The sequence below is a fragment of the Triturus cristatus genome, chromosome 2_1, assembly GCF_964204655.1.
Source record: "Triturus cristatus chromosome 2_1, aTriCri1.1, whole genome shotgun sequence".
NCBI lineage: Eukaryota > Metazoa > Chordata > Amphibia > Caudata > Salamandridae > Triturus > Triturus cristatus.
The window spans coordinates 734,207,378-734,351,556 of record NC_140581.1 but is presented as its reverse complement, the minus strand read 5'-3'; the positions used below and the strand labels follow the sequence as shown (position 1 = coordinate 734,351,556).

The window sequence follows — 144,179 nt, the reverse complement described above, 5'->3', positions numbered from 1 at the left end:
GTAAAAACCATAGGTTTCAGGCACGTTACAGTTAGAAATTACATTTAAAAAACCTTAGAAATTCACTGAAAAAACCATAGGTTTCAGGGGCGTATTAGTTAGTTGGACATTTCACTCGTACAAAACCAGAGAAATTCCCCCGTTATAGTTAGTTCAGCTAACTATAACTCGCGCCCCCGCAATGCACTGCTGATGACGTCACATATTACATCACTCATGACATGGTCAGTGACATCACTGATGACATCACTGATGACATCTCAGAAAATTTAAAATTAGTCTTAACTGTGAAAACTGTACTTAATTCATTTGCAGTATATTTAGATTCCTTAAACAAATAAAAAGGTTATATCAATGATTAACACAGCATTTCCTACTTCTTTCGGAACTGGTAACAAAAATGTCAATGACAGTGCTGCTCAGAGAGCATTAATCAGCACACCTGACAAGCTCACCCCTTCAGGCCCATCCATGATGCAGACTTCTTTTCTACTAATGAGTCCTCCTCAGTACGAGAAAATAAAATTGTAAATACAGACCTCTGTCAGCAAAAATGTACACTGTCCAAAATTGTACTTTCTTTTCTTACTTTATATATGTATTATTAAAACTACTATGTAGAATCAAAGGACCACAAAAGAAAAGCACATTTTATAATGCATGTTCCTAATTTCCTTACAATACGCTTTGAATTTAAAAATGTTACTTACGATAATGCACATTGTTGTATAAAACACATTTTAAATATCAGTACACTATCCTCACCATACAAAATTGATGAACCTCAAACAATTTAAATCTTTCTAAAGATATAAATCTGAAGATGTAATAGAAACTATATAATTAACCAAAAATAGAAACAAGCATTGGCATAGCCAATAGGTCTCGCCTTTGGGACCTTATAAGTTTTGAGTTATGCAGCACAATATCCTTGGTGCAACAACATCAAGTGTTGCATGGCTAAACACTTATACGGTCCCAAAGGCGAAACCTATTGGCTATGCCAATGCTTGTTATATCTGGTAAAGGGTGTCACTGGGCTGTACATAAGGCAACAGAATTCAGAGATGCAGAAATGGATGGTTCACATGGGGCTGTAACATACACAAGATGGGGGTTACCATATAGTTTTAAATACTCAAAACGGGAGAGGACATAGAGCAGGTTGCAAATTAGGCCGGATATGTGTCATTCATTAGAAATGTGATACTACTATATCACTGAACAGGTCAAAACATGCTGACATGGGTTCCAGTCCCTCACTCTATGAGAAGCGGATTCATTCCCCTCAGTTTTATGTATGAACTGTGCAGACACAGCTATGAAGCAGGTTCCTAACCTGACAGTTGTTTGGCGACACAAATGGCAAGCTTCTGGATCGTACAGTAGGACAGAGGTAGTACTGATCTAAAGAACACAGAAGACACTTCGCACTGCCTGGAAGGTAAAGGAAGTGAGTTAAAAAGATCAGTAAACTATATGGAGCGTAAGGGAGTAAGATTGTATAGGAGAAGGGAGTGTAGGCGCTTACAATACAAAAGGAGCAGGCGGGTATCGATCAAATAGTACAGGAGCAGGGGTTGGGTAGGAATTTCAAAGACAGCAGGATTGTAGCAGCAGTAAAGTTCGGTGGAACCTTACTTATGATGCTTTCAAACACAAAAGAAGAGGGGTTATGTACAGGACTGTAAAGAAAGAAGAGAGGGTTTATAAATTAAAAATAGAATGGTGTTGACTAGTAAATATAGGTAATGGGGTTGGCAAAATGGTTTTCAGACATTCTTGTGGAAATCACAAAGAAATTCACAATCTGGGAGCAATAAAAGTGGAATTAGGTGGCACGCACACAGGCACAACTGCTAAGCACGCAGCTCAATGTTTTATGAGAACAACGAAAAAAGTACACCACAAAGCCAGTAAGTGACACAATTAAAAAGCAGTATTTAAGTTTGGGAGGAGAAACTGATCCACAACCCACTGGTCAAAAAAGAGCTGTCCTGCCACAGCCATGCATGAAAGCTCATCCATTGACACACCGGCGCATTTCACTTGCAGTGCACCAGAAATGCATCAAGTGGCTGCAGAGGAACAAAGAATAAATAAATGGGTTCATCAGCAAGAGTTGAAGGTATAGCCATAGTATTGGTGAGAGCTAGTATACAACAGAGCTCGCCTTCTGTTTGGAGATTGTCCGCACGGCAGGGACTGACAAATGAAGGTCATTCATGACAGCAAAAAGTGGGAAGCTAGTGAGCTTAAAGTGTAGCCTCTGGAATTATGCAACAATGGAGGAACAATTTTCAGGCACAGCTGACTATATTATGCGGCAAGAAGAAACAGCCAATTACGTGGCTTAATGTGGCAGATTAGATGGCAGTATTACTTCGTTATTTTGTTATTCAAAAACATATACTGTCAAGACAAAAGCTTCACCCCAGTACCAGGAGTTTAACATCTGTATACAGCATTCAGCAACTCAAAGGGGACCAGTTAAATGCATTGTTCCTTTTTAGAAACTTTTCATCTGCTTAAGGTGGCAACACATTTTTTTAATGAAATCTACAAATTACGTGGCAGATGGATTGTGTGCCAAGTCCTGTAAATCCACAATGAGATGGAAAATGCAGCAGCCGTAGGATTCTATAGTTAAAGCTTTTCCACATGTGCAATTTTGGGTGACAAATAATTGTGTGATTGCAATAATGGTTAGCCTGCATATAGTAATAACCGATAAACTCATGATGTTGCACTTAAAACGATAAAAAATTACGGTTCAGAAGAGAGCTCAAAGAGTAATATAATTATGTCACATGTTCAAGTGAGACACCATTTTATTAAAATGGATGCGTTTTTTGGTGTTTTGTTTATCTTGCTCCTGCTTGGTCCCTCTCCCGATCAGTGACCCGCTGCAAGTCTTCTGTTCTCACAGTTTCTGCGGTCTTCAGGATGTGGTGTCAATGACAAACATTGTAAGAAAGCTTGTGTTGTGAATGAAGCTTCTACCATGTTCCTAATGTATCATTTTGAATGACGTCTGCTGGAAGTTCTGATGTAGGCTTGCAGGAGAACATTTTCTAATGGGCTTTGTTTAGAATGTTTCATACTGTATTCTGCATCTCCGAACTCTAGTTGTTGCAGAAGCCAATAGATGATTTCCTTACCTTAAGAAATGGGATAATATTAAGTATTTTAAAACCAATGACGATATTTCTTTTGAATTGTCCAGAATGAACTAACCATGATTATACAATGATGAGTTTGCAGTTTAGTTAATTGATCTGCATGAATTATGTATAAAATCTACTGTTTGTTGGGGGGGGGAAATCAGGGACAACTCCATTTACTTCCAGAGGCTATGCCGGATATGATTGAGACTTGTTTCCTTACTTTAAAATGCTTGTAGGACTCTATAAGCATCAAATATTTAATTTCTAAATGCCTAAATAGGTACAGAATGCAGAAATCTAAATCAGAATAGCAAAAAACCCAGAGTCTTCATGACATTTAACGCATTCTTCTGCAATTACTTTATTGCGATTACCTCAAATAAATTGTTAAACTTATTCTCCTGATCTAAGACTCAGTTATCGAGTGGTCCCAGTTATTAATTGACTATGATGATTAATACTTTGCTAATTTGCTGAACTTGAGGAAATATGGTGGTGTTTCCAGCTGCTAGATCAATGGAACAGTGGAGCGGAACCACTGACCTATAATATAAGGTGATTTAAAAATATTGGCGATCATATGATTATTGGGGATCGGCGCCCACGGTATCTAGCGACCCGGCCTCAAAGTCACACTTTTCAAGGAAATACCAACATCTTGTGCAGAACCATAAAACCCTGTAACAAGTGGCTGTAAAAGAAGGTGGCTGCAAGACCTGTTCTCCCACCTTGCATGATCAACATCTCGACTCCCTGTGCATCTCTGCTTCATGTATAAAGTAAAATCATCAGGGAGCAACCACGGCCCTGGAACACTGACCCTCTTGCACATGTGATTATGTCTTGTTACTGTTCTAAACAATCCCATAAATATCTTCCGTGTGTTCTGCACACTGCCTTGTTAGGTTACTTTCACCATACACTGGATGCTATGCGCATGAGCATTAAGGAACATTGGTTAAGACAAGTCCAGGGGGAAGCAAGTCAAGAGTCATTGGGAGGGAAGTACTAATTCTAGGGTGCTTCTCCACGAAGCTGGGCACTGGCATCTCGGAGTCAAGTTCCCATGCAATCTGCTGTGCATAGATGTATATTTAGGAGCTTTGTAAAGCGCCGGTCACTGGGTGACGTCACAGAGCACAGAAAGGTGACGGGTGCAGCAGCAGCACACGTTGAGTCTTGCCCTGATCCTCCCAGCCAGGGCACAAAGTAACTATGTGGTGTCCTAGCACAGAACACCTGTTGATGCTTTGTGAGGGGGTAACAGAAAAAGAGGTCTCTTTTAATAGCATAGAAGAAAGTGAAGTCAAATGGAAAAATCCGAAGGCAGAGAAAGAGAATGAAAAACAAGGAGATAAATTAATAATTTAAGAAAAGAGCGGCTGAGGCTAGTAAGGCGTTAGCTGTGAATAGAGAAAAACGAGATAAAGGGGATCAGGTAGGAGAGGAGAAAATGACAGGAGAAAAAGCAGAAGTCAGCAGGAAAGAGAAAAGTATCTAGCGAGCGAAAAGTTAAAGAAAGGAACAGAGGGAGAGAATCAGTTGAGTGAGAGGAAGTGGTGGATTAGAGAACTGTATGTATGAGTGAGGGCTTTGGAACAGATGGAGAGAACAGAGTGGGTGATAAAGAAAGCAAGTGTAGGATGTCATAACAATTAAAGGGCGCATGCATAGACAGGCCGGTAGGAAAAACAAGGAGCTGTTTGTTTTGACACACCACGTTAAATGATTTGTGATGTTTACCCAGAGGTCGAAGTGCAGTAAAAACAAGAAGGGCTGGGCGAGAAGGGGGGGGGGGGGGATGCGAGGAGCCTGAATACAAGTGACGAAAAAAGAGGAGGAGAAGGAAGGAGGGAGATGCGAGCAGAGCATCAAAGGGCTGAGTGAGAAGGGAGGTGGGAATGCAAGGAGCAGGTGTGCACGTGCCCACCATCGTGCATGCAAGCTCTAGGCCAGCAAAACCATGTGGGTAGCACTTTTGAAAACCCACTTACAAAATGTCTCAAAGAGACAGCTTGCGCTGTCTCAGCGAGACCTAAAAAGGAGGTTTGGGAGGCTTACCAACCCATAAAAAGGGGGGGGGGGGGGACCCCATTGAAAAGATTTTCTATGTATTTTGTTTAATGATATTGTTATATCTTAGCCTCTCATATTTATTCACTGAAAAAAACAAAGGTTAAAGTAACATTATACTTAGGTGAAAATTTCACCAAACTCATGCCCCCACCATGCACTGTATTGTCACCAATTATGTCATTTCAGATGTTGCAGTGATTTTATCAATGATGTCATAGAAAATGTCATGAGTGAAGAAATATATGAGGTCATGAGCAGTGCAAGGCGAGGGCACAAGTTATAGTTACTTTGGGACACAGTTATGGTTACTTGAGATAATTATAATTGGTGAATTTTGGTGTTTTTTTGTTTAACATGTGACGTTGTTACTGAAATTTTCACCTAACTATACCGTTACTTTAACCTTTATATTTTCCGTGAATTTTCTAGGGTTTATTTTAAAGTAAAGTAAGATATAATTACAATTCCTAACTATAACATCACGTTACCTTTGTTTTTTTCAGTGAATATCTAGTTTTGTTTTTAAGTAAAGTAATATTTTATTATCATACGTAACGGAAACCACATGTTGAGCATGGCATTCGGCTGTGCATACCATGAGGTTGGCTGCAGGGCCTGGTCTGCGGCCAGGCCCTGTGTTCAACTCTGCGCAGGCTGCCAACCCCTCGCCGCACATGGCCTTTGCCCTGGTCTGGGGACACTGGTGTTCCCTGCCTGGAAGAGTGCAGGCAGGGAACATAAACTCTCCTGGGCAGGGAACACAACTATGCTCCTGCCTGGGTGGGAGCAGAGAAAATCTCTGCTCCCGTCTGGGAAGGAGTGAAATAAATGAGTCGGCTCCCACCAGCACCACAGTGGGTGATGGCTGGGGAGCCAGCTGGTTCCACGGGGGCATTGGGACCCTAAGGATTTTGGCAGTCGTAGGTGTCTCTAGCAGGCACCGGAGTACCCACTTTAAAAAAAATGCTGACTCCTTCTGGCACCTGGAATGGGTGCTGGCTGGGAAGCTGGCAGGGCACACGAGGGCCCTGGGACTCCTCTGGCTTCCAATGATTCCTATGTTGTGGATGCCCCAGGTGTTTAAAAATTTGTGTTCATTTGAAAAACGATTTTGTCCAAAAATATGTATGTATATGTAGCGGAGTGGACCGACGGAACCGGGGATAGCGGACTGGTGGTCCCACGTGCCATTCTCACCCCCTCTTGTTCCCTTACCGCAGGACGAGTGGGCGACAGCCTCGGATGCATCTGTCACGGATCACGGTGACGTCCCCTTTAACTGGGCCGAGATCCCCGGAGGTGACACGCCCCTCTCTGACGTCCGATGGGAAGATCCGTCAAATACCATCGAGACGGGACGAGCGACGGACGGCGATCCCTGGAGGTATCGAGGAGGCGATCGGAGCGGAGCGAAGGAGGAGACCGGAGAGAGCGAAGGAAGAGGGACGAGAGCGGACACCGAGGAGCGGCGAGAGCCCAGCGGACAGCAGAACCGAGGGCCAGGAGGCCAGGAGCACCGCAAAGCGCCCAGCCACGTTCCCAGGGGAGGAGCGTGGCTCGGACAGGAACGCAACCGTGTAGCGGGTTGGGTAGGAAGGAGGGAGCCTGTACCTCCGTAACCAGAATAACCTCCTAGGGAGTGGGGGTGAGCTCTTAGCAGCGAGGGCATACTTCTTCCCTCCTTGTTTCCCCAACCGTTCCCTCACTGAGTATCGTCACTGCACCAAGTACACGTCCGGGGAAGAGAAAGGGGAGGGTGGGTCACAGTTGCACATTGGGTTTCCCTCACTCCCGGTCCTGGGTTCAATTGAAGATTGTCGAAGGCCATAACCCTGACAGTGCCTTGTCCTTACTTTCTTTTGGGGCCCCCACGCACCTGGTGACTCCGAGGAACCTGACAGCGGGGACGTCGGAAAGGAAGCGCGGGAGCAGAGATCCAGGCCAGCGCAGACCTTCGTGCATCACGACGGACAACGTCACCTTTGCCAAAGAACGGATCACTAGTAGACTGAAAAGACGCTGTTATAAAATAAAACCACAGTTACCTCGAACACTGTCTCCGTCTGTCCCTGAACCCCCGTTACAACTGGTGTCAGAAGTGGGATATCCAGCATACTCCACCTGTATCGAGATGGAGGCCCTCATTCAGCATCGGGTTCAGGGACAGGAGAAGTTAGGCTGGGCCATCGAACAGCAACTGACCTCTGCGCAAGCCGATCGGGAGCAGTTTCAGAAATCGCTAAATGCACACCTCGGGGCCCTGCAAAGCAACCCGACGCTACCAACGGCCCACACAGCCGCAGAAAGAAGAGCTCCGGTTCCTCAACCCACGGGGGTGGCCCTGCAAAAGTACGTAGCTGGAGACGATCCCGATGGCTTTCTCACCAACTTCGAGAGGGCGGCCCGGGCATGTGGTTGGCCCGAAGAGAAATGGCCCTTCTTCCTGGCTCCCTTGCTGACAGGACAAGCCCAGGCGGCCTACCAAGTCGCCAATCCCGAGGGAATGACCCCATACCCCCGCATAAAGGAGATCATCCTTGAATATCTAGGACTAGACGCGGAGGCCTACAGAGTTAGGTTCCGAAAGGAGCGGGGCATTCCAGGAGAAAACCCGAAAGCCCTCTACTTCCGCCTAAAAACGGCGGCCGATAAATGGCTGAAACCGGACAGCAGCACTAAAGAGGATATCATGTCCAGAATTTATTTAGAACAATTTATGGAGGCTTTACCGTACGGCTCGCAGCGATGGCTAAGACAGCACTCGAACCTATCAGTGGCTCAGACGCTAGAGATGGCCGCGAACTTTGCGAGAGCCCAACCGCGTCACTGCCCCAGGGAACAGGAAAGACCTCCCTCCAAAGGACCCCCCCCCCCCCGGGGTACGACCGGAGAAAAAAGGGAGGGCGACAGCAGAGATGATACGGGCCAAACCAGGACGAGCGGACTGGCCCTCGATGAGAGGTCCCCAATGTTATGACTGCGGTGAATGGGGGCACATCGCCAGGCTGTGCCCCAGGAAACGATCTGAGGAGCCCATGGATGTCGGGTATATCCCATCGGCGGTCCTCTATTCAGCTGAACTAGGCTCCTCATATTATGTACGTATACAGATGAACGGACATGTAGTAAAGGCCCTGTTAGATTCAGGTTGCAGACAATCCGTGGTGGGGAAATCAATAGTCACACCCCAGCAGTATCTTCCCGGTCAGATAGTCCACATACGATGCATACACGGGGACGTGAAACCGTACCCCCTGGCCCAAGCTCAGATAACCAGTCCCACCCAGGAGACCCATACAGTACGAGTGGGAGTGGTAGATTCCCTTCCAGAGGACGTGATTCTAGGTGTTGACAACCCTGACTTTTTGTCCCTCTTTAAAACAGAGTTGAGGAGGGGAGGGGTTCCCCATGCTCCCCAGCCACCCCCGGCCTTAGCGAGTCCCGAGCCCTGGATCACGGATCGTAGTTTCAAGTTCGCCCAGGCCAATGACCGGTCTTTATTTAATGCATGGGAAGACGCACACCAAAACACCACGCCCCTAGGCAACCGATACCCCAGGTTCACGATCACTAACGGACTCCTATACCGAGAGGGCAAAGAAGGAATGACCCCTCAACTTGTGGTACCCCAGCCCTTCAGGGAGCAGGTGATGTTTTTTGCCCACTCCCACCTGACAGCGGGACATACGGGCAAAGAGAAGACAGGGGAGGGTATTCTGCGCTGTTTTTTTTGGCCGGGTATTTATAAAGACATTGAAAGATATTGTCAATCTTGTGAAGTGTGCCAAAGGAAGAGCGCCTATAAACCCCCGGCGGCACCCCTCCGACCGATGCCCATCATAGGGGTCCCATTCGAAAGGATAGGAATGGATCTGATGGGCCCTTTACCTCGAACTCAGAAGGGGAACGTACATGCCTTAGTGGTGGTGGACTATGCCACCCGATTTGTGGAAGCCTTTCCCCTTAAAACCCCCACCACAAAGAATCTGGCTGATAAACTGATAGAACTGTTTTCGAGGGTAGGGTTCCCCAAAGAAGTGGTTACCGATCAGGGAACCCCCTTCATGTCCCGTATGATGAGGGAAGTGTGTGGCATCCTGGATGTAAGCCAGATCCGGACGTCCGTCTACCATCCCCAGACGGACGGGCTCGTGGAGCGCTATAACCGCACTCTGAAAACGACCCTAAAGAAAATGCTTACAGTCGAGGGACGCGAGTGGGACCAGCTGCTTCCCCTGGCGTTATACGTTATACAGTCCCAGGTGCAGAGCAGTCTCGGATACTCATCATTCGAACTATTGTACGGGAGACAACCGCATTCCCTGATGGAGATGACCAAAGATGCTTGGGAGACGGAAGATCGACGGGACCACTGTTCCCTGTTGGAGTACACCCAGAGGCTAAAAATGAAGCTGGGCAAGCTACGTCTGTTGTCCCTCAGTAACCTGGAAAGAAGCCAGGAAAAACAGAAGAAACAATATGACAAAGGAAAGAAACTCAGGAAATTACTGGTCGGTGACTGGGCCCTGGTCCTGCTTCCGTCGTCCACCAGTAAGTTTAAAAGCGAGTGGCAAGGACCCTATCAGGTGAAGGAGACCATAGGTGATACGACCTATAAGATCCAGATGTCCCCCTCCAAACAACAGAGCTATCATATCAATCTGCTCAAGAAATGGTTTGGCCCATCACCTAAAGAAATTCGTTTGGTGGTTCCCACCGGCAGCCTGCACGGATCCACGATCGGGGAATTATGCGTCAACCCCGAGCTGCCGGAGATCCAGAAAGCCGAACTGAATGACACCCTGAAACCCTTTGCTGAGTTGTTTTCGGATGTGCCCGGACGCACCCATCTCATAGAACACCACATCGAGACCCAGCCCAGCCAACTGGTCCGACAAAGAGCCTATCGAGTACCCGCTGCAAGAAGAGAGGCTATCCAACGAGAGGTGAAGGAAATGATAACATTTGGGGTAATAAGACCCTCCAAAAGTGAATGGAGATCCCCTATTGTCATGATCCCCAAGCCTGACGGCTCGACCCGGTTTTGTATGGATTTTAGAGCCCTGAACGACATCTCGACATTTGACGCCTACCCCATCCCGAGAGTCGATGAGCTGATCGAGAAAATAGGAGATGCAGCCTACATCACCACGTTTGACTTGACCAAAGGCTACTGGCAGGTGCCTTTGAGGGAAAAGGACCGCAAAAAGACCGCGTTCGCCACAGAGCAGGGCTTATTTGAGTTTACGGTACTCCCGTTTGGGCTACACGGGGCACCAGCCACCTTTCAACGGCTGATGAACACCATCCTACGCCCCTTCCATGACTTTAGTTCCGCATATTTAGACGACATTGTGGTCTATAGTCGCTCGTGGGAGGAACATCTCCGCCATTTAACTATAATTTTGACAGCTCTACGCCAGGCCGGTCTGCATATAAACGCGAAGAAATCCAAAGCAGCATGTCAACGGGTGAAATACCTCGGGTATGTCCTAGGGGACGGGGTTATCGCTCCACAGACGGAGAAAATCAGGGCCATAGTCTCCACGCCTTTTCCCACCACCAAGAAAGAGCTACGGGGGTTCCTGGGGTTGATAGGGTACTACAGACGGTTTCTTCCCAACTTCGCAGACACTGCCGCCCCCCTAACGGACCTATTGAAACTGGACAGTTCCCCGCGATCTTTGAAGAACCCTTCCCCGGAGGCTCTACGAGGCTTTCAACAACTGAAGACCACGATCACGACTCACCCCATACTCATTTCCCCCGACTTCGACAAAACCTTTATAGTGGCCACTGACGCCTCCGACACGGGGGTGGGGGCTGTCCTATCCCAAATAGGGGCTGATGGGCTGGAACACCCCGTTCTCTACGTCAGCCGCAAGTTGTTTCCCCGAGAGATCAAGTATCCGACCATAGAGAGGGAATGCCTGGCCGTGAAATGGGCCATTGAGAAGTTGCGCTATTACCTAGAGGGCAAACATTTCATTCTGTATACGGACCACGCACCCCTACAGTGGATGTACAGACAGAAAAGCCAGAACCCCAGGGTGTTGCGGTGGTTCTTATCCCTACAACCCTTCTCGTTTGAAGTCAAGCACCGTAAAGGGAAGGAGAACGGTAATGCGGACTTCCTCTCCCGGTCCGCTCATCTCCCCGAACGGGAGAAGCCAGGGGGGGGAGGTGTGTAGCGGAGTTGGACCGACGGAACCGGGGATAGCGGACTGGTGGTCCCACGTGCCATTCTCACCCCCTCTTGTTCCCTTACCACAGGACGAGTGGGCGACAGCCTCGGATGCATCTGTCACGGATCACGGTGACGTCCCCTTTAACTAGGCCGAGATCCCCTGAGGTGACACGCCCCTCTCTGACGTCCGGAGGGAAGATCCGTCAAATACCATCGAGACGGGACGAGCGACGGACGGCGATCCCTGGAGGTATCGAGGAGGCGATCGGAGCGAGGCGAAGGAGGAGACCGGAGAGAGCGAAGGAAGAGGGATGAGAGCGGACACCGAGGAGCGGCGAGAGCCCAGCGGACAGCAGAACCGACGGCCAGGAGGCCAGGAGCACCGCGAAGCGCCCAGCCACGTTCCCAGGGGAGGAGCGTGGCTCGGACAGGTACGCAACCGTGTAGCGGGTTGGGTAGGAAGGAGGGAGCCTGTACCTCCGTAACCAGAATAACCTCCTAGGGAGTGGGGGTGAGCTCTTAGCAGCGAGGGCATACTTCTTCCCTCCTTGTTTCCCCAACCGTTCCCTCACTGAGTATCGTCACTGCACCAAGTACACGTCCGGGGAAGAGAAAGGGGAGGGTGGGTCACAGTTGCACATTGGGTTTCCCTCACTCCCGGTCCTGGGTTCAATTGAAGATTGTCGAAGGCCATAACCCTGACAGTGCCTTGTCCTTACTTTCTTTTGGGGCCCCCACGCACCTGGTGACTCCGAGGAACCTGACAGCGGGGACGTCGGAAAGGAAGCGCGGGAGCAGAGATCCAGGCCAGCGCAGACCTTCGTGCATCACGACGGACAACGTCACCTTTGCCAAAGAACGGATCACTAGTAGACTGAAAAGACGCTGTTATAAAATAAAACCACAGTTACCTCGAACACTGTCTCCGTCTGTCCCTGAACCCCCGTTACAGTATAAAAATTATTTCATATTAATAATGAACTATAAAAGAGTCAGAACACTATACACCTTTTTTATTTAGTTGCAACATTTTAAGTGTTTCTTATTTCTGAGAAGGGAGTTTTTAAAAGAGTGGTTTCGACAGATGTAGTTAAATAAGTGTTGTCCAATAGGAATTTGTTAACCTATTGGTAGGTTTATGGAAAGTATATATGTAGATTTGTTCCCATGTTTAGGCCATTTTTTTATTTTTAGAAACGATAGGGTTTGTTGTTTTAATAGTGGTGTGACTTAATGGAGGTTTCTTAAAGTGAAAGACCGCTTTTTCGATTTTTGATGTTACTATTAATCAAAGGTGCAAAAATAGTGAGATGGATTGCTTGTAAGTGAAACCTTGGCATTAGGTCTGTAGCCTTGATTCTACCAAAGTGTATGATGCAATGTGAATTATTAGGACCCGAGTAGTCAATATTGTTGGGATGCAGCTGATATGTTCCAACCTTGTCCCAGTGTCTGACACTTCAGATCTATGTGTCAGTCTCCTACACTGTGCAAGTGCCTCCTTGTCCCGATGTACACATTTCCAAGTCTTGCTTGTTCCTACTTCTCATTACTGTATTGGTATCTGTCTGTGTCTATGCCCATGTCTCTGTGTCATCATTTTAGTGTCTCCCATGTCTTAGTGTTTCTCAGCTCGCTGACACTCAGTTGGTGCTGGGGAAATTCACCCAGGGCCATCCTCACATACATATACCACCTCCCAAAAGAGCCTGTTGTAGGGATGCAATGATTACTTGTCAAAGGTTCCTCCCTGAAACTGAGGGAGTTGGCTAGGTGCTACCAGTGTTGTCAGGCTAGAGTCCCTGCATTGTCTCAGCAGTTAAAGGAAACTTCTCAGAAAGGCCGAATGGGTAGCAGTTGATTTCTACTGCATCCCCAGGATTCTCTTCAGGCGCTTTCTTTTAGTTGTAGGTATCAGAGAAAGATAGTGGGCCCTGACCTTTCCCTTGGCTTCTACTTCCTCTACTTCATCTCTGGGCTTCACATCACCAGCTTTCTTCTTCTTGTAGGTAGAAGGAGATAGTGGAAGTTGGTCTACCCCCTCACTCCTATGTTTTGTCAGTCTATCCAGGCGTCGGTGATGCTCTGCCTTATTCTGCAACGGCTTGCTACTCTGTTGTTCAGTCAGGAAAGAGCAGATGTGATTCTCTTGAATCTAGTTGAATGGCTACACTTATTCACTTATTAGCTAATACAAAAGAGAAATGTGTCAACAGGCAATCCTACTCTCCTTTGCTGTGAAGGCCTCTGTACAGGGTTAAAAATATTGCTTAGGCACGTGCATTACCTTATTAGGAAGGTGAAAATTTTGTTTTTGCCTAGACTCTACTACTTATAAAACCATCTGGTTTCTGACATGAATATGGTGTCTAATGCAGTGGAAGCCGCTTCAGGAGATTGTCACCTACAAAACGCTGCACATTTTCTCGATGACCCTTCTTTCTGCAATTCTTCAAATATTTTACATGTGCTCAATGACCATTGGGTAATCATAAATGCCCCTTCCCTGTTCACTGTGTCCCACTTCAGGGTATTATGAATTCCTGATTGTGGCTCTGTTATGTCTTAAGTTAGTATGGTGGGCAAGAGAGGAGGTGCTGCATGTGTAGGGGTTGCCAGTGTTGTTGGTTGTCGTTGACTCGTGGGAACGTGACGTTTCAAAAGATGCATGTAGAGCGTCTGAGGTAGACGGAATGCATTGGGAGGATGGAGTAGGGCAGAGGCCGATCTGGGCTAATCTGAAAGGCGAGTCTAAAACAATAAACGCGATTACTGAAATCGAGGGACTCCATGTGGGTTGTAGGTTTACAGACCCTGGTACTTCTGCAGAGGATCCATCATTATGAGTTTTCCTTCGATTGATATGCAGCACAGAGGTGATTCAACTCTTTCTGTTGATACCAAGTGTGTGTTCCCAAGGCACAATTGTGTTGCCCTGTGCCTGTCTCTCCTAGGCCCTTGCTCTCTTGTGCCCCTGGCATCTTACCCATGTCACCAGCTGTTCATGTACCTCCCTTGCCCTTTGCATGTGTCCTCCCAGTCGTGTGCCTTTATTCCCCTAACGTATGCCTCTAAGCCTTTACCCCAACCGGCACAACAATGCATGCAACTTCCCAGCTCCATGTCCCTCTAGTCCTTTCTCTGTTTCTCCTCAGTTCTGGGTTGACTCAAACACGTCTCCTATGCCTCCTAGGCAAGCGGTCGGAGTGCAATAAAAAAAGTATAGGAACTGATAGAGCACCATGTTATTCTGAAATTGTAGGGGTGCATCATAATCACCGGTAGTCCGCACCCATATAATTAGAGGGCAAAACATTAACGTGTGGGTTTAGGAATGTAGTACTAAAATAGCATATAATAGTGCGAATAGAATTGTAATCATGTCATTTATGAAGCTCAATGTAGTGTTTAGTCGAGAATGTGTGTTAGATAATGCATAATGAATTAGTTCAAGTATAATGTGATGCATTAGGTTTAAACGTGCAACATATTAAAGTCTGCACGTGTAGTTTTGCTTATTCATGTATGAAGTGTAATTAAATCAATGCTTATAATGTGGTTTATGAAATGTGTGCTTAAATGTGAAAAGGTCTGATCGCATATACGTTTAAGAGAAAGGCCTATTCGTTTATTATGTTAGCTGAATATTGTAGGCTGAAATTGTTTCCCTTGGAAAGGCTCTGGGTTTCAGAAAATTCAGCAAATCTCAGAGAGTGGAAAGTTTCTCGTTCCCATGTTTCTGTTGCAGGTGCAAGGACACCTAGCTCGTTAGAAAGACTAACCCTTTGTTTTAGGAGTTAGGATGGTAGGAGAAGCCAACATGGGAGGATACTGGAATGCAGATATGATACTTTCAGCAGAGAAGGTGCCTGGGACCCAAGGTCAATCCCAACCGCCTTTGGATGAAGTAAAGGTTTCGATGGAAAAGTACAGGAGGAAGACCTGACTGAAGAGGTGTGATGAGGGTATGTTCTATGATTTTGTGATTTTGAATTAGGGACAGTGCCCTGGGGGTTGAGCAGTTGAGGATTAGAGGGGAGGCTAGAAGGAGCATCTCAGAACGAGCTCTATAGATTTGGCTATTGACTTAAGCAAAGTGAGTGTACTTCTAAGGAAGTCTTCACTACTGACACCTTTATTCTCTTGCCTGGGAAAATGCTAAGTAGGGATGCCACTCTTAGAAACAGTGTAGGGACAGATTAATTGTTTTTTCCTTTTAGGTTAATGACTTCTAACATAGAGAGTGGAGCAGTTATTGGTTACCTAATGCTTCTGGGGCTAACTATTCTTCTAATTCTGAGTCGGATGAGACTCCTGCGTAGGATATGTTTTGTATTAGTGCCCATTTATTTTCTTATCCTCATGATGAGGTGCTTGTATGTGCAATTATTTTTGGCTTTGTAACAAACCCCTACATTTTGAATTTCGGAGTCAGGGGTCCTTTCAGATTCCTAGATGAGGGTCATTTGATTAATTTGAATACATTGAATTTTCTCCCCTTCACACTATTCAGCAGGTAAAAACATCCAGTCGGCTTGAGGATTCTTGGTGATGGTAAGATAAGATAAGAATCCAGTTTTATCAGTTGGTAGCAGAGTAAGATGGTTATCTCTAATAGTAAGGGGAGATCTAGATCAAGATAAGAAATTACCGAGTTCCATAGAGTTCGAGCAATGGTGATCCATTGGATTGTAAGCGGAGGATGACGGCGGTTGATGGAAACCGACGGAGAGTAGCGGCGCAGCGGAAGTAGCAGTTCGTGGTAGCGTGAGTATGAACAGGGTGATGTTTCTTAGATTGCGGTGTTGATTTGAATGAGAGCCGTGTGATTGAGGTTGGGACCATGAGCGCGCGTGCGGGAAAAGAGATTTGGTTTTGATATCCCGGGATAAGAGATCGTGGTGTAGAAGACACCCAGAGTTGAGATTGTTGACCAGAGATTGTGGAAGTTATGAGACGTCCTTGACAACCCACGGATGATAGGGAGCGTATGCATGAGTGTGTGAGTAACCAACGCTGGTCGTAGATTGCTGTAATGTGGAACATGAGTGTTTGAATCTCATCGATTGATTTAGAGGCGATTGTCCGGTCGTTTCGCAGACAGACGGTTGCGAGATTTGAGGTCAACAGTTTCGAGAGACTGTCCGATCGTTTCGTGGACAGACAGTCAGAGAAGTGATTGTCCGGTCATTTCGTGGACAGACAATTACTTCAGAGTGTGAATGAGACGCAAGCAAGAGTGAGAAGCGAAGTGTAAAGGAGGGGAACTGCTGCGAGCGGAGAAAGAGTGACGTCAGTCGGTGCCACACTGCGATAGGTCGGTTGGTGTGAGTCGCGCTGGTATTTGTGGATTGACATCAGGAAGTAAACGAAAATATTGTGCGCAAACGAAAATCAGTTCAGCATGAAATGTTTTAAAGTTTTACGAGAACTTTGTAGAGGAGACAGACATTTGGTTACTCTGGAGGAGAGGAAGCCCCTCCCGAGGATACTCCAGCACATTACATGGCAAAGAATGTGGGGTTGCATACTATAATTTGGCTTGAGAATTGGCATAAAATGACTCAAGGAGAGGAGGGCTGATTTTCCCACGATATGGTACCTTTAGGTTAGATGTGTTGTACCAGTTGAAGTCTGTGATGTCTTCCTTGCGACCTCTGCCTATACCGACACAATTCGAGGCGCTACACGCATCGATAAGAGCAGCGCACGACAGGAAAAGAGATAGGAGTCAGGAAAGGGTGAAAAAGTTGATCAGGGCATTCCAAGATGCGAGATGCGATGCATTGGAGAAAAGATGGAGAGTGGAAATTATTGAGGGGGATAGATTATACCTGCTACTAAAAAGAATGGAAGGTGCGCAGGCAAAGAGCGTAGAGGAGGATGATAGTGATACAGATGACAGCTTAGTAGAGAGATTGTTGTCAGAAAGACCAGCTCCATTTAATCCAGAGTCTTATGAAAGTCGACTCCAGTAGAAGGGACTATTGTATCACAGACCCAGTCAAATGTGAGAGTAGTAGGGAAAATCTCGACAGGAACAGGGGACATGAAAATACAGTCTCCAGTAGGTACAGAAGCAGCGGGGGTTGTGAGGTTACAGGATGCTTTAACAGTACCGGTTACCATTGGACCCATAGTATCGGTCTATGACCCAGACCAAGCGAAAATTGGCAGTCTAGCACAGTTAACTGCGGGAGAGAGAATCACTACCGAAGGGAACGGCACAGTGAGTGAAATAGCACAGGCTCCGAGACCTATAAAATGGAGTATGCCATTGCCAGCCACCGCAGACTTCTCTAGAGGACAGGTGGATGTGAGACCGGTGAGACCAAGGTCTTTGGCCATGTCGAGATCAGATCTGAGAATGTGGGTACGACCTGCGAGGAATCAAAATGGTAGGACGACAGGGAATAGTGAGCAAGATGAGCTAGGAAACAGACCAGTCGCCAGGAACATGGCAGAAGAGAGTAGGTCTCGAGATCAGAGCTGCAAGTATGATGAACGGAATGGTGCAGCTTGTTGAGAAACTTTGAGAGGTGCCATGAGGGCAAGGATGTTGGATGTAGTGAGGTTGAAAGGAGAAGTAGATAAAATAATTAATGGAAATCTGCCTCTGGACAGGATAGAAATTTATGAACAAGATGAACTGCTTTTTGTAGCACAAGATGTGACTCGTAAAGCGAGGACGGCGCATGAGAAACTGACAGATTTGGCAAAAAGATACGAGGTGGATTTATCCAAAACAAAGGCGCTGCAGGGGAGCCATAGGTTGCAGTATAGTGATCAAGAACTGGAAGGAAAGAGTGTCATAGGTTTGAGGACACACATCAGAGATTTGATTTTAGGGATGCGTGCATGGATCATGCTTGATAAATGGGAGGTAAGGTGGTCTAAGAAGAAGAGCTCCAAAAAGATTATAGGAGAGACGCCACCTCCGGGTGGAGGGATGTTAGGGGTGGAGAATTACCCTTTACGAGTGGTACAGAATGGAGGATACATGCATGTGCCTTGGAGTAGGGGTGATTTGGCTGCGTTTACGAACGACTTTCCTCGGCTAAGGGAAAAGCCTGTAGAATGGTACAAACAGATTGATCGCTTTGTCAAAATCTCAAAAGTATTGTGGATTGATTTGAACACATTGTTTGACATCGTAGTACCAGGTGATTTGTGGTCCGCATGTAAAGTTGCGGTTGAATGGCCGACTTCTGAGCCAGAAAGGGATTCTGTCACAAATGGTCTGTCACCTATAGTTATGAAAAAGTTCGAACAAGTGATTACATGGTTGAAGTTGAAGATTTCACCTCAGGATATTGATTGGGTTAAGATAGACCAAACTGTTCAGGAACCAAAAGAGACGGTGCATGAGTATTACAAACGACTTTTGCAAGCCTTCAAACAGTACAGTGGGTTAGACACCTTAGACCCCAAGGATATGGGACAGTTTGTTTCAAAGTTTGTCTTGGGATTGAGGCCAGAGGTTAGTCTCATGATATAGCAACATTTGATTTGTTGGCAGAACAAGCTGGTGGATGAAATTTTGCGTTATGCAAGGTACTGTAGTGACGAGGTGGACTCAAAGCACCGGAAGCTGAAAGACAAACTGATTCTTGTCCAGATGCAAATGGCTCAGGTCCAACCTAGTGGAGGACACTGGGAAGAAGACAGGGAAATAATCAAGGGAATCAGAATGTACAAGGACAGGGAAAAGGAAAACCTGTAGACCCTAAGACGGGAATAGATGTGGCGACATTGAAGAAGACCACTGAGTGTCATCTTTGTCCCCAGATCGGGCATTGGAAATGCGAGTGTCCCTTGAACCCAGCAAACCAGGTGCAGCAGGAGGTAGAGGTGGCTCAGGTGTCTGCATCCAAAATGGTCAGTACAGTGACACGGCCAAGATTGATGAAAGTGGGGACATTCAGTCCGCAGGTACAAGTTCCCCAGCCACCGAGGGTCCCACAGGGAACTGGGACCTATCAGCAGATACCCATTTTTGAAGGGTATGATGAGTAAAGCCCAGACCCGTTGGCATGAGGGTGCCTGAGGGGGGAGGAGGACTGCACACTTGGAGCAGTCTTGGAGGTAGACCAGAGGGGATCATTTGTGGAAGCAGATGTTGATGGTCACCCTACCACCTTCCTGGTTGACACTGGTGCTACCTGATCTACTGTAAGGTCAGCAGTAGTTCCTAACCTACTCCTCTCTGGACAATCGATCCAAGTTGTTGAAGTAGCGAACATGAAAATGACTAACCCATTGACAGAGCCGATCCCTGTGAAAATAGGAACTTTCCGAGACCGACACCAGTTTGTGGTGTGCGACTCAAGTCCAGTCTGCCTGTTGGGAAGAGATCTACTGTGCAAGTTAAATTGTACCATCTATTGCACACCTAAGGGGGTTGAAGTACAGACGAAAGACGACGATGCCACCTTTAAGTTTGCCAATCAGCATTTGTGTATAGAAATGTGCCCAGCGCTGACAGTGGAAGAGCTTCCACTTGATCTGAGAGATTCTGTGTCACACGAAGTGTGGGACTTCACCGGAGAAGATATTGGCTTGATCAAAGGGGTAGAACCAGTGAAGATTCAGGTTAAACCGAATGCAGAGTTTCCTAGGACACCTCAGTACAACTTGTCACCTGAAACTGTTGCAGGGATTAAACCTGTGACCGAGTCTATGATCAAGCAGGGGATTCTGAAGGAGATAATGGGTAGCCCATGTAATTCACCTATCATGGGACTACAGAAACCGAGCGGGAAATTCAGGATCGTGCAAGACCTGCGAAAGGTAAACACGATAGTTGTTCCATGTTGCCCAGTGGTACCGAATCCATCAGTGATATTGTTTCAGATCCCATGTGAAGCCAAGTGGTTTACAGTGATTGACCGATGCCAAGCATTCTTCTTGATACCACTACATGAGGAAAGCCAATTTCTTTTTGCTTTCCGGCTGTAAAATCGTGTGTTAACGTGGTGCCATATCCCTCAAGGGTATACAGAGAGTCCATTGATCTTTAATCAGATCTTGAAAAAGAATCTTGAGAGTCTCGTGTTGCCGCAGAACTCAGTTCTCGTGCAATATATCGATGACTTGCTCATTGCCTCAGAAACAGAAGACGCTTTCAGGATTGATACTATTGCCCTACTGAATCATTTGGCAGAGAATGGACACAAAGTGCCTCCGAACAAATTGCAGTACTGCTTGAGCGAAGTGAAGTACTTAGGTCACAGAATTGAAAAAGGCAAGAGAAAGGTGTCACCAGATCGAATTGAGGCAATCATGAATATGCCTGTGCCTACCACTCAGCGGGAGGTCTAAATGTTCTTGGGGATGGTTGGCTACTGTCGTCAATGAATTCCCAACTTCTCTTTTGAGGCGAAGCCCATACAGAGGCTGACGCCTAAGGATGTGAGTGATCCGGTACCATGGGACAATGGCTGTTTGATGTCATTCTTAAGGCTGAGGGGGGCCATGTGTTGTGCCCCGGCTTTGGGAATGCCTGATTGCTACAAGGCTTTCTCGTTGTTCTATTGTGAGAGGGAAGGTAGCGCATTGTCAGTCCTGACTCAGAGTAATGGAGGTGTCCGTAGACCAGTTGCCTACTTCTCAGCTACTTTAGATCCAGAAGCTTCTGCATTGCCCGGATGTCTCAAATCCGTTGCTGCCACAGGTGTCAGCATTGAAAGATGTGAGAGCATTGTAATGGGGCATCCCTTGACTGTGTATGTACCACATTCTGTTGAATTGTTAATGATGAGGACCAAGACTCAACACCTAACGAATAACAGATTAACACGTTACGAGTAAGTCATACTTGCCGCAGAGAATGTGACTTTGAAAAGGTGTTCTGTTTTTAATCCTGCTACATTGATGCCTATCCCACATACAGATGATGAAGATTCTGAGGATCATGATTGTATCGATGTGACTGAACTATGCACCAAGCCGAGACCTGACATTGTCAATGAACCACTTTCTGACCCTGATGACATTTTCTTTGTAGATGGTTCATGCCTAAGAGACAATGTTGGTCGGTTGAGAGCAGCATTTGCTGTATGTTCCATCACAGGAGTTGTTGAAGCTGCTTGTCTAGAAGGAGTATACTCCACACAGGTAGCTGAAATCATTGCCTTGACTTGTGCCTGTTTGTCTGCTGATCAAATCCGAATCACGATCTACACTGATAGCCAGTATGGGTTCGGTGCGGTTCATGACTTCGGACAGTTATGGTCACAGAGGGAATTCATGACATCGTCTGGTTCACTCATTAGGAATGGGGAGTATGTGAGACAGCTATTAGATGCATTGCAATGTCCCAGGGAAATTGCTGTGGTAAAATGTGCGGCTCATGGAAAGGGAACTGATTTTGTCTCTTTGGGCAATAATTATGTGGACGAAGTTGCCCGCTTCTCTGCAGAACAAGGATGTATATTTACAGAAGATTACACAGGAGAGAGCCAAGAAAGAACCGAGCTCAGCATGATGTTAACCATGGCAGACACTTGGGAGGAACTAAAAAGACTGCAGGATGAGGTTACCGAACCAGAACGTGATGGATGGATCAGATCAGGATGTGAGAAAGGAGATGTTGACGTTTGGGTTTCACGTGATGGTCGAGCAGTGTTACCAGAAAACTTGTTGAGCCCAATGGCAAGGCTCATACATGGTGCAGTACATCTTGGCAGAGATGCAATGGCGCAATTGTTTAGACAGACATGGTACAACCCGAAATTTTGTACGGTTGGTGAAGCAGTGTGTCAGAGGTGTGTTACTTGCCAGCAAATGAATGCTGGAAAGAAGACTGTGGTTACTTTGAGTCACATTGGGAGGTCGGGAGGACCTTTCAATAGGATGCAGTTGGATTTCATTGTGATGCCGAAGTGTAATGGGTTGAGGTATATTCTGGTTGTGGTGTGTGTTTTCTCACCATGGGTGGAGGCTTACCCAACACGTAGGTGTGACACTCTCACTGTAGCTAAGCTGTTCTTGAGGGAGCTTATCCAGAGGTTCGGTTTCGCGACCTCTTTGGAATCAGATAGGGTGACACACTTCCACAGCGAAATCATGAAGTTGCTTTGTGCCGCACTGAATGTGGACCAGAGGTTACAATGCAGTTATCGGCCAGAGGCTTCTAGGATTGTGGAGCAGGTTCATGGGACTTTGAAAGTGTGCACATCGACGTCTCTGAAGTGGCCTGATGCATTGCCACTTGTGCTCATGAGTATCCGCAGTGTTCCAGACAGGAGAACTGGGTTGTCCCCGCATGAGATACTGATGGGGAGCGCGATGCAATTGCCAGCAGTACCAGCTACCGCTTTAATTAACATCACTGATGACTTGATTTGCGATTACTGCAAAGGACTGGCTGATGTGGTCTATTCTGTGTCTCAGCAGGCGCAAGCAGCAACTGTTCCAGCCTCGAGTGACCTGTGCCACGACCTGTGTACAGGGGACTGGGTGCTTGTTCGTAAGCTCGTGAGGAAGAGTTGCCTGGATGTTCGGTGGTGAGGCCCTTACCAGGTTATACTGGTAACGAACACAGCAGTGAAGTGCGGAGGATTGCCAAACTGGGTGCATGCCTCCCATACCCGCAGAGTTCCAGCACCCTTGGAAGAAACAGCCACTCTCTTGAATGAAAATCCAACTTATGTGGCAGGGCCACATGAGAGGGCAAGTCAAGCTGTGAGGGTCGCTGACAGAGCTGGTTGTGCACCGGAACAAGCTGAAGGGGGTTGCATCAATCAGAACCACGATTTCAACTCAGATGAAGAAGGTGTTGTTGTGGGTGGAGTAGAGTCAAATTCAGCAGAAGAAAGAAGTGGTGCACAGGGTATCCAGAGAGAGAGCAAAAGTGGGACCAGAACAGAAGAGGTTTGGCCCGCAAGTCAGAAGCGACTGAATCTGAGGTTGGCACCTGAAAGAGACCTTGCTCCGGTTCCCGAAACGTCTGAATCGTAACCAAGCGACGGGGAACAGGCTCAAGGAGGTCCGAGAAGGTCTAGGAGAACAAGAGTGCCGTGTCAGAGATGTGCCACACCGGAGTGGACGTACGTTGTGACTGATGCCAGGAGTGGTGAGATCGGGGAGGTTGAGGTCCGTGACTGTGGTCAGCAAGATTCCTAACGTGAAAATCGACGTGGCATTGGTGGTTCCAGGACTTGAAATCGAAGGAGTGCTGACTCTAACGGTTCCGAATCCCACACTTCTGAGTAAAGTTTGTGAACTGATATTGCACAGATTGACCTTTCCAACATTTGGTTTTGAGCCACCGACTCATGAATCGATAATTCTTCGTCTTCAACTTTTGCAGCATGTTTTAGAGATTCTTGGAGCTGATCTTATTTTGGACTGAAAGTGAACTTTGTTGTAAATAAAAGTCTATAAAGAAGATAACCTAGGCCAGAGTGGAAGAAGAAAAAACTTAGGGACTTTACGCAAAAAAGACGAAAGAGGGCTAGGGAAGTCTTTTTGTGGACTGTGTAAATAAGGAATTGAAATTGCAAAAGGGAATTTTCAGCTTCTCGGAGTGTTGTTCGAACTGGTTAGCAAGCGACACGTGGAAGAGAAAAGAGACTCTTGAGTGGTTGCTGCTGAAACCAAGAACTTTGAGTACTTTTCCAGAATCATGGATGCTGGAGATACCCATCGTAGATCCAAATTAGTAGTAGGTACACTTGTAGGTGGAGTGATAGTTTCTATAATCATAGTAGTTGTGGTTTCGTATATAGTCCCACATGAGCAGGCAGTGGAGGTGCAAGGGACCCCTACAACCACCACTCCTAGCCAAAGGAGGTCACCATAGCAGCTGAAAGAGCTTTACTAATCGAAGAGAGTCGTAGATTTCACATAGATTTGTCTAGAGGTGATTTCAAGCTTAATGCGTACCCCAGGCTGCTGTATGAGTTTGTTGACGCAATGGATGCGAAAGACTGCTATGTTTGTATGCAGTTACCAGCTTTAGTGGAAAAGGGTATTGGGTATCACCACCTTCCACTGACGTATGGGATTTCATATAGTCTGTTGTTTAGTATATTTTATGAAAGAGGTCAGTTTGAGTATTTCTTTTCCAATTACGATGCAGTGCTTCCTGAGGTTCCAGCTTACAAGCATTTGAACAAGTACGATTACTATAAACAAGCAGATAGGCCTAGGAAGTATTTCATACCGTCTTTGGAACTAGATACAGCATATGCTCATAGACACAATCTAACCTGCTCATTGTCAGATGTAGAGAAAATATTTGTGGATCAAGTAGAAGATAGATATAGAAAACTAACACAGACACAAGATACAGGAGACAGTCCAGTAGATTGGACCGAAGAGGAAAGTTCTCACAGAGCTAAAGGGAGTTATGGTCCTATAGCATTGGACAAGGAGCAGAGGGGAAAGTTGGGTGTGAGACGGTATCAGACCTATTATGAAAAGGTCCAAGTGGGACAAAGTGCGTGTGATCACGTTTTCACTATGGAAAATTCTGCTAAGAACTTTCTGCAAGGTTCTGTGCAAGTGATACCAACTGTTTGTTGTGTGTAGGAAGAATGCTTATGTTAGGTTGCCTGCAAATTGGTATGGTACGTGTTATCTGGGTATTATTTTCCCAAAGATCTACCATGCGGAGGATCTGGAGCTTTTAGAAGGTGGACAGCATTCGAGAGTGAAAATAGCTGAGAGTGCAGGAGCGGTGATTGGAGATGTTTTTGGAGCAATAATACCAAGTTTGGGAGTAATTCTGAATGATGTGAAAATCAGACGATTGGCGACTGTGGTTGACGAGTTATCGATTAATACAGCAAAGTCATTGTTACTTGTGGATGGAGAGATGTTGTCGATAAGGACTATGGTTTTGCAGAACCGCCTTGCTTTAGATGTTTTATTGGCAAAAGAGTGCAGTACTTATATTCCAGCGTTACAACAAACAAATGATGGACGGAATGCTGACAATGCAGACATTCTCCCCCAGTCAAGAGATCTGGGTTAAATCCATCGTTCTTTTGCCCACTACGCCACCCCAGTTCAGACATGGCCATATGCAAATCAGTCTTGACCCTGTGCCTCATGGGAACAGTCCAGCCCGAACTGCCAAGCCATGTCTTCCCTGGACCGGAATCAAGCATCCTAGGACCGGTTTCTGGCTATCAGCCGTCATCAGCCAGGATAGCTTGACTCCAGTGGCGTAGTGAGCACGGGACCCACGTCTGGGCATACCCATCCCACTTAGGGCGAAAAGCGTTACAACAAACAAATGATGGACGGAATGCTGACAATGCAGACATTCTCCCCCAGTCAAGAGATCTGGGTTAAATCCATCGTTCTTTTGCCCACTACGCCACCCCAGTTCAGACATGGCCATATGCAAATCAGTCTTGACCCTGTGCCTCATGGGAACAGTCCAGCCCGAACTGCCAAGCCATGTCTTCCCTGGACCGGAATCAAGCATCCTAGGACCGGTTTCTGGCTATCAGCCGTCATCAGCCAGGATAGCTTGACTCCAGTGGCGTAGTGAGCACGGGACCCACGTCTGGGCATACCCATCCCACTTAGGGCGAAAAGCGTTACAACAAACAAATGATGGACGGAATGCTGACAATGCAGACATTCTCCCCCAGTCAAGAGATCTGGGTTAAATCCATTGTTCTTTTGCCCACTACGCCACCCCAGTTCAGACATGGCCATATGCAAATCAGTCTTGACCCTGTGCCTCATGGGAACAGTCCAGCCCGAACTGCCAAGCCATGTCTTCCCTGGACCGGAATCAAGCATCCTAGGACCGGTTTCTGGCTATCAGCCGTCATCAGCCAGGATAGCTTGACTCCAGTGGCGTAGTGAGCACGGGACCCACGTCTGGGCATACCCATCCCACTTAGGGCGAAAAGCGTTACAACAAACAAATGGTGGACGGAATGCTGACAATGCAGACATTCTCCCCCAGTCAAGAGATCGGGGTTAAATCCATCGTTCTTTTGCCCACTACGCCACCCCAGTTCAGACATGGCCATATGCAAATCAGTCTTGACCCTGTGCCTCATGGGAACAGTCCAGCCCGAACTGCCAAGCCATGTCTTCCCTGGACCGGAATCAAGCATCCTAGGACCGGTTTCTGGCTATCAGCCGTCATCAGCCAGGATAGCTTGACTCCAGTGGCGTAGTGAGCACGGGACCCACGTCTGGGCATACCCATCCCACTTAGGGCGAAAAGCGTTACAACAAACAAATGATGGACGGAATGCTGACAATGCAGACATTCTCACCCAGTCAAGAGATCTGGGTTAAATCCATCGTTCTTTTGCCCACTACGCCACCCCAGTTCAGACATGGCCATATGCAAATCAGTCTTGACCCTGTGCCTCATGGGAACAGTCCAGCCCGAACTGCCAAGCCATGTCTTCCCTGGACCGGAATCAAGCATCCTAGGACCGGTTTCTGGCTATCAGCCGTCATCAGCCAGGATAGCTTGACTCCAGTGGCGTAGTGAGCACGGGACCCACGTCTGGGCATACCCATCCCACTTAGGGCGAAAAGCGTTACAACAAACAAATGATGGACGGAATGCTGACAATGCAGACATTCTCCCCCAGTCAAGAGATCTGGGTTAAATCCATCGTTCTTTTGCCCACTACGCCACCCCAGTTCAGACATGGCCATATGCAAATCAGTCTTGACCCTGTGCCTCATGGGAACAGTCCAGCCCGAACTGCCAAGCCATGTCGTCCCTGGACCGGAATCAAGCATCCTAGGACCGGTTTCAGGCTATCAGCCGTCATCAGCCAGGATAGCTTGACTCCAGTGGCGTAGTGAGCACGGGACCCACGTCTGGGCATACCCATCCCACTTAGGGCGAAAAGCGTTACAACAAACAAATGATGGACGGAATGCTGACAATGCAGACATTCTCCCCCAGTCAAGAGATCTGGGTTAAATCCATCGTTCTTTTGCCCACTACGCCACCCCACTTCAGACATGGCCATATGCAAATCAGTCTTGACCCTGTGCCTCATGGGAACAGTCCAGCCCGAACTGCCAAGCCATGTCTTCCCTGGACCGGAATCAAGCATCCTAGGACCGGTTTCTGGCTATCAGCCGTCATCAGCCAGGATAGCTTGACTCCAGTGGCGTAGTGAGCACGGGACCCATGTCTGGGCATACCCATCCCACTTAGGGCGAAAAGCATTACAACAAACAAATGATGGACGGAATGCTGACAATGCAGACATTCTCCCCCAGTCAAGAGATCTGGGTGATAGCCAGAAACCGGTCCTAGGAGGCTTGATTCCGGTCCAGGGAAGACATGGCTTGGCAGTTCGGGCTGGACTGTTCCCATGAGGCACAGGGTCAAGACTGATTTGCATATGGCCATGTCTGAACTGGGGTGGTGTAGTGGGCAAAAGAACGATGGATTTAACCCAGATCTCTTGACTGGGGGAGAATGTCTGCATTGTCAGCATTCCGTCCATCATTTGTTTGTTGTAACGCTTTTCGCCCTAAGTGGGATGGGTATTCCCAGACGTGGGACCCGTGCTCACTACGCCACTGGAGTCAAGCTATCCTGGCTGATGACGGCTGATAGCCAGAAACCGGTCCTAGGATGCTTGATTCCGGTCCAGGGAATACATGGCTTGGCAGTTCGGGCTGGACTGTTCCCATGAGGCACAGGGTCAAGACTGATTTGCATATGGCCATGTCTGAACTGGGGTGGTGTAGTGGGCAAAAGAACGATGGATTTAACCCAGATCTCTTGACTGGGGGAGAATGTCTGCATTGTCAGCATTCCGTCCATCATTTGTTTGTTGTAGTACTTATATTCCAGACAACAGAAAGGATCTGGAGAAATATATAAGTAACATCACTACAATCCATCATGAGATAGAGGATTTGACTGAAGAGGGTGTTTGGGAAAAGGTTAGTAAAGGATTTAGTCAGGTGGGAAGTTGGTTTGCAAATCAAGGGAGAGGTTTCCTTGGCTATGTATTAAGACCTCTAATCATCGTTGTGGTTTGTGTGGTTTGCTTGTGGGGATTTGTCAGAGCCTATAAGTGGTATAAAGGAAACAGAGTTGAGAGAGCCCTTAGGGAGAATGATACGAGAATGGCCAGACTGCAGTACAGTCACTATCAGAATCTTAAGAATATGGAGAGACTTTGACGGGGAAGAATGGCAACGAGTTCTGTTTAGGTCGGTTCTTTCTCCAAGGAAGTTGTGTAATGGTGTGATGACACTAGTCATCAAAGAGGGGAACTGATAGAGCGCCATGTTATTCTGAAATTGTAGGGGTGAATCATAATCACCGGTATTCCGCACCCATATATTTAGAGGGCAAAACATTAACGTGTGGATTTAGGAATGTAGTACTAAAATAGCAGATAATAGTGTGAATAGAATTGTAATCATGTCATTTATGAAGCTCAATGTAGTGTTTAGTCGAGAATGTATGTTAGATTATGCATAATGAATTAGTTCACGTATAATGTGATGCATTAGGTTTACACGTGCACCATATTAAAGTCTGCACGTGTAGTTTTGCTTATTCATGTATGAAGTGTAATGAAATCAATGCTTATAATGTGGTTTATGAAATGTGTGCTTAAATGTGAAAAGGTCTGATCGCATATACGTTTAAGAGAAAGGCCTATTCGTTTATTATGTTAGCTGAATATTGTAGGCTGAAATTGTTTCCCTTGGAAAGGCTCTGGGTTTCAGAAAAGTCAGCAAATCTCAGAGAGTGGAAAGTTTCTCGTTCCCATGTTTCTGTTGCAGGTGCAAGGACACCTAGCTCGTTAGAAAGACTAACCCTTTGTTTTAGGAGTTAGGATGGTAGGAAAAGCCAACATGGGAGTATACTGGAATGCAGATATGATACTTTCAGCGGAGAAGGTGCCTGGGACCGAAGGTCAATCCCAACCGCCTTTGAATGAAGTAAAGGTTTCGATGGAAAAGTACAGAAGGAAGACCTGGCTGAAGAGGTGTGACAAGGGCGTGTTCTATGATTTTGTGCTTTTGAATTAGGGACAGTGCCCTGGGGGTTGAGCAGTTGAGGATTAGAGGGGAGGCTAGAAGGAGCATCTCAGAACGAGCTCTATAGCTTTGGCAATTGACTTAAGCAAAGTGAGTGTACTTCTAAGGAAGTCTTCACTACTGACACCTTTATTCTCTTGCCTGGGAAAATGCTAAGTAGGGATGCCACTCTTAGAAACAGTGTAGGGACCCTTTTAGGTTAATGACTTCTAACATAGAGATTGGAGCAGTTATTGGTTGCCTAATGCTTCTGGAGCTAACTATTCTTCTAATTCTGAGTTTCATGAGACTCCTGCGTAGGATATGTTTTGTATTAGTGCCCATTTATTTTCTTAACCTCGTGATGAGGTGCTTGTATGTGCAATTATTTTTGGCTTTGTAATAAACCCCTAAATTTTGAATTTCAGAGTCAGTGGTCCTTTCAGATTCATAGATGAGGGTCATTTGATTAATTTGAATAAATTGAATTGTCTCCCCTTCACACTATTCAGCAGGTAAAAACATCCAGTCTGCCTGAGGATTATTGGTGATGGTAAGATAAGATAAGAATCCAGTTTTATCAGTTGGTAGCAGAGTAAGATGGTTATCTCTGATAGTAAGGGGATATCTAGATCAAGATAAGAAATTACCGAATCCCATAGAGTTCGAGCGATGGTGATCCATTGGATTGTAAGCGGAGGCTGAAGGCGGTTGATGGAAACCGACAGAGAGTAGCAGCGCAGCGGAAGTAGCAGTTCGTGGTAGTGTGAGTATGAACAGGCTAGAAGGGGCATATCAGAACGAGCTCTATAGCTTTGGCTATTGACTTAAGCAAAGTGAGTGTACTTCTAAGGAAGTCTTCACTACTGACACCTTTATTCTCTTGCCTGGGAAAATGCTAAGTAGGGATGCCACTCTTAGAAACAGTGTAGGGACAGATTAATTGTTTTTTCCTTTTAGGTTAATGACTTCTAACATAGAGAGTGGAGCAGTTATTGGTTGCCTAATGCTTCTGGAGCTAACTATTCTTCTAATTCTGAGTCGATGAGACTCCTGCGTAGGATATGTTTTGTATTAGTGCCCATTTATTTTCTTAACCTCGTGATGAGGTGCTTGTATGTGCAATTATTTTTGGCTTTGTAATAAACCCCTAAATTTTGAATTTCAGAGTCAGTGGTCCTTTCAGATTCCTAGATGAGGGTCATTTGATTAATTTGAATAAATTGAATTTTCTCCCCTTCATACTATTCAGCAGGTAAAAACATCCAGTCGGCCTGAGGATTCTTAGTGATGGTAAGATAAGATAAGAATCCAGTTTTATCAGAACTCTGATGCTGAGTGCAATGGGGGTGGGGTAAGTGAGAGTGGGGTCAAGTGTGGCTTAAAAAACTAAATATTCTGCAACATTTTTCAGGCTTTCGCCTTCAGATAACTATGTATAAAATAAACCACAGCTTCAATGAAAAATAATTGCAAGTTAAGCTACTCAGTGGGAAATGCACCATTGTACATTATGAAAACTCTATTAGTTAATGCACTGCAGACTTCTGTGTGTGTAACCAATGAACAACAACATTGAAACCTGGTTGATGCAGTAGAGTATAGTGACTTGTGTAGGTTTAGTGCTACGAGGTCAGTCTGTTACAGAAAGCACTGCGAATATGTAGGCCATTATTTTAAACTTTCACACATTATAAGATAGGCTGCTACAAAATGCGCAAAAAGGTTTAAGATAAAGGGCTTCCAAACTATGAAATTTAGCAAAAACTAGACTCTATGTAGTGCATATTGTAACTGTCTTTTAAAAGCACACACTTCACGGCTCAGATGCTAACTCCCGTGCAATACCACTCAAAAAGGATAATTCTGTGTCATCAGCAAGCTTCAAGTGATTCTGCTAATTAAAGCCCATATCACCTTCTATGCACCCTTTACATTTGCAGCCAGTACCTCCCTGAACCTGTTTCTGGGCTCTGCCTCCCCAGTCTGAGCGCCATCTCTCACCGGCCTCTTGTTCCTATCTCCATGGCCCTGCACCCATGCTTGTCTAGCTCTTTATAGAGCATTAGCATTTTAATAGCTTGTACATTGCAACGATGCTTGTCTTGAATGCAAATTGGTATATTTGTTGAAGTTCCAAGGACAATATTCTGGTCGAAATGCTCTTTGGTCCAAGATGTTCTATAGCTAAATACGGGCCCTCTGCCCACACTGCCCTGGCTCCCCGACACCGACGGGTCTCAGCCTAGCAATAGGCAAGGAGCCCTCTCATTTCCTGGCCAACTGATATGATGAAAAAGGGAATCCGTTTTTATTGAGGCTCAGTGGAGAGCCCTACAGCTGCTCACTTTGGGGACTGGATTGAGCTTGCTCTCAATGCGTCCGCGATACTTTGCTTTTTGGCGCGGTTTTGATGAACGTCGCAGAAGGCATTTTGTTTCTCAGATCCATAATTTCGTTTCGCTTCCTCCCTTCCCTCTGATGATGGAACGCAGCGCTCTCGCTGCATACTTTGGCTCTGTCCTCCGGCTGCAATGGCCCGGCGAGTCCGCATCCTAGGAAAGTTCCTTTGTGTCCGCCCCAGATGGATGGTATGTGTTCCTTCTCGCTGGAAACCTACGTGTGTTTTTCTAAGGGGGGTGGGGACATGTGTGGAAGATGCCGGGCTGCACGTTTCCAAAAGCATTACGTGAACGAAGAGCGATTAGGGCGCCTTCCAGGGAGCTTTGTAGAACTCGCCAAAAGTGCCAGGATCCTTAAAACCCTCCCCGCCTCCTCCTCTCCCTCCAGACACAAGTCAGCAGCGGAAGATGAGAGGCTGCCTGCGCGCAGCTGCCCTTCCCAGCCCTCACTTCTGTGCTCGCTTCAGGAGGACAAAGCCACACGCTGTTTTTGTTTAAATATACCTGTTTTCGTGCTAGCCGTCTAGCCCTTTTACTTGAGATTTATCTGTGGGGCTGCAGCTGCTCTTGTAGGATTTTATTTGTTTAGACAATTGAAGATGGGGTTTGCCTTGCGTGGTCTTCTGCTGGCACATCTGCAAGTGTACCTCTACTTGACTTGTATCTCTCACGTGGACTGCCAGCACCAGCACAACCCTCCTCCCCCAGTGGCGTGGAGGCAAAGGGTTCAGTGGGAGAACAATGGGCGAGTTTTCAGCTTGCTCAGCCTGGGCTCACAGTACAAGCCTCCCAGGAGGAGAGAGCAGGGCCCCGCTGATCCTCAACACCCCATCGTCCTGATCAGCAACAACAGAAGCGCTTCAAGCTTAGCCGGCTCCGGTACCCCAGAGAGACCTGGGCCACCCAGAGCAGAGGTCCCTTCCTCAGGCAACCAGACTCACAACTCAACCGATGCATCTCAGCCTGGCGCAAGAAGATCGCAACAGGCAGGGTACTGGTTCCAAGCTGGCCATCACCAAGGAAGCAGCCGGCGAGCCTCCTCGACAGCGGGCCAAGGGAGGCAGCCAGACCCTTCCTCCGCAAGCCATAGAGGTTTGGGGACATCACAGCCTTCAAAACCAGAAACTGCAGCTGCCTCTCTGGGAGGAAATGGAACCAGCGAGGGCAGCCTTCCCCTGGGCAACCTGAGGCCAAGAGAAGATGTGATGGTGGGAGATGACCCCTACAACCCGTACAAGTACTCCGAAGACAACCCCTACTACAACCACTACGACACCTACGAGAGACCAAGGGAGAGGGAGAGGCCTGGCTATGGCACCCGCTACTTTCAATACGGTAAGAAACTGTCTCGTTGGAGTAACTGCATGGTGGGGCCATAGAGTCTAGGGTGCCTTTGTCACTTGGGACATCATATCACCTCTCGTAGACTTTCATTTTTTTCCCAAACACAAACCACTGTACTACTGGGTTTATTCAATTAAACCAAAACGACTCCACTCATAAAGTATTGAATTAAGAAAAACGAAAACATGGTGTTCCAGGTGCTATTTATTCACCTAGTGACCATATTGCCTTACATACACTCTCTTAGTAGGTATGAGTGAGTCAAAAGTCTCATAACAAGAAGGAAATGAAGTGTCAAACTCATAGAAAGGAAAGCTTAATTTCTGTCAAGCTTAGACCGATGGATGAGGTGAAACGTGCATCCAATTAAATTAACAGTCAATGCAATGTGCACATAACTAATGTAATAGAACCGCATATGGTCAGTTATCTCACAGCTGAGTGGGATCTGAGTTCCCCTAACACAGATGATGCAGCTGAAATTATAGTTTTATTCTTTTCAATTTGAACAGTACATATTTCAAGGGGTGTTTTTCTCCTGATGTACAGGACTGCCTGACTTGGTCCCAGACCCGTATTACATCCAGTCTTCCATATACGTGCAGAGGGCCGCCATGTACAACCTTAGATGCGCTGCGGAGGAGAACTGCTTGGCAAGGTAGGTCTCGACTCTTCTCTGGTATGCGCAGCCACGTCCCACAGTGTGCTCTTAGAGAGCCCTGCCTCGTCGGCTCCCATCCAGCATACATGCAGCACACACAGCCTGGGTGCACACAGCCTGGGGGCCCACTGCCGCCTCAAGGTCTCACAATGATTATGGTTAGATCTTGGAAAGCCCAGCACAATCTTTCTACACTGCACATGTAGAATGTACATTTTCACACATCACTCAGTGAATGATGGTGTTTGGCCTGTTAGCACACATCCACACTTTGGCATATTCGGAAATTCAGCAGATAAACAGATTTTTCCAGGATCACACAATACTGTAAAGGGGTGAAGTCGAGAATCAACATCCGACCTTTCAGTAGCCCTCTGCTTACATCTCTGCGCTTCTTGTGTTCCAGACAAATGTATGTCTATGTAGATTAACATCACCCCGTGATTGCTGTCTCTTATTTCCGTTTGTGTTTGATCTGTAACAGTGTTATCATTTTGGGGTTTTCCTTTCCTTTTTAATATATTTTTTCTGTTCCTACTATTCCAGTTGTCCCTCCGTTTTCAATACCTTACTTTAAAAGTATTACCCGCCCCACCGAACCCCTACTTTCAATGCTCCTCCCGCACAGTTTTGTGTCTTAGTCGGGGTAGTAGTTTATTTATTTTTTTAATTCAGCGTTGCTCTACTTGTTAAAACATCTACAAATTATGTTTTTTTTTCTTTTACATTACAGAGAAAACTTTAAACTCTCGTTTCACATGTAAAGATTGTCATTATCTATTTTCGAAGTCAGATCTATAGCTAAAAGAGAGTTAGTAGAAAGGACTAATGCATGTAAGCCCATATTCGAGGCTAGTGAACTGAGATGGGCGCTTAAAACTTTGAAGAAACTTATGAGTTCAAACAGCTTTTTCACTAACTGTTCGATAGAGGGAGTGAGAACCACACATCTGGGCACACTAGAAGAAGGCAAGAGGAAATTCAAGATTACCTTATTGTGCTGTAATAATTGGCAACATTACCCAAATACATTAGACCAGGTTACGAATGGAATGCTTCTGCAGGAATGTGGTTAGGGTGGCTTGACGAAACCTGTAGACTGTATATTTTACCACTGATTTCAAAAGGTGGAGAGTAAAACACCGGGGCTGGATCAGGGAACATTTCTCACATTGTTAAGAAATCATAGGGAAGGGGCAGGAAGGAGCCGTACTTAACAATATACGGCACATTCCTGCCCTTTCCCGCCGCTGGCGCACAATGTGCTGCCTAGCGCCAATGCTGTGTTGTAAGAAGGATTGTTTTTGTGAAGGAAAGGACACCTTCCTGCACAAAAAAATTCTGTGAGGCGTTTTCATCTATTTTTGTGTGCTGCACAAAGCAGCACACACAGAAAGAGGAAGTAACAAGAAGCAATGCTAATATTTCTCCTTGTTACGCCTCAGCTGGCGTAGCCTTTTAACTCATTAACAGGTTTGGCAGTGTTGGTAAATCTGGGAATGCACCAAAATCCATGGGTAGTTGGATGGGAACACCCACGTGCCACCCATGGAATGCTTCGCTGGTGCGATCTATCATACGTTGCGTTACTCTGGATTTATCAAGCCACTCAGGGTGGCCTTGGGTGGCTTCATAACTCGCACTTAGTAATTGCGTAATGCAAGCACCCCTTTGCGGGGTGCAGGTGCCACACCACTACATGACAAAGATGGCCCTGAGGGTGCAATCTTCATCCCCTCCATAAGAGAATCCTATACTTCCACCCATAGGTAAATGGCACATTCATCTCTCACAACAGCCATTCCATGCACAAGAGGCTGCAGGGGAATAGCACTTTCATTGCACTGGTGATACAACGTTCAACCTCTGCACAAGAGATCAACTACTGCCATCCGAAGGTGAACACAACATTCATCACCTTGGTGGCACAAATCCGAATGTGAATGGAACATTTACCACACTGGTGGCACAAGTTTCATTCTCTGCACAAGAGATCACTCACTCACTCACATCCAAATGTGAATGGAACATTTCCCACACTGGTGGCACAAGCTGCATTCTCTGCACAAGAGATCACTCACTCACTCACTCACTCACTCACTCACTCACTCACTCACTCACTCACTCACATCCAAATGTGAATGGAACATTTACCACACTGGTGGCACAAGCTGCATTCTCTGCACAAGAGATCACTCACTCACTCACTCACTCACTCACTCACTCGCTCACTCGCTCACTCACAAACAAATGTGAATGGAACATTTACCAAACTGGTGGCACAAGCTTCATTTTCTGCACAAAAGATCACTCACTCACATCCAAATGTGAATGGAACATTTACCACACTGGTGGAACAAGCTGCATTCTCTGCACAAGAGATCACTCACTCACAAACAAATGTGAATGGAACATTTACCACACTTGTGGCATAAGCTTCATTTCATTTTCTGCACAAGAGATCACTCACATCTAAATATGAATGGAACATTCACCACACTGGTGGCACAAACTTCATTCCCTACACAAGAGACCATGTATTGCCTTCATGCAGTGACCAAAACATTCCGCGCACTGGTGGCTCAACCCTCCTCCCTGGCACACAAGATCGTGTAGGTATTCAACCAGAATATTATGTTTTACATGTCCCCCCATTTGGGACATTCAATCAAGTGTGAACATCCATCTTCAGGTAGATGGAACATTGATCACACCAGTGGTACAGGCTTCATCTTCTGCCCTGAGATCATGCTCTGGCATCAGTAGTTCCCCTCTGACGTGGGGGGTGTTTGATTGAGGGATTCTGTAACCGAAAAAAACGCAGTAGTCAACTATTCATGGATCTAGCCCAGAGAGGTGAACCCCTGCCACTGACCAATGCTGTGAAAAAAGGCTGCAAGTGCAAACCCCACCAAGGTATCCTTCCATGGTTGGTGAACAGAGTGCCATAAATTGAATATTGGTAACAAATCTTATTTACAGAGCCTGGAAAACACAGTATAAAGTGATTTATGAAACCAAGTTATTGTGTTCTTCCGAATGGGAGGATGACTCTTTGCCTACAAGCTGCTTCCCCCTGGAACTCACTGTCAAAAAAATCCGCAGCACTGGAAACCACCCTTTATTCTGAAAAAGACTTATGGTAAAAATGTCCAGTAGTGGAGTAATCCAAATATTTGATCCCATTACAAATATTTCAGCAAATTATTGTGAAACATAGGGGTAAACCTGCTCACCTCCAAGTAATGCTCGTAAAAGCTTTGGAATCAATGTACTCCTGTGGTGACAGGCGGTAACAAAGTCACCACCAATTTTAACCCGGTGTTAAACTGCTTCTAAATACAGCGGAAGTGGTTGTTAGTAATGGTAAAACTGCTATTTCCATTCCCGTCATATTTTACCAACAATAGACCATCATACTTGTGGTCTTAATCATTTAGGTATTCACCAACCAACTTCGCTTCTCATCTTCGGACCCTCTTCTGCACTGCCTGAGAAAAGAGGAGGATATGTTCCTTTTGCAAATTTCAAAATTCAGCATAAATTGTTCAGCATTAATCGGTATACAATTTATTACTCAATTTTTAACTTCTTTTGTCCTATGGATAAAATCATGTGCAAAATAGTGTTTGGACCAAGTTTTGCTGGTCTGCTACATCGTGGCTAGGATCATGAATTTAAAATGCAATCCTACGGTGCCCGTGTGGCTCTCATTGCAGACGGTCGTCAGATTTCATTACAGCAGTTATATGCAAAAAGTGCCATTGTGCATGAATCCTTGACTACACTACTATAATCATGGACAAGGAGCAGATATAAACTAGATGTTACAAGACCTCAGATTCCTGTGCGATATCATGTGCATTATGAGTTTTAAAACAAATTAATTTCAAGAAGTTCACAGTCATCTATTTACTATTTGAAAATCATGTGCAAATAACTAGTATGTGTTTGATTTAGATAATAGTAAGCTAACTTTCTGCAAAAATGTGGCTGCCCTGCATGAGGTCTGAAGTGAATGGCAATTCAGTAGTTGCAAATGGCCGGTCAACATGATCTAACTTGGAAAGCGCAGAGTGCATGAAATATATATTGCCGTCTCAGCTTATTCACAGCTGAGCAAATGCACACTAGGTGGATGAGGGACTCTTCAGCTTGGCCACAAAGTCTGCAAAGCATGGTTGGCCATGATTGTTTCCATTTTGGAACCTGGTCTTTTGTGGTGAAAGCTCCCAACCGGATCAAAAGTAGCTGATGCTGGATCGATGGAGTGATGTGCTGGACGAGGTATGGTTGGGGCAAGCGAATCTCATATGAAGATAAGACCATCCAGATGTATTTTTTCTTCGATAGGGCAGCTCTATCCATTATCCAGGCTTTTTGCTTTGCTGCATTGTTGGCTAATTTTTTGAATGCATTAAAACTATAGTCAGTGTCCCAAGCATCATGCATATCAAGCGTTGTCAATGCTTGTTCAAGTACGGTTTGCCAAGCTTTTCTTCCTTTGGGTTGGTTCTTTATTTCCGTCTAGCAGTACTCCAACAACGAGTCCTCGAGTGCTGCTTTTAATTTCCAGCACATCTTTATTATTGCCGCTTGTCTGATCGGATGTTGGTTTAATAACCCGAATTCCAAGCTTACTTGGGTTTGAGATGAATAGCTGCGGAATCCGGAAGACTTGTTTAAATAGGCCTGATTGCAATAGATTCAAGAAGTTGGCATCATGTCTTTTGAATAGTTTGGAGCCGCATGTGAGAGTTGGGAGGAACTTGGCAGCAATAACTTTTAATAGATGAGCGTTAGATGGACACTTTAATTTCAGTCTTAACATGTTTGGTGCAAATCGTAGTATATTTGCTTGAGCTTTTGTGGTGTTTAAGTGGTCTTTGCGTGTGAACCGTGTGTCGAGCAATACTCCCAGGTATTTATAGGAGACACTCTGCTCTATTCTGTTTCCTGCTGCATACAACTGGTGCTTTCCCCTATTAGGCACTGTGTTTGCTGAGAAACACATAACCTTAGCTTTGTTGTAGTTGAAAGACAACCCGAGCTCCAAAGTGTATTCCGCCAACTTAGTAATCAAACACTGGAGTCCCACTAGCGTCCGACTGCACAGGGCGATATCGTCTGCATACTGCAAACTTCTTATTTTGCGGTTTGCGATCTTCAGGGGGTCACTTTGCACCTCTGATAGCCACTTATCTAAGCCTGCGGTAAAGATGTTAAAGAGACTGGGTGCCAGCACGCATCCCTGCTTTAGGCCGATGCGCGTAGGAATCCTTGCTGTAGTACTTTCTCCGTTGCCCAGTTTTATCTGGACCCAAGTGGATGTATACAGATTATCGATGGCCCGTAGTAGTAATGAAGGAACACCCCATTTTGCCATTTTTTTGCCACAGAAGTTCTCTGGGTACCATGTCAAACGCTGCTTTTCGATCGACGAAGCAGGTGTACAATTTGGTAGATTTTCGTTTGACATTTTCTACGAGGAGATTCAAAGCCAAAAGATTGGACAATGTATTTGTACCTGGTCTAAAGCCTGTCTGTGTGATGGGGATGATCGTGCTGAAGACCCATTCTTCCAGTGCTATCAAGAGATTTGACGCATATATTTGTGCTTCTACGTCGATTAAGGCAATTAGCCTAAAGTTCGCAGGATCAGACCTGGCGCCCGCTTTGAATATCAGATGCAGGACGCTACCTCTCCAGGACGCTGGTATAATATTTGTTTGAAAAGCATGATTGAATAGTGGAGTGAAAAATTCTACACTGCCCTTCAATTCCATAGGGAGCGGCAGTTCACCTCTCAGTGGGATTGTCAATGCTCATAATCAGAATCACACTTCTGAGAATTATGTCACCTCTATGGAGGGAATCCGAGTCTGAATCTGCAGCTCACCACCCAGAAAATCCAGGGACTGATGCAATTTGGAAGGACTATAGAGCTAGCTAATGTTGTGTAGAGATCTTCCTCCATGTTTAGGGTCTCTCCAACACATGATGTTCTTCCTTACAAAATTGTATTGTCTTCTATTGTACCATTAATAGAATACTGATGGCTTCATGATGTTGAAGGGGACATAGGGCGTAGGCATCAAAAAGAAAACTAAACACAAAACATAATTGGTGGTTAAAAAGAGGACTTTTTTTGTATCTCGTTCAAGTGTTGAGATGTGATGGATCAGGCTTCAGAAGGTATGAGGCCTTCAGCATCAGGGAGAACACAAGAAGGTGCCACATCTCTTCCACTGTCTATATCACGAAGAGAAGACCAACAGAGGGTAAAAGGTAGATCTCAGGAACCAAGGGAGTAGCCAGAAAATTAAGATACCCCGCTTAAAACTAAATCTGTAATGACACAGAGTGAAAAATCCACCCTTCCTTCATGCATTCTTTCACCTTTACATTCTTCCATCATTTTACACTTTCTTCCATCCCTTCACCATTCTCTAAATCAGTTGACACATTTATTCATCCTTTTGTGCATCCATCCACCATTCTATCCGATGCCCTTCCATTCATCAGTCCATCTTTCGTTCTATCCATCCTTGCCTCCTTTCTTCCTTTGTTCATTTTACCCTTCCTTCCGTCTCTCCTTTCACTTATCTTTCTTTCCGATGTTGTTAACATACTTTAAAATTTTCGTCCTTTCACCCTTTCTTTTCGCTTTTTCCACTGTATCCTTTCCCCTTTCTGCCTCCAGTCTCTTTTTATTTTCTCATCTTATTTTCCCCTCTTACCTTTATCTCCCTTTTTGTTCAGTTTGCTGCCCCCCCCTATTTTCGATGTTTTCATCATTTCTTTCTCTGTGTCTTTAAATGTCTTTAAATAAACTTGTCTCACTTAGCAGCCCTTGACCCCCATCTCAGTCTAGACCTAGAATTTATTTAATGCGCTTTTATGAGCTTTTGTCTGCAGAATCCAAAATGAAAGGACCAAACCATTTAGTTGGCCATTTTACCAGGACATCGTGTCCAGTGGCATCCCCTCACATGAGCTGCTATGGCAGGGGGGTTCATGACGCCACAGTCAGGGACTATGCAGCCACATTGTCAGTTTTTTCTGTTAAAAGAAGAACTGCGCCTCATCTGCCTGACACTTTATTTTATTTTCTAAATGTATTTTTTCCCCCCAGAAATTAAGAGCATACAATCATATTTCATATAAATAACATATAAACACAATAAATAAAGTAAATTAATTCCAATTTGTATACAAAAAGGGCAATGAACTACCAATTCCATATATGTTTCCCTGATACAACAAGTATGGGCATAGCCAACAGGTCTCACTTTTGGGCCCTTATAAGTATTTAGTTATGCAGCACAATATCCTTGGTGCAACAACATCAACTGCAGATAACTTCAGATAACTGTGGTTCAGACTTTTGGACAAACAAAAGTCTGGTGAGCCAGCTAATGCTGTCTCAAAGGTCAGAGCTAAAAATAATTTCACCAAGAAGTAAATCTTATGTGAAAAATGTGTTATTTTACCATCTAGGACTGGATGGAGCCCTCCTCGTAAAAGCAAAGCATCTGTAAGACCATGGAAGCTCATTTGCTTTGTTATAAATACATTTTTTCAACTGCACTCTTTAAAAAAGGGGGATTTCTTTTATTGTCATAGCATCGTGAAAAATTAGCGGTAGGGGCAGCATATAACTCATGTGTGGGTTATGCAAACGTCCTGTATGCAGGAACTCCAAACACACTGTAACGGAGTCAACAGGAAGTTCAAATGCAACAGTTAGAATGATAGGCTTTTGAAAAGAGGATCATCGGTCTGTGGTTAGTATACCCCTACAAGGGCTTCCCGAAAAGAAATGGTTCCCTTTAAAATAACATGCCTAACTTAAAATGCCTTGTGTAAGAAAGGTACAGCTAAAACTAACATATTTTGATTAATAAGCAGGGATGAAAAGAAAGCAAAAAATAACCCTTTCTTTAGGATGCAAAAGAGAATATTCAGACGTAGAAGTAGTAAGGATATACAGGAATTGTAGTTTTTTTTCCTGTGCTTTGTAATATTTTTGTAAATTCGATGTCTGTGCTGTATATGATTGAGCAGTACTTTATGATGAGATTACACTCTATAAAAGAACATACATGTTTCTGTTAATAGAGCAGTATTCCAAGTCAAAGCCGCAGGATCTAAAAGTGCTGCTGGCTAAAGCGGCAGGGACGGCTGAGAGTGATAAACATGACACGGGGCCACTTGCCAGCACTGTGGTGCTTGAGCAAAGGAGGATGAGGTCACTGAGACTCCACAAGTAAACACTGAGGGCGATTATCACTGAGAGGCGACGGCCTGAGCGATGAGCGAGAAGCTACATTTATTTGGTATACTTTGTACTCTAGAAGCCTCCGAAGTGCTGAGACCAAACCTCAGCCTATTTATAGTTGTTCCAAGGACACGGCTACGGGACGTAACAGTACATACAGCAGCACCGACCCGCTAACCCTTGCCCTTGGCACTGAGGAGTCACCAAAGCGAGGCGACCAGCTGAGCCGGCAGCTGTTCCCAGCAGAGCAGTCTTTCTACTCTGCACATATTTGCATTCGCTGACATTCTCGCTCTTGGGTGCGAGCAGGAAATCTCACATTGTACCATGAAAGCGAATGATGAAAGAATGAAGGAAAGGCGACCCCGCAGTAAATGCGTCCTACGAGTTCAAACAATGAGGTGTAAGAGGCTGCAGGGCATGCCATTATTCAATATACAAAAAAAAGCGTGGCTCGAAGAAGGGGTGTACAAGAATAGGGGGGCTCTTGCCAAAGACAGAAGTGGGGAAGCCGATTAGAGAATGGAATGGTGGGTGGTCAAGAGGCATGCAAAGGGAAGGAGTGTGAGAAGAGATAAAAGGTCAGAGAGAAAGACTGAAGTCTGGAAACAAGAAGCGCGAGCAAGACAGAGACGAAGCAAGGCGTGCGCGCTTGGGAGAGCAGTCTGCTCTTTTTCGAAGCACACACTCGTACTTGTGGTGCGCCCCTGCGTGCTCCCGCAAGGTGTATGCTGCCACAAGCATGAGTATTTGCTTCGAAAAAGAGCAGAACAACGGCTAAAGGTCCTCCTATGCAGAGCGTGCATGCTGCGTAGGCGAGACCTAAAAAGGGATAATAAGAACAGCATAAATATGTATAATATCCCATATTCCTTATATAATACCATAACCACAAGGAATATGATAGCAAAAAGGGCAGAGCTCCTAACTTGGTTAAGCTCATGCCTTCAGAAGATAGGGATTTATATAAATAAATAGTGTGCCAGTCTCTATAGCCGAGATCACCAGTCAGACATTTAGACATGGGGGACCAGATCTTTCGTTCCCACTTCTTAGCCCGCCTACCCATACAGTATTATAAAGCTCTTTCTTGATTATTCATGCCCAATAATCGCCCCAGCCATGCCTGAAACGTGGGGGGCTGCGGGTCTTTCCATTAGTTGTGATTAACAACATAGCAACTTCGATGGAGATGAAAATAAAGTTTATCTGAGTCAACTCTGATCTACTGTTATTGTCATACCCAAGTAACATCATAAGTGGGCTGGCACAAATCTTTCTCCCAAACAATTTACCCCAAAATGTCTCCTTACTATTCTTCTGGGGCTGCAGCTTATTGTAGCAATAGAACATATGGACCAACTCAGCGAGACCTTCCCAGCACCCAGGGCACTTATCATCTCCCCTTTCACCACATCCAAATAGTTTCGCCAGTTTAAAATGCAAATTGAGAATTGTCTTATAATGTTGGGCCTTCAAGTTAGATGAGAGGAAGATCTGCCTGCCACTTTAAAATGGAGCGCAACATGTCCTGGAGCCAGGCTGGATCATTGAGAATCTATCAGAAGTAACCTAGTGGCGCATTCCAAATGATCTGAAGATATTTGAAAATACCCAGCGAAAGGAAATTGCCAAAGTTAAGCATGAAGCTGGTTAATACAGGACTCCAGGTCTGTGACAAGATGTTTTGAGACCTTTTAGTATCCTTGTGATAACTTTTTCAGGAGGCCAACAGCAGTGAAGGGTTACTGGGCTAACAACGAGAGCTTCTTAACATTTATGTTTTTGGGCTGTCCTTTCTACTGAGGCCAAACCAAAACAGAGCACCACGCACATCCCTTTAGCACTTGGCCCTCGGGGTAACGAAGTTGAGCAGTTCAGGGTGTACTCGGTCGGGGGGAAGGTTAGAGTAGAAACTCAGTAAAACCTCTATTAGGAATCATAAAATCATCGTCCAGCTAGTGATTTGTCTTAAATGAAAAAGTACTTGTAGGATTTGGAAACTCTCATCTTACGAAAATTTTACTTATGACCTAAGGCATAAAGAAAAGCACTTCGAAAGGAGATGTAGCTCAAACAAAACAGTAATAGTGCACCCCCTGTGAGACTAAGAATGCTACAACAGTTTGAACTCTAACCTCTCAAAATAAAAGAGATGAGTCAACTTTAAAAGGATCTCCTCCATATAAGAAAGTAGTTGGACAGTAAACACAGGTGGAGGGGAGAGAGGGCGGAGAACGTTAGGGGTAGGGAGGGTCATTGAAGGATGGGATGTACAGTCTCTGATGCACATCCTCAGATCTATGAACAATTGCATGTGAAACTGATTATTATATTGTTTGAAAACTCTTAAAAACCAAATAAATGTTATTGGAAAAAATAAAAATAACTTTACAATAACAAGCAATGCAATACTGTGCCTAGTGATCAATTGAGCAAAAACTGTGTGAAAAATCCAGCCAGTGTTGGCTTTGGCTGATCCCCTAGGCGAGGTATCATATGGATATAGTCAGTACACGATAGAGCAAATTGCTCTATAGGGAAAATGGTGGGTATGGCTCTCCTGGCCCTCTTCTGGTTTCACACTTTACCCCCAAAATGATCACTAGGAAAAATGTTCAAATCACACCACATTGTAGAATGGGGCCATTGTTTGTTCATAGCAGCCTATTCAGCCATAAAGGCAGCTCTTTCAGCTCTAGCCTACAGCCTACCAACGAAATGCCAGACTGAAGCGAGCTTTACATTTTATGCGCATGTAACCCCACTACATTTCATGTGTTCATGCCTTTGAATGCACATGTTTCATTTATAGATATGTGCTTCTTTTAGTATTAATTGCACATCTGCACCGTTTTACTTTTTTTAATAGTTTTCATAATAATTAAAAAGTGCATTTAAGCCTGGTATTCGACAGCAAGGCATGTTCAGATCTTCCTTGGAGCTTCGTGGAAGCTGTGCTGCAAACATCCCTAGGGAAGGCCATTGGCTCCTCAGAGCCAGGTCATCATCTGCTTGGGAATGTCATAATCGGAGACAGGTCCTTAACAGGTCAGGAATGCCATAACTGAGACACAGAGCAACCTTTCCAAAGTACAGCTGACACTGTCAGCAATTCTGTTGTTCAGCTAAGATATACGGGTTAAATGCCGTCAAAGAAGCCTAAAAAGACAATATAGTGCTAAGAAAATTTTGCTAGGGGCTAGAAGGGAGGAGTTGGTTACCAAAGACTGATTGTATCATTTCATGGATTTAATGTAATGAATTATCGAATACCATTACAATGTTGCAATTCTTTTTAACATATTGTTTAATATTCACTTTGACTGCTACTGTTTTGTTAATTTGTATAGTTACTGCTATTCATATATTCTGCACAAGATTAAGGCATTACTTTGTAATAAACCTTTTAAAATACATGGTGTGGACTTCTTATGTTTCCTCTATCCACAATCAAAAGAGTTTCAGAACTGACTAATGCAACAAATAATCCTTTAGTAGCACAGGACTGATGTTTGCCCTGTTCTCATCGCCCTGAAGTAATTCATAGGTGGTTGGTGAGTCAGAGTTCATCAGATTCCCTGTCTTGAGTTGGTAAATTGGCTGGTATGCCAGAGGCTTTACAGTTTGGGAAGTATTCTCTTCTAAAACTGCGGAGAAATATCAAGACTGGCAGAAAAGGCCATTCCACATCCTGGTGGTGAAAATCAAATTTGGCCCACAAATTTCCAAAAGAGTGTCCCAACAGGTAGTTTTAAATCCATGAATGGGAATGGGTTGTGATTTAAAAGGCACTTCTTCACCTGTTGAGTTTACATTCCATTTTCCAACATCTCCAGAAGTATTTTTGAGCCATTTCTGCAATTTGCAGTAGGGATTTTGCTCCTGATGTACTAATGACACCACCACCCTTCAATCTTACACTATACGCACTATCACTTTTTCTAGAGTGCCGAATGTCATTAAAGTCAACATACGGTCCAAAATGTTTTGCATCTCAGCAGTCAATTTTTGCTGTTTCAATACAAAGGTTGATTGAGTGCCTAACTCTCAATTTGGCTATTGGTGTCTTATATTTATTAAAATGTGTACTTATGCTACATTATCCTTGGCAGATTGTGAATGCTGTGATGTTAGATCCATACAGGTTTAATAGTTAGAACTGCATTATGTATTCATTTTAAATCACAGTGATTATTACATAAGAAATGCCTACATCTTTTTGCTCTCACCTTTCCTACTTTTTTCATCGTCATCACTTTTCTTTACATCTACAGCTAACTTAAAATGTAAATTCGTTGCTCTTTCATCTGCCAACCACCAGACATTGTTCATTATACTAGTTTTATTGCTACCACAGTCGGAGGAAGACAAAGGTTTTGTCAGATTCACAAGCCCTATTAATGATCATATCTAGATAAAATCTTCGTGTTTTCTATAGAACTGCAACAAAACAAACCCTTGGGTCTATGGACAGCTTTATTTCATTAAAACAAGCATTCCTTTCTGATTGAAGATATGGGGATGAGACAATCCATGGCTTATCATGGCAAAATAATATCTACATGCGGCATCCAAATTGCATAAATCTACCTCATGTACTTAAAGACATTTCACTGGGGCAACACCATGCGTCTAATTATTGGAGGAAGTAATACATTCTCCATTGGAGGGTCCCCCATTAGTGAAGACATCTCAAAGAATGAGCTACACAATGTTGTCTTCATGGCAGACGTAATTCTACTGAAAGATTCTCCATTGATGATGAACCCTCAGGCAGATGATATACGTTTTTCTCCACCCACAAATCTGAGCCTACTTAACTGTTTATGTTCTGCCTTCACAGAAAAATGTCGTCTTTTGCACAGTCTGAACTTCTGTACTATCAGCCTCACTTCCTTACTTTAGTTTGTGAATAATCATGTCTCTGCTAAATATTTGTATTGGCAATTTTCCATCAGGGTACAATATTAGATATTGTTTTAGATAATATTTTAAGCATCAAAGTATCATGCACAGAAAGAGGTATGACACTATTGCAAATGACTGAATATGTATAATTAAATTAATTATGTGATAATGAGCAAATACTTATTTAGTTGGGATTGATGTGTTAAAGGAAGAGATGCAACGTTTATTTGAAATCCCCAAAAGCCTACAAGCCTTCAAGTGTGTCATCTGTTTTAGAAATTACAATCTTCATTCTCTTAGTTGGTATGACATTGTTAAGCATCTGGAACATGCATATACACAGGGCACCTGCTAAAGTGAAAAAAAACATATAGTGGAAATTCACTAGGAACAATAAAACAGTAAAATTCAATATTCCAGCCATTACATTAGAAGACATCTTCATACTTTTTTTCTAATACTTGTATAGCCTTTGCCTTCTTGGCATCAAAAATGTATCATTGTACTGTGGATGTGTATTTATTTGAACTTCAGGCAATGAGAATTCCATTCTCTAGTTTAACCTTCCATGCCCCATATGAAATAGGGAAGATAATTCACATTCTACTTTGCAACCAGTAGTCTGACAGTGTACTTTGATATTTATTGTGGTGCCTATTAGCATTTCACACACATTTTCCTGACTGGTGGCATATCAGCACGTCTAATTTTTATTTAAACTGTGCGTCAATAGGTCTTTATGAACCAACATGCACATATTTGAGAAAGGGAAGCTAAGCTGTGCTACATCAAATGCATGTAGTCATGAAATTTTAATCAGACTTTTGTAAGATGTAGAATGCGAAAAAAGACACAATGTAGGATAGAGCCTAAAGCAGAATAGGGAGGGTGGAAATGAAAACAGTTGTCAGAGGCTTCACAAAGGGCTCTAATAAAGGTGCCACCAGGAACTGGACACAACAGCACAAGGAAGGAGGGAAGAAAGAGCTGCGAAAGCATTCATTCATTCATTAAACTTTATTCAGTCATTACGACCATTAAAGTGCGAATGCTTGCAATACATTAATCCATCATTACACATTAAATAAACCATCATTAATCAATACATATATGCTAAAAGGATATTAAACACCACTGATGGAATAAAACATGTTGTAAAAGAATAAAATTCATTAATATTATAAAAACATGTGTCACATATTTGAGAAAGGGATCAAAAGATAAACAGATTTGGTCAATTTGCAAATAGTAGCAATACATAGGTATTATAAGCATAGTATAACTCTTTTAGAGCAATTACAGAAAGCAGATTATCGTGTCATGCACGCAAACCTTCGGATTATCCACATTTTACTCTAAAACCTTGCAACACCACATGCTACAAAAGGCCTACAGTCTGATTTAAGGATGTAGAGTGCTTACTGATGGCAACAGGTTCCTAATGACCTGCAAACTGGGGATAGCCACTGAAGTCTTGGATAGTTAAAAAGTGGAAAAGCAAAGAAAATGTTGCCAAATGTTTCAGCCTTTGCAGCTCAGCCTGGACAATGTTGGGTAGTGTACGAGAGCTGGCGCCAAGTAGCTGTGTAGGAATTCACGGAAAGACAGCCTAATCGAAACTGAATGTACAGTTTTCTATCCTGCGGGATGGTAATAAGATTCAGATAGGCCTCAAGAGTGCTTTGTATTTTGAATTCTATGAATTCAATTGAAAGGCGACCCACTGATGATTGTGCAACAAAGGATTGTGCTACCCAACTCCAGTACTGAGATTTAACCAATTCTTTGCTAGGCAATTGACTTGCGTCTCTACCATCCCAAGTACTTCCCAGGCCTGTCGCTAATAATAGTGATATGACTTCCTTAAACAACCTAATCTTTTTAAAGCGATCAAGTTTGTAAACCTTTTCAAGCGCTGCCATATAATGGGAAAGCTCAGTAGTTTGCCTGAGAGGCAACCAGAATAGTAAAGGACGCCACCTAGTTTTGTCCACAATTGTGCGTCTACCCATATCAAGTCACAAAGGATGAAGCGGTGTGCTCTGGGGGAGTAAACATAAAGATCTTAAAAAATGTTTTCAGTAATAAGCAAATTTTCGGTATTTTCATATCCCCAGAGTTCTGCCCCAGAAAGGGCAGAGCGCACTACCTTTTGCTCATAAATCTGCAAGCGGGTAGCTATTGGCCTTGTTTGGGAGGTTCTGTGTTCCTGAATCAGCACCCCAATGGTCTGTCTCTGCTGGAGGTTCCGTTTTGAGATGTGATCTTTCCATACTATTTTCTCTGATAGGGTGACACCCAGATATTCAAAGGTAGCCACTCTCTCAAGCGGTTTCCCCCCCAGTAATATTCTCCCCCTGAATGTTCTGAGAGCTGCGAAAGAAATTGTTAGAAGTGAGAGAGGAACTAAAATGAGAAGAGAGGTTGCAGATCTAGATACCATCTGATCAGATAAGTATTTGTATTTTGTTCTTCGATTGAAGAATGTCTTTTGTTGGTGTCTACGGTCTAAAGGGACAGAGTTCCAAGAAAGGGGGCTGTACTTGAGAATGATTGAGTGACATCTCATCTTGTCTAAGCCATGTATAAGAAAGCCAAAGAGCAATGACTCTAAAACCCTACCTCACGAAACTCAACTAACCACCTCCGACGACTAAGAAAAACATAATTCAGTTAATAATTGTAAAGGCAAGAGTTTACTGCACACACCAACAACTTAGGGCCCTATTAAGAGTTTTGCAGACAGGATACTCTGTCACAAACTTTGCGAATGTCCCATCTACCATATTACAAGTAATTTATAGCCTGTGGCACTTGTAAAGGGCATAAGGTATATCCAACACAAAATGACAGTGTACCCCATAAGCCAAACCCTAAAAAAGGCCACCATTGTTTTAGGTGCTTTAACAATAGGCCTTGTGATTCCCCAAACTCCCAAACTAAATAAAGTCATTTATTTGATAGGATTCTCAAGGATATGGCGAACCTGGTGGAATTTTAGTCTAGGATGCACAATTTTCTGCAATGGGCATTCAACACACTGAGCTATCTTAGCATCACTTAGAAGGTCCAAACTGAACCACTGGTTAATCCTTATGCATAACTGCCCCTCAATACTTTTTTAGGTAAATTGTAAAATACATTTTTATGAAGCACTGACTTAAACATTTTCACTCATCTCAAGTATGATGTATCTATCTTATCCACCAACTCAACAAATCCCTTCCTTTACAGAAAATTAACTTGAACTATGTAACAAAAACAAAGACAGAGGTGTGCATTATTAAACCCTTAAATATTCAGATTTTGTGCATGTGTCCTGAGGACCACACCATATTTCCTATTAAGCACATTGGCCTGCAGTAGGAATGACATCTTCTCAATTATTTCTTCCATATTGTGGCTCCACATCTGCTTACAACAACCAATAAGTACTAAATCATTTTGTAATATTGCTTTTTCCACTTGTATATTCCCACAGTACTGCCTACAGGTCAGATGTTCGCGACTATGATCACAGAATGCTCCTCAGATTCCCTCAACGAGTGAAGAATCAAGGCACGGCAGACTTTTTACCAAGCAAACCACGATATTCATGGGAGTGGCATAGCTGTCACCAGTAAGTAAAGAGGTTTGCATGATATCTATGTAGGAAATCTTCAGTGAACATGTGTTGCAGCATTTAGTTTGCTAAACCAAGTGTTTTTTCTTTCCAGCTGTGAACAATCACTTGTGTATTTGATAGGCAGTAACCCTTGATGTGGTACTTTTACTCCATCTAAAATCAAGCGCTACTGATTGATGAACTGGGAGAGGTGTTTGTAGTGTCGTGTGATCATGTGCAGTAGGACCCTTGTGGTACTAGACGGACTCCTTACATAGGTATGTAATAATTTGGAAGGTATTTGGGTGTGTCTGGGTGTTGTCAATAAAGTCTATGACGCAGTGCGAAGAATTAAGACATGTATTACAGAGCTTTGTGTGTGGTGTTGGCATTGGTCTGCTCCAGAGCTGGGGTCGATGCTACAACTGGAAATGAGTAGGGGATACGTGCCCCGAAGAAACAAGACGGCTCTCCCTGAGAGTTTGCTGAAGTCCAGCAAACTGCTCGTGCGTGCCACGTGCGGCCCAAGAAGCAGGCTACGATTGGTGTAAGCCCTGTTGAGCCGCCAATGCATGCCAAGTGGCATCCAATACACCAAAAGGCCTTCGGAATTCTGAAATATTTCAATTGCTGCTGGAATGAGCACCAAATATGGTGCAGCCATGTTCCTGTAACCATCATCACCATTCCACACCGCTCAAAATCAGAATATTGGCACCAAATGGACTGCAAAGATCGAAACGTTCAATTACTTCATAGATGCTCTGGAAGAAGTGAATGATAAAAAGATCATCAAATACTTAAATAACCATGCAGGTGATGGAGTGAAAGAAGTGATAAAGAAAATATCCCAAGCGGATGAAATATTGTACAGTAAAATCAAGGAAACGTTGGAAGACAAGTTCACTCCAATGCTGAATGTCAACTATGAAAGATACATTTCAAACTAGGCAAGCTGGTGAAACGATGGATGAGTTTGTCAAAAGATTGGATACCCTCATCAAGCATTGCAAGTTCAGTGAATTCAATGTTGAAGAAGCCATGCGTCTTAGAGTCATCGCTGGTTGTCTCTCTGATTCCTTCAGATGATGCGTGCTGATAGAGACACTCAGTCTAGGAAAGGTACTCATGGCTGCGAGGGCCGAGGCGCATGCAGATCGACAGACTGCTGATATGGAAGCTGGAGCAACCCAGAATGAATCAGTGTTGATCATGAAAAGTAAGCAGAAACACAAAGTGGAGTGCCCCACTAAGTGAGCTGACAAAAAAGAATGTTCCCTTTCAACGGTTCTCTGAATGTGGTTGACCTTCCAAGAAAGTCAAACACGCAATTGAAAATGCATCTGAAATGTTTTACTTTGATCCAAAGTTACATACTGAGATTGTTGTAGATGCAAGCCCGGTGGGGTTGGGTGCGATCCTTGCTCAACACAATGGACATCTAAATGCTCAGAGACACATTGTGGCCTATGCTAGCATAAGTATATCTCAGACTGAACGTGCCTATTCTCAGCCAGAAAAAGAGAGCCTGTCTATAGTTTGGGCCTATGAACATTTTCATGTGTTTCTGTACGGAAAGCATTTAATCCTTGTCACTGACCACCAGAAATCTGAAAGCCAAGTTGTGCCCTTGCATCGAGAGGCGGGGGTTGAGATTGCAAGAGTATGATTACACTATTGTGCATAAACCAGGAAAGGATCCAAACCCCGCAGACTACTTCTCACGAGTGCTGTTACAGCGTCAGAGTGCAGTGTCCAAAGTGGCTGAAGCATACATCAATTTATTAGTAAAGTCTAGCACCCCTGACGCTCTATCCATTATTGCAGATCATTGCTGCTACCAACACAGACAGAGACATCCTCACACACAAATATATTTATGCAACGTAATCATGGAGAAAGCACACTCGACCTCTTAGAGATGAAGTTAAATATCAAAAATTCAAAAATGAACAGGAAGAACTTTCTGTCACTCAATAAGGTGTTATACTAAGAGGTTCGAGGATTGTCATACCTTAGAGCTTGAGACAACAAGTAATTGAACTGGCACATGAAGGACATTGTAGCATTGTAGCCACCAAGAGAGCCCTCAGAGACCGAGTGTGGTTTCCTCGCCTTGACGAACAAGTCGAGAAGGAACTAAAAGCATGTCAACTGTGTAACTGCCAATCTCCCAAGACAGCCCAGCATCTACTAAATGTCTGACCTTCCTAAACAACAGTGGAAGAAAATTTGAGTTGATTTCTTTAGACCCTTATACAATGGACATCATCTCATGGTAGTTACTGTTGAGTACTCACGTTTTCCCTTAGTGGAAGATCTATCATCGTCCACCCATGACAAAGTAATTGAGAGGCTCAATGATATATTTGCATTGTGGGGTGTGCCTCCATCCTCAAATCTGACAATGATCCGCCCTTCGATAGCAGGAATTTAAGAACTTTTCTTAGTCGTTTGAACGTTAAGTATCTGAAGAGCACACCTCTATGACCACAGGCGAATGGTGTTGTTGAATGATTTATGGGCACCCTAAAGAAAGTGGTTCAGCCTGCTGCACTCGAAGGACTAGATCTCAAGTCAGTTTTATGTTCAGCCCTTCATGCCTATTGGTCAACTCCCTATTCTACTAAACATGAAAGCCCTGCCACCTGCTGTTTAGGAGAGCCATTGAAACAAAGATACTACAATGGACCACAAGCCAAGTAATAGACACTGATGAGATTCATATCACGGACACTTCTTGCAAACGTAAGATGAAAGTGTATGCAGATAACACCGTTGGGCTGAAGACACGGTTGTCAAAGATGGAGACCGGGTCCTAGTCAAACAAAAATGGAAATGCAAGACTGACACTTCGTTTGATGCTGAACCATTGAGAGTTGTGACATGTAAAGGACATATGGTGACCGCTCAACATTCAGGAAAGTCCATTACGAGAGACATGTCAAATTTCAAGCATCTGCCTCAATGTTCGTCTGCTCCAGACCTTACAAGTGAGACAAGTCCACCTGAGTGCCCAAGTCAAGCATCTGAGTCTACATCTATGATGCATGATGACAGTGCAACTCCTTCACCTCGTATCACTCATTCTGAAAGATTGGTAGGAGCAACTTGACGACTCATTGAGGAACTCTAATGTATATATGATGTACGTATGTTTATTTAACAAAGAGGGAGATGTATTGTCCTGTGATCATGTGCAGTAGGACCCTTTCGGTCTTATGCGGACTCCTTACAAAGTTACGTAATCAGTTGGGAGGTATTTGGGTGTGTCTGGTGTGGTAAATATAGTCTATGATGCAGTGCCTTCAGTTAACAGTTGCAGGCGGAAGAAGAAAGACGTGTATTATAGAGCTCCTTGTGTGGCATAGTCAATTGCGTGCTCCAGAGCTGGGGTGGATGCTACAGTGTTAATCAGTTGTGGATTTTGGGGCGCCACAACTGTATGTGGTCAACATATACAAGCACCTAAGTCTTCAGAATAAGGCTGACAAGAATTAAAATTAAAACCATGAAGGTTTATTAAAAGTTTTAAGACATTACAAAAAGCAAACAAAATGAGTGGCAATGAATCAGTCAATTAATCATTTGGCATATAAAGCATAAAGCTCCAGCTCCGAATGAAATATAAATCAAGGAATAGCATACTAGAGTATGATGCAGATTAATAAATAGATTATAAATCAGAGATTAGTCTAGCAGAGAGTTGCCCGCTAAAGATCAGAGGAAAGTGAACCCAGCATCCTGTGGGTAAAGCTCATTTTCTACAGTAAAATACAATAAGAATGTATATTTTGGTCTGTAAATGCACTGCCCCGCAGAGCTTTACAGCACAGTTTCCATTCCCATTGCAACCATGACACCTTATGATTAGTACAAATTCTGTTACACTAAAAGTTAGGTTCTCAGGAGAAACAGAATGTGGCCCCAAGAGGTGAGGCCTTGAGAAAACATACATTTTGCTAGCACACCACAAGAATGAAGCTTGAGAACAAAGCATCATGTCTGAGAGATTGACAACATGTTTCAAAGCAGTATTTATAAGATAACAATTGTGTGCATGGGAAATGGAAAGGACGGAGTGATGACTGAATGAAAAGGAAAGTTGGCTGCTGACTGCAATAAGCATTTTGGAACTGAGGCCTTTTTTGTCAGTGTTGAAAATAAACACAGCTTGTTAGCGAAATGTCTCAAATCCATTATGTTAATTGCAACGTATTAATACAATTATGCATTTTCATTAAAACCACTATACCACCTTTAATATTAGAAAACACGGAATGCCCCATTCACCACCAAAACTAAAATTTGATAAACGAGATGAATATCCAAAATGTCCTTGTATTCTGCATTTCCAGTAGCTTGTGATCATACCTTGCAGAGTGAATATAACACACCCAAGGGAATTGGCTACGTAATGTCAGTCCAACCCTAAAGTGGCCAGAACTGGCATGAACATGCTAACACGCATCAACAGCTTTCACATTTGTAATCTTTCACCCTTCTTACGCTTTACAAAACTAATACATAAATATTATTTCCACGCCTCCTATTGATACAAACATACTTTTTTATGTAATTTTCTTTGATGTGACACTTTCAACGTCTACCATGTCACAATTTGATTGTAATAGCAAAATAAATAGCAGATACATATGTGAAATACATTTCTTTTGAATGAAATAATTTCTCTCTTTTGAGACATCGCATGTTTGAATTACGCAGGCAATGATTAATTTGAGCCAGTGGTTTCCAGGGCTCGGCACAGGCACTCAATTATCAACACCAGCGCTTGTGACAGTCTGCCACAAGGTGGCGTTGTCTGTCCAATTTAGAGATGAGCATAACAATAGTTAATTTTTAATTTATTATATATTAAACATGTCTCCTACCTGCAACCCAAGTCATTCTTTGGGTACCTGGAATAGTCTGAATTGTCACACTTATGTGTGATGGCTAGTAGTTGCGTTGTTACTATCATTGGAAGCAGGGGCAATGCATGGTGCAAACTGCAGTGGCCTCGTGCCGAGATCACTTATATTATTAGAAATTAAGCACTGTATGCAGGCCAAGGCAAACCTGTAACTGAAATGCGCAACACAATAGTTTGTGCAAAACAATCTATCTGCATGTACACATTTTGAGATCCTGGTGCAACGAATCGCGATGTTTACGGCGGCAGATGGAATTTAATACAGCAGGTAGTCTGGTGGCACATGAAACGCACACATTTTCTGAAATCAAGCTCAATATGAGGAACCCAAACGTTCTTTGGAAATCCTTGCACTTGCACCCTGCGACGTATTTAGATGGCTTCCGTATATTCTCATTATTCTGGGCATGCTATTAGTCCTTTAGCCAAGGGCTGGAACCGCTTCTCTTGTGCATGAGTCAAAAAATCAATACATTACCCTTAATATACAGCCAAGAAAACACAATTCAGTCTAAATCCTTATTTAAACATTAGAGGATCTAGTTTTCAATGAAGGTAGTGATTATAATACAAAGCCCCAGGGCTCCTGGTCGAAAAATGTTGTTAAAGCAAACACATCAAAATGTATTCGTAGTTAAAAATGAATAACGTTGTTGAAAAAAATGGGTATTCTAATGCTTCAATAAGAATAAACACTGAATTGTGTATCTTTGGTTATGCATTAAAGAACACGTATCAACGTACCTCAGAGCATTATCTTTAAGTCTCTTCATAGGCCTAGCCTACCGGATAGCGTAAGCTGTCTATTCGCGAAAAGACCTCTTGTCAGCTTACAGTGAGGTGAGAGCCTGCCAACTACTTACCATTGGTTGGCTTTATTGTCACCTCATATACATGCTTTTTATTAATTAGCTTTCCTTCCTCTTCTCGTGTCTATGTGTGGTTTTGTAAGTGCACATTCATGGTGTGCACGCCTAAAAAAATAATGTGGCTGTCCACATCCTAAATTTGTTTCCTACTCTCTAGCCATGCTGTGGAGTATCCCTAAAAAACACTGAGCAAAGTCAAACCATTCCCAGAGGCAAGACCTATTGGCTTTGTCAATGCTTATTTTCAATTGTTTTAAAGTGTCTTTGAGTCTTTTTCTACACCTCAAGTTTAAAGGATCCAGGGTACAATAAAAAAATATTTCAGAACAGAGGTTTACAGCCCTCTGCTTTGCATAGAGAATGTTGTAGACAAAGTAAAGATAAACATCTGGTTTAGTAATAACATAAACCTATATAAAGTACTAGCAAAAAATTAAAATGCAAAACAGAAATTAGTAAAAAGATCAGTTTTTCTTGAATTTATCACCATTTGATATGTTCATTATTAAAACTAACATACAGTTCGAGCAAACACAAAATATTAATTGATATTTGGTTGTATGTAAGAAATCTTCATGGAGCTAAGTTTACAATTTTATATTTCATATTTTATATATTGGTGCAATGTACAAACTAAATAGATGCACAAAAGCAAATAACTGCAGTTATGGTTGGGTTTGTTTGTTCACAAGAAGTGGTCTATTAGGTCTGGCTTGAAAGAGCAGCTCTCTACATGACATAATGTTATCAATTGTCTCAAATATATCAGACTGGGCTTCGGAGAAAGTCAGAGGAGTATTACCCTCTCATTTTATGCTATTGGCTATTTGCAGTCTCATTCCACTTTTCAAGAAGTGTTTCAGTTGGAATGTATAAAACACTATTTTACATATGAAAAGTACACTCAGTAATCACTAGACTCCATCACCACACTGTTTGCCAAAACCATTGCTTTATCTGCTATGCATCCAGAAAGCAATCCTTTTTTCTACTATTTCTTCTAAGATTTGGAAAGCAAATGTATTGGGTTTTAATATAGGAAACAGCGGGGGATATTCTCAAGAACGTGTGATAATCATCGCCAAATTAGCTTAACGCAACTTTGCATATCGCAGTCTATCACGGGAAAACAATGCTGTGTTAACGTAGTATTCTCAAGCCGGCGGCACCATGCGATAGTCTCACGATAACACGTCAAATGACCGCGTTAAAACCAACGCGAAGCCGAAAAAACACGAAACACGAACGCGAAAAAAGATGCGATGTGGCCAATCGTGATACAAAAATCTGCGATGACCAGCGACAGGCCTGCAATACCCACGGGTCATGCGGGAAAATGTACCATAAAAGCAGAAAGAAAAAAATGCAAAAAAAGTAAACTGTGTAGCAACATGGATGCAACCGGACCGAGAGCAGAGGACAACGCGTACCCCACAAGCCCCACAGACGACCAGCAAGGAACCTTTGGGTCGGGGAAGGCCAAAGAGAAGAGGAAGAGGAAGACGTGGTTCAGTCCGCAGGAAAACAGGATCATCGTCACAGAGGTGATAGAACACTACCAACAACTGTTCGGCACCTCCAACGTGTCATTGGCAACAAAGACGCAAATATGGCAGACAGTCTTGGACCATGTGAATGCAGTTGCAGTGTTGAGGAGGACAATGGAAGAGGTCAAGAGGCGCTGGAATGATGTGAAGGGCAAAACCAAGAAGAAACTCGATGCCAACATGAAAGCAGCAACGCTCATTGGAGGTGGGGGTCCAGCGGCACACCAGGACCTGGATGACATTGAGAACATTTTGGCCCCAGTCATCACTCCGGATACGGTGCCAGGAGTTGGGGATCTGGACACTGCTCAACATGACCTGACACAACATCAACAGGGTGGGTACCGACCAGGGACTGGGGGGACGAGGGGAGAAGTGCACAATGGCACACATGCACAATTCAGTAGAGCACACTGCACCACCACAATGACTCCTGATTATGTCCCTGCTCCCCGTGGCACACTGCAGCACACATACAAACACCAAGTAGGCATCCGTACCCCATGTCCCCAAAGGGGTCCCACCCCACACATCACCAATCTCAACACCAACACATGCACACGTGCGAAACCCAGCAAAGATGCGTATTTGAGAGCCACACTGACAATGCAAGTGACTTTACATGACGATTAGCATGGTTGCACGCCAATCATCCTGACATCGGGCACGCCATGACACTGAGGTGGCTGAGTGTGGACCACATGCGTTAAGGAGCAGGTCATGATGCCCCTGGTGCGTTTGTGGGCCACATTGTACCGCCTCTGGGCCTGTGTGTTCGGGGCTCGTAGGGGTGTCATCATCCAAGAGCAGATTGCACATCCTTGGTCACCTGTGACAGTGCAGAGAGACATGAGTCAATAGTTGGTTCTGCATGATGTGATGGCAGGCTCACTGGTTCATTGGTGTGTGAAATGTGTGACTTAGTGATTCCTGTTTGACATGTACTGCTTGTAGCAAATGAGCAGCATCAATGTGTATTACGTAGCCTCACTGCTGCTCCTCCCTCCCCCCGAGCCCATTTACTATTGTGCGCAGCGAGGTTGCATCACTTGCACTCCCACAGTACACCATTGTCATGCCTGTCTGCGCATGTCCACAAGCCTGAAAACGACACTGTGATGTTGTGCGTTGAAGGTGGGCGACCACGGGTGTGTAGGCCTATGGTAAGGATGGGGCAGACACAGATGCCGAGTTCATGGCTGTCTGAACTCGCGTTGCGATTGAGGGTAGACCTTTTGCTTGTGCTGCGGTAATAGCGACACACACAACAGTTGGCATGTATGATCCCGGACCCCGAGCGGGCTTGCGCTCCCTCATTACCCCTTTGGCCGAACACACACTCCAGGGGCATGTACATTGCAACATTGTCCATTGTGTGACGGGTGGCGCTGACACTACAACAGAGACACACACATTGGTTACTGCCTTGGCAAAGCCAAAACTTAACCATGCCCAGAGCCCCGGTGGCCCTCATGCATACATAATGACCACACGGTCACACTTAGATAGTTTGTGGAACTGGCTACGGGCATGTGTGCCCGGCCCCTTTTATTGCCAGGGTCACATGTCCAGTGACGCCTGTGCTGGATGGGTGTGGGGTGAGTGTGAGCCAGCCGTCATGGAGTGGATGGTGCTGGCAACAACTTGAACGGTGAGCACTATTAAAGCGGAAACAGAAAACACCAACATAACACAAACATCTGCGAAGCATCATGGTGGTAGCCCGAGCAAGTACAGAGGTCACCCAATATGCAATCAGAAGGGTCCATGAGTTGCAGTGCACTGAGGTCGGGGCACCAGAGCTGAGCGTGCTCATGTGAAGAAATTGTCTAGGATTGTGTCCCTTGGGGATATTCCTGCTGCAGCTGCAGTGGGGTGTGTTACACCTGCCTCATCTTCCTCATCATCGTACCAGGTCTTACCCACTGCCTGAGGTGACATTGTTACGTGAGCTGTCCACAGCACAAAAGTCAATCAGAAAGGATCCGTGAGTTGTGGTGCACTGAGTTAGTGGCATCCAAGAGCTGAGCAGGCTATCAAGCTGATGATGGCATCCACGACAGGTGTGAGCAACTCTGATAGTCTGGCTGTAAGACACTTTCGACTCTGGCAGTTTTTGGTTGGAGGTGGTCCTGGCAGTGGTGGCGTGTGCATCCTGCGATGATGCGTCGTCCATGCAGGTCAGGACTAGATTTGAAGTGTGAACCCTGGTGGACCGCAGTTAAGGCCGGATGCACCGGTCAGCACAGGGCCACAGACACATGGTGTTGATGACCTCCAGGCCATCGAGCCAGAGGCCATCCAATATTAATTTAGAAAGGGTCCATGACTTGAGCTGCACAGAGTTAGGGGCCCCGGATGCACTGCAGCCGGTAGAGGCACTCCGCCACGGGATGGTGACTTGCGGTGCACTGAGGTAGGGCCACGAGAGCTGAGCGGGTCCTCGTCAATGTCCAAGGAGATTGTCACGGAGTGTTTCGGGGGACAGTGGAAGGTGTTCTTCCAGGGCATGATGCAGAAGCAGAACCAAGCAGAAACAGGCAGTATGGAGGAGATTAATTGTACAGACTTGTTATTAACACCACGTCAGTATCAGCTACATGATGATGAAGTAACCCCCAGGCCACACACTCAGAGGTAACCACAGTTCAACCAGAGAGTGTCCATGAATTTCGGGGCACAGAGTTAGTGGCACCAGAGCTGGAAGGGGATACAGTCTGCGATGAGGCCTGTACAATGATATAAACATAAATAAATCATGGCTCAGTTCCAAATGTGTGACCTACTCAACCGCAGTGTTGGCCGGAGGCAGCGGTCAGCAAGGGCCAACCGCTGTTCAGCCAGCTCCTCCTGGAACTCTCACACACTACGTTGGAAAGGCATGTGGTGATGATTTGTGGTTGACGGAGGTAGAAGCACCAGAGCTGAGCTTGTGTGCAGCCTGCGACGATACTGTGTCCTGCCTGGTCGAGACTGGATTGGATTAGTGTGAGGCCTGCTGGACCGCAGTGTAGGCCGAAGGCAGTAGTCAACAAGAGACCACAGACAGGTGTTGTTCGAATGCTATGCACAGAGTTGGTGGTACCACATTGAAGGGAGTACAGTGATATAAACTCAGCCATAAAGTGTGTACTCTGCCATTGCATAATCAAGCCTCAGTTCCAAATGTGTGACCTACTTGACCACAGTGGAGGCCGGTGCATTACATCAACGAGAAAGGGGTGCTGGGTGCCTGTGTTGCAGAGGCCGTGATGGTTTGAGGAGGATGCCAAGGTTGCAGGCCTCGGGATTGGAGCTTGCACAGGCACGATGGGCCCTGTTGGACACACGCTGGTGTCGGCAGGTAAGCGGTGTGGCCTGGTTGCGCAGGGACGGCCAAGACTGGGATGCAGCAGGCGCACATGATCGCATGCACCGCCGCTCAAGGCATCAGCCTTGTGGCGGGGTGAGAGGCGCTGCCCTGGCAGACACGTTGGCCATTCCGGAAGAGACCCATGCCCAGAGCAACGGCCTTTTTATTCACACCCCTACGCTCGCTTGGCGTATGCCGGGCCAGCCCACTCCGCTCACGCTTACAGGGGGACGTAACAAGCTACATTTCAGCGATCTTCCCCACTGCCTGGGGTAACATGGTTGCGTCCACTCTTCTCTACACCCCAAACACCAGCAGTGTATGTCGACATGGGCATGTCTGTGGTCTGCATACTGCAGTTTGTCCAGCACATCCACGCCACACTTGGCATTGTGTACATTCTCATTCATGTGTCACTTGCCTCCTCCGCACATGCCTGGTTCCCACGTCCCCCCACATTCTGTTATTGTGTGGCTGAGGTGCCATTCCGTTGGTGGCTTTTGTACAAGGCTAGCCCAGGTTACCACAGTAAGTTGTGCTGCCGTGTCTGGTAGGTGGGCATGTTGTTTTGCATGTTGTATGTGAGTTTGTGACATGTGCATTCCCACAGTTGTGAGTTGCATGATTGTGGAGTTGAGGTGTGTGGTGTGTTCATTTGGTACTTACCAACGAGCAATGCAGTCCCATAGGTGCCAGCCTCAAAGCGCTGGTTGATGATGGACTGTCGGAAGATGAAGGAATCATGCACACTGCCTGGGTAGTTGGTGACGACATTTGTGAAGAGTCCCAGGTGGTCCACTGTTGCCTGCACATTGATGGTATGCGTGTGCTTCCTGATGCAGTAATTGTGTGGGGTGGCTGCAGGGGGCACGAGGAGTACATGTGTGCAGTCGATTGCCCCCAACACGTGTGGGTATCCAGCTATGGCGTGGAAGCCTTGCTTGGTCTCCAGCTGTTCCTGCGCAGTGTGTGAGAAGTGAAGGTGCTGGGGTACCAGGCTGATGATGGCATCCAAGACAGGTGTGAGGAACTTGGATAGGGCTGGCTGTGAGACTCCTCCGACTCTGGCAGTTGTTGATTGGAAGGTCCCAGAGGCCAACAGGTGCAGCACAGCCAGCAGCTTTGTCTGTGGAGGGATGTTGGTTGTCCGCCGTATTGGTACCATCAGCCTGTGGGTAATGATGGTCAGGATGCGTAGGATGGTTGTCCTTTTGAACCTGTAGTGGGCAATGACATCCTCTGGTGTTCAGTCTGTGAGGCTGGTGCAGTTTTGGAAGGTCCGCTGTCTTTGTCGGCACTGCCTCTGTGGTAGTCCGGGGAGGAGGTCTGGGGGGGTGGCAGGCCTAGGTGTGGTGGCGGTGGGTGTTGTGGCCCTCATGGGGCTCCAAGCTGCATGATTAGTAGCTCCATGGCATCTGTTGTTCTTCAGGTGTGGCTCTGGGCTGGGCTCCCTTTTCTGGTGCAGGTTGTTGTCCGACTTAACACCAGGTAAGAGCTGGTGTTAAATCCCTACTGCTAACGCGCCTTATCGCATGTTTTGTGATCTTATCGCCGATCTGGCTGGTCGTTGAGAATGTTGCGAAGTGGTGTTGTCGTGGCTTTTTGCACGGGAACGCCTACTCTGCATCTCATTAGCGTTAGTTGCCGGTGTCATCCGTGGGGATGTTTCCTGCGGCTGCTATCGCAGGATAACTGGTGATGTGGGCTGTTAGCACCAGCTTGTGAATGGGGCGATACATTTCTCGCCACTTTGGCTGCGATAAAGTGCCGCTAACTCATCGATAAGTCCTTGAGAATATGCCCCAGCATTTGAGCATGCCGCACATGTAAAACACATTTGTAACTGCCTCTGTTTACATGTGCTGACACATTGAAGCCAGAACTGCTTCTTGTTTTATTAACCCCTTGCATGCTCAGGACGGAACCTGTTCCATCCTGAGCCACGGTGTTCATGTGCTGAGGATGGAACCGTTCTGTCCAAAAGAAAATTTGGGGGGAGCCACGCAAGCCACATCTCCCTGGACTCCCCTCGGTGTCTAGTTTTTAGAAATGTCTGGGTTTGGTAGATTTCCGACAACCTTGGAACCAAAAACGCAGGTGACCCCCCTTGCAAAACCAGGCGGTTCTGTGAAAGAAAATATTGATGCCTCCACAGTAAGTTTTGGGCCTTTCCTTGTGGCGGGCACTTGGCCCACCCAAATAATGAGGTAGCATTTTTATCGGGAGACTCAAGGGGACACTGAGTGGTAGGAAATTTGTGATAGCCTGGTGATCCCACAGTATTGCCACACAAAAATGTGAGGAAAATGTGATTTTTATTTTAGTTACATAGCTAAATGTGAGGTTTACAGGGGACTCTGGGTAAGACATTTTGGGGTATCCACACAGGTCACACCTCCCTCGGCTCCTCTGGGTGCCTAGTTTTCAAAAATGTCTGGGTTTGGTAGGTTTCCTTAGATGGCCACCAAGTCCAGGACCAAAAACACAGGTGACTCCCTCGCAAAACCAGTCTTTTTGTGATTGATAATTTTTAAGCCTCCACAGTATGTTTTGGGTGATTTCCTGTTGCGGGCACTAGGACTACCCACACAAGTGAGGTACCATTTTTATTGGGAGACTTGGGGGACTCCTGGGTGGGGGGACGTTTGTGGCTCTCCAGAGATTCCAGAACTTTCCATAACAGAAATGTGAGGAAAATGTGTTTTTTATAAAGTTTAAGGTTTGCAAAGGGTTCTGGGCAACAGAACCTGGTGAGAGCCACCCAAGTCACTCCGTCCTGGATTCCCCTGGGTGTCTAGTTTAACATTTTTTACAGGTTTGCTAGGTTTCCTTAGGTGCTGGCTAAGCTATGTTCCAAAATCCACAGCTAGGCACATTGCTAAAAAAGAGGCAGTTTTCACTGGGAAAATGTTATGTGTCTATGTTGCGTTTTGGGCCATTTCCTATTGCATGCACTAGGCCTACCCACACAAGTGAGGTACCATTTTTTTCAGGAGACTTGGGGGAATTCTGAGTGGTTGAAAGTTTGTGGCTCCCCACAGCTTCCTGAACTTTCCATCACAGAAATGTGAGGGAAATGTGTTTTTGTTTTTACAAAGTTTGAGGTTTGCAAGGGATTCTGGGTGACAGAACCTGGTGAGAGTCCAACAAGTCACCCCATCTTGGATTCCTCTGGGTGTCTAGTTTTAAAAAATGTACTGGGTTGCTAGGTTTCCGTAGGTGCCGGCTGAGCAAGGGTTCAAAATCCACAGCTAGGCACATTGCAAAGAAAGGATCAGTTTTCACTGGAAAAATGTGATGTGTTCACGTTGCGTTTTGGGCCATTTCATGTTGTGGGCACTAGGCCTTCCCATGCAAGTGAGGTACCATTTTTATTGGGAGACTTGGGGGAATGCTGGGTGGGAGGACGTTTGTGGCTCCTCACAGATTCCAGAACTTTCCATCACAGAAATGTGAGGAAAATATGTTTTTTTGACAAAGTTTGAGGTTGGCAAAGTGTTCTGGGTAACAGAACCTGGTTAGAGTCACACAAGTCACCCCATACAAGATTCAACTAGGTATCTAGTTTTTAAAAATGTACAGGTTTGCTAAGTTTAATTGTGCCGGCTAAACAAAGGGTCCAAAATCCACAGCTAGGCACATTACAAAAACAGGGTTAGTTTTCACTTGAAAAATGTGATGTGTCCTCATTGCATTTTGGTCCGTTTCCTGTTGCGGGCACTAAGCCTACCCACACAAGTGAGGCACCATTTTTATCAGGAGACTTAGGGAAAAACAGAATAGTAGAACAAGTGTTATTATCAATTGACTTTCTATGCATTTCTGCCATCCAAATGTAAGACAGTGTGTAACAAAGACGTCATTTTGAAAAAAGCCCTCTAATTCACATGCTAGTATGGGTAACCCACATATTCGGAGATACCCAAATAACCAATGCTTCTAAACTGCATATGTTGTTCCTATTTTGGAAATATATAGGTTTTCTTGATACCTATTTTTCACTCTTTATATTTTACCAAATGAATTGCTGTATACCCGGCACACAATGAAAAATCATTGCAAGGTCCAGCTCAGTTATTGCCTCTGGGTACCTCAGGTTCTTGGTGAACCTCCAAGTCCTATATATCCCCATAACCAGAAGAGTCCAGCAGATGTAGCAGTATATTGCTTTAAAAAATCTGCCATACTTAGAAGTTACAGGTTAGAACGTAGCCACAAAAGGCTGTTTTTTTCTACTCAATTTCAATATTTGTTTATTTCAACTGTTACTTCCTATATGAAAACCTTGAAGGATCTACACAAACTACCTCTTGTTGAATTCTAAATTTTGTCTTATTTTCAGAAATGTATAGCTCTCTTGGATCCATTATTGGTTTCAGACCCATTTCTACCACTAACTGGAAGGAGGTTGAAAGCACAAAAATAGAAAAAATAGGTTATGTCCAAAACCGTGTAGAAAATGTTGGTTTTCTGACAAAGGTCTGCCTGGTCCTGAAAGCTGGAAAGATCTTAATTTTAGCACCACAAACCCTTCATTGATACCATTTCCAGGGGAAAAACAGGCAATTTATTCTGCAGCATTTTTTACCCTGTTGCCCTAAAAACAAAATTTAGCTGTATTTTGGCCAATTTCTCGGTCACCTCTAAGGGAATCCACTGACCTTGGGTACCTGGAGAATCCTCAGGATGTTGGAAGAAAAGGACGCAAATCTGGTGTGGATACCTTATGTGAACAAAAAGTTACAGGGGCCTAAGTTTGAACTACCCATAATAGCTAAGACAAAAGAAGGCTTAGCAGGGTTGAGGAGGCCTAGCATCGAAGGGGTTAATATTTGTGATGTCTTTGACGAATCTGAACAAAATGTGGCAACAACTTTATCTGTGCAATTTGGGATCTTCATTTCAAATGTTTTGCATACAGGTAACAGGGAAACAAAGCTATTATGGGTGATTCAAAACAAGGATTCTCCCTTTTAGGTCCCATAAAATAACTGTGCATTACCTCAGATACCTGCTATTCGGAATTGCACCAAATTGGACATGCAGATAGGTCTTTATTCTGAAGTTCCCTTTGTTTATGGTTTGCTGTAAATCTGTTAAGAACTTCTGGAGACATTTGCTTTGCAAAAAGGTTGATTTTCCAAATTGCTATGAAGTCTGTAGACATTCTTCTACATAACGTTTTTGGCCCGTGTGGGTGCAGTAATGCACTTACTACCACCAAGGATCGCTTTTGCTACCACTGAGAGTCAAGAATTGAAGGGGTCATTATGAGCACAGTTTGCATAGTCATAGTAGGCTGAGCCTGGGCCTTCAGAGGCCTAGCATTGCACTTGGTGTGCGAGTTATGAAAGAATGAAATGTTATTTGTAGAGCACACACCTACTCCGAGGACTGTCCCGGGGCTGGAGAAGGTTATCTGCACGCTAAAAGCTGGACAATTACCTCACTTGCTAAACAGCCAGGTTTTCAGCTTCTTCCTGATAATTGAAAGATCTGGGGTGGCACGAAGTGCCGTCGGAAGTTGGTTCCAGGCTTTAGCACCGAGATACGGAAATGATCTTCCGCCAATTCTGATCCAGTGGATTTTTGGGATGGTGGCTAGGTGGCCAAAGGTTGACCATAGTGTTCTAGGAGGGGCGTAAGTAGAAAGCCTCCTCCTAAGGTATACTGCACCATTTCCGTGCAGAGTTTTATGTGCCAGGACCAGTGTCTGGAAGCGAATCCTCTTTGTCATGGTAAGCCAGTGGAGTGAATATAAATGTGGGCACAAATGGGCTTCAAGGGCGAGATTGAGAACTAATCTGGCCGCCGTATTCTGAGCAATTTGCAACCAGCTCAAATATATTCAGGCAGACCAAAATACAAAACGTTTCCATAATCGAGTCTGGATTACTGTTTTCCTATTTACAACAGAAAGGAGCGGTTGAAATATTTTCAAGGTGCGTAGTAACCCAAAGCAGGTACCCACCAGAGCTGAATTTGGGGTTGCAGGTACAGAGCACTGTCAATTTTGATTCCCAGATTTTTTACTGACCTCTGAAGAGTGGCTAGAGGAGGGACATACTGAGGCCACCATGATATGGTTTGTATGGTGTTTTTTTACTTTAATTCAGAACCAAACTGCACTTTAAATGTGGTTTTAGGTGAATTTCTGAGGTTTTGATCATATGTTAAGGCGTTATAACCAAGCCAATCATACCTTCACTTTAAACTTTGCTTGTTTTTCAGTGATATATAATACCACAGAGGCGCAAAATTCTATCTGTGTTCCACTTACCTATGAAACACAATACATACACTAACCTACCACAGCCTATGCCCTATTAGACACCTCATCAACATGAGGTCGGCAGTTGAGAAGTATGAACTTTCTGACATATGTAGAAAATATCCATATTCATTTTTGGCAGAATATTTTTTTTAAATGTTATTCTGAAAGATTTCTATGACTGTTTTAGTAATTTGTAATGTTTTGCACTTTTAGTTTCTCTATAGAACTTGGCTCCCACTTTTACATTATTCATTTCTCCTTCCTGTCTCCAATGAATGAAAAAGTATCAAAGTGTAATTTTGTGTATCATTCTGTTTAATAAATCAATTACAGTTTATTTAAAAATCACATTTATTCTGCATTTTATGCCAGTCGGCATTGCTGACTAAGATCTACGAAATATGCACATTAGTGGACGATGCATATAAAAAAGTAGACTGTAGATATGAAAAGCACAAGAGGAGAGGTGCTTGCCTTTGGAAATTATAGTAGAAAACTAAGTTCTCAGAAAGCAAATCAAACTTTACCAAAACAAGATACAGCACATATTCCCAGCAAAAGAAAATCTACCTCAAAGACACTAATTGTAGCTGTGTCCCCCAGGTATATAGAGCAAGGCAACATCTAAAAGTAAAATCTGGGCCTGAGACAGGAAATTGAAAAACTCCATACTTTATTATGTAAGGTTTTATCCTTGCAGACTTCATGTAGAAATCTTTTTGAATTGCCTATATTTTCTAACGCTACAAAGCCCAAATAAAAGAAATTCCAGCTGAATCAATGGAAATCTAGAGGCTGAGTGCATTGTGGTCATATATTTCATGTCAATGGAATGTCTGCAATTTCAAGCATGGCTCTATGTGAAATGAAAATTGGTCTAGTGGCTTTATCAAGAAATGATTTGATCAAAATTTGTATAACGCAACAAAGGCCCGTAAGCGTCAAGGCGCTTTAGTCTCAGTAGTCTGAATCAGCCATGAAGCAGTTTAGCAGAATTTCAAAATGAGCTGAAAAATCTCCTTCTAGGGTTGAAAATCTCCCTTAACAAATGGTGGAGTTCTTCCTTATCTCCCGGTGATGCCTTTCTTAGCTCACGCTCTCTGTGAAACCCTACAAATGGGTGATCCAGGAGGTTCAAAAGGTGGTAGGGCAAGGACACTTCTCAGTGCGATCACATGAAGGAAAGGTCATGCGTATGTAGGGGTTGAGTTACTAAACGGCAGTGGCAGTCCCGTGTTCAGCCATTTGAGTAACGGCCCACTCGAAGAAGATTCTTAATGCCTGGCTCCTGCTGGATGAAGGAGACTTACACAAGGACTCACAACTCCTCAGTCCTGTTGCCATCCGGGGACTGGAACTGCTCTCCAGTGGTCAAGTGGTTGGCCTTATGTTTACCTGCTTCAGGGACACAAAAAGCAGGACTCCTGACTCCAAGAGGGTCCAGCTGACTAAAGTGGAGCAGGCCTGCAGGACACCTGGCTAAAGAGAGACCTGGTACCCAGAGGCCTCCTCTGGGGAGCTAGGGCCTGCAGGACTGACCAGAAGATGCTTTCCCAGTAGTTGAAACCTAAATCAGAAGGTAAGACTTTTGTCTGGGACAAAGTGGTTAAAAGTTGGTGAATCCGGCCTCCATTCCATCACTGTTGGCCCAAATTTGCTCCTAGATCCGGATCTGCTGGAAGCTGTCGTTTTTCCATAGTGCTTGACATTTTCTAGGCGTTTTTGCCATACAATTTAAACATTGATATCACTGGTAATGTTGGTGTCTTTTTGCTTATTACATTTTTCTCTATTTGTCCTAAACTGGTTTAGGAATGTTCTTTACTTTGAAGTTGCTGGTACTGCTGGAACATAACCCACACTTCTCTGGGAACTGTCTGCTGCTTGTGGCATACCCAGAACCGGTTGACAAAGATTCTCTCAGAACTGCATTTTGGCCTAACTAGAGTTAGTTTGCAAAGATTGTAGGAGTGCCTCCTGTCCCAAGTTAATTAGCCTTGTTTCTGACAATGCTTCAGACTTTGCTGGGGGTACGAGCAAAGCCGACCCCCCTCTGACCCTCAGAAGTTTCTATGTAGAGCTCCAGGCTGAGAACTCTGCAGGTGGAACTGTGACTGTGATGTTGCTACCACTGGACTCGAGAGAGCAGATCCTAATGGAAACAATCCCCCCAATTTTTTTTTTCTTTGAAGACAACCATGAATTATTGTACCCCGTTCCCACTCTTGATAAAGTGGCCAAGCAAAGAACTCTGTTACCTATAAAGAAGGACACAGGCTTGACAGGTTTGTAGGCCACAATCCACTTCCCCACAAAGTTTTAAGTCATTTATTAGGGCAATTATTATGTTTTCCTACAAGAAGGAACAACTGCGTTTTTTTTGAGACGCATATAGGTGATAAGCCTGGACTATGGAAAGGATTATTCTCGCAGAAAGTGAGAAAGGTTTTTGTTGTGATGCGCTGGGTGTTGGGAGATACTGGTCGCTCCTGTTGCAGAGGTGGTTCGATGCTCAGGGCGGATGGGAAGGCCCTACTAGCGCTTTCAAGTTATGCAACACTGTTTAAGCATTTTTGTTCCTTTCCTTTGCCTCCCTTCCTTGTTATAGGTTCTGCTGGACCACTCTAGTTTTCCTCTGTTAATATTAGATGTAGAGTTGGTACTATATATGTAAAATGTTGGTGCACTGGTGCTTTGCCGGAAACAATATTTTTCTTCTAAAGGCTTTACCACTTTATGCTCTACACAAAATGATTTTTATTCACCCAGATGGCAATAATTATGATTTATGTTTCAAAACAAGTCACTTTATACACCAAAGATGAGGTCCCAATGCTGGTCATACACATAAAATTCTTACTATTTAGCAATGAAAACCGGTTGATGCATTCAGCAAACAGGCTTAGAGACGGCAACAAATAGTTCAGAATCAGGCGGCAAGATTAATCTACAAACAGCCGAGATGGCAATCGGCTAGGCCCTGGTTGTTAAAACTTCACTGGTTGCCCGTAGCGCAACGTGCTAAGTTCATGACGGGTTGTCTAGCCTTCAAGGGGCTGCATTGCAAGAGCCCAAAATTTATCAGGGATATGGTCATAAAGCACGTTCCTCGGCACAATTTACGTTCAGCCCACCTTCACCTACTTACCATCCCGGCCATCAAACTTAAACGTCAGGGAGGCTGCAGGTTCTCTTACCTTGCCTTCAAAATTTGGAATTCTCTCCCATTGACAACCAGGAGCTGTGACAACCTCTTGGGTTTTAGAAGGGCCCTGAAAACATGGCTGTTTGGGCAAGCCTATTAAATAGTCTTTACGCAACGACACTATGCATGATTAGCACCATGAAACCTTTGGTGACCGTGCGCTTTATAAGCTTTTGTTAACATAACATAACAATTGCATGATCTTTGCCATGGGTAATAGTAGACTCATTCTTGCGACTATCAATACATTCACCTTTCCAGGGCCATCCAAGAGAGCGATCACAGGAATTGAACACAATTCATTGACACACAAGGTGCTGACACATGAACTACAGAACACCTGCAAATTCTATTTCACTTGAGAACCCCTTTTTTACACTCCCACTTACCAATATACAAAGAGAGACACTGATATTTACGAAGCTGAATCAACAGCCCACACAAAACCAAGGTTAAATATAGCTTTAATTCAGACAAAGAAAGGACAGAAAATAAAAATATAAGACAAGTGAACATTATAAGTAAAGGAGAACTCAAAGACGTGCACCCCTGCTAAATGGAGACATGCAATATTCACTATCAATGCACTGCGTGATATGCAACTGATATGACATGCACTTACAAACACTCCCACAACCTTCCTTAAAATGTATAGACAAAGCAGCAAGCCTAGAACTATGGTGATGCAGACTGCCTGTCAGTGGAGCTCAATTTCCTGCACATTGAGCTCCATTTGGCACACATACTCCGGCGATGCCTCAAGTGGAGGAGGTGAGCTCAAAGGAAAAGAGAGTTCAGGCTCCACATAATGCCATTTTGCCAATGTTTACGCGTGCCATGCTCCGCTACAAACCCCCTGTCCACCTAAACATATTAAGCCATAGAAAGTATTTGAAGGTACAATTTGCATTTGGCGTCCATCCCTCTGCAATGCTGCATGCAAATCACTGATACAGGAAAAATCCTTTTTGTATGATTCATCACCTTCCTATGCCAACTACAGCATATATATGGCAAGCAGAGGGGAACTTATACGGTACCACTGGCTTCCGCACCATAGGCGCCATCCTAGGCACACACACACAAAAATCAAGAAGCCACACATAGGTGTCCCTTAGTATTCTTTAGCCATAGATGATACATTAGTCTCAACGTAATGTTAGTTTGAAATGCTAACCTGAGCTGCACCACTTTTTCAAAATGCTTCCTGGCACCGTGGACCTTTGCAGCCATCGTGGATTCACTGTATGTCTCAGCAAAGTTGCAAGGGACAAGAGAGCATAACAGTGTCTCCTCAGGTAAGTTGCTCAAAATGCACCTCTATACGATATTCCAGCTATTTCTGACTCCTACTAAGTACAGCAGATACCCCCGATTTAACAGAAGTAACAGGCATCTTGGGGGGGTGTTTTATAGAGCGCGAACTTGACCCAAAGGTATCAGAGCACTTTACATGAGCACCAGTTGCATTACAGACGGACATATTCATTTTTGTAGGCACGGGCAGATTAGGTGTTTTGCTAAGAATCACAGGATGTTGAGCGTCTTTGCCGAGACTCGAACCGGGTTCCCCAGCTTTGAGGTCGACCACTCTAGCCGTTAGGCCACATCCTCTCCTTAGGATGCACCAGTGAGTAGTCCTCCGGGGTACTCAAGCAATGATTTAAGTGCTTGCATCATGTCCTATGTTGGAGCAAAGTCGGTCGGTTGAAGGAATGTGCTGTAGGTCTGACTCATTCTCCACAACATAGATTTCCCATAGAGAGCTGCCTGTGTGAGACAAAGCTGCCGTGACCAACAGAATGACTACTAATGTGTGCAGTGGTCGGGCAACGTCTACTAAACCACAATCATGGAACAACTGCTGAGCATTGGATGACTGCATCTGCCTGGGAGGATGACTGACACACAAAGGAATGATCTGCAGAGTACCTAAGAGGTTGAACTAGGGCCCAGTGTGTAAGGTGAACTTTTGACAGATTCTGGGCAACTGCCTATGGATACACATCCATTCCTAATACCCTGCCCATGGGTGAGTCATCATGGCCAAGACATCTCGCTAGGTATACCCTCTGGAACCTGTGGGGGGCATGAGGATGGTCACACAAACTGGAATCACTCAAATTTCCAGTGATTCTCATTAGTACTGACATACCCTGATCTGTACCTGTGTCTCATCAATACCCACAGTACAGTCACAGTCACGGTTAGCAAGACCACACGTTTCCTTTCCTCTGTGGAGCGAGACAACAGTCACAGAAATAATGTAAGCATCTATAGACATTCAAGTATATCGTGATGCAATAAAAACAAAGTAAGGAATGCAAATCCCACATTACAGAGCTATGCACTACTATTATAATTTATATTTGGAACTCAAGCTATTCTCAGGGCTGGGGTGTCATGTCAAATGCACTTATCTGTGACATTATAATAGGAAGTTTGCCTTGGGTCATTAGACCAATTGTATATGCAGGAAGTTCAGAGGTTTGTGATTATGTCATGTTTTTATTAGTTCTCTGAAGCTGTCTCCTATGTGAGTGATGTACAAAAACAGGAATAAATGAGATACTAGAACCGATGGAGGTATGAAACAAATATCTAAAACGTATTTTACGTACATTAATTTCATATATTATTATTATTATATTATGATTATATATAAATTTGTTAAGCGCGCAGCTACCCGTGGGTTTCCCGGCGCTGAAGGCATAGAAGTAGAGAGCAGGCATGGGTGCAAAGAGTGAATTACAGGGAGAATAGCCAGGTTTTCACTCCTTTGCGGAACTTAAGATAGCATGTTTCAGACCGCAAAGGGATGGGAAGCGAATTCCAGAGCGAGGGTGCCAAATAGGAAAAAGAGCGCCCACCAACTCTAGTACGCTTAAAACGGGGGACAAAGAATCTGCACTGAAAGGAGGATCTAAGAGTGCGAGAGGGACAGTATTGGTGAACTAAGGTGGATAGATAATGGGGAGATTTTCCAGCTCTGATGCGGTGCATAAAGCATAAAGCTTTGAATTTAGATCTAGATTCTATGCGTAGCCAATGTAGGCTGCGCAGAGAGGAGGAAACAGATGTAGATCTGGGCAAATTGCAGAGTAAGCGGGCAGCCATGTTTTGGACCACTTGGGGGTTACGGGAGACCTCTTTGCAGGCACCCAGGAGTAGAACATTACCGTAGTCCAGCCGTGATGTCACTAAGGCCTGGACCACTAACTTCTGGGTGTCATGGGGAAGCATCCATGTGATCTTCCTCAGCCACCTGATAATGGTAGTACAGGTGGCTGCGACTTTAATCACATGTTGCCTCATAGATAGCTGATTGTCAAAGAGGACCCCGAGGTTGCGTGCTGTTGTTGCCGGGACCGGCAATGGTCCCATTTGCTGAGGCCAATGTTGAGGGCCCCAGAGAGCGGAGTCAGGCCCGAACAGGAGCAACTCCATTTTATCTCCGTTCAGCTTCAATTTGTTAGTCATCATCCAATTGGCGATATCAGTGAGCCCCGAACTAAGAGAGGAACAAGGGGAGTGCTGATTAGCAGAAAGAGAGAAGATGATTTGAGTATCATCTGCGTACGAAAAAATAGATAGTCCAGACCGTTCAGCAAGAAAAGCAAGGGGTCTGACGTAAAGATTAAAGAACAAAGGACTAAGAATAGAGCCCTGGGGGACACCGTACGGAACATTATGAACAGAGGACACCGAAGAGGGAGAGAAAACCTGAAAAGTGCGGTCAGAAAGAAAATTGGAAATCCAAGCAAGTGCGTAGCCAGAGATCCCAACAGACCTCAAGGCAGAAAGAAGGATGGTATGAGAGACGGTGTCGAAAGCGGCACTCAGATCCAAAAGGATGAGTGCCACCGTCTCTCCTCTATCTACCTGACGTCTGATTGTCTCCGTGACTCCCAAAAGGGTGGACTCAGTAGAAAATCCCGCCCGAAAGCCAGATTGGGAAGGGTGAAGGACATTCGCCGACTCAATGTGAGTGATTAGAAGACGATTAACATGCTTCTCCAGCACCTTCGAGAGGCCGGGAAGTAAGGAGATGGGTCGAAAATTGGCTGGGTTACTGGGGTCAGCATTAGCTTTTTTCAGAAGCGGGACAACCATCGCATGCTTCCAGACGTTAGGGACAGTTGCCTCAGTGAGTGAAGCATTCAAGAGAGCCAAAATACAGTCGAGTGAAGCGGGGGCTAAAGAACAGAGAATCTGTGGGGGAATGGGATCTAAGGGAGAACCGGATTTGATCTCTGCCAGCAATTTCTGGAAGACGGGCATAGAGATGAGTTCCCACTTATCTAAAAGGGGAAATGAAGACCAAGCCGGATCATCCAGAAGGGAAGATTGGTCATAATTCTGTGTTGGAGGACTGGATGAAGATGAGACAGATAGTGGAGCTCCAAAACCCGCGTAGATGTTGACAATTTTCTGCGTAAAGAAGTCGGCCAGGGAATTGCATTGAATGCTATCCAAACAGGGGGTTTTGGGAGCACAAGCCGTACCTGATAGTTCCTGGACTGCCTTAAAAAGAGCTTTGGGGCGATTCTGAGCTTTCAGTATCGTGTTGTTAACGTGATTGGCCCTGGCAGTTTTGCAAAGAGCGTGATATTTGTGTAGTGCGAGTTTGTAATTTTCTTTGTCTGCAGGAGAGTAGTTTAATCTCCAAATACGCTCCAATCTTTTGCAACGGGACTTCCCCATTTTTAATTGTTCATTGAACCAGGGGGCAGGGGAGTGCAGAAAATGTTGCTTACATTTGCGTGCTGGGAGGCAGAGATCAATTGCAGAGGTAAGCCAGGTGCTAATCGTCACAACATCATCCGTGGAAATGTTAGAAAGTTGAGGCACGGTCTTTGAGAGGGAATTATTAAGGTACTCCAGATTAAGTCGTTGCCAATTCCTACGGATTCTAGGGGAATGAGTGTTGCCAGAGGGGCAAATTGCACCCGCCATTTTAATGCAGAACTCTACAATAAAATGGTCTGACCAAATAATAGGTCTGGGGGGAAGGCAAGTTACAGTGTCCAAATTAGTAAAAATTGGATCTAGGAGATTACCGCCTTTATGAGTTGGACCGGAGTTAAGAAGACTTAAATTAGGGGCGGCAAAATCCTGTATAAGGTGAGCGCTAATAGGACATAGGGTGTCGTTGAGATGGATGTTAAGGTCACCTAACAACAGGAAATTGGTAGATTCCAACAAGAGGGGGGCAATAAGCTCAGGGAGAGCAGCTGCCCAAACGGCAGCCGCACCAGGTGGGCGATACAAAAGGGCACCGGACAGAGTAAAATTAGGGGATAGTAACAATTTAAAACTGCCTGCTTCACAGTTAGGGATGTCGAGGTCTTCCCACTTGCAGGAGTAACACCTCTTGTAGATAATGGCGATGCCACCTCCAACCCCGAGAGTTCTGTTACGTCCCACGAAGGTGTATTCATCGGGGAGAGCAGTAGCAATGTCAGGTCCGGAGCCGTCATTGAGCCAGGTTTCTGTTAGAAACAAGGCTGACAGACTAGACGATGTAAGGAGATCAAATATGTCCCTTTTGTGTTTAGGCAGAGATCTGCAATTTAGGTTAATAAAACTAAGGTCAGGAACGAGGTCGGAGGGGCATGCTGTCACTGAGGAGGGAGTGGCATTCCAAAAGGAGGCAGAGGCGATACACAACTCCGAAGGAAGGGATGTAAGAGCCAGAGCACATGAAGGGCAGACCAAAGGGACGTCATTACAGCATAATCGAGGACAATGAATCCCAAATGGCACTTGGAGGCTATACAAAACAGAACGAGAGTACGTAAGTTTGGGGATCAGAGAACCAGAAGAAGGAGGGGTGGCCCTGGGTCCCGTCAGGGCGCGGACGGGCGCAGACGGGCTATTGGAGGTAGATGGCCTTATAAATTACTACAGTTACAAAGGGTAAGTAAAGAAGGTTGTTTTATTAGAGATGGGAAGTTGTTCAAAGACTAACACAAATGTTCTAACATTAAAGTGGTCATTTTCTGGCGCTGATGACCTGTTAAAAGTGATAAATGACTTGCAATTGGAGGCTCATGGGTCTCCGATTCTCCTCAGCAACCATTAATGCCTTGTCAATTATCCCATTTTACAGCCATAGGCATTTTGTAGAAAGCAGACGTCTTTCTAACACATCAAGCTAGAGAAGGGCTTCTCTCCTCGCTCATTGAGCTGCACCGCGCCCTCCTCCGCTGCTCAAAGGGCAAGAGGATATATGTGTCCCCATCCTTGTCCTCGGGTAGTGAGGATAAACAATGGAGAGGGTCCCGGCCTGACCATAGAGGTCCTTACAGAAGAAGTTAGTACTGAGCACTGCTCTGCCCCCCCCATTAACCCATCCAGGATATATTTAAAAACGTTGACTCCAACTGCGCAAACTACATCTGTGGGACCCTGTGCCGCAGCATTGTCAGTGTCACTTCACTAACTCCACCATAGAGGGGTGCGTGACCTCTGCCCTTTGAGAAGTGTTGCATACACATGTTCATTGATATGGTTTCAAATGAGGAGCGTCCCTGCCAGATCTAAACGCCACATGAATAGCTGTAAAGAGAGATTATTCGAATCAATAAAACACCCCATACACACTCCTTCCCTTGATTCGTGGGTTGGCCTGAAATTGGTATATTAAGGAAATCCCAGACTGAAGTTTGAGAACTCGCAAAAAAACATTCTCCAGTGTGTTTTTTAAAAAGCTCTTTGAGTGGACTACCGAACCACTTGGTAAAGTTAGTTTTAACTCCAGCTGTGGTCGGTCTTACATTGTGAAATGTGCTTTCACAGCACCATTTTCCGTAACCTTTCCCGAAAATCCGTTGAACAAGACCTTTGATCCCCTGTATAAGCGGAGGATTAAACCCACACCAACATTTTAAATTGTAATTGTTTTTAATTGCCATTATGTTTTAAAATGTGCCATTAGGCAAAACTCTACCTAAAACTTCCCATACCCCCCTCGTAAAGTAACTTTTACTACCAACCCACCCACAACCCGAAACCCCTACTGTATCGATCTTGGCAGCCCATCACATACTTTCATCAGTTTGTAATTGCTAGCTATACCCTATGCAGAAAGCTGTATGGGCTTTCAGGTCCTGTACTCATTAATACATTGTTACTAAAAAAAACCGAGTCATATATTAAGAACCTGATGTCATATTTTAAGGACTAGAATGGCTTCTTTCTTCATATATAATTGGTCCCTTTTGTGCCATTGCCTCAGCCATCCTTTTTCTTAGGTGCATGATGGATATCTTAATTTTCTTCCAGAAGTGGTGTTTGCACAACCACACTTTGTGTACTGTTCGAACCCGAGCAAGAAGCACGTCTCAGTATTTGTGCTACAGTCTAGGGCTCTCTTTTGGTCTACACTACGAGGCTGTGTGCCTCCTTGGCTTCAGCGCAAGAGTTTTGCGTGACTCACCTCTCACCGTTGGCTGGTTAATGAAAATAAATGTAGATATACATTTTATCTTATGGCATCGATTTGACGTATTTTATATGCGTTATATTCTCAAGTTTTGTGATAAGCCCTTAAACGGAAGTGGTGTTTTAAACTTTTAACATATAATATTAGACATCTTTGTGACAAGTAAGTAACCCGTTTGTGAAGGCATTTTTAAAATAAACTCTGGAGCGATTTTGGAAGAAAAAAAAGATGAGGCCATTTTATGAATCTCCTTGTAAGTAAATTAAATAGAGGAGAAATTGCCTGACCTACGAGGCAGCGATGACTCGTAAACTTTGAAAGTGGTGCGCAGCGGCGCAAATTGCAAAGTAAGAATTATATATGAAAGGAACGTCTCCCAGGAGAGTCTGGGGTTAGCCCATGGCTCCAAACTGTGCATTTTACAGCATGATTATAATTCCCAATTGATTAGCTAAAAAAACACAGGTTTTACAGGCAGCTCTGAAGCGACACATTTTTGTTGTTGTTGCTGTTTTATATAGCGCAAGCTCCACCCGAAGGTATTGAAGCACTTTATATGAGCACTAGTTACATTACACATGGCACATTTTTGTTGTTGTTAGGCACGGGAGATTTAGTAACTTGTCCAGAAGCACAGGATGTTGAGCCGACGCCGAGACTTTTTTTAATCAAAGGTGCTAGACCAGATCCTACAATCTTGGAATGCAATTTCACATGATCTCCTATCATTCTTCAACATGTATTTTGCGCCTCTTAGGCTTGATAGTACAGCTGTCTGCGGAACCCGTTGTTTCCAATGTACAGAGAGTGAGCTATGGGTCAGACTTCTAGGCCCATTCCCTATTAAGGTCAGCCCCCTTCAACCATTATCAGCCCCCTTCAACCATTATCCAACCAATCACGTCCTGGACTAGCTCATAGCAGTACACATCTCTCACCTCATGCCAGTGGCGGCTCCTCCGCTATGGCGGAGGAGCATCCCCCCACTGCTTTCAAGCAGTGCGAGAAGAGGAAACATCACATGATAATAACTTTCAGTTATTATCATGTTATGTTTCCTTTGCGGGCGGAAGGGTGGGCGTGGCTGCTCTGCTCACGGAGCAGGGCAGAGGCGGAGTGGTTTGCCAACTCAAGTGCGCAATGACTGTTTAGAAGGCCCTCTCAGGCCGCCCAAAGCAGTCATGCGCACTTCCCTGTTCTCCAAGCAGGCTGCGTTACAGCCTGCACGGAGAACATGCCGACCCCTACAGCCCCTGGCTGAAAGCCGTGTCACGGTGCTCAGACCAATCACAATGCTTCATTGGAGCATTGGGATTGGCTTAGGGGTGGAAGTCTGACTGCCTGCTTCCTGTTCCTGGAAGCAGACTTAGGAGAGCAGGAGCACAGAAGACGCAGGTAAGGTTAAAAAAATAAATCTAAACCCAGCACCCCCCACCCCCAGCACGACCCCCCTGCTACCCACCCGTGACACCCCCGTGACCCCTGCACCCACCCTCCCCCCCCACAAGCCATGCTAGCCGCTCCTGCCTCATGCTATTGGCTGGTAGCCACCTCCTATGTCGCGGGTCCATTGCTGTGAAAAGTAGACTCAATTCTCCAACGTGTAGACACATTCAATCATTTACCTCATACCTTAATTCTGTACACAAAGCAATCCCGTTTTGCAACCTTTTAATTGCAGCAGAATTTTTTTAATGCTTAGCGAGGACTCAAGTGCAAGCCTGACTCTAACATGGCCATCTTTTGTGTATGTATGTATGTGCAAACCTAGCTCAAGAGCAGAGGAGCTCTGAACAGTGAGCATGGCCCCAGGGAAGACAAAATCATTGGAGGAAAGTCAAGTTGCGGTTCTGTTTGAGGTCGGTATGGCCATCTTTGGTTCAGGTGTTCAGATGGCAAAAATGAAACCCCCCATCTTCGGCTATAATGTCGCTGAATATAGTGTAGATAGATGGCTGTATCTCTGATGTCACTTTCCCCAGCTTCTCTGCCCTGTCGGCCATGCCTGCCATGCACAGGATGCCTCCCTCAAAAACAATTTCTAGAGGTTTGAGCCATAGAATAAAGGAACTTTTCAAATAGCCAGTAAATAGAAATACACCCACATTTTAGGGTGTCTGCCTGCTTTTTACAGAGCATGCAAGTGAAGCACTTAGAGCTGTGATTATGACTATCACCATAAAATCCCAGCATTGACATATTTACTCACTCCAAAGAAACACACACAAACCATTAGCCAGGCATAAGTGAATATGCAAATGCATATTGAAGCTGCATCCTCTCTATGATCTGCTGCACTTAAAACAAAACCACCTTTTACATCATTGTTCAACTTTTAACAACAGGATACGTTCAAGGGGGTCTACTCTGTTCATAATTCTCTGGTTTTCTGAGATTGAGGTGACTGTGATGGATCCCTCTGGGACCACTAGTGACGGCCTATGGTACTGCAGCCTGGTACAGCCAGGAACTGTGTCTGGGCCATCAAGTAACGGCTTGTGTTCCTGCATCTTTGGAACAAACTCATCAAGCACTTTCTCCGGACTCATGAGGGACATGTAGTAATCGCATGCACTAATGCACCTTTGATAAAGACTCTGTATTATAACATGACCTCTGTGACTGCTGTGGTCTGTCAGCAGCGGCATGCTCAGACTCACTATGTGAGCCTGAAGACGATGCCACTGCGGTGCAGCTCCTGCACTGTAATGCGCGCACTGTTACCATGCACCTTGTTGTGCATGGTACTCAGTGCATGCACGATAGTGCATGCAGAAGGGGGCACAACATGTGCCCCCATGCACTGCCCCCCCTGTGTGAAATTGCCTGGAGGGCCTGTTTCAGGAACCCTCTTCACATTTCCGACATCCTGTACATGGCAGGGTCGCCGCCATGTAAAGGATGTCAGAAAGGCAGGTCGTAATCTGGACAGCGGTGCCTGAATCAGCACCACCTGCATTCACGGCTGCTTTCCCCACCACCATCCCATCGGGATCCATGATCCTAGCAGTGCGGCAGTGCTGCATCGGACTGGCAGCGGTCCGACTGCCATGCTCCAAATACGACCCTCGGACCAATGGACACGCAGGCAGTCGAACTGCCACCAACAGTTGCGTGGCGGTCTGACTGCCAGAGTCATAGTTAGGCCTTCAGACCCTAAAGCCATAATAATAAGTATCCTCTTAATTTCAATGGGGACGGTAACAGGAGTCACTAGACCCATTGGAATTATGGAATTTGGCTGCTTAATGCAGACACAATCTCCATGTGAAAATCCGATGAAAAGGTGAAGTTACAAGGAAATCAGAACTGGAATTTCCTTGTTAATTCCTCATTTGTGAAGAAACCTGGATTTTCCCCACGTCCGTAGTTACTGATGCCATAAGTATTGGTATCACAGGGGGTAGGGAAAATCTGGGCCACTCATAATTAATGCCTAGGGCTACAGGTTAGGTTAAAGCAACTGGCTCAGTCCACGCCTCAAGCAGAGGAAATGTTGATAATATCATGAAAATCTATCTCAGTAGATAGTGGAATGCTTCTACGCGAATCATGCAATAGCAGCAGCAATTGTACCTCACTCATCGTGAATTATCATATAACTAGCAACTTCAATATAGGGTAAAAAATGCAGTAATTTTCTCAACACAGTGGGAGACTTCTTGCGTCTCGTTGAGAATCCTTAAAAAACTAAATTCAGAAATGAACATGGCATTTGCCAAGTCAGAGGACTTAAGCCCAACCAGTTATCCATGATGCACTCACATTCTAGTCATGTTTTTCTGTTTCCTTTAAAATACCAGTTGCGTGAATTTTATATTTGTTAAAATGTTTGCATCTTTTGTAGTTTTGACCACAAATATAGTCATTTAAGTGTATAGCCCCATCAATAGGGCACAATGCAGGAGCCTCCCACTGAAGGACCTCATATCTACCAAGTTTAAGATCCCAGTTGAAGGGGGTCTGGGTACTTACTTGGAGCCTCATTACCAGTTGCACAGTACTGGCGGGGTGCATACTTGGCAGCCCTACTTACTGGTAGCATTTAGTAACACCCCACCAGTGCCACACACTTATGAGGTAAACCCCATGGAATGGGGAACAGCTATCCGGACTCGGTTTTACTGGGCATAACAACACATGGTATTCCCAATTCCATGGAATTTATGACTTCCATTTCCCATCTGCTCTGAGCAAAACTAGCACAGCAGCACACGTTGGTCCCGACCTCAGCGTGATATCCTGTGAGTCTGGATAAAGCTCTTCATTCTCTCATTAAACTGCAACACAAAGAGGGTGATCGAGGAGGCTGGGGTTCAAAGGGGGAATTTGTTGTTGGCTATAGGCAAAGGTCAGTTTGGCAAGTGGGGGAGGGAAGCCCTTTTTGTCATCATATTAAGTAGTAGCTTTTTGGTTTTCACGTAATTGCGAAATGTGTATCTGTTTCTTTCTTTTTCTAAATATATGTAAACCCTAAAACTACTCTACTTAGCACCCTGCGCCCTTCTCCCAGTCCCCGTAATTTAACTCTACACCCCCACGACCCTCCGATGGCTTTACCACCCTCCTCCCTCACGTTGTTCACAAAATGCGTTTCAAAGAAAACGGAAATAGAGCTTTGTGTGTTGTACCTTCCTATTTTTAGATACATGCCGGTGTCTGCGCATATCTGCACATGTTTTCCTTTACTTGTTTTCATTTTATTCAGGGAATTGCACTGGGCCTGGCCGCGGAATCAAATAAAGTATCCGTCATCCGTGCTTTACCCCTGGGGCACTAGCTTACATCCTGGCATCTCCTCTCAACCTTCAGTTAGGGGCCATTACATTGGATAACTAACAACAGCTGTTGTATTGTGCCAAGAGGTTCCATTGGAATGAACATGTTTTTTTTACAATTACATAAGTTCTGTTTTTTGCGTTAAATCCATTGTCATGACCATGCCTATGCATTAAAAGGTATTATTCATTTATTTACTCCGACAGTTCGGTTAAGCTAAATGCAATAAGTGGCAGTATCTGCTGCCCATCCGTTTATTCCAGCGCATCGAAATGTCTCCCGCCATACTTTAGCGCTTTACACACACTTAAATAAACATTGTGATTGGTGACTGCTACGGCTGCTTCCCACCTTTGCTCCATTCCTTTAACAGTCTTCAACTTCATACGGAAAAGGCAGTGTGCAAACACCACTTCTTAGCCTTCAGCGGGATATAATCGGGACAGTCACAGAATGAAGAGCACAAACTTTGAATTAATATTTTTTGCGTTAAATCCATTGTCATAACTGGTGTTGTGCAGCAATCGCACCACACTATTGTCAGCCACACGTGTAGGGCTAAAGAAGTCATGCTAGGAACATGCTAAGCAGTGGAAATAGTGATGTTTGCGTCGCTGCCTCAATTGAATCCTAAAACAGATAGTATGACCAATTCACCAGAATCAAACAATGTAATATCCTTGCTGGAGAAGCATAAAGTATATTCTCCAAATTTTCGCTTTAAATCCATTAATGGTTAATGCTGCTCATCAGGGTATGTGGCCTTTGTTGACCGCTGATGTAAATCTACCAAAGCCAACCCAGCCTTTCATCTTTCTGGTGTTGATATACTAACATTACACTGGACAACTTGAACACCACCCATTTGTAGCTATTTTAAACACAAGAATGTTATGTTGTGAAATTCTGTGCACAAATAGAACTTATTTTCATATGTTTAATTTCACGGTATGTTGTTCAGTTAAAGCAACCATAACTACAACTACCAAAAGGCACCAGTTTCTAAAGCACCAGGCTAGAATCTTTGTTTCCTGATGAAATAGAAACATATGGTAACCTTAGGCAAATGGCTTTGTATTAAAGATGCACTTAACTGCATATGCATGCAAAAAAAAAAAAGAGCATGCTCCTAGCTGTTTTTGCCATGCAGGTGCACAATAATGGGAAAACGGGGAGGACGAGGGGGATACCATTTCCTCTGGTAGGTGGCACTTTTTGCCTCTATCACTACTCCATCATGCCCACAGACATAATATCAAGGAGCCCCACAAGGACTCCATTTATGTGTCCAAACACCAGTTTTTCATTCTTTTTAACACCGCAAGAAACAGATCTAAAGCAAAGCTCCTATTTGTTTTGTTTGTCAACAAAAATGCATAGCTTTCCACACAGTTGCACACCACACAATTCAAATCCACACATTTCCAATCCACACCACATAATTCAACAACAAAGCACATACATATCAACATAACAATTACACTAACCACCTCATACATCCAATCCATACCTCAAAATTCCACATTATGCTACACAATTCAACAGCACACCACATAATTAACCTACATTGCATACCGCAAAACAAAATACTATTCCACATAAATACACTCGATAACACACAATCCCACTCCACGTAATTCCAATACACTCAATACCACATAACTATCCACGTAATTCCACAGCACACCATGCCACATAATTCCACTACACAAATCCACTCCACACCACACATTTCTACACCATACAGTAACACAACTAATACAATACAATCCACATAATTTTACTGCACACCACATACATACACTCCATTACACAGGGAAAAAGCATTGCCATTTACAATGCAGATAGCTCTAACTCAAACAAATGCAAGACCTATTGCATTTCCAATGCTGGTTCTATGTAGAGCTAGCATGCCTGATTGGGGACTGGCGAGTACTACTGCCAAAACACACTCCCGGGCCTGCCACAATCCAGCATACCCAAGAAATGGCGTGGACTGCCGAGCTTGGCTCCGATCACCTCGATCTAGGAAACATTTAAGTGTAAAGCATGTCCTGCTGGCACAGCCAGGCCCACAACCTTCAGACCCACTGACATGTTAACGATATAAATATTGCGAGTAAGAGAGGGGGGACTTCGGCTGTCTCTGCACCGAAGGAGTCAGTGTTCCACAGCACAGGAAAGACTGGAGGGCGCCTTAGGAAAGCAGCTATTTCACATTTCCTTGACGCTGGCATCTGGTTGCTGCTCATTGTGCAACTGGGAAACATTTCTGGCCGTAGGCCCTGAAGTGCGGAGCCACCTGCACCTGCCACCAAATTCATCAATCTGTACTTTCACTGGGGAATCTTAGCATGTGGCATGCAATGCTAGCCCGCCTCCTTGCTAGTCCTCAAGGTAAACTCCCAGGTGGCCAGCACAGTTTCACCACAAATTCTGACAAGTTCAGACAGACGGATCCCCTCACCTGTGGAAAATGAGAAACTGATTGCTTATCTCCTTCTGCAGATTCATCTGACCCCACGGCTTGCAGAGGCATGCGCTGGCAGAGATGGCCAGCCACACTTCTATAGGGGGCATATGTATCAAAATCCGTTATTGCGATTCTCAAATAGCGATTTTTGAGAATCGCTATTTGAGAATCGCAAAACGGGATGTATTTAAAAATTCGCAAATATTTTGCGATTTCTTGTTATTCCTTAATTGCGATTAGCAAATTGCGAAATCACAATTAAGGAATACCTTCCCATTCATTCCTATGGGCCAGGAGGCCCATAGGAATGAATGGGAAGTCGTTCTCAATTTGTGATTCGCAATTAGAGAATCGCAAATTAAGAATAATTTCAAGGGTGCCATAAGGACACCCTGATGCACCCCTGAAATGAGCATGTGTGTGCATATGGTGCACATACATGCCCTGAGGGCATGTATGTGCGCCACATGGCACTTTGAAAAATGCCAAAAAGTGCATTTTTCAAAGAAATCGTAAATTACCACCAACTTGAAGTTGGTGGTAATTTGCGATTTCTTAAGGAGAAATCACACAACTTGGGTGCTTGTTACATAGCATTTAAGGATTCGCAATTTGCGATTCCTTAAATGCTTATGCAAAATTAAGGAATCGCAAAATTAGCGATTCCTTAATAATGCGATGGGAAAATGGCTCATGCATCGCGTTTTGCGATTTTGTATTCGCAAACGCTGTTATTTTGCGAATTGCAGCGTTTGCGAATACAAAATCGTTTGATACATATGCCCCTAGATCTTTTATCGCACTTCATCGAAGCCATTGCTGTAACACTTAAAGGCATGTTAACTCGGGGCACACGTGTGCTAAAAAAAACATAACCTTTGACATCCCAGTTCTTTAGGGAACATGCTTTAAGCTTTAAAACTGGCTGAAAATAGTAGTCTCAGGCCCGAGTGACAAACCAAGAGGAAGCCCAGATGGTATGTAAAGTTTACAATGTGGTGTTTACCACGATGGACTTACAACACAAGCCTTTACAGTGCAGGCAAGTACAACGAGGGACCTTTTTAAATGTTTTTCAACATAGGTCTTTACAAGGCAGTCACATTTATTTTTTAAATGACATCGTTTTTATGTCACTTAGAAAAAGGGAGGGGTTAATAGATGGGGTATTAAGTAGTCAGGGATTAGTGGAGGTAAAGGGAGATAGATATACATACATCAATTACACAGTTGCATTCACCAGTGTTTAGTTATAGGTAGGTCAGACTTTCCATTGAAAGAGTGATTTTTGTGTTTTCAATAACTTTGGTTGCATGTGATGCATCTTCACAAAACTTTCTTTAAAGAAAGTTTATTCACCTCTGCTGCCTCCTGGAAAGTTTCGAGGTTATCTGTCAAGTGGGGGCTGAAAAAAGGGGGATGCTTAAACACTTTTTCCCCATGCAATTCCCATAGGGAAAATTAGACAACAATGCAGAAGAAAAATGGCTGAACAAAATTACACCAAATTTGGCAGAAAGCTAGACCTTTACCCAGAATGTGTGTTTTTTGTGACTTGGTGTAAATCAGTTCAACCACTGTAGAGAAATGAAAGTTGGAATTTTTCTCTACTTGAGGTCTGTCCTGTTAAGAGCAGGATTAGTGTCTTCTTTACAAAAATACCAATCTGGCAACTTTGTACAAAATTATAATATAAAAACAATTGTTTTCTGCGGTGGTAATATATCTAAAGGTCTACCTTTTGATTCCTTGGCAAATCAGTTAGCTCAACTATTTAAAGCTAAGACCTATTGGCTTTCCCAGGGAAATGTTTACACAAGTGCTGAACAAACAAGCATTGCCTAATCCAACAATTTAGCTTTAATATTTGTAGGCAAGACCTGTTGGCTTTACCAGTGCTTATTGCCCGAGACAATTCCCTTACGTCTCTTGAACAAATGGGGGATTGGAGGTATGGAAGGGACTTGGACCACCTTCCCCTACTTGTTGCACCCCTTACACCTACTTTAAAGTGGGTGTAATGTTATAAGAGTGAATGGGAAAAGGCATTGGTACTTTTTGGCACTCACCAGGTTGACAATGCCATTTACCAAGGCACTTCCATTTTCCCGCTCAAATTACACCAGAAACTCCAGTTGATTTTCCATAGTAGTAAGTGCCTTATCCACCCACAGAAATTAACAGAATTGGATTCTGTAAATGAAAGTTGGCATTCACTGTTGTTGTTAATGCAACGTTTTGTGCTTCTACGCTTCACTTACACATGCAAATGTATTTCAGGCATCAAAACCATCAGTCCACAGTAACAGTAAATCCTGTAAAGGTAAAAAGGGGAACATGTTGGAGATAGTGCTAAAACTGTGCTTCTTCAGTAAGATAGCAGGATGGGCTCCAATTGGGATAACATAAAAACAGGAGAGTTTCCCTCAATAGGCATAATCATTCATCTGGATTTATTACACTTTTTAATACCATTTTTAGCAGGATGCTTAAAGCTGATATTATGATAGCTAACTCACATTCTCTCTCACCCGACAGGCACTACCACAGCATGGATGACTTCAGCCACTATGATCTGCTGGATGCAAACACACAGTCCAGAGTCGCGGAGGGGCACAAAGCAAGCTTCTGTCTAGAAGACACATCTTGCGATTATGGATACAATAGAAGGTTTGCATGTTCAGCACACCGACAGGTAAGATTGGACACTAAAGAATCTCTTGTGGTAACATTCACATTTCTCAAAAAGTACCTTAATCTGCAGTAAGAGTTGTGGAAAGAAAACATGTTTCTGCTGTCGGAAAGTGATACAGAGAGCTCCAGAACATATTGTGTACTACCACCTTCAGGGATGATCTGGTGGCAGAAGAAGTGAGCGGTCCAATGATGGAGAGCAAAGGCAAAATTCCATCTCCTGGCAATAGCGGAATAAATGTGGTGCTATGGCACACTCTATTCATACAGATACAACTGCACCAGTTTGGTCAAGAACAAGTTGATCAAGGGCAGTTATTGACAAGATTGATTCCGCAGGATAAGGAAGTTGTGCTGTTGAATTGTAGTGTAGGACCAAGTCTACACTGTGCAGCCATAGAGCACACAGGAGGAACCAAATCCTACATGCCTGAATCCACGTGCAGCCAGTTTCTTCCATCCTCCGTGGTGGCTTGTGCTGGGTGTGACTCTCCCTCTTATGGGGTATGATGTGTGCAAGCGTCTCTGGCTTTTTCTGCTCCTTTGCGTTGAAGTCATAGGGTCATCCTCTGGGACTGTGGTGGCTAGGTTACAGCACCAGGGGATTAGTCCATATAGGATAGGCTATTTGCTTTTAGGCCCTTTTCAACTCCACACCAGGATTTCACACTTTTACAAGGTCCCAAGAAAAGATTCTTAGTTAGCCATTGAACTCTTTTTTTTTTCCCCAATTCAACATGGCTGAGTCACTTCGCGATTCCTGTCTTTTCAGTATAACACTGGGGCTTAGAGCTCAGTCCATTGGGTTGTAACCCAGGCAAAGTTTTGTTTTTCAATAGCTTCATAACCTCCTTGTCTTCTGCTTTTGCCTCTTCCTCTAATTATTTTAGTGCTTGAGTTTTGCGGGTCATGTTCTATTTCTGTACTGTTTGAGCCTTCTCTCCTCAGTGCCTCTCTGTACTTTCGATTAGCAAAGTGTCTTGTCTTGGGCAGGCCAGGTCCAAGACAAAGGAACCTTCTTTGTAGCCAGCAGTTAACAATTAGATGAGCCTGTGACATACCACTGGCACCAGACGAAGTACACTGTATGTAAAGAGGACTTGTCATAAATACACCAGGTGAATACACAGGAACAGCTTCTCAGACACTGAGCTCAGCTTACCAGGCTAGCATTTTCGGACACTGTACAAGTAACGGCGTGGATGACTTCGCCAAAATACCTCACATTAAATTCTCTTAAATCTCCAGCATTCAAAATCCTTTTCCATTTGATGCAGAACATGCTCCCAGTAAGGGAAATAGAAATATATACCGCTAAAGCTGTGGGCACTAAATAAACACCTCCTCTAAATTTGCAAATAAACCTCAAACTTGTCATAAATTGTCCTAACTTATAAAGCAGAACAGAGAGTCAGTTAGCAATATAAGTCATGAGTGGGCGCAATGGAAAAGGAAGCGAGTATCATCAACATATGAAATCCAATCCAGGCCAAAGGAACGGATGGAATGAATGAAATTAAATGAAAGAAACATTTATAATGCATGTAGCTACCCTTAGGCATCACAGCGCTGTTTGCAGACGCGGACCAAGAAAACACCTTTACTGGACAGTGGCTTTGAAAAGCCACGTTTTAAGTAGTTTCCGAAAAGACAGATGGTTGGATTCCTGGCGTAAGTGGTTGGGAAGGGCAGTCCACAGCCTAGCCGCATTGTAGAAGAAAGCCGCTTCTCGCTCTCTTTATTTTTGGCACGGTGGCAAGCAACAGGTTCGCCAAGCGGAGAGTATCAAGTATCAAGGGTTGCATGTAGATGTTGAATATGTTCAGAGACAAGAACCAGGCAAGAGTGGTGTTTGTAAGGCCTACATCTGCCAAATGGTTGATCATAATGGCATGATCCACTGTACCAAATGCCACATATAGAGGTCTGGCAGACTTGCCGGGTATCCAGTGTCCACAGTCAATCTTAATTTATTTAAGATGGCGGTCAGTGTGGTTTCAGTACCCATCTGAAGTCGAAAGCCAGTTTGAGCCAGGTCTAGAAAGCTATTTTTCTTTAGCTGATTCAATAGCCATTTGGCAAGATACTCCTCCCTAATTTTTAGATAAGGTGAAAAGAGATATGGGCCTGTAGTTAGATTCATGAGATGGTCCAGATTAGGTTTTACAGTTATTCTGAAACATTGCTTTGCTTCTGGCTAGGTTCCCAAAAAGTGGAAAGAGCATGTGACAGATTTTCCAGGCAGTGCTTAGGTTATGGAGACCCTACAGGCTTTGGAAGCAGCCAGATAGCATCAATCAAACAGGCAATGGTAGCAGACTGTCGAAGTGAGTAACATGCAGATATTATCTTGAAGTTTATTTAGCAACACAAAACTCTGTCCCCAAACAGCAGCTTGTCTGTTTATGAATATACATGCATTTTGTTATCAGATACACAGTTTTCGTTATGGAAATGTAAACTTGATTCCAACATAAAATTATCATTTTCACAGAAAACCTGATCTTGAAATATACATTTTTAGAAAAATATATTCAGTGACCAAACCACATTTTGCCATTTACCATCAGAAGGAATTCTGTTTTGAGGGTGTTAGGTTTGAGTTGGCTACGAGTCAGCCAACGTTGGGTTTTTGTCAATGGGTTATTAAGGATGCTGAGGCCATCGGGAGAGGCGATTTTCATGTAGAATTGAATATCATCTGCATACGTGTGGTAGGAGATGTGAGAGAGTTTGAGGATTTCAGTCATGGACTCCATGTACAGGTTGAACAGTGTTGGGGAGAGAGTTGAGCCTTGGTGGACGCCTAGTGTAACTGGTGACTGATCAGAGAGAGTGTGGTTCATTAGAACCCTTTGAGATCTCTTGTGAAGGAATGAGGGGCACCATTTCAACACAGTACCGGAGAAACCCATCCTGAGTTCTAATAGGTTCAGAAGGGTTTCATGATTGACAGTGTCGAACGCAGCTGACAGGTCCAGTAACATTAGTAAGCAGGATTCATTCTGATCAAGAGAACACAGATTGTCTTCACCAATGTGGACCAGGGCGGTTTTGGTGCTATGGCCCGGTCTGAAACCAGATTGACATTGGTGGAGTAGTTGGAATTTCTCAATATGATTGTGAAGCCCGAAGTGCACACGTTTCTAATAGTTTGACCAGAGCTGAGATGTTGAAGAAAGGGCGGTAGCTGTAGGGGTCCGACTAGTCGGAGTTGTGTTTTTTTAAAGATAGGTGTAACCTGACCACTTTTTAGGCATTCCGGTAATGAGCCTTGGGTAAGTGAGGCATTGATAATCCTAGTCCATAGGGGGATTAGGAGGTGAATGTATTCATTAAAGAGTTTTGAAGGAAGGGGATCATTGAAGTGGTTGGAGTATTTCAAATAAGTTTTGAGATGTCGCTTTCCTCAAAGGTTCGAAAGTTGGACCAGGCAGCATTATTTTTATATTGTGAGGAGAAGTAGTCGAGCATTCTTCCTGAATATAAAGAATGGGCGAGGGGGGCACGCACAGTGAGAGTTGAAAGGCATTCTGTAACTCGGTGGTGACTAGCATGATTTATAGTATCAAGCATAGAGTGAATGTAGAGGCTCCTATAGGGCTTGTGACTGATGGAGGCACTTAGATCTGGAGAACTAGCCGAGTCAGACTAATTGGGGAGCAGTCGTAGATAGCGCCCACTGTCGGATTCTTGGTAGTGGTTGGTTGATATGTAGTGGAGCATGTACTATTCTGGTTGATGGGAGGGATGGTATTTTTTCATGCATAGAATTTTCTACTCTCACCTCGTCATGTTGAGTGACTTCCGAAGGTGTGCTTCAGACTCTCAGGGGGACAGTGGAAAAATAGGGTCAACGCCCACTGCGGAAAGTGTGGTCTGTGGTGTTAGATTCTTTAGTCAGGAGTGATATTATCATCAAAGACTTGGTATGAGGTTTGCATTTCACATTACAATTGGAATTTCACAACCTTTCCCGTGTGGCTTTAATGTTGAAGTTGCTTTAACTGCGACGTTATTCATAAAGTGTGCCTATACTGTATATACATCACATCTGCCTGGATGCCACGCAGAAAAATATGATGTAAACTAGTGTCAAACCCCTTTAAAAGTGCCTTGACAGACATTTGAGCTCAAATGAGCTTGATTCAATACTTGAACAGCTGCAACGCATTACGTAGACACAGTGAAGTCATTGTAATTCAAAGTGGCTCCTCATATTGAAAGGATCAACGGCTTCTTCGGCCTAAAAATTCCTTTCCGAACACAATGTATAAACAGTATCCTCATCTTGACCTTCGTTGGTTCAATATTCCTTCCAAGGATGTTAATGTATTTCTACTGTGCACAGACATCCACAGCTGCTTGTCAAAACATACTGTAATAAATATATTACGTGTAAGTTAAAGGATAGGTGGGGCATGGCGTGTTCCAAAGCAAGTCAGATTACATTTCTGTCCAGGAACATCGAGCGGCATCAACAAGAAAAAAGTTCTCCTACAAAGATACAAAGTGGCCATGTCTTACTCAGTGTCCTAGTTTTACTGACTCTTAATGATGTCTTTGCCAGAGCTAGGGACACAGAACACAAAGATAAATCATCAACAACAAAACAAAAATAGGCACAGAACACCAAGATAAACCATCGGGAAAAAAAACTGGACACAGAACACTACGATAACCCATTGGCAAGAAAAAAAAACTGGACACAAAATACCAAGAGAAATGATTGGCAAAAAAACACAGCGTAGAGTGCGAACACGAAAACCGGAAGAGCGTTTAGAACCCACAGCACCCAAGCCTAACACTCACAGCTGAAATTGAGAATTTTTTAAAGAAACATAGCAGAGACAAATGAAAGGATTCAAAAAGCTTCAGATGCAAAAGGGGTGGGTGTGAGCAAACACGGTGAGCGTAGCACAAGGAACGGACAGGATTTACTCCTGGACAACCATGGTCATAGTTTTGAAATGGCCCATGGTCCCTCACTCCCTTGGGAACAGTTCAGTCAGTGAATGCAACTCAATGTAGTAGAACCTGCATGGACTCTCAGGCAAACCATACCAAATCCCAAGGGTCCCGCTCAGGAGCGGTGGACATTCAGTCCATCCACCGGGGACTCCACATGCTGGAGCACATTTTCTTGATAAGGGTTTGCACATGTGCAAAGGTGAATACGATGTGCTCAGTCAGTATTACAGAAATAGCGATGCGTACTCGTGCAGTCCTTTCTATGATACTAAAATGTACTGGAGCAGCAAAATGTGATGGCACTGCTCCTAGTGCAATTTTGGCAATATGGCCCCTGATGTGTATTCAGTAACAGTGACCACCACATGATATATCAAAGGCGTAGCTACTGATAAAGAGAAATATTGAAAATGGCGGCACAGGACATCAAGTGTATTATAAGTATATGGTTGTGTTTAAAAGGAATATTGTGAACAAACACTATCAACTGTCTCCTGTGTCATGATAAATGTATCTAGAGCTAAGTATTATCTAAATTAGCTAACTTGTAAACACAGAATATGGTTAAATGAGTAGTGAACTGTTAATAAAAATGAATCAAGTCAAAACACAACTTTCCTATTTAAAGCATTTAGATTGTCGTGTAGTTCCTAGAAATCCCCCAGGACCTGTGCCTTTTGGATGACCTAAACTGAGGGCTTGGTGTCCAAACCGACTCCGGACACCCCCACTGAATATGTCAGCCATTATACCAGCTAGCTCTACAGTACCACTACCACCCCCCTGTATTCCACAGTGGTGTAGATAGTTTCTGGCAACCACTGAACATGACAACCCTGTTTCCTCAGGGGATTGTGGAAAAAAGTACTGTACTTTTTGCTCAGTTACTCGTGCTTGCTTATTCTCAGGAAATACACAAAATGGCGATTAGGAAGTTTTCAATAAGTATTTACTGGTCCAGCGACAGTCTTGTGTGAAACATATTTTCTGCGAAAATCAGGAGACAGAAGCATAAAATATGGTAAACAGTAGATACATTACTACCTTAGTGCTAAAAAGATGAACACATACAGTTCAGATAAAACAGTAGCATTTGCATACTCCTACAATGTGCACCCTCAAAGTAACTTGCCTAAATGTACCTAGCCTAGATATTTAGGTGTAGCATGTATATGTGCATATGTGTATGTGGCCAAAAATCCCCAAGGGAAGCTCCAACCCCCTCACCTGATGGTAGAGATCGAAGGACGCCGTCTCTACTCCGAGTAAGACACCCCGTAAGGGATGTCAGACCGCTGCGTGTCGAAGATTCAGCATGCAGGACCCCGTGTCAGCTTGAAAGGAATTCTCCTCTAATTTGTCTGGGGGAATGAGGGTCTTATATACTAGAGTGGACACTCTAGGGTTTCTTCTAGAATCGATATGTTTTGAAAACAATCATAAATGTTTTGAAAACAATCATAATTGCTTTTCCAAACAAATGTGATCATGCACAGTTGGCTGTTGGCCAAGGGTGAAAAAAGTGGTGACCCTTATACAGAGTAAATATGCCATGTCTGGGGATATGTTTATGCACGTCAGGTACAGCGTTATTTTCATAAAATACCAAGAGCCTGTTCTCGAAGGGACAGAGCTAACTATTAGGTAAAAGGTCACCCTTCAGAACTGTTATTGTCGTGTGGATGGGACAATGTATGTAAAAAGGGGCATACATGACAGGACTAGCATAACGAACATGACACCCACTCCTCATCTAAAGGCCAACAGGGTCAGCTAGATAATGATAAAGCTAGGAACATTAAAAAACATAAAAATTATGTATAAGTAAAATACTAAAAGCACTTTAAAAGCCTGTTAAAATGCCCATAAAAGATACATAAGTTCAAAGTCGAAATGGTCCTCTATCCTAAAAAGCATTCAAAAGGTCCTCCAAACTGGTATATGTGGTTATTAGTACACTGAGCATATTGAAAGCCATTATGCTCAGTTAGAGCAAAACAGAACAATAAAACAAAGTCAGTGTTTAACCTTCAATTTAGAAAATGTTTAAAAAATGCTGAATAGTTCCCAGCGCAGGAAAGGTTACATTGTTTATGGATCCTGTGCCAAAGACTCAACATCGCTGAACATTGCATCCGCTGTTGACAATCTCTCTAGCACTTCCAATATGATGTAGAGTGAGTAAAGATGGTCATGTCTGGTTCCCACAGCAGCCGCCGGGGAATAATTAGATGCCTGCACGCCTGTAACCGATGCCTGTACCTCGGAGCAGAGCCGATTTCCCTTCCAACAGGAGCTGAAGCATCCTGTGGAGGCTCCAAGAATGCTGTCATCAACATGGAATTACGTGGTGGACAACTGTGCATGTGGGCCTGCAAGGGCTCCAGGAGCACTTCTATTTCCGGCGGCACAACCGATGGAAGTGTCAGACACAGGTGAAACATGCAGCCAAATCCACAGAAGAGGCAACGGATCACAGGCAGGACGCAGTCTAGCCAGACGGGTCTGAAAGAGAGGAACCAATGCTCACTCAGCTCTCGAATTTGAGGCATACCCAGGTAGACCACCATATGCTCACTACAATGTTGTTCCAGTAGTGTTCTCTCCATGTGCTGAGGGATTGAGACATCCATTGCGAAGCAATAGGATTAAAATCAGGATCCCCACTACTGATAGCAGGACCAAAGAAAGCCCTCCAAAAACACTTCCAAGTACTGAGTGTATGAAAGCTGGAATTACTCCGAACTGAAAGGTGGTTAAGAGACCTGATCTAAGTCGCTTTAATAAGTGTACGATCCCACCCGTATCAGAAATGTTAATGATACGATGTACCATTTCTCCGAAATGGATGGTTAAGTTCATACGGACCAGGGCCTGTATCTCTGCTGAAGACCTTGCAACCTGGAGATCAAAAGTAACTCGGGCTGAAGTTAAGGCCACATTTTGTTGAAACAACGTGGCTTTCAGTCTGCTCAGCGAATTACACCTCATACTGGAAACATTTAATGAAGGCCACAGTGGTGCCTCCCTTACAGCAAACAACCCTGAAGTTTACTGTGACTAGATATGCAATGCCAGGCACCATCCCACAACAGCCTTGATCATTCAGCATTAAATAACTTCCATTCGAAAGCAACTCAAAAACCGGATGAATCATGGCAGCTGGGGAGCTTTTCAGGTAGCAAGATAAGTTTGCTTTTGACGCATTACACGTTCCATACAGCGACACTTCTTTGCACACTAAAGACTCACTTAGAGCCTTCCCGCAGTCAGTACCACTTTAGAAAACTTCAGTGTTCTTATTTCTGCACCTATATCTATACAGTAACTCCCAGGTTTCCTGTATGTACCCTTCACCTAACACTTCAAATCTGCCTGCTTAGATGTATCTAAGGCAGTATTGGAACTGAAATGTTGTGATTGACAGTATGATATAGCCATGAATTAACCATTCAGTATACGGTGCCTCTGCTACTGTAAAAGGTAACTTCTCTAACTTTTCAATGAGCAACATAGTGTACTTTGCATCTCTGCGTGCCATGGTCAATTGTCTGTTGGTCAGATTATAAGCAGAGAACACATCTGTGCTGTTAATGTATCACCCTGGCACGTGGCCAGAACATAATGACTGTAGCGTCCAGCTCAAAAGCAAAATGGAGCGCAATTGAGACTGCCCATGTTGTAGAATTATGTCCATGTCAATGTCATTATGTCAATAGCTGAGGACACAATGTTGCTCAGTGAATACATATGTGAAGAACGTCTGGTCATACCATTGTCTAACACAGCCAGGGATTTTTCTAGGTTAATCCTATCAATTTCACGTAATCTCTCAGCAGCATCTTGTTGGTAGACTTTCCACAGTTTATTGTAGATGGCATACAAGAAATCCCTAAGATCCATGTTTTCTGATAGAAGGGACAAGTGTTGTTTCACCTGTACTAGTGTTGAGGTTTTTAGCCATTCTAGGCACAACATCCTAACACTATAAGAAGTGACTGCCCCTGTGTCGTCTGTGTGTACGTAACGCGGGTCAGGCCTATAAATACTAAACCCACTGGTGGTATCCTTGAATCTTGACTGACACCTATTTGTGTCAGTAGGCCAAACCAACCATCTCTTCCAATTGGGAGCTGAGGAATTGTGTGTACCATTCTGTATTGTTGAACCCAGCACTTCCTCACTTGTCAGTGTATCATTCGATATACCTTCAATAGGTGTGGGGGTGCATGGTGTTTTCAGGTCTTTAATTTTTACAAACCGTAGCCGGTAGTCTGTTGCACTGCTCTATTCAGGAAGATTATTTGAAAAGCAAGCTCTAAATAAAGCCTCTGTTCCCTGAACCTGCCAATCGTTTGTCCCCCATATCGATTTTGTGTATATCGTTTCCCTCCTATAGTCGAAACCTTGTATATACAGTTGGGAGAAAAAAGGTGCTGAATATATGAGCTTGGTGTTAGCATTATTTTCTTCCCAGTTGCATTTGTCCGTACTAGCTTATAGTAGAATGACACTGGTTCTGATGTATTGAACCCTGAAAAGTATGCAAACTTCTATGTGAATGTGGAAGAACTACCTTTCAGTGGTGTCGGGCAATGTTCCCATTGATGGTAAGTGTTTACAGTGTGTGGAACATTAACTCAAAGTGATGACCATAGTGCTGGTAATACATACTGTCGAAGTCAGGTGTAACTTCGTACAATTCCCTGTGAGAAAATGCAGCCGATTGTTCTAAATCTGAGAGCATAGTATTTACACTCTCAATGTCCCAATAATCAGAGAGTGTACTCGGGGTACTGAAATCATTCATTGAAATTTTAAACACGAATGGAATTTTCAACTGTTCAGTAGGACCAAATACATCATATGAAACTCTATCCCAAACTATACCATCCGGTACTGTAACTGCTGTAATATTTACTTGGGACAAGTCTCTCTGTTCATGGTGTGATGACGTATGTGGTTTCAAGAACAAGTTCACAGGTTGTACTGCAGAGCATTATGGGATGTAATGTCCATTCACTAGTAGGAAAAAGACAGTTACTATACCAATCCAAATTAACAGGAACGGGATCCCTAATGCAAACCAAAGATGCAACCAAGGGGACACCAAGTAAGTCTTTTACAGCCAGAGACAGAATTATCGCAATTGTTCATTTTTTTAAATGGGTGGCGTTTGCTCAGGTTCACTTCGATCTGAAGAAAAGTCATTGAAGTTGATGAAGTAGCCAGACGCAGTTTGATCTATCATTGGAAGTTCAGCAGTGCTTGTAGAACTGGTAGTCGCTTCTTGTGAAGGCACGTTGATGTAGATTTGATTATTGGGCCGAATTGCAATTTGTGTTTCAGATACATTTTGATGTTGTTCAGTTTCAACTGGTGTAATTCGTACTCTGTTATTTGCTACTCCAGCACCTTGTGCAGAGGAGTCTCGAAATATTATTAGCCTTTCCATCTGAACTTCCTGTATAGTAGTGAGAGGAGATCTGCCGCAACACAGGACCTCATGTGGCCTACTGTTGAGAATCGGCCACATAGTGTGGTTTGATCAGATCATTGGAGACAAATCTGTTTTCTGTTTGGCCGGCAGAAGTAGTACTGTTTTTGTTCCTTAAACCGCCAGGACAGGTACAGGTGCTCTGTAAGACAGCCCAAACTCCTTCTTATCCACAATCTTTTCTCTGACCAGGTCCCCAACCTTCGGGACCCAGGCAGGTCTTGCCGGAACAGCTTTTACTTCCCCAGTGGCGGTGTGTTTTATTTGGACGTTGCTTTGTAATACCCGGAATTCATTGAGTTGCTGTAAAACAGCCAAACGATCATTCAAATCAAATGGTTTCACATTTGCCACTGTGCTGGCACAATCGAGGTCAGGTATCCACATTCCTGTCCCAAACAGGATCTCATAGGAGGTATGTCCTACCAAGGATTTTCTTGGCATTTTATTTAGTGCCCTCTGGACCCCATATAGGTGATTGACACAAGTACCACCTCGCACCTAATACCCTTGCTGTTAAGGATTGTTTTAGGTCCCGGTTTTTCCTCTCCACCACCGAATTTCCCTCTGGGCGGTACGGGGAGAAGTACCGCAAGGCCACACCCATACTTTCCATGGCTTCCTTGTAAGCCAGTGAGCTTAACGCAGGGCCACGGTCGGAATGTAATGTGCCAATTGTGTATGACCTGATGAAGACTTGCAAATCCTTTATAACAGTTGGAGCATCAGCCGAGCGCTGAGGCCTAACCCATAGAAATCTAGAGCATGAATCCATTGCCACCAAGATGTACTTGTAAGCCCCATCTGAATGTAAGGGGCCACATTGATCCAAATAGACACATGCGAGAGGTCTGTCTGAAATTAGTAATGGTGTTTGTGGTGGCCGTGCAACAGTGGAACCTTTTAATCTGCTGGCAGATGTCGCACTTTAAGACATAAGCCTTTGTTTGTTTAGACAAACTCGGTGACCAGAATCACCGCTTCAGTAATGAAATTGTAGCAGTGACTCCTGCGTGTGCTGAGCCCAGAACTTTTTGTGCAGCTAGAATTAAACCTAATCTCCGATCCTAGTTTGGTATAACTCTATCCCCACTCCTGGAATTTGAGCATACAGTGTGTTTTGCGCATCTAATTTATAGGAATATTTGAGTGGAAAGCCCTTTGGAATGGCAGAGCCGTTTTATAAGGTGTTGACTGCTATCATTATGTCTCCGTCTATCCTTGTGCTAGAACGAGTGATTGCAGCAATGGCAGCAGTTCGCACTGTCGCCTTCGTGGCTTCATCAGCCAGTGAATTCCCTTCAATGAGTACGCCAACATGCTGATGACTCAAGGTGGGAATAACTTGAGCCCGTGGCAGGCATGCTTTCAGCTTTGCCACTTGTTCCCATAACAATTTATGTTTAATTATGCAAACCTTGCAATCTCTTAACCAATTCTTGCCCTCGTAATGAAGATATTCATTGTAGGATTGCACACAGTGAAACAAATCGCACATTATCAGTGTTGGGAATTCCCAATCCGTATATTGTAGTGCTAGTATCAGGGCTTTCAGCTCTGTCAGTTGTGCTGTACAATCTCCTACAGATTGTGTGGTCATATTGCTGGGATGGAACTTACCGTCCCGCATACGTCCCTTCACTTTAGCACATGCTGCGCTGTACTGTTGTTTACTTTCAATGGCAGGCTGAGCAAAGCCATCAGTATAGATAATGTATTCATATTTTTCTAGAGGCAAGATTTCATTCAGGAGAGGGTATTCTTGTCCGTGCTGCAGGCATGCTTGTGTTTTCAAAGTAGAATCAAATTTTAATCTACATCTGTTGCAGTGAGAGATTTATCCCATTGAATCCATCGAGAATGCAGAGCTTTTGCATTTAGAATGCTCGCTTTGGTAACCGCTTCTAAAGTTGGTACCAGAGTTAAAAAGATAATGCCTTTTCCCTGTGCTAGTGCTCTTTCTCTCACAACAGCAGTCTGTACTCCTCTCAGTATTTTTTCTGGTGCTGCAATTCGCATTTCAGCATTTCTGTATAAATGTGATTTATATGCAATTGGGACTGTCTCACCTTCATTGAAAGTGATGTAGATTTATCCAGATAAACCCAGGACCACCCGGATCACCAAGTTAGTAGAGTTCACATTTGTGTGCAACTGTTTTGATGCTATCATGTCGGCCTGAACTGAACAGAGAGTATCTGTGTTTTGCTGTGTGGTGTGAAATCAGGTCTGATGTAGTCGTAGAAAGGTTTTACTCTTTCTGCGTAATCTAGAATGTATGTTCTGCCGTAATTTAGAAATCCTAAAATGGACTGCATACCTTTGAGAGTCTTTGGAGGTTGAACCAGCACGCATTTTTCTAAAAAGTTGACTGCCAGTCTCTTCCCTTTACTAGACAGCTCGTATCCCAAAAATAGGACATTGAGATCGGCAATTTTAGACTTCTCACAATTAAATCTGTAGCCCAATTGGCGAATCCCACAATTATGTTGTTCAGGCTGCACAAGTGTTCAAATAATTCATTGTCCATCAGATAGATATCACCTACATGGGACACTGCCTCCTCGACGCATGTTTGTAATAATTCTGACACTCTTGCCGGTAATAGCCCTGGGCTGTTCTTATACCCTTGAGGCAAATGACACAAATTTTGCTGAGTGCCGAGCGCAAAAAATGCTGTTAAATATCTGCTTTCTGGAGCTATATTCGGGCAGAAGAATCCATTTGAGCTATCTAATGTTGTTTATTTTTCTTCCGCACAATAGTATTCATTAATGCAGCACTATGTGCGTTTTTAACTGCAAATGTTCGTGTGCAAGTGTTTAAGTGACGGTAATCTAAAACTAGACTATATGAATTGTCAGGTTTCCTTACGGGAAACAAAGGATTGTTCATTGGGGAGGTGCAAGTCTCAATCACACCTTGGTATTCAAGTTGGTCTAAGATTTCCTTGACCAGTCTTTTTGCATCGTTTTTTATAGGGTACTCTCCCTGTGGATTTGGAGTCGTTTTTAACGGATATTGTGGTTAATAGACTCCACGTCCCACCCTACATGGTTACGGTATAATGCCAGAGCTAGCACAAACGCCTACTCCTGCGCATACGAGTGTTTGAAAGATACTGGAACGAGGTCGGAGAAAGGCGGCAAAATGACGTTTTGTCCCTTTGGGCAATCCAGCACAAATTCTGGCTGGACCATCTTTTTCTGCTCGCTGTATGTCATTTCCATATGTTAAGTTCTCCTAAAAGAGACTTTTAACCTTTCTTGAGATGTCCCCCTCTATTTGGAGTGTAATTTTGTGTATTCGATGTGGGACTCTAACTCTTGTATAAGGTGTTTCCACCATGATATGTTAATTTAATACTGCTGTGCCCAGAAAATCCTTCAGGTTCTGGTGAGCAATTTTTACTTCTGCCGCGCTGTCTAGCATCGTCAGAGCCCATTCTCCATTCAGAAGCTGAGTCCTCAGTAACCTAGGCATGTCTAATTTTTAAGCCAGCTACTTTCTTCTTTTTGAATTGTTGTTTTGCATTAGGTTGATTTTCCTGTTTGATAATGTAATCTGAATTACAATGTGTTTCCCGTTTCTCTCTTGGTCGGTCTTCTGTTTTTTGTTCGGATCACCCGTCCCTCTCCGGGTTTTTTGATGAACCCTGAAAGGAATGAAAGGAACGTGTATCAGTGTCCTAATACCCATCAGGTTTCCTAATGTTTTCACGATTACTAAGGTTATACTTCTTTTCAGAGGACTCCCATTGGGGAGACCCACCCCTTGATCGCAAATTCGTTTTTGTATTATTATTTTTAGAATTTTTATATTCCCATTTCTTTTTAGAAGTGGGTGCTTGCTTTGAGTTGTCCTTGTCGGGGCTACCCACCATTTGTGGCTTCCCTGGTTTGGCTCCCAAACTATCTCTACCTAATGTAGCATAGGTTTCTTTGATCATTTTCAGTAACTCTCGCTTCTTATTTATAGGAGCTACTTCCCTCAGGCGGTGGTGTATGGCCACTGCTGCTGCCTCACTTTTTATGTTGCTCAGCATAATTGTACAGACTTGGTCACAATTTCCCATTAGTTTAATTCCCAAGTCCAGGGCAGGTCCTGCCCCGTATTCATTCTGTATCTGTTTCAATACCTCTGGAACTACTGCTATTGAAGGGGTGCAATGTATTCTAATGTATATGGCAGCAAGGATTGTTCCCCATGTGGTATAATCCTCGATCGAGGGAACCATCCACATTAGCAAGCAAATATTTAGCATTCTTTGTTTTTCCTGTGGCCCCGTATGGTGAAATACTGCTTCCAGTTGTGCAATTTTCTGTGCTATCCAGAATGGAATGTGCTCCTGTTTGGATGGGATTGTCCCTATTACTGATTTCAGTGTCTGTGGGTTAATTGTAGGTGTGGTCTGATGTGGACCGACTAAAGCATTTCTCGCAGGTTGGACTGTTAATGATCGCATGACAAACTGGACAATGTGTCTGTATAGCCTGACTAAGTCTTTATATATTGTCCGGACTTCATCCACCCTAGTGTATCTATCTCTGGATGTGGAGTGTATGTCGCTAAGACCGGCGAGGTCGCACCTTCTATGCTTAGTGGACCGAGTCTCACGACAGATGTTGTGTGTGGGAGGGTGCCTTAAACCAGTTTCTGTGTTGCTGGTAAGTTAACGAAACTTCAATTTCGTCGTATGAAATGTATTCTTCCTGTGGTTCAACTACAATGTATGTGTGAAACAATTTAGTCACCGGATCTGCAAGCGGGAACTGAACCCATGAATAGAATTCTAACTGTGGCCCTTGATACCATTGCTCCAACCAAGACAGTTACAGTTCAGGATAGGGCTGCCCCAGCCCCATGGTACTCAGAAAGCCTCCCGGCAGAATATACAGTAGCTAGATCAGATAGAACAGGCAAGAGGGGAGGAGGGTTGGCTAGAGCTACCCGCTTAACTCATCAGATAAAAATCTTAGATACTAGGGGTATGGAACTAATGGCATTTAAATTGGAACCTGTTCAAGGCATTAGGCTGATGGGGGCGGTAGTTTGCCACCCCCCTGGGGAAAGCAAATAGGCTTTCTGTGTGTCACTATTGGAAAATCTGGCCCCATATACCATGCAAGCTGATAATGTTTTACTCCTAGGTGACTTTAATAATCACTTAGACATTTTCTCTAACACAGATTCCGCAGGCTTACTAGCAGCTATGGGTTACTTAGCCCTTTTTCCTAGAATATGTAGTCCAACACACACAGCGGGACATACGCTGGACAATATTTTCACGAACATTCAGGATCTCATAGTAGAACCTCCGCTAGCATTAAGTTGGACGGACCATCTGGCTTTAGCATTCTCCTTGATAGTTCCTATACCATTAAGCCTGTCCCATGGCCGTAAGAGCTCTCTCTCGTAGATCATGGAGAAAAGTGACATTACCAGCATTTAATTCAGTATATTCCCCCTGTCACTTAGTAACGGTACTGATAGTAACTCAGCTCTACACTTGCTGGAGACTTCTATAACTGTGGCCCTTGATACCATTGCTCCAACCAAGACAGTTACAGTTTGGGATAGGGCTGCCCCAGCCCCACGGTACTCAGACAGCCTGAAGGCAGAAATAGCCAATTGTAGAACTATAGAGCGGAAATGGAGGAAATCAAAGTTGGAGGAGGCTAAACTGGCATATAAATTAGCACATAGAACATATCTAAGGAATTGTAATATAGCCAGGAGATCGCATCTGGGTAAGCGAATTGCTGAAGCAAATAACTCCTCCAAAGAGCTCTTTAAGATTCTCAAGGAGTTCACCAATCCCAGAGCCAACACTTCCTCCCTTCCATCCACGCAGGGGCTATGTGACGATCTAGCTACATATTTTAAACAGAAGATCGATAAAATGTATAATGTGTTTGAACCAGAAGAGCCAGCCCAGGCTCTAACATCTCCCCTGGAAGATGCTCTCCCCCAGTTTAGAGACCTTCTCAGCTATCACCTCCGAGCAAGTGCGTGCTTTGTTGGTACACACTAAGTCAGGCTCGCTGCTAGATGTGGCTCCCCCTCACATCTTCTCAGACCTGGCACCGGCCTTGTCGAACCCAATTATGGAAGTCTGTAATTTATCATTAGACGCTGCCTCGTTTGCCTCAAAATGGAAGAAGGCTTACATAGAGCCACTGCTTAAGAAAGCATTAGCAGACCCTGCAGACCTACAAAACTATGGGCCTATTTCTCTTCTCCCGTGTTGTTCTAAAATCATGGAAACCCTGATCAATCAGCAACTTTCGGTTTATCTAGAACATAATAACTTGCTTGATCCTTCGAAGTCAGGTTTCAGTCTGCTTTGACGGAGGTAACAGACTCGATAAGGATGTTGTTGGACAAGGGAACTCCCTCGATGTTAATTCTTTTGGATGTGTCGGCAGCCTTTGACACCATCTCTCACAGTATCCTTTTGGGTAAGCTGCGAGAGATTGGTGTCAAAGGATCGGCATTAAAATGGATGCATAGTTTTTTGACCGACAGAACACAATGTGTACAACTGGACACATTTGTGTCACAGACCACAATAGTGGATAAGGGGGTACCACAGGGTTCCATCCTAAGCCTCACCTTATTCAATATTTATGTGTCCTCTTTGGCGCTTATCATTCGATTGTGCGGGTTCCAAACGATCTCCTATGCGGACGACACCCATTTGATAGTCCCCATAGGAAAGGACCCCTAACAGAGCAGATAACAATTATTTAAGAGCTGCATGTTAAAAATAGTGACATGGATGAGCAAGAACTTCCTACAGCTGAACTCCAATAAAACAGAGATTATGCTGTTTGGGAAAGCTGAGGAGTTATGGTCCACGGAGTGGTGGCCGATGGATTTAGGGGAAGCCCCCACTCTTAAAAAATGTGCGAAGAACTTGGGCATCGTGAACGATGACAGACTTTCCATGGAGGGTCATGTGAAAATCACCTCAGGTAAGTGCTTTGGCATGATGCGCATGCTGAGAAAAGTTCCCCTTTATACCAGAAAAGTCCTCATCCAGGCGCTTCTAGTCAGTAGACTAGATTATGGGAACTCTCTTCTGGTAGGGATTAGAGAAGATCTGTTATCAAGGCTGCAAGTTGTCCAGAATACAGCAGCCCGCCTTGCCCTAATAAGCTTGCACGAACTCCATCATTACCTTTATTGCTACAACTACATTGGCTTCCTATCAGGAAAAGATCAGTTTTTAAATTCTTATGTTTGGTATTCAAAGCTTTGCAAGGACAGGGACTGGCATATCTAATTAAAACACTTGAATGGTACATTCCAGGGCGCCACCTGAGATCTAGCAGTCAAAGGCTGCTTCGCATGTGCAGAATCAGGAAAACCAGGATGGGTGGGCGTGCATTCTCTCATCTAGCCCCCGCCCACTGGAATAGTCTGCCAGAGGTTCTGCGAGCATGCCCGAATTTGTCCAAATTTAAGAAACTGCTCAAAACGTGGCTGTTTTGATTGAGCATTTTCTATTCATGTTGTCTACCTCCCAGGTGCCGAGAGATCCCCTTGGGGATGATTCACTACGCCATTTAAATATTTAATATATAAATATATATATACCTCTGATCCTAACACCTCGTGTGCCTCAATCACAAAGGTAACACAGCCACCTGTTAAGGGTACGCCGTGTTCCAACAATTTTGTTACTGCATGTCCGCAGATCTCTGTAATGTTAAGAACGTTTGCAACTTCGTATTCCCCCGAGCCTGAACCACTCGCGTTGTCAGGCATTCTCAAAAGGAGAAGAATAAAAGTTTTAGTAATTAGGGGTTTTGCACAATGTGGGAACCTTTTATCCTTACAAGCTTGTTTAAACCTTCAGCCAATCAATGTATATCTGCTATGCTGAGGCTGATTTCCCACTGAAAAAGTCTCAGGAAAAGTGTGAGTAGGGCTTTCTGAGAAAGCATGGCTGAACTACTCAGATTTTTACTGTTAATATAAGAACCTAACCAACATTGGCGGCGCCATGTCGTGTAGTTCCTAGGAATCCCCCAAGACCTGCTCGTTTTGGATGACCTAAAATGAGGGCTTGGAGTCCAAACCGACTCTGGACACCCCCACAGGATATGTCAGCTGTTAGACCAGCAAGCTCTACAGTGCCACTACCACCCCCCTGTATTCTACAGTGGTGTAGGTAGTTTCTGGCAACCACTGAACATGAGAACCCTGATTGCTCAGGGATCGTTGAAAACAGTACAGCCCTTTATGCTCAGTTACTCGTGCTTACTTATTCTCAGGAAATACACAAGATGGCGTTTAGGATGTTTTCAATAAGTGTTTATTAGTCCAGCGACAGTCTTGTGTAAAACATATTTGCTGCGACAATCAGGAGACAGAAGGATACATAAGAAATTGCAAGTGCTAATATGGTATTTACATTTCTATCATAGTGCTAAAAAGATGAACATATACAGTTCAGATAAAAACAGAAGCATTTGCATACTCCTACAATGCGCACCCTGCGCAATTTACCTAAATGTACCAAGCATAGATATGTAGGTGTAGCATGTATATGGGCATTTGTGTATGTAGCCAAGAATCCACTAGGGAAGCTCTAACCTCCTCACCTGATGGTAGAGAACGAAGGACCCTGTCTCTGCTCCGAGGACCGCTGCATGTCGAAGATTCAGCATGCAGGACCCCGTGTCAGCTTGGAAAGAATTCTCCTCAATTTGTCGGGGGGAATGAGGGTCTTATATACTAGAGTGGACACTCTAGGGTTTCTTCTAGCATCGATATGTTTTGAAAACAATCATGAATGTTTTGAAAACAATCACTGATGCTTTTCCAAACAAATGTGATCATGCACAGCTGGCCAAGGATGAGAAAAAGTGGTGACCCTTATACAGAGTAAATATGCCGTGCCTGGGGATATGTTTATGTACGTCAGGTACAGCGTTATTTTCATTATATACCAAGAGCCTGTTCGCGAAGGGACAGAGCTTACTACTAGGTAAAAGGTCGCCCTTCAGAACCGTTATCGTCGTGTGGATGGGACAATGTATATAAAAAGGAGCATACATGACAGGGCTAGCCTAAAGAACATAACAAGATACATTCTAGAAATGACAAAACTACAGAATCCTAAACACAGGTTATATTCCATGGACAACTTTAATACAAGTGGCCTACTCATATGCCAGATTAAGGTTGTGGGACACATTCAATTTACTGATCAATTGCTATTAGAATCCAGAAAACAGCAGGGTGAAGTACAGCTGTTCATCTTGCTTTTATCCCAATGTTACTATGCTCCCTGCCTGTCACCAATATGAGATCACTGCTAGCTCGCCAGTCTCATAATATACCATTAACCAGTTCTGTTGAAGCCCTTTTGAACATGATCTGTTACTTCCATTTTTTAATGAAGTGCTGCTTATTGTCACAGTGTTAATTTAGGTAAGTTAATTTCCAAGCGCTGAGGTACTTGGTTGTTTTGTACCTTAAATGGTAATCTCAGTACATTGAAGGCGTCCATGGAAAAGTGTCCTCTGCATGTGTCTTCAAATGGTAATGAAAATTTGATCACAATCATGATTGTAACCATTCTCTACGTCTTGCTCTTGAACTCATGTAATGTCTCCAAAACGTGTCATATTATTTATAAAGCAGTGATGATGAAGTCCTCATCCTTCTTGGCACAGAATCTAGCAAAATCTGTCAGGCAAGTCTATCAATCGCCATACCGGAGCAACAAAGGTGTAATATAGAAAAAATTGAGAAATGAACCTTCTGAGATTATACCCTTAGATTTCCAAAGAGCATTCCCCTTTAAATTAGACTTGTCCCGTCTCTGGACGAGGCCCCTAGTCCAGTACATTTCAGTACAAGAGCCTACACACCATAGGGATCTGGGATCTTAGTGCGATCTTTACTCTGAAGCCCCACTCCCCCTTCTCTGCTTCTGTTATACATGGTATTCATTTGGCTCCATAGGCCAACTAAACTCATTTGATTGATTACTTTCTCCCTATGTACACCATTTTGTAGCTTCTGAAATCTAGGTTTCTTCTTTATATGCACTAAAATAAATAAATAAAAATATTACAAGATATCATGAACCAAACCGCTGAAAGAGATAATGCCGACTTCCAATTCTTCACTCAGTTTTATTGATCTCTGAAAGTACCTTAAAGCTGTTTATTCCCTCATGGGTGTAATGCCTTAATACCCAATTTACATATGCCACTTGTGCACAGTTGTAAAGGGCAAAATGCCTAATGCAAATGTGCGCCGGAAGCTTCAGAGCCCAAAGGTCCTAATTCCCAGCCGTGACCTGTGGGTAGAGATAAGGCCAGGAAGCACCTGCAGATGCTATCCTTTCAGTTTCAGAGCATCCCTCCACAAGGTGGGTGGTGTGTTCCAGCTACACTGCCATGCTGCACGTGCTACATGTTCCATGTAAGCGATACGCAAACAAATGATGGACGGAATGCTGAATAAATCATACATTCACCACCAGTCAAAAGATCTGGGTTAAATCCATCATTCTTCTGCTCACTATGCCACCCCAGTTTGGACCCAGCTATATGCAAATCAGTCTTGACCCTGTGCCTCATGGGAACAGTTCAGCCTGAACTGCCAAGCCAGGTCTTCCCTGGACCGGAAACAAGCATCCTGGGACCGGTTTTGGGGTATTACCCCTCATAAGCCAGGCTAGCTTGAATCCAGTGGCAAAGGGAACAGGGGACCCACGTCTGGGCATACCCATCACACTTCCATATAGGCATTGTGAAGGAGCCCTTATGCAGACTGTCAGCAGGCTTCCTTTCCCTTACTCACATCTTGCATGGTGTCAATGCTGACATTTACAATTTCACCCCTGAGTGGACGGTGGAAATGTAAATCTGTACTCCAGTGCTATTTCACTTAATGAGTAGTTAAGGAAGGGGTCTGCGATGCAATCCTGTTACCAATCTGTCCATTGTCACATTGTGACTTCCACTGCAGCAGCACTGTGCGTGTTCAGGACTGCCACAGGCAAAGGTGGAGGTGGCAGGAGTCTATTTCAATCAATCAATTAATCAGAGTTCTCATTGAGCATGGCTAGTCACCCATTAGGCCTCAAGGGGCTGGGGAGGGGGGTTCTACAGTTCAGTTGAAGAGCCAGGTCTTGAGTTCCTTCCTGAATTGAGGCAGTTAGGTTGATTGCCTGAGATGTAGATGGAGAGTTCCAGGTCATTGCAGCTAGGTAGGAGAAGGATCTTTCTACGGCCGTGGTCCTGCTGATCTGTGGGAATATGGCCAGGGCAATGTTGGTGATGCGGGAGGTGTCTGGTGGGTGTGTAGTGAGAGTGTTCTGCAATCTGCACCATTTTTAACACCAGATCTGCCTCGGGCCCAAAATTTACATGGGAGAAACACGTGTTTACGCACCTAATTATTTTTGCGAATGATCCGATGCTCTAAATGCGCAAATAAGGTCCTGAAGTGGCTCTCGTCCGCTTAATTTCATTTTTTTTCTTTTGGAGACATTTTAGTTTGAAAATGCATTAGCTGGTTTGATATTGAAAAGCATGTTTATACTCCGACACAATTTAGTTAGCCAAATCGTACCTCACTGATTTAGCATGGCCACAAATGCATAAACAGAATTAAGTGTGAAACATCCTCCACTCTGCTAGAAAGTAATCACTTGCATCTGAAATTGTTTTAGGGACTGAGTCCTGGCTGTTATGACACATACAATGCAGATATCGACTGCCAGTGGATCGATATCACGGATGTGAAGCCTGGAAACTACATCCTGAAGGTATTCCCGACGTCTCCCCTGACACTCATTGATGATAGATAGAAGGGACTTGTTGGGAGTCAGGCATGGGGGATCCTGGTCTAAAACTAAGGCTGCTATTGTGCTTTTCATCCACAGGTCAGTGTCAATCCGAACTACATTGTGCCAGAGAGCGACTATTCCAACAACATTGTGCGCTGTGATCTTCGCTACACGGGCAACTATGTGTACACCTCCGGATGTACAGTTTCTCAGTAAGTAAATGCTGTTACTTTGTAGTTTGGCTAATGACACACAACCAACATAGTCACTTGCACTAAGGTGAATCTGTTGCTTGTCACTTGTACTATTCTATGTAACTTCCTATAAGCGAATGATGTGGAAACTAAGGGCTGAGTCGAAAGAATGGCTGTGTTTTGGTGTTAATTCATACATGATATCCAGCTCAGATGGTGCAGATGTATAGAGTTATCTTAAATGGACAACAGAACGGGAACTGCCAGTGAGTTTGCCATCCTTGGTCCAACTCATATGTCGCTGTCGCTTTATATGGGCCTTACACCATTTCTGTTTATTATTACGCCTTGCGCAATGGTGTAGCCAGTGTGTCATGGGCCCTAGTGCAACGAAGGAAGTGCCCCCGCCACTGTCTGAACTGTGAAATACAACAATAATCAGGGATCACTGGGCCCCTCAAACCCCTGGGCCCTGGTGCCACTGCAGCTGCTTCAGCAATAGACGCTACACCCCTGCCCTTGCATCAAACATGACCTAACACCTCAGCCTCCAGGAGGGACACTGAATCCTACAGTGGGGCAGAGAATGAACAGTGTAAAGGAGAAAGGATGTTGGGCTGGCTCAGGGATATAGCCACAATCATCTCGTTCACAGCAGCTTCCTATAAGCAGGTCTACTAAACTCTCAACTTGTTGTCACTATTACCAACATTCCAGTGGTGATCCTAACTGGTAATTTTGATTATCCTTAAAAAGTATAATAGACTTGAGTCCTAACAAAGCCAAGAGAATGCCCATATATTCCAAGAATATAAATTAGTCACTGGGCATTCTAATGCACACCTAATGGTTTGTAGACAAAACTGTGCAATAACAAGTCAGGCCAAACCACTATATATTTTTTATTGTTTTGTAAATTTTATGAATTATATACAAGGACATTTTTGCTTCCACTTTTCAAAAGGAGATATCCTGGCATTAGACAGAATGGAGCAATGTTTTCATTAATTTCTCAACTGTCCGATAGTGAAACCGGTCTACATGTGGGCTCATTTTTAAGACATGCTGAGCAGGACCGTGGCACTTTAATGACTCGCTGCTAATCCTTGTTTTTAAATGATGTTTTAACTTTTTATGCTATGTGTACATATGTTTTTATCAGATTTATATTAATGTGACGATGTACTTATGTGGATGTAATGATGACTATTTTATATGCATGCACTTTTATGGAAGGGTGAACTTTCTGAATAAAGAAACTGGTCTGAAATTAGTCACTGGACATTCTAATGCACACCGTATGGTTTCTAGACAAAACAGTTAGAATTAGCAAGCAGATTATTACAGTAAAGGTGTACCTCACCCACACACTCTGGGCCAGATTTACAGATATTTTATGCTGTGTTTTTGGTCACAAAGTTACGCAAGCCTGCGTAAAAGCTCTTTTTTAATTTACTTTTCAGCACAAAACCTTTGCTTTACTCTGCGTCAAAGGCGTGTTCCATGAGTGGTGCATGGGCGTTTCCGTGCAACCACCGATGGCTTTTGGAGAAAAGCCCTATATACTAACAATTTAAGACAGGGCTTTGCCCCCCCAAAAATAACTTCACTTGAAAGCTGGAATTAACAAGCATTGAAAATGCAATAGGCCTCGCCTTTTATTAAGTTAAAGCTATTTGCTTTGCTAATGGTATTATATAGCAAAGCAAATGGCTTTAACTTAATAAAAGGCGAGGCCTATTGCATTTTCAATGCTTGTTTATATTATGCAACTAGCAACCATTGACAAAGCCAATAGTCCTGACTTGTAGGTATGATGTGACTTGTTGTATCATATATCTGGACGCAGTGACAGGAACAGCAAAATACAATTAGGGCGACACACTGTGCTAAAGACAGATTTTTAGCTTACGTGTTTTTTTATGCCACGCCCTTAATTACATTGACCACGCCCCTTTAAGAGACCCTACAGTTTTTTCATCCCCACTTAAAGCCCTGACTTCACAGTTCCCTGAGGGAGCTCACCCTGCTTTGAGGAGGGACCACACTGCTAGGAGGGACGATTTCCTCAAGGTGGCCTAATTCTGATGTGAGGTATTCTGTCAGGCCTGGCTTTGTACATCACACCACTCTGCGCTCTCCCAGTTACATATTTGCATTTCCAGTTACAAATGTAGGTGACAAGTGCCGGGATGCAAAGCCATATAATGAAACCCCCAGGGCTGTCTGGGCCGTTCACAGCCAGGTGGGAGATCCCTGGAGCTGTGACCGTCTTGTGTTTCACGAGGACCTGCCACGCTCTTGTGAGTCAGCGCCTGTTCGCCTCTCCAGTATGTACCCTGGCGCTCGCTGCAACAACAAAGAAAAACACAACTGTGGAACATGGCAACACGTTTCTTGGCACTTGGAAGGGGAGCTGGGTCTTCTTCGAGAACATAAAAATTTGTTGTGTGAGAGTCAATGAAAGCTACGCTTGCACTCCGCCCCGACCCCCCCCTCCAGCCCTTCCCCCCTTTAAATTCCCTATTGTTTTCCGTGCATTTGGCTGCACGGTGTGGCTCAAGGCCGGAAGTCCACGAGGTGAAACGGCTGACAGAAATATTCACTGTTTAGCCCTGATTTTGGCATACTATTGAATTTTCCAGGTCTTCAGGGCACTACGTTTAATACATCTTGGATTTATTTAAAGACCCTATTAGGGTGCTTAACCCCTTCCATGCCTATGACGGAACGGTTCCGTCATGAGCATCGGTTGAGCTGTGCTCATGACGGAACCGTTCCGTCATGGCCCCGCCCGCGCTCGAACCCTTCAGCACCGCGGAGGAATCTGGCAAGCGCTGAAGGGGTTAAGGTGCCTACTGCAGACAGCCGAGTGCCCAAACTCAACAGGTTTAAATTCTAGTCAGATAGCTCAAGAGGTTAACGTCAGCTGCGAAGTTTATCTTAACATGCCACAGGCCCCAGTACTGTAGGGAGGCAAGTCACTCGGTTAAGGCGCATGCTGCGTAGCTGTGCGAGTTACCTGCACATAAAACGACCCGGTTGGGATCGGGTCCCCCGCTTCAAACCACACCACTCAGCTTCTGCAGGGGGGCGATAACAAAGAGTGCTGAATTCGAATCAGGCTCGCGGTACCCGGCTGCAGAGAATATGTCATGTTCTAGCACCTATCCTGGCAGGATACTGTGTCCGAGTAAAATTATTTCAGCACTCACGCTTATTGCGTGGGTCTTCCTGGTGAGTGAATATCACCCGAAAAAGAGCCTGTTACCACTCCGGGTTTAAGGGACAAAACGGTGTTCTCGCAAATGGTATAAAAGACCATCTTATCAAGAGTGTTTGTGGTCATGCTGTTAAAAAAAAGCAAAGGTGTGGGCTCCAGCGCAGACTCCGTGTCCGCCATGTCAGCTGCGGCGACAAGACTGGAGGTAAGCCGGGGAAAGCGAAGGCCGAGACGCCGTCGGAACCCGGCGGGAGAGCCTCTTCTGCTGCCCTGCGTTCAACTGCTGCACCGCCTGACCGGGATGAGTGAGCCCGGGTCCCCGACACTGCAGGCACGCGCTGCAACGCCAACAACAACTCTCTCTTAGAGCGTCCCAGTTGGACTGCCTCACATGACTGGTTTCTTTTCTTTATGGGGCCATGTGTTTAGCCCCATAAAGATAAAAAACCTTTTACGCCAGCAGTAAGTCGGGGCAGCCAGTCCAACTGGGACGGCTCTAAAAGAGAAAAGTTGTACGTCACGAGACGCTCCTTTCCAATGGCTGGCCACCGTTTAGCATAAACGGTGTCGCTAGCCAATGAAAAGGAGGGGCGGGGCTTAATGCCCACTAGAGAAATCTAACCTAAAACATTAAATCTCGCCAGCGAGACTGCGCATGTCTGCGCAGTCTTACGCCAGGCGAGACCTAAAAATGAGAAATGCTTTTATTTCTCCTAACTTTTCCGAATTTGCATGAGTGCTGCAATGTATAGCACAAATCCCACGAGGGAAAAGTTATAAAGTTTGTCTAGGCATAGTATTTTGTACTGGAATGGTGCCCTTCCAGCACAAAACCTATGCTAGACTACCACAGACAACTTCACACTACGGCGTAAAGGCGTGTGCGTGGCGCTCAGAGGTTTAATCGTGCACCAGTGCTAGGGAGAGAGCAGGATAGTGCCATATTTCTGTAGATATGGCACTTCCCTGCTCTCTCCCTGTCGTGCAACGCAGCAGCTATGGGTGCTGTGCTGTGTTGTTTGACAGTTTTGTAAATCTGGGCCTGAATATTGTGAGACTCACAACAAGTGCCTCTTCGAAAAATCATTTGAATGAACAATTCCGTTTCAGGCTCACAGTGTGACAACATCTTACTTAACTTGCGAAATAAACAAGTACAATAGGACTATTATCTTGCTGGCCCTGCTGAGTTTTAAAATAAGTCTCAGCTTTCTCTCTCAGGAACATGGGTGAGGCCACTTGGTTGCCGCTTCCTACTTTCCATAGCAGGCTGTAAACCCTACATCTATGTGCTGGACAGTTTTTGTCCTCCTAGGGGCTGCCTCCACTTGCTGCAGTACCTCTTAATCTCCTACCTACACCTCACTGCTTTCTTGGAGAGCGAGTGTATTTGCCTATGCAAGGAGGGTTGCTTTGTACAGCCTTGCCAGTGAGATCCAGATGTTCTTATATGTTCCCTGCAGTTCAACCTACCTCTTAATGGTCGCCAACTGGACGTGGCATGAGAGAAGCATTAGGGCATGTGTTTGACCTGCACAGTCATTGCTACATAGAGGGCACCTTCATACAGCGTAACGAGGCGATTGAGCAATGGGACAGCTGTGTAATTTGTTGTCATTAATTAATAGAGGGCAAAATCTCACCACTCAGCACAATAACAGAAACAAATAAGAGAACCGAGCTCCACAGAGAGGATGAAAACATTCCCTTTAGCACTAGACAGTAGACAAATATATGCATCAGAAACCCCTTTGCAAATGCAATATGCCTCATAATGATCTAGACAACACCCTTCTGCACTATGTCTCACGATGATATAGTCAACAACCTTCCTGCACTATGCCTCATGATGATCTAGACATCACCCTTCTGCACTATGCCTCATGATGATTTAGTTAACACCCTTCTGCACTATGCCCCATGATGATCTAGACAATGCTCTTCTGCACTATGCCTCATGATAATCTTGACAACACCCTTCTGCACTATCCCTCATGATGATCTAGGCAACACCCTTTTGCACTATGCACAATGATGAACTAGTCAACTCCCTTCTGCACTATGCCTCATGATGATCTAGACAACGCTCTTCTGCACTATGCCTCATGATGATCTTGTTAACACCCTTCTGGACTATGCCTCATGATGATCTAGTCAACTCCCTTCTGCACTATGCCTCAAGATGATCTACACAACGCTTTTCTGCATTATGCCTCATGATTATCTTGTCAACACCCTTCTTCACTATCCCTCATGATGATCTAGGCAACACCCTTTTGCACTATGCACAATGATGAACTAGTCAACTCCCTTCTGCACTATGCCTCATGATGATCTAGACAACGCTCTTCTGCACTATGCCTCATGATGATCTTGTCAACACCCTTCTGCACTATGCCTCATGATGATCTAGTCAACTCCCTTCTGTACTATGCCTCATGATGATCTAGACAACGCTCTTCTGCACTATGCCTCATGATGTACTTGTCAACACCCTTCTGCACTATGCCTCATGATGATCTAGTCAACTCCCTTCTGCACTATGCCTCAAGATGATCTAGACAACGCTTTTCTGCATTATGCCTCATGATTATCTTGTCAACACCCTTCTTCACTATCCCTCATGATGATCTAGGCAACACCCTTTTGCACTATGCACAATGATGAACTAGTCAACTCCCTTCTGCACTATGCCTCATGATGATCTAGACAACGCTCTTCTGCACTATGCCTCATGATGATCTTGTCAACACCCTTCTGCACTATGCCTCATGATGATCTAGTCAACTCCCTTCTGTACTATGCCTCATGATGATCTAGACAACGCTCTTCTGCACTATGCCTCATGATGTACTTGTCAACACCCTTCTGCACTATGCCTCATGATGATCTAGTCAACTCCCTTCTGCACTATGCCTCTTGATGATCTAGACAACGCTCTTCTGCATTATGCCTCATGATTATCTTGTCAACACCCTTCTTCACTATCCCTCATGATGATCTAGGCAACACCCTTCTGCACTATGCACAATGATGATCTAGTCAACTCCCTTCTGCACTATGCCTCATGATGATCTAGATAACGCTCTTCTGCACTATGCCTCATGATGATCTTGTCAACACCCTTCTGCGCTATGCCTCATGATGATCTAGTCAACTCCCTTCTGCACTATGCCTCGTGATGATCTAGACAACGCTCTTCTGCACTATGCCTCATGATGTACTTGTCAACACCCTTCTGCACTATGCCTCATGATGATCTAGTCAACTCCCTTCTGCACTATGCCTCACGATGATCTAGACAACGCTCTTCTGCACTATGCCTCATGATGTACTTGTCAACACCCTTCTGCACTATGCCTCATGATGATCTAGTCAACTCCCTTCTGCACTATGCCTCACGATGATCTAGACAACGCTCTTCTGCATTATGCCTCATGATGATCTTGTCAACACTCTTCTGCACTATAGCCCATGATGATCTAGTCAACACCCTTCTGCACTATGCACAATGGTGATCTAGTGAACTCACTCCTGAAGGGGTTTCTGTGAATGTGTCCGATGAGCAGGGCCTGCAGCACTTGTACTGTACCTACTGGAAGCAAGTTAACTCTCAGGGGTCAGAGAGTTTTTCAAGGCGCATTCAAACATTCTGTGTTGCTTCTAGTCCAACGGTGAGAGCCGCGCAGAAGTGCTCTGCTCCCAAAATTTTTTAAATTACCAACAACTGTCAAAATTAATTTGCTAAAAACAGAAACATTTTACAGACAGTTCTGAACAGAAACTCGTGAAATATGTAATATTGACAGAGCTTTACTTCTCTAGAATAGGCGGGAGATGCCAAGCTTCCATTAACGCTGTGCAGCTTATAGCAGGCACTTTGTGATCGGTAATAAGAAATGGCATCATTGCTTGTTTATAATAACTGAAAACTACCGGCACGTACACACATCTCATGCTTTTCAACTCATGATTATAATGTACTGTAGGGAGTACAATATCCAAGGTATAGTAGCAAATAATGTATATAACTATAGGAACAGTGTGTGGTACTATTTTAGGCCTGTGTCCAGAACTAGATATCGGTGAGTAACTCTTGGTTCCTCCAGCCATTTAGGAATATTCCATGTGTCCCATGTGGCCATATTAGCCCAGTCTCTAGTATGACAACAAGATGTGAATTATTGCAAGATCCTCTAAATATGAGGGTCCAAATTACTCATGTTTAAAAGTACCTTGTTCATGTGTAGGCAAATCCCTGGAAAATGTATTAACCAATTCTATTGGATAAATAAAGGGTGTTTTCAAAGCACTGCCTTTCAGGGTCACCTGCATATGGGACACCTACATATTCCGATTTGTTTATATACTGCTTTGTTGACCTCAGCCTTGTACTTGCTCTCTTGTTAACTCTGGAGGAATCAACTACTGAGGAGGTGCCTGCGATTACCCAGCGTGCATAGATGCCAGCATCATGGTGAGATCAGGAGCATCTAGAATCCTGCTTGCAGATGGAAACGTCTGCATCCTTGTTATAGTGCCACTGTGTACTTAATCACTCTTGCTCCTTCAGAGGAGATCTGCTGCTTAAGATGGTCGCTTGTCTGTCATTCATCCTACTTATTTCCACCAGATAAGGCTTCTTCTGGAGAGTCTTCATCACTCTCCTTGTATTGATCCACAGGAGGATTTCTTCAGTTCTGCCATAACGGTGTGATAGAAGCACTCAGTTCACTGACAAGATAATGGAGGCACTTTAATGGCCGACTTATACACAATGCCAATTGCATAAGATTTGAGCTCAAGTGACTCTGAAGCCTCAGTTGACTTAATTTCACTTTGTAGTTGGCAGTGGTATAATGCAAAATGATACCTCCCCGCAGAACGTGACAAGGAGCCCCTGAGTCTCCCACATCTTGTGTGTATTTGTTCGCCTTAGGCTGGGGGCCTCCTGAACGGTTCCTCCCCCCCACATACACACTGCAGGGGCAGCAGAGGCCTACACTACACCACTGGGAAGAGGGCACCTGAAATAGTCGGTGTCAATAAGAGGAGGAGGTAAGAAGATATTTATTAGCTATTGCCAAGTTGGTAAAAAGACACAGTAGAAGGGACAGACGTTGTCAGCTCTATCAACGTTTTCCTTATCATCAAGGCCACTGGATTTATGCGGCAGGAGAGGGCCAAATTATGCGGCATAATGCAGCACATTACTTCTTTATTTAATCATTTTTAAACTTGGTAACACTCTCTGGGCATTGGTTGCACCTTATTAGTACCATCCAAATATAGCAGTAAGCAACAGACGGGTGTACAGTCCAGCTTTGCAAAGGGCCATCCACTGCGCTGCAACACGTCATCCCATTTTTGGTAACCTTTGAACCTTTTGAGCTAGAAACAAAAAATTTGCTTCTGTTAAAATCTGTAGATTATGTGGCAGAGGATGGATTATGTGGCAAATGTGGCAAATCTATAATTATGCGAAAATCGCCGTGGCTGCACAATCGCATAATTCCAGCGGCTCTCCTTATCATACACCCTGCCAGCCACCACATAGATTAGCCTCTGCACTTCCCATGCACATAAGCAGATGAGACACAACTATATGCAAACTCTAGGGACTAGGGTATGATGTTACCTTAGAGTAGCTAAACTAAGAGCAGCTTGGCTGAGCGAAAATACTCCAATAAACTTCAGACCCCTTGCAAATCTTTAATCCTGATTTGCAGGTACACATTGTCGGGGCCGCCCTACTTACTAGGTTTTTTGTCTGCATCGTGGCTTGTACGAAGGCTATAACATGAGCGAAGCATGTTTCTCACTGAACAGGCACCACAGACACCCGGCCAGGATAGTACAGCATTGAATCAATAGATACAATCTACTCAGAAAACACACAAGAAGGACATACCACAGTACTGATGTGAAACAATAGAGCAACATCGCAGCTGCCAGAGAAAATCCCCAGATCAACGTGCAAGTTTGCTATAAATAAAGAAACCTTGTGCTCTTAAAAAGCAGTGACATTCTTGAAAAGCAATTTGTGTTTCCATCGCTCAGGTCTTAGAGAGCCCATAAATTAGTCATCAACATAGCCATGATCTCAAAATTAAACCAATTTCTAAATAATAGGAGCGAAAAAGGAATAATTGTGGTAGCTGTGATATTCAGGTTTTTTCTGAATAGCGACAGTGTCCTTTGTTGGAAAGAAACTTCTCAGAATAGGTATCCATCCTCGAAAGTGGCCAGATATGGGACCAGGAGAAGTGAAAAAGTACAGCAAGTAGGGCGTTCCTCTTTCTCCAGCAAGGTCACTTACACGTAACTCAAAAGGGCAGATAAGTGAACAACAAATGCTCCAGGGATGTTCTCACTTTGATGGTATTTCTTATATTTCCCAAATTGTTATTTCCTGCGGGCGAATATGTGTTTAAATCTATGACGTTTCATAGTTTTATTTTGTTTATATTGGCAATAAATGCCACACGAATCATAACGTATCAAATGTAAGATATACATCAGTTTGTTGCAAGTCAACATGAGAGTGGTGGGTTTTGAAACATCAGCATTGCTGAAATGTATTGATATTGGTCAAACATCCTAGGATTTCATGTTTGCAGGTGAATCTGAGCTATTGTCTTCTCTCCATCATACAGCATGGCTGTATGGCCAGATCAGCCTCCCTTTGCCTTACATGCTCCAGTACAATGTTTCAGGGCGAAGATCCCCAATGTTCATTGTAAGACACAAGGCAAGGTGAGGGCCTGCGAAGTTCACATGAAGCACACACTGTGGGATCCACTGGTTTCGTAGTCATCTCTCTACCGTCCCAATCACGGGTGAGCAGGATTTAGGTGAAGGGACACCATAAGGACGGAAACAAAGTTTTCTGCCCCAAATTCTGCACCTAAATCTGACTAGTCCGAGTTAATCTGCCCTAAATGAGGAATAAAATGTGGCTAAACAAGCCACGTAAACAAACGGGTCTTGATTGTCTTGAAACACTGTGGGTTGGAGACACAAAGGCATAAAGACTGTCATACACTGGAAATGTCCCACTTTACGAGGTATTCAAAGAGATCGACCTTGCAGCCATAAATTCATGAGCTGATGAGGAACATTACCCCATTAAAGCATAATATCATCCATGAGTAAATCACACTCAGGGATTGGGAAGTGGATGTCCCAAAGCGTGGTTTCCCTTGAAAGTCTTCTCTGATCCCTTCCCAACCTGGTAATGATTACAGATTTTCTCCTGTTGAGGGTGGGAGTAAATTCCTTCCCAGGGTGCAAAACACACTTAAACTTCGTGGGGGTGTAGATGTTATTTTTGTCAATTGATTTTTTTTTATTGTGGATTAAAGACAGAACAATTGTGCCATTGCACAAAATTACTAGAATCTTACAACACAATATTGTACCTTGTGTGCCATTACACATTGGAAAAATGTCTCCGCCGTGGAGGAAAAAAATGGAATTCACACAATTTTCCCACGTTTTTGCCTGAAAAGCTGTGAGTTGTACATATTTCCAGGCATAATCTGGAAAATAAATTGGGTGCTGCAAGCCATAAAACGACCTCATTACGAAGTTTCAGACCTGCAGGTGAAGTTTTATGATGTTCTTTCACGAATCAGACCCTGTGAGTGCACACCTTCAAGGCATAGAAATTGGCGTAGGTGTTTTGGAAGTTACTGTCCAAAAAGGAAAATTTGTGTCCTAATATAGAAAGAAAAAAAAAGTTAGCATGTGTATTTGTATTTGCATATGGATTTTTAGACTGGCAAATATAAAAATGTACATTTCGGAATGCTAATATGGAACTCACAAGAGTACACCTGGAGTGCTCTTGTTAACACTGTGCTCCTGGTAACTTTTGTGAATTCCATAAACACAAATCTGCCCCAAAGGTAGCTCTAACTTATAGGCATATTTTTGTGACTCAGGCCCACCATGACTGGAAGGGGAGTACAAGCAGGAATAAATCAAGGTACATATGTATAGAACTCAATATTGGGAAAGGATAGCAGATCACCTAGAATTTGGATTTCTAACTGATATTTACTGAAAAAACAAGGGTTACAGAGACACCGAGACGTTATAGTTAGGCTGACATGTCACTCGTAGAAAACCAGAGAAATTTATCAGTTATAGTAAGCTGAGCTACCTTTAACTTACGCCCCCACAATGCACTGCTTATGACCTCACATATAGCATCACTCATGACATGGTCAGTGACATCACTGATGAGCTCACTGATGACATCTCAATTGACATCACTGAGGACATCATTCAGTGAGTGTAAGTATTTTCTAAGAGTTTATGATTGTTAAACATATATACTAACCTACTACAAATGTTAAATGACTATACTGGGTGCACAACTACTGAGTGATACTGCTTCTGACATATATTATAAGAGTGCTGTGTAACTGTATGTATGCGTGGATGTGTGAGTTGCTGTATGGGTGTATAAGTGGGTGTGTGAGTAGCTTTGTGGGTCTGAGATTCTGCGTGAGTGGCTGTATTGGTGAGTGAGTGGGTGTGTCAGTGACTGTATGGGTGAGTGAGTGGCAGTATGAGTGGCTCTATGGGTGGGTAATGTAATTGGGTGGGTAGTGACTGTATGGGTGAATGAGTGGGTGTTTGAGTGGGTGTTTTTGTTAAGTGAGTTGGTGTGTGAGTGGCTGTATTGGAGAGTGAATGTCTGTGTGAATGGCTGTCTGGGTGAGTGAACGGGTGTATGAGGGCTTGTATGGATGAGTGAATGGATATTTAAGTGATTGTGTGGGTGTGAGAGTAAGTCAGTGTGTGAGTGCTTGTATGAGTGAGAGAGTGGCTGTGTTACGAGGCTGTATGGGTGAGTGAGTAGGTGTGTAAGTCACTGTGAAGATGAATAGGTGAGCAGTTGAGTAGCTGTATAGCTAAGTGTGTGGCTATGTGAGTGGCTGTATGGTGAGTGACTGGTTGTTTGAGTAGCTGTATGAGTGAGTGAATGGTTGTGTAAGTGGCTGTACAGGTGAGTGAGTGCGTGGGCATACAAGAGGTTGTATGTGGATGTGAGTGGTTCTGTGGATGTCGTCAGTGATGTCACTGACCATGTCAAGAGTGATGTAATATTTGAGGTCATACACAGTGCATTGCAGGGGCATACATTATAGTTAGCTCAGCTAACTATAGCTGTTGAATTTCCCTGGTTTTGTATGAGTGATATGTCAGCCTAACCTTTGGTTTAGTCAGTGAATTTCTAACTTTTTTGAAATTCTATTTCCTAACCTTAACGTCCCTGTAACCTCTGTTTTTTTCAGTGAATTTCTAAGGGTTTTTAAATTTTATTTCCTAACTATAACTTCCCTATAATCATTGTTTTTTTAAGTGAATTTCTAAGGTTATTTTAACTAGTAGTCACATTTGTAGAGTGGTGGAGTAAAGGGGCGGGGCATCTGAACACCTCTAAGCAATTATGCTGTGTGGGACTTACTGCAGGTAACAGGAGGGCTTTTTGTCCCCCAAGGGCACCCTAGAGCCAAGGGGCCTTTATTCCCCAACCAGCAGTGTGCCAAGAGGCGCATTTGCAGAGTGGTGGCGAAAGGAGGCATGGCCTCCGAAGTCCCCCAACAATCGTGCTTTGTGGGACTTACTGGAAGTAACAGGAGGACTTGTTGGCTCCCAAGGACCCTCAGCATCCAAGTGGACATCATACCTAACCAGCAGTGCGCCCAGAGCCACATTTGCAGAGAGGTGGAGAAGAGGGGTGTGGTCCCTGAAGACCTCTCAGCAATCCCACTGTGTGGGACTTACTGAAGGCAACAGGAGGCTTCCTGGCCCTCAAGGACCCTCTGGAGCCAAAGGGACTTCACCCCTCAACCAGCAGGCCCCATCCCCTGGGGCCTGGCCTCTAGTGTGAGTGCCCTGGTCCCACCCAGGGCACCCACTTAGAAATTTTGGGGACGGGTGGGGGGGGGGGGAGCCTCAAGGCCCCCACAGTCCCTCTTGGCTCCCCGCCTCCTGCTAGAGCCTGTATTGCTTTGACGGAGAGGGAGCTCTAAACATGCGGGTCCCTCTCTGGCAAAGTAATTGTGCTATGCTTTGAGCAAGCAAGAGCAAAATGCACTTGCTTGTTTAAAGTGGAACACAGCTTGCTATTGCACCCCGGGACATAGCAGGAGCAAGCCCTGGGAGATGGTGCTCCCCAGGAAAATTATTGGCTCCAGGAGGTGGGGCCGCACTCCCGCTATCCTTTCATATAATTTACCCTGGGGCCTACTGCATTCAATTGAACTTTTGCTCTAGGGAGGTGATGGTCCCAAGGGCTGCAGGGGGGGTTTCCGTGCAGAACTAGGCAAAGTAGACCACTTCTTTTTGAGAATTTTGTGAAGATTTAAAAGTTGTTAGCAAAACAAAAACTGCTTCGTCTATGGGAAAAGTTGGTCCTAACTATAACTACCTACTGGCTATCACTAGTAGGATAAATATATATAGCCACTTATAATGTTTTTTTAAATATCTACATTTTACACCACCACATTCTACAGATCCTTGGGCCTATTCACAAACTGCATTTTGTTGTATGTTTAGCAGTTCTACAATTGTTCTACTTCAAAATGCTGGGTGTTCACAAACATACATGCAGAAGTCTCAGTCTCCGCCTCTCCTTTTATTTATGTGCTAAGATTTCCACGTTAGTGTGCGTTTTTGTTGTAAATGTAAGAGGGACAAGGGGGGTGGCTGGAAAAAGAGGAATATTTATGACTAAATGGGAGATATTTAAAAAGGAGTAAAGATGAGTTAAGGGATTGTTAGGGAGGAATTTACCAAGGGACATGCACCCACCTACAAAAGAATAAGCCCTTAGCTATTAACAGACTGCACTTCTATAGTTACTGCAGCCAAAAAGCCAAAAACAGACCCAGATCAGTTGTAAATGTACTCCAGCTCAGATCTGGATCAAGTCTAGCACCACATATGGCATATACAATAATTGTGCAAAGGACTTAAAATAGAACACCATAGGCAATAGTGTTAAAATTAATTGATGTATTTCGACATTTTAAGAAATATATACAATTAAGTTAATGTTTAAAATATTATATGTAAATAAAAAAATATTGTTCTAAAATATATTAATATCCTTTTTAATTTAAAAATAAATGTAACATATTTTAAATTATTTAATTTAAATGTTTTCTATGAATGGCTTTATATACTGACTATATATAACTCTATACATAACTACTTTTTTAGCACGTAAATACATATTACTCTAAGTTGGCTTTTAAAATAAATCTTTAAAAGTATTTTCATTGAATATAGTTTAATTAATTAAATATTTATTTCAAAATGAGTTAATCATGCTGTAGCATTTTTAATTTTCTCCTTAATTTAAAATAGTTATATAAATGAAGTTACCTTTATGTTTAACATAAAGTTACTTTTCTCTTTATTTTACCATAAGGAGATCTCCATCTGTATGTGTAAGTAATTAGCAGTAACTTTACACTAGTAAATTCATCTCCATCCCCGTGTTTCAGAGGGTAGGGACATGTATGTTTACACTTTGTTTTAAATTTATTCTTGTCAATGGTTATTAGCCAAAAGTAATACATTTACTACCAAGTGTATGAGTAAATTTAAACGTGTATATTGACTCATGTGTAAATTTACCTTTGTGAGTAGCCCCTCATCTATAACTAAGAAAACTGAACATTTTTAGTGTCTTCTTGTTAACTTGTACAATTGAAACAATTTTCTTTATTTGTACAGTGACTTGTACTTCCACATCTCTAGGTAAATCAATGCTTACATGTTGGACACTGCTCTAAAATTCACCTCCCTTTTTAAGTCTGTGCTATATAAAACAATAGCGATTAAGTGAATTAAAGTATAACCATGACTCATCCTTAATTTTGACTGTGCATTATATTGAACGGTTTACTTAAATGTTGGCAACACTGAGGACACAAAAAGATCATGTGGATGAACTGAAACCTGAAATAGCTTTATCCTAGTGCCAAACTTAGGTATATATTTACTAAGCCTTTGTGCAGTGATTGTGTCACAAAAGTGATGCAAATTAATGCAAAATCTTATTTTTCCAAATTACTTTTCAGCACAAAACTTTTTTGGTGCTGGAAATTCACTTGAAAGTAGTGCAAAGCAGCGCCACTGCTGATTTGCATTACTTAGTGCCAAGAGGACCTTCTATGGGTGGTGCAGGGGTGTTACCACACAGCCACTCATGTTTTTTGACACAAAATCCTATCCACTAAAAAAGTAGACATGGTTTTGCATAAAAAAATAATGCCCTTTTGAAATAGGTGCTATCAAGGAAAAATGGTTCTTTCATTACTGACTTTGCATGCACAGTACAGCACACATACAAAGTGAAAAAAATTTAGAGTTACTTTAAGCATAGTATTTTGTACTGTAAGGATGCCCTTCCAGTACAAAACCCATACTAGACTCACGTAGCACCTTTACACTGTGGTGGAAAGGTGTGTGCATGGTTCTCGGTAGCCTGATTGTGCACCAGCACTAGGGAGATAGGAGAGTGCCATATCTCTGTAGTAAATAGACCCCACGATGTCTTACGACTGGCACAAACCATTTGCTATGGAATAGCAACCACTGATTGAAGGAGGCATGAGTAACGAACAACCATAATGTAGGTCAGTCCAAACAGATTTAACTTACAAATATTGAAAGTAAAGTTTTGTATGTTCTAACTTGTTGTCTTCCATCTGCTCTTGATTTTTGAAAGTGAATTCAGAAAAGTAACCTATATATTTTTTTGTTTCTAGCTACTAGAGTGAAAGAAAATGCATTGACCAAGTGACGTTGTTACGAAAGGAGCCGTGTATGTAAATTACTAAAGGATTCAAACTCTTCTGCCCAATTTAAATCTTCAAAGAGTAATAGACTATCTTTCAATGGCCTACAGAAATAAGGACATGCTTCACAGGAACAGGTTCCGATGAATGGATTACAACCCCGTGTGGATTATGCCCTAATTGAAAGTTTACATTTTGCTCTTGTCGTTGCTTGATTGAAGCACAACATTGGTTTAAAACTACCAGCAGACAGTAATAAGTTTGATAAGGCCATCATAATGTCAAATAATTGTATTCAAATCATTGCGATCATGAAGTATGAATTACTATCTGTTGGTGTTCACTTTTTATCTGCTTCGATCAAGGAATGCTGGCTTAAAGCAATGACCATGTTTGGCAGGGAACTCTATAACATGTGAATATTTGCGGTAGATTACAAACAGCCAATTCTTGGCAGGAATCAGGGGAATATGGAATGAAATGTTTACATAGTTGGAAGCGATCAGAGCTATGGTTTGTAGCTGTTTTATCTAAAGAACAGCTTCCTGCACGTACATGCCTTATTGACTGCCATCTTGTCTGCAAATCATTAGATGTCTCCCATAGATTTCAGCTTGTAAAGTGGGCTCATTATAAATTAGTAATCAAACCTATTACATGTGACAAAGCACTGGGTTAATTGGTAGCATTGGTACATCTATTTCCTCTAGAAACAAAGTACTTCACAAAGTAGGCCACTCATTTTTAACACACACTACGTCCATAAAATTCTGCCACAAGCCCTCACGGCAGCAGTGGACGTGGCTGACACTGGAAGATCAAATTTAATACTCCATCTCCAATCCTAGAATATTTGGGGAAAGAGCAACTTGCCCCCAAATATTCCAGAAGGTTTATTTACTATTCTAATTCTAGTCCTAGATTATTTTAGGGAAGATGAAAAATCCCCTAGTATTTTTAGGAAGAGTTGTAAAGTAGTAATTTTGAATTGAAAATAGTGCAGCCCTTCTGACAAGTCCTTTGTGGCATAATTTATTTATACATACCAAAATTCGTCTTCCTCTGTTCCTCAGAAATGTGGGCCGCTGGGGGGGGGGGGGGGGATAATAACCCTACAAAAAATAGCTGGATGGCTGGCTGCAGCAACAGCAACACAAGGCTCTCCCTCCGCCAACTGCAATGTCTGAGGGATGTGAATTTTCTCTGATGATTCAGCCTCAGCCCTGCCTCTTTCTTCTGCTCCCATTTTTAAGCTGGAACTCGTGGAGAAGGTGCGCTCCTCGCCTCACTTTTTCAATGTTGAGAAATGGAAGTGCCCAAACACAGGTCAAGGAAAGGAAAGCAAAATCAAAATATTGAGGACAGGTATTTAAATCCAATAAAATTTTCAGCCCATGGCTTTTTGGCATTATGTTTTTTCCAAATATTTACTATTAAATTGTTGAATCGTAAGTATCACATGCTACGGTCACCCGTACGCAGATTCACTTAACAGAATCATTATCAGCACCACAGATACTTGGGGTCTGATTTACATATTGGTGGACGGTTTAGTCCGTGACAACGATGACAGATATCCCGTCAGCCGAAATCTAAATCCCATAGGATAATATGAGATTTATATTTTGGCAGACGGGATATCCATCCTGTTGTGACAGAGTAACTTGTCCGCCGATAGCTAAATCAGGCCCAGAGTCCTGCAGTATAATGAGAATGTAAATGATGTGGTGAAGATCATTCTTTTATAAATAACAACAATTTTTCATCAAGCAACCCAAGGATATGTTGTGCAGCAAAAGTAGGTAATCCAGACACCTTCTGCTGCCCCACACCAGTAAACCGGATGAAACACTGCTTCTAACCCTGTGATTACAAATGTATGAATTCTGGATTCTTTAGTTTTCATCCAACTAAATGTAAGCAATTGGAATAAAGTAGGAGAAAGAGTAATCTGTGAAAGGAAAAAAACAGTACTACAATCCAGCTTCCCTCGAGTACTTGACTGATCTGAAGGAATATAACTGTCCACTCGACGGGAAAGGACCTTTGACCTTAAAAATAAATAACTCGAAAACTAACTTTTCTAGACTGGATTTTTTACACTTGTTTGTTTTCACATTTTTAAGAGCTGTGTTGCAAAATGGCAGTAATGGAGACAGACAGAATTGTGTCCATAACGAAGAAAGAATGCTCTAGATTTGGTATACTACCATTTCGGAAAGGTTTGCTTCATGATTTTTGAACTGTGACATCCTGCACCTAAAGTAAATTCAAATAATGTAATGTTCTTTCGTAGCTTAGGCTGTACCAGTGCTCCCTAAGAAAGGAAATTAATCCTAAATACTATTCGTATGTGAAATAGGCATTATCTATGTATTATTGGTGCTATGATTCTTCTTTCCTGGAAACTTTCCTCTTTGTACATACACAGGAACGATGAGAATTCACTCACATTCAGTCAGTGGGCTTTCTAGGGATTCAGTGGCTCGGTTCCTTCTTTCTGTGCACTTAATACAGGTCTACATGTGAAAATGTACCAGAGGTCTCAGAACAGAAGGACATTGCTATTTATGCTGCCATGGAAGAATTTTGCAGTAAATTCACTTGAATTTTGTTCAGGCAGAGGCGTGAGAGACAGAGTATGTGTAATTTGTGTGTGTAACACCAGCACTGCTGAAACTTTTGTTATGGGGTGCTCTTCCAGATTGAGTTTAACAAACACACATACCCATGTGCCTGGAGAAAATTACTTAGCAAAATGTTTGGAGGAGGACAACATCTTTTTTACATACTAAAAATAGACATCTATTGCGAAGTGCTGTAAGCTAAGACAATAGGAAATTGGAGAGTACGTGTGCTAAGTAAATTCACACAAAGTATTCATAAATTCTTTTTGGTGCTGAAATGCATGTCCTTAATGGCTAACCACTTTGCTGAGTTTTTTTTCCCCTCAAAATGTCCCTTAGTGAAAAAGTACGAAGGACTGTCAGGGATACCAGTGAGTTTAGAATGTTTGTTTTACTAAGCAGGAGGAAACTGGTATTGCAGTAAAACAACAGCCATGATGGTGACAAATAGCTACCACAGCACCTACGTTAGAGCGAGTGTAATTCTATTTCGTCATCACACTTGACATTTCCAGATCCCCTCCTAGAATTTTCCCTGAGATTCTAATATTTTTTTCTAGAAAGTGGAATTTTGAAACATTCATAACATCTGAAAAATTCTCTACGATTTCAATCTTTCTTTTGAGAAAATGACAAATCTATCTGGGCCTATTTCTAGGGTTAATGTGTTCAGAAAAGAATGACGCTTCTTACTGACCATAAGAAATTACGGCCCATTGGGTGCTAATCATTTTTCTTCTAACAATGTACTTTAAAACTATACATATTGCACTATGTTTTTAAGTATTCTGCATGAAAATGTCAGACAGCAATTTGAGTTCCGTACACCTCAAGAAAGTTGGACATTTCTACAAGGGGTGGTCATTTTCACATCCGCATATTTTGTTCGGGATTTTAAAAAGCAAAGTATTTTTCCTGTATGAGTTTTTCTTTTTTTTTCTTTTTGTGTATTCTAAGATAAGAACTAATACAATTCTGTGTTTGGGCGGTGGTTTACATAATGCTTCATTCCTAGCAGTCTGGAGCTTGGACACGTATGAAATTATAGTTTCCAAAGGTGCTGAGAAAATATAACTTGAATTACAGCCCAGAAACACAGGCAATTGTAAGACATGGCATTTGGCAAGCCATATTGGTTCAACCAAATGAAATGCCAGGTGGATGTTTGAAAAATAGCAATGCCTTTAAAAAATCGAAAAGATTTATTTTTTACAAATAATGCATTTTAATCTGAGAGACTTATTTATACTATTGAAAAAGTTTTTAAGTTCTTGTATTATTTTTGTGATTTTCCTCTTCATGCTTATGTTTTGATTGCACCTTTATGTGAAAAGCACTTGAATAAAAAAAGGTTCAAGTTTGTTATTGTGCTATCTTATTGCCATGTTGTGAAATGATCCATAGCCTTACAATCACTTAAGACTGGATTTGTGCCCACTGGCATCTCTTTCTCTTTATAGTTGTTCTGATCCAAAAACACGTTTCATCCGTTATTCGGCAAAGATTCAGAATGTTTTCATTACAGTATAAAGGAGGGATTTTCATTGTGAGTATTAGAAACGTATTTTCACATCCAATAAACCACATCTAATAGGCAACATTAAAAGAATGAATTTTCCATTGCTCAAGAGCCTGACAAATTAGTTGCAGGGCAGCTGATATTATTTAACTTTTTAACTTGTCACATGTTAAATACAACCGTTTAGAAAACTATTACAGAACTGAACAAAAAAAAGAGGAAAATAACAAAAAATAATTTAAAAAGAAAACATTTAAACACCATTACAGAACTGTACAAAAGAAACAAGAAAATGGCAAAAAATAATTTAATAAGAAAATCACTACAATGCGATATCTCTTTAATTCTCCAGACCGTTAAAGGGTGGACATGACGGCACTAACGTCAAACCTACTCCCTTGTGCTTGTTGCGGTCTCACCATCTGTGGTACTATCTCATGAAACTAGATGCAGCACATTTCCAGGGAGAGAGAGGAGGTGCCTGCACTGTGCTGATGACGGAGTTACGTTACGGTCTGTGTGGGTGTATGTGCACATTACCTTGGGCGAGAGGAACATAGAGAAGAGTCTTAAGGGAAATGAACTCCTCCTCCTTTTGAAGATGGACTTCCTGGCAGGACAAGCGCGTTGCTGAAATATCAGGCAACATATGATCAAAGATTTAACCTGTGGTTAAGTACTGAAAATGTATTTTTGGGATGGAGAGTAGACTCAATAGCTTATACTTTCAAACTATCTATGAACGAGAAGTTGTAATTTGGGAAAGCCACACCCGAGAAACAAAACTGCTGCCAGTGGCTCCTCACTGGTAGAAACCAAGGCAACAGTAGTTAATGGGCGAGCATGACCTTTAACAGTCGGTTGCTCCAGAAAATACGTTTCTCCACGGCAGGAGGTTAAGATCAGTCAATTAAACAACAAAGGAGTGACAAGGGGATAGGGAGCAAAAAAGAGGCACGGGCAAAAACCAAAAATATTTGTTAAAAGAACCCTCACTCACCAACCTAGTTGGTGACATGCTTCATCATCGGGTTCCCACCAGAGAGGCCGAATGCCTCTCTGGTGTGCTGCGACGCCTGTGTTACAGCGGAGCGGGTTTCTGGTTGTGAAGGGGAGTGAGATTAAAAGGTAAATGATTTTAACCAATGACAAGTTTATTCTTGGCAAATCAAAAGCCAATAAAAACGTGAATTGGGCAAGGTCTGGCCAGTGATGTTGACCAGGGCTTGACCAATTTTTAGGTCGACATGTTTCTGCTTATGGTGCCTAATCGGCTAAGCTTTCATCAGGACCAAGGGAGTCCCCACGGCGGTATGCACACTCTAAGGCGCACCCTAACCTGTGGAGATCAAATGGTAAAACTCACGGTTTTACCCGGGAGCCTCCTATTTATCCGGGGCTCAGAAAGTCTGAAATAAAAATAAGACAGACAAACCACATATAAAGAAACATACATAGACAAAACATTGTTGGATTGCAGTTTTTTTAGAAAAGTGCTTGAGTGAACAAACATTTAATGGAACCGTGCTGTACAGCGAGAGTGGGTGTCTTGGTAGCAATATTAGCTAGCAAGACCGCAGTACGAGTGATTATTCGTTGTATCTAACTTGTGAAAAAGTGGACTGGTATTCACAAGACAAAAAACACTATTTGTGTCTAATTACGATTATTTCAAGTGATGTCAGCACTATTGACAAGGTGCAATCGTAGTGGCTAATTGGCCGGAGTGAATGTCAAACATATAGCGAACTCGTGAAGTGGCAGGCATGCTAAAAACAAGCGTCTGTGGTGTTTGCCAGGCGCCGTTGCTCCAAAGCATGTCTAACATTAAAAAATAGCTGCATGAAAGAACCAAAAAACCCTCTTACTTATGCTGTTGTTGTAACTAACATCATGGGTCCGGGAGGGGGGTAGTGGGCTATAGTATCTGGCGAGATAAAAAAGCAGATCGTAACTGTTATCATCTGCTTTTGGAATGAAATTTGGAAGGAACCTAATGCGGTGTCTTAGCGGTTCGTCAACTTACTTCCATGCTCGCACACTCCCGCGATCAACCTCGATCTGTCCTCCTCGGCCCGGATCTTGGTAATTGTGCGGGGACTACGGAAGTAAATACTTCCTGGTTCTAATCACGTGATGGTTTCCAAGTACGTATAAACCAATGGGGCGGGTGAATCCGAATGCGGAAAATTCCTTGCCATTGGTTATGTCCTCGTGATTAGTACAGAAGGAGGGGCGGGTAATGACGAGTGTAAGCGTTGGATTCCTATTGGCTCTCCCCAAGAATAGGAGGTTCTTTTGAGTTGGTGCGTTTTATCTGTCAAATGCTACCATTAGAGGCATATACTATCGATGTCTGATCCCCGGTTGTGAATTCTTATGTGCATATGCGAGTGATGCAGATAAACACTCTTTTCTTGATGTTAATATACCCTGGTTGGTATATATCGCATCGTGCGGAAAATCTATGGGCAGCATAAACGGAGGAGTTGGTGTAAATATGGTAATTTATGCTGGCAAAACACACAGAATGCAGTGTGTGCTTAAAAGAACTACACGGAGGCTACTAAGGAGTTGATGTCATGTATGATGGAATCAATTTTTCAATATGGAACCCCATGGAATATTATCATTCAGTCCTTGGAGATGAGTAGATAAGCGGTAAACCCAACGTTGTTCTTTCTCAAATAGCAGTTGTTGGTTATCTGCTCCAGGCCTGAGTTTTTCGATGATCGTCCATCTCATGTCATTTGTGGTGTGGTTCAACTGTAGATAATGTTCAGCCAATTTAGTGCTCAGTTTGCGACATCGGATGGTGCTGCGATGTTCGCAAATTCTCTGTTTTATCTTTCTACTCGTCATTCCGACGTATCTCAGTCCACATGGGCAAGTGATCATATAGACCACATCGGTGGAATTGCAATTGGTGTGCATTCTCTGTATCCATTGTTTGCCTTGTTCCAGTAGTAGGTACTTAGAGGGGGAAGTCAAATGGCAAACACTGCATGACCCGCAGGGGTAGTGGCCCACAATGGGCGAAAGGCCCCACGTACTGGTAATGGACTGATCTTGGTTTCTTTCTTGAACTTTCGGACGGGTATGTACAAGGGAGTCCTTAATACTTCTTGCTCTCTTATAGGAGAATAGTGGCTTCTCCCAATCATGTTTATTACTTGTCAGTATATGCCAATTTTTCTTTATGGACTTGCTCACTGCGTTGGAGGCTGCGTTGTAAGTTGTGACGCAGGTGAGAGGTGTAGTGTCCTGATCACCTTTCTCACAAACTTCCAGAAGAGCTTCTCTGTTCTGGTTGCGAGCTCGTTTGTTACTTTTTGCCAGTATTTTGGTAGGGTATCCCCGATCTTTCAGTTTGGCAGTAAGATCATTGGCTTGTTTTTTGTACATTGAGACCTCGCTACAGTTACGACGGAGCCGTAGGTATTGTCCAAATGGCAGGTTTTCCCTCAATGGACGAGGGTGGTAGCTGGTAAAATGCAATAAATTGTTTCTTGCAGTAGGTTTGTGGTGGGTTTTAGTTTGAAGGATATCGCCTACCCTGGTAATTACCACATCCAAAAAGATCATTTCCTCTTTATTGTGAGAATGTGTGAAATTTAAGTGAGGATCGCATTCATTCACCCAGTTGTAGAAATCAAGGAGGGAATCCTCCGATCCCTGCCAGATGATCAAGACGTCATCAATATATCTTTTCCAAAAGAAAATATTGGACGAAAAAGGGTTTTGTGGCGTAAGGATGAATTTGCTCTCAAAATCAAATACATACAGCCCTGCTACCGAAGGCGCAAAGGTGCTGCCCATCGATGTGCCGGATGATTGTAAAAACAGATTGCCCTTGTATTCGAAGAAATTTCTTTTTAATGCAAGTGTGGCACATGCGATCACAAAATCGCGCGGAGTTGTATGGTTCCACGTGCTGGAATCAAGGGTACTTCTGATTACATTGATGGTGTCATCCTGGGGAATACAGGTGTACAGGCTTTCAATGTCCATGGTCACCAGAAAAATTACTCCATCCGGAAGAGTGATCTCTTGGAGGAGAGCCAGTAGACTTTTCGTGTCTTTCAGGTAGGTGCTAGTAGCCTGTATCAATGGTTTCAGGAAGAAGTCACAATAACGTGACAAAGGTTCCAAAAGAGAGCCAATCCCAGATACTATGGGACGTCCAGGAGGAGGTATCCTGTTCGTGTGAGTTTTAGGGAGAGTGTAAAAGTAAGGTATGATTCCCTCACTGGTAGTGAGGTAAGTCGCTTCTTGTTTGGTGATAAAACCCTGGGTTTCCGCGTTTTCTACCAGTTGGTGAATTGTACTGCGGAGTTCATCGGTTGGATCAGTAGCAAGAGGAGTATAGCTGATAGGGTCATTGAGGAGGCGTCTGCACTCCGAGTCATAAGCAGTAGTGTCTTGTATTACTACTCCGCCTCCTTTATCAGCCGATTTTATCACGATGTTTGGGTTGGCTTGTAAAGAATGTAAAGCTTGGAATTCGCCAGTTTTCATGTTCTTGAAGCGATTCGGTTCTACAAAGGCATCAATATCGTTGGATACCGCCTGTTCAAACGCTGTAATCTCCGGTGGAATAGCATAAGGAGGCGGGGTGAAGGTGGATTTTACCTTAAACCCTGTGTCACTTTGTAGCGGTTGGGTGTTATCCAGAGGCTGTTTTTCAAAGAAACTCTTCAGTTTCAGTTTCCTGAAGAAACTTGAGAGTTCACATTTCAGTTTGAATTTGTCGAAGCGGGCCGTAGGTACAAAGCCTAGTCCTTTTTCCAAGACTGATGTCTCATCAGGTGTCAGTACCACTGAGGAGAGGTTCGTAATCAAACTCTTTGGTTGCTGGGGCCTGCTCGTGGTGTCTTGCTCCGCGTGTTGTCCCCCACTGTCTCTTCCTGTTGCCATTGGACTTGGGTTTGTCCTCTTCTCCGTCCGCGGCCTCTTCTGCCCCTCTCTAAAAAAGGGGGGCGGTACTGGTTCTGTTGGTATTGGGGATGCGGTAAGAAGCCAGGGTTCCAACCCATCATAGGGTGGAATGGTGGGGGTTGGAAAGATGGTTGCTGGAAGGGATGCCAGGTCTGGTTGTTATATTGTCGCCTATTCCTTCCTCTTCCCCGTTGGCGTGCTTTATAGCTATCACCACTGGAATCACTAGCTGTCGAACCATCAAAAGAACTATCCGTATTGTAGTCATTTCTTGAAGGTGGGGTGTAGTCTGGGCTGGTGTATGGATAAGCCTTTGTATAGGACCATCTTGTTAAATCCTTCTGGAATTTTTGTGCTTTAGATTGCGTGAGGGAATCCTTGTACTCATTAATCTCTTTGTTCAGTTCGTCCAGTCGTTTTTTGTAGCCAGTTAGGGTAGTTCTGAAGTGGGTTTCCGTAAGTTGGATCTCTACCATAATAGCCTCCGAGAGCCTTAGTGCTGTTTTTATTATAAGCACTAACCAATCCCTGGTACAGTGCCAGGCGATCTGTGCCCATTCTTTTCTGAATTGTGCATCATCCAGAAAAATGCGAGGGGCGTTGGTAACCAACAGACCTTTGGGTGCTATGTTGTTTCTTAAGTACTCAGTGAGAATTGTGCCATGGAGAATGGTACGTATTCGCCCTCTTTTTTGTTCGCTCAATTTATCCCACTCTGTGGTTTGTGAGATTGTTTGGGCGCTCGAGGGGTCAGAAAAAAGTGAGGGGTCTGCCAGAAGAGCATCCACCTCTTCATTCGAGTAAGAGAGGCCAAGGTTATCCATGCTGCTATAATTAGAGTCGCTAAAGTAAGGCAAAAGGAAAGGGAGTTAGCCCTCGCAGCTGTGCGCTGCAAAATATCTCAAAAACAAAGAGAGGGTGAGGGACTATCACTCTTGTTCCCCCAGATTAAATCAATTAAACAACAAAAGAGTGACAAGGGGATAGGGAGCAAAAAAGAGGCACGGGCAAAAACCAAAAATATTTGTTAAAAGAACCCTCACTCACCAACCTAGTTGGTGACATGCTTCATCATCGGGTTCCCACCAGAGAGGCCGAATGCCTCTCTGGTGTGCTGCGACGCCTGTGTTACAGCGGAGCGGGTTTCTGGTTGTGAAGGGGAGTGAGATTAAAAGGTAAATGATTTTAACCAATGACAAGTTTATTCTTGGCAAATCAAAAACCAATAAAAACGTGAATTGGGCAAGGTCTGGCCAGTGATGTTGACCAGGGCTTGACCAATTTTTAGGTCGACATGTTTCTGCTTATGGTGCCTAATCGGCTAAGCTTTCATCAGGACCAAGGGAGTCCCCACGGCGGTATGCACACTCTAAGGCGCACCCTAACCTGTGGAGATCAAATGGTAAAACTCACGGTTTTACCCGGGAGCCTCCTATTTATCCGGGGCTCAGAAAGTCTGAAATAAAAATAAGACAGACAAACCACATATAAAGAAACATACATAGACAAAACATTGTTGGATTGCAGTTTTTTTTAGAAAAGTGCTTGAGTGAACAAACATTTAATGGAACCGTGCTGTACAGCGAGAGTGGGTGTCTTGGTAGCAATATTAGCTAGCAAGACCGCAGTACGAGTGATTATTCGTTGTATCTAACTTGTGAAAAAGTGGACTGGTATTCACAAGACAAAAAACACTATTTGTGTCTAATTACGATTATTTCAAGTGATGTCAGCACTATTGACAAGGTGCAATCGTAGTGGCTAATTGGCCGGAGTGAATGTCAAACATATAGCGAACTCGTGAAGTGGCAGGCATGCTAAAAACAAGCGTCTGTGGTGTTTGCCAGGCGCCGTTGCTCCAAAGCATGTCTAACATTAAAAAATAGCTGCATGAAAGAACCAAAAAACCCTCTTACTTATGCTGTTGTTGTAACTAACATCATGGGTCCGGGAGGGGGGTAGTGGGCTATAGTATCTGGCGAGATAAAAAAGCAGATCGTAACTGTTATCATCTGCTTTTGGAATGAAATTTGGAAGGAACCTAATGCGGTGTCTTAGCGGTTCGTCAACTTACTTCCATGCTCGCACACTCCCGCGATCAACCTCGATCTGTCCTCCTCGGCCCGGATCTTGGTAATTGTGCGGGGACTACGGAAGTAAATACTTCCTGGTTCTAATCACGTGATGGTTTCCAAGTACGTATAAACCAATGGGGCGGGTGAATCCGAATGCGGAAAATGCCTTGCCATTGGTTATGTCCTCGTGATTAGTACAGAAGGAGGGGCGGGTAATGACGAGTGTAAGCGTTGGATTCCTATTGGCTCTCCCCAAGAATAGGAGGTTCTTTTGGGTTGGTGCGTTTTATCTGTCAAATGCTACCATTAGAGGCATATACTATCGATGTCTGATCCCCGGTTGTGAATTCTTATGTGCATATGCGAGTGATGCAGATAAACACTCTTTTCTTGATGTTAATATACCCTGGTTGGTATATATCGCATCGTGCGGAAAATCTATGGGCAGCATAAACGGAGGAGTTGGTGTAAATATGGTAATTTATGCTGGCAAAACACACAGAATGCAGTGTGTGCTTAAAAGAACTACACGGAGGCTACTAAGGAGTTGATGTCATGTATGATGGAATCAATTTTTCAATATGGAACCCCATGGAATATTATCATTCAGTCCTTGGAGATGAGTAGATAAGCGGTAAACCCAACGTTGTTCTTTCTCAAATAGCAGTTGTTGGTTATCTGCTCCAGGCCTGAGTTTTTCGATGATCGTCCATCTCATGTCATTTGTGGTGTGGTTCAACTGTAGATAATGTTCAGCCAATTTAGTGCTCAGTTTGCGACATCGGATGGTGCTGCGATGTTCGCAAATTCTCTGTTTTATCTTTCTACTCGTCATTCCGACGTATCTCAGTCCACATGGGCAAGTGATCATATAGACCACATCGGTGGAATTGCAATTGGTGTGCATTCTCTGTATCCATTGTTTGCCTTGTTCCAGTAGTAGGTACTTAGAGGGGGAAGTCAAATGGCAAACACTGCATGACCCGCAGGGGTAGTGGCCCACAATGGGCGAAAGGCCCCACGTACTGGTAATGGACTGATCTTGGTTTCTTTCTTGAACTTTCGGACGGGTATGTACAAGGGAGTCCTTAATACTTCTTGCTCTCTTATAGGAGAATAGTGGCTTCTCCCAATCATGTTTATTACTTGTCAGTATATGCCAATTTTTCTTTATGGACTTGCTCACTGCGTTGGAGGCTGCGTTGTAAGTTGTGACGCAGGTGAGAGGTGTAGTGTCCTGATCACCTTTCTCACAAACTTCCAGAAGAGCTTCTCTGTTCTGGTTGCGAGCTCGTTTGTTACTTTTTGCCAGTATTTTGGTAGGGTATCCCCGATCTTTCAGTTTGGCAGTAAGATCATTGGCTTGTTTTTTGTACATTGAGACCTCGCTACAGTTACGACGGAGCCGTAGGTATTGTCCAAATGGCAGGTTTTCCCTCAATGGACGAGGGTGGTAGCTGGTAAAATGCAATAAATTGTTTCTTGCAGTAGGTTTGTGGTGGGTTTTAGTTTGAAGGATATCGCCTACCCTGGTAATTACCACATCCAAAAAGATCATTTCCTCTTTATTGTGAGAATGTGTGAAATTTAAGTGAGGATCGCATTCATTCACCCAGTTGTAGAAATCAAGGAGGGAATCCTCCGATCCCTGCCAGATGATCAAGACGTCATCAATATATCTTTTCCAAAAGAAAATATTGGACGAAAAAGGGTTTTGTGGCGTAAGGATGAATTTGCTCTCAAAATCAAATACATACAGCCCTGCTACCGAAGGCGCAAAGGTGCTGCCCATCGATGTGCCGGATGATTGTAAAAACAGATTGCCCTTGTATTCGAAGAAATTTCTTTTTAATGCAAGTGTGGCACATGCGATCACAAAATCGCGCGGAGTTGTATGGTTCCACGTGCTGGAATCAAGGGTACTTCTGATTACATTGATGGTGTCATCCTGGGGAATACAGGTGTACAGGCTTTCAATGTCCATGGTCACCAGAAAAATTACTCCATCCGGAAGAGTGATCTCTTGGAGGAGAGCCAGTAGACTTTTCGTGTCTTTCAGGTAGGTGCTAGTAGCCTGTATCAATGGTTTCAGGAAGAAGTCACAATAACGTGACAAAGGTTCCAAAAGAGAGCCAATCCCAGATACTATGGGACGTCCAGGAGGAGGTATCCTGTTCGTGTGAGTTTTAGGGAGAGTGTAAAAGTAAGGTATGATTCCCTCACTGGTAGTGAGGTAAGTCGCTTCTTGTTTGGTGATAAAACCCTGGGTTTCCGCGTTTTCTACCAGTTGGTGAATTGTACTGCGGAGTTCATCGGTTGGATCAGTAGCAAGAGGAGTATAGCTGATAGGGTCATTGAGGAGGCGTCTGCACTCCGAGTCATAAGCAGTAGTGTCTTGTATTACTACTCCGCCTCCTTTATCAGCCGATTTTATCACGATGTTTGGGTTGGCTTGTAAAGAATGTAAAGCTTGGAATTCGCCAGTTTTCATGTTCTTGAAGCGATTCGGTTCTACAAAGGCATCAATATCGTTGGATACCGCCTGTTCAAACGCTGTAATCTCCGGTGGAATAGCATAAGGAGGCGGGGTGAAGGTGGATTTTACCTTAAACCCTGTGTCACTTTGTAGCGGTTGGGTGTTATCCAGAGGCTGTTTTTGAAAGAAACTCTTCAGTTTCAGTTTCCTGAAGAAACTTGAGAGTTCACATTTCAGTTTGAATTTGTCGAAGCGGGCCGTAGGTACAAAGCCTAGTCCTTTTTCCAAGACTGATGTCTCATCAGGTGTCAGTACCACTGAGGAGAGGTTCGTAATCAAACTCTTTGGTTGCTGGGGCCTGCTCGTGGTGTCTTGCTCCGCGTGTTGTCCCCCACTGTCTCTTCCTGTTGCCATTGGACTTGGGTTTGTCCTCTTCTCCGTCCGCGGCCTCTTCTGCCCCTCTCTAAAAAAGGGGGGCGGTACTGGTTCTGTTGGTATTGGGGATGCGGTAAGAAGCCAGGGTTCCAACCCATCATAGGGTGGAATGGTGGGGGTTGGAAAGATGGTTGCTGGAAGGGATGCCAGGTCTGGTTGTTATATTGTCGCCTATTCCTTCCTCTTCCCCGTTGGCGTGCTTTATAGCTATCACCACTGGAATCACTAGCTGTCGAACCATCAAAAGAACTATCCGTATTGTAGTCATTTCTTGAAGGTGGGGTGTAGTCTGGGCTGGTGTATGGATAAGCCTTTGTATAGGACCATCTTGTTAAATCCTTCTGGAATTTTTGTGCTTTAGATTGCGTGAGGGAATCCTTGTACTCATTAATCTCTTTGTTCAGTTCGTCCAGTCGTTTTTTGTAGCCAGTTAGGGTAGTTCTGAAGTGGGTTTCCGTAAGTTGGATCTCTACCATAATAGCCTCCGAGAGCCTTAGTGCTGTTTTTATTATAAGCACTAACCAATCCCTGGTACAGTGCCAGGCGATCTGTGCCCATTCTTTTCTGAATTGTGCATCATCCAGAAAAATGCGAGGGGCGTTGGTAACCAACAGACCTTTGGGTGCTATGTTGTTTCTTAAGTACTCAGTGAGAATTGTGCCATGGAGAATGGTACGTATTCGCCCTCTTTTTTGTTCGCTCAATTTATCCCACTCTGTGGTTTGTGAGATTGTTTGGGCGATCGAGGGGTCAGAAAAAAGTGAGGGGTCTGCCAGAAGAGCATCCACCTCTTCATTCGAGTAAGAGAGGCCAAGGTTATCCATGCTGCTATAATTAGAGTCGCTAAAGTAAGGCAAAAGGAAAGGGAGTTAGCCCTCGCAGCTGTGCGCTGCAAAATATCTCAAAAACAAAGAGAGGGTGAGGGACTATCACTCTTGTTCCCCCAGATTAAATCAATTAAACAACAAAAGAGTGACAAGGGGATAGGGAGCAAAAAAGAGGCACGGGCAAAAACCAAAAATATTTGTTAAAAGAACCCTCACTCACCAACCTAGTTGGTGACATGCTTCATCATCGGGTTCCCACCAGAGAGGCCGAATGCCTCTCTGGTGTGCTGCGACGCCTGTGTTACAGCGGAGCGGGTTTCTGGTTGTGAAGGGGAGTGAGATTAAAAGGTAAATGATTTTAACCAATGACAAGTTTATTCTTGGCAAATCAAAAACCAATAAAAACGTGAATTGGGCAAGGTCTGGCCAGTGATGTTGACCAGGGCTTGACCAATTTTTAGGTCGACATGTTTCTGCTTATGGTGCCTAATCGGCTAAGCTTTCATCAGGACCAAGGGAGTCCCCACGGCGGTATGCACACTCTAAGGCGCACCCTAACCTGTGGAGATCAAATGGTAAAACTCACGGTTTTACCCGGGAGCCTCCTATTTATCCGGGGCTCAGAAAGTCTGAAATAAAAATAAGACAGACAAACCACATATAAAGAAACATACATAGACAAAACATTGTTGGATTGCAGTTTTTTTTAGAAAAGTGCTTGAGTGAACAAACATTTAATGGAACCGTGCTGTACAGCGAGAGTGGGTGTCTTGGTAGCAATATTAGCTAGCAAGACCGCAGTACGAGTGATTATTCGTTGTATCTAACTTGTGAAAAAGTGGACTGGTATTCACAAGACAAAAAACACTATTTGTGTCTAATTACGATTATTTCAAGTGATGTCAGCACTATTGACAAGGTGCAATCGTAGTGGCTAATTGGCCGGAGTGAATGTCAAACATATAGCGAACTCGTGAAGTGGCAGGCATGCTAAAAACAAGCGTCTGTGGTGTTTGCCAGGCGCCGTTGCTCCAAAGCATGTCTAACATTAAAAAATAGCTGCATGAAAGAACCAAAAAACCCTCTTACTTATGCTGTTGTTGTAACTAACATCATGGGTCCGGGAGGGGGGTAGTGGGCTATAGTATCTGGCGAGATAAAAAAGCAGATCGTAACTGTTATCATCTGCTTTTGGAATGAAATTTGGAAGGAACCTAATGCGGTGTCTTAGCGGTTCGTCAACTTACTTCCATGCTCGCACACTCCCGCGATCAACCTCGATCTGTCCTCCTCGGCCCGGATCTTGGTAATTGTGCGGGGACTACGGAAGTAAATACTTCCTGGTTCTAATCACGTGATGGTTTCCAAGTACGTATAAACCAATGGGGCGGGTGAATCCGAATGCGGAAAATGCCTTGCCATTGGTTATGTCCTCGTGATTAGTACAGAAGGAGGGGCGGGTAATGACGAGTGTAAGCGTTGGATTCCTATTGGCTCTCCCCAAGAATAGGAGGTTCTTTTGGGTTGGTGCGTTTTATCTGTCAAATGCTACCATTAGAGGCATATACTATCGATGTCTGATCCCCGGTTGTGAATTCTTATGTGCATATGCGAGTGATGCAGATAAACACTCTTTTCTTGATGTTAATATACCCTGGTTGGTATATATCGCATCGTGCGGAAAATCTATGGGCAGCATAAACGGAGGAGTTGGTGTAAATATGGTAATTTATGCTGGCAAAACACACAGAATGCAGTGTGTGCTTAAAAGAACTACACGGAGGCTACTAAGGAGTTGATGTCATGTATGATGGAATCAATTTTTCAATATGGAACCCCATGGAATATTATCATTCAGTCCTTGGAGATGAGTAGATAAGCGGTAAACCCAACGTTGTTCTTTCTCAAATAGCAGTTGTTGGTTATCTGCTCCAGGCCTGAGTTTTTCGATGATCGTCCATCTCATGTCATTTGTGGTGTGGTTCAACTGTAGATAATGTTCAGCCAATTTAGTGCTCAGTTTGCGACATCGGATGGTGCTGCGATGTTCGCAAATTCTCTGTTTTATCTTTCTACTCGTCATTCCGACGTATCTCAGTCCACATGGGCAAGTGATCATATAGACCACATCGGTGGAATTGCAATTGGTGTGCATTCTCTGTATCCATTGTTTGCCTTGTTCCAGTAGTAGGTACTTAGAGGGGGAAGTCAAATGGCAAACACTGCATGACCCGCAGGGGTAGTGGCCCACAATGGGCGAAAGGCCCCACGTACTGGTAATGGACTGATCTTGGTTTCTTTCTTGAACTTTCGGACGGGTATGTACAAGGGAGTCCTTAATACTTCTTGCTCTCTTATAGGAGAATAGTGGCTTCTCCCAATCATGTTTATTACTTGTCAGTATATGCCAATTTTTCTTTATGGACTTGCTCACTGCGTTGGAGGCTGCGTTGTAAGTTGTGACGCAGGTGAGAGGTGTAGTGTCCTGATCACCTTTCTCACAAACTTCCAGAAGAGCTTCTCTGTTCTGGTTGCGAGCTCGTTTGTTACTT

At 43.9% G+C, this 144,179-nt stretch overlaps 1 protein-coding gene across 1 annotated transcript; it reads left to right on the top strand.

Annotated features, from left to right (window-relative positions):
- Positions 1-32,205: 32,205 nt before the first annotated feature.
- Positions 32,206-130,720, top strand: LOX (lysyl oxidase). The gene is made up of 7 exons (XM_085632665.1): positions 32,206-33,158; positions 33,717-33,825; positions 50,502-50,639; positions 88,042-88,198; positions 110,367-110,462; positions 110,580-110,695; positions 126,701-130,720. The coding sequence occupies exons 1-7, from the start codon at positions 32,423-32,425 to the stop codon at positions 126,705-126,707; spliced, it is 1,359 nt and encodes a 452-aa protein (XP_085488791.1). The 5' UTR covers positions 32,206-32,422; the 3' UTR covers positions 126,708-130,720.
- The last annotated feature ends 13,459 nt before the right edge of the window (positions 130,721-144,179 follow it).

Bases quoted from the DNA above. Each gene is read 5' to 3' on its own strand.
- LOX (XM_085632665.1), top strand. From the start codon at position 32,423: ATGGGGTTTGCCTTGCGTGGTCTTCTGCTGGCACATCTGCAAGTGTAC. The intron at 50,640-88,041 runs GTAAGTAAAGAG...CTCACCCGACAG, and splicing joins GAGTGGCATAGCTGTCACCA to GCACTACCACAGCATGGATG. The intron at 110,463-110,579 runs GTATTCCCGACG...TTTCATCCACAG, and splicing joins CTGGAAACTACATCCTGAAG to GTCAGTGTCAATCCGAACTA.